The sequence below is a fragment of the Nyctereutes procyonoides genome, unplaced genomic scaffold, assembly GCF_905146905.1.
Source record: "Nyctereutes procyonoides isolate TBG_1078 unplaced genomic scaffold, NYPRO_anot_genome, whole genome shotgun sequence".
NCBI lineage: Eukaryota > Metazoa > Chordata > Mammalia > Carnivora > Canidae > Nyctereutes > Nyctereutes procyonoides.
The window spans coordinates 35142417-35286595 of record NW_026575120.1 but is presented as its reverse complement, the minus strand read 5'-3'; the positions used below and the strand labels follow the sequence as shown (position 1 = coordinate 35286595).

The 144179-nt window shown below is 43.9% G+C and overlaps 3 pseudogenes and 14 gene segments (V, D, J or C); all 17 read right to left on the bottom strand.

The window, feature by feature from the left end:
* Positions 1-750: 750 nt before the first annotated feature.
* On the bottom strand, positions 751-1245 carry LOC129515760 (T cell receptor beta variable 25-1-like). The segment is given in 2 exon segments: positions 751-1079; positions 1197-1245. Coding segments are annotated over 2 exon segments (378 nt in total).
* A 4693-nt stretch (positions 1246-5938) lies between these two features.
* On the bottom strand, positions 5939-6643 carry LOC129515759 (T cell receptor beta variable 24-1-like). The segment is given in 2 exon segments: positions 5939-6345; positions 6477-6643. Coding segments are annotated over 2 exon segments (456 nt in total).
* Positions 6644-23735: 17092 nt separating this feature from the next.
* Positions 23736-24561, bottom strand: LOC129515758 (T cell receptor beta variable 20-1-like). The segment is given in 2 exon segments: positions 23736-24175; positions 24531-24561. Coding segments are annotated over 2 exon segments (471 nt in total).
* Positions 24562-29351: 4790 nt separating this feature from the next.
* Positions 29352-30025, bottom strand: LOC129515757 (T cell receptor beta variable 19-like). The segment is given in 2 exon segments: positions 29352-29812; positions 29945-30025. Coding segments are annotated over 2 exon segments (510 nt in total).
* A 16800-nt stretch (positions 30026-46825) lies between these two features.
* On the bottom strand, positions 46826-47534 carry LOC129515756 (T cell receptor beta variable 3-1-like). The segment is given in 2 exon segments: positions 46826-47241; positions 47367-47534. Coding segments are annotated over 2 exon segments (492 nt in total).
* A 5034-nt stretch (positions 47535-52568) lies between these two features.
* On the bottom strand, positions 52569-53453 carry LOC129515755 (T cell receptor beta variable 12-4-like). The segment is given in 2 exon segments: positions 52569-53031; positions 53385-53453. Coding segments are annotated over 2 exon segments (504 nt in total).
* A 6760-nt stretch (positions 53454-60213) lies between these two features.
* LOC129515753 (T cell receptor beta variable 10-3-like) lies at positions 60214-74989 on the bottom strand. The segment is given in 3 exon segments: positions 60214-60439; positions 74508-74841; positions 74941-74989. Coding segments are annotated over 3 exon segments (609 nt in total).
* A 4211-nt stretch (positions 74990-79200) lies between these two features.
* On the bottom strand, positions 79201-79779 carry LOC129515752 (T cell receptor beta variable 5-1-like). The segment is given in 2 exon segments: positions 79201-79601; positions 79701-79779. Coding segments are annotated over 2 exon segments (480 nt in total).
* An 11843-nt stretch (positions 79780-91622) lies between these two features.
* On the bottom strand, positions 91623-92094 carry LOC129515885 (T cell receptor beta variable 19-like). The segment is given in 2 exon segments: positions 91623-91858; positions 91991-92094. Coding segments are annotated over 2 exon segments (282 nt in total).
* Positions 92095-94325: 2231 nt separating this feature from the next.
* On the bottom strand, positions 94326-95211 carry LOC129515884 (T cell receptor beta variable 7-9-like). The segment is given in 2 exon segments: positions 94326-94953; positions 95073-95211. Coding segments are annotated over 2 exon segments (564 nt in total).
* Positions 95212-103325: 8114 nt separating this feature from the next.
* Positions 103326-104188, bottom strand: LOC129515751 (T cell receptor beta variable 9-like). The segment is given in 2 exon segments: positions 103326-103786; positions 103921-104188. Coding segments are annotated over 2 exon segments (510 nt in total).
* Positions 104189-115877: 11689 nt separating this feature from the next.
* On the bottom strand, positions 115878-118896 carry LOC129515750 (uncharacterized; annotated as a pseudogene).
* Positions 118897-119144: 248 nt separating this feature from the next.
* LOC129515749 (T cell receptor beta variable 3-1-like) lies at positions 119145-119852 on the bottom strand. The segment is given in 2 exon segments: positions 119145-119680; positions 119798-119852. Coding segments are annotated over 2 exon segments (585 nt in total).
* Positions 119853-126222: 6370 nt separating this feature from the next.
* On the bottom strand, positions 126223-129156 carry LOC129515748 (T cell receptor beta variable 4-3-like; annotated as a pseudogene).
* A 604-nt stretch (positions 129157-129760) lies between these two features.
* On the bottom strand, positions 129761-130372 carry LOC129515747 (T cell receptor beta variable 3-1-like). The segment is given in 2 exon segments: positions 129761-130167; positions 130285-130372. Coding segments are annotated over 2 exon segments (456 nt in total).
* Positions 130373-136965: 6593 nt separating this feature from the next.
* Positions 136966-140138, bottom strand: LOC129515746 (uncharacterized; annotated as a pseudogene).
* A 340-nt stretch (positions 140139-140478) lies between these two features.
* Positions 140479-141037, bottom strand: LOC129515745 (T cell receptor beta variable 3-1-like). The segment is given in 2 exon segments: positions 140479-140855; positions 140973-141037. Coding segments are annotated over 2 exon segments (426 nt in total).
* Positions 141038-144179: the final 3142 nt, after the last annotated feature.

Sequence of the window (144179 nt, the reverse complement as noted above, 5' to 3'; positions counted from 1 at the left end):
ATATGCATTGCTTTCAAGAATATATAGAATATTTTCTAGTATAGACCACATATTATGCCATAAAACTATCTCAGCATATATAGAAGTATTGAGAAAACAGTTCTGATCAAACTATTTAGAAATAAACAACAGAAAGAAATTTGGGAAATGCCCCAATACTTGTAAATTTGACAACATACTCTTAAATGAATCATGGATTACATAGATTACTGAAGAAATCTCAAGGATAGTTATATTTTTAATTGAATGAAGGCTGAAATATATTAAATCATGGAATGCAATAGGAACTACAGGGATACTTATAGCTTTAAATGACTACTTTAGAGAAAAAAACAAAGGCCTGCATTATAATCTACATTTCTACCTTAAGAAACTGTAAAGAGAAGCTGAAAGTAAACAAAAAAAGAAGAAAGAAGAAATCATAAAGATCAAATTTGGAGTCAACCAAATAGAAAACAGAAAAACGATGAGAAAATCCATGGAACTAAAAGTTGGTTACTTGAAACAATCCACAGAATCGATGAACCCCTAGTTAGACTCAACAAAGATGCAGGAGAGAAGTCAGTTTCTGATTGTGGACTGGGCCATTTCCCAGCTTGGTAGAGACTGGCCCAGGGTCAACTCTCCACCCAGATGGTTGGACAGATCACACTGCCTTCTCAGGGCTGAGGAGTCTGGGAAGATTTGCAGTGGCTTTTGTAGTTTCAGATGACATTGGGTGGGGCTTCCTCACCTTTGTGACTATCCTTTTTATGCAGGCTGTAGGTGCCTGTGTAGCACTGTGTATTCACTGCTGGCACAGAGGTACAGGGATGTCTGTGAGAGGCTGGTAGACTCTAGGGTTAGGGAGAAAAGCTCTTTCCTTAATCTGGAGACAGTTGATCCAGAGGAGAGCTCTGCTTTCTCTGTGGTATTAACACCATATGAATAATGGAGCAGCTGTAGTGCCTTTCCTGGGTCTTGTCGATACCAGTACATGTTGTCATAGCCCAGAGTTTGAGAACATTCCAGGGTAATCTTCTTTCCTGTCCCTGAAATACAGTGTCTTGGGGTCTGGGAGACACTACCATCCATGAGGCCTGAGAAAAGGAGACAAAAGTTAGCAACAGAGACCTTGATGCTGGAACCAGGTACAAAACCAGAACAAGGGAAAATATTCCTTTTTAATTTTAGAGAAATCAATGTCTATGACTTACCTGTCTCCAGAAGGAAAAGGGACACATAGTAGAGGAGTCTGAAAGCCATGGCACAGCTGAGTCAGAAAGGTGTCTCCCAGTTCTGGGGAAGTGGGCTGGGCTCTTGATGAAGTCATTGTGTGACAACACAGTCCCTGCAAACTATCTGGGCCCCACAGCCATCCTAGTATAGAGCAGTGTCATCTAGATCCCTCTACCCATCAAAGAACTAATATTTTTGGTTACTTCTCTCATCCAAAGTAGGCTACATGCTTTGCTTATTTGTCTTAACTCAAGTCTCTAACATTTTTGCAAAACATTAAATTGCAGCTGTTCTGCAAGCTATGAAAGTGATGGCTGCAGAGGTTTGAAAGGCTGTAATAGGAAGTTTGACCTACTTGGGAAAGTCAGGAATGGAAGTGATGTTGGATGTGATGTTCTGAAGGATGAATCAGAATTAATTCCTCTGCAAAACTGCAAAAGAAGAGCTCAGAAAGGAGGTCCCAGTGAACAGGGTGGCTCAATCAGATAGGCACGAGAGACCACATTGGGAGGTTTACAAAGAAGGAACCCATTTAGGTAACACATGTGAAGGGCTTAGGGCAGTAACTGACATTTGCTGAGTTCTCAGAAATTTATTGTTCTAATTGTATAATTACACCACTTTCTCAGTCTGATTTCTCATCCACTCAGGGTTCGGATTTCACTAACTTTATGAATTGAGGCTCCTTTATATTAAGTTCATTTTCTCTTAACTGCACCATGTATCATGACATAATAGAAAATTCAGACCTATAATTTTTTCCAATACATGCTTTGGTAACGTTGACTAAAATATTTTGGGTGATGCTACAGTAAATTACCTCCAAGCCAAGCACCATTCTCTCTCCTCTCTTCTCCTCAACAGAAAAGTCTTTAGCTTTAGTCACGAGTTACAAAGATAAATCCTGAGATCCCTTCCCCCTCCATCAGCTCCCTTTGCCCTAGTTCATTGGGATCCACTGTTGACATTCGGTCAAATTCTTGCTGACCCACTGCTGACCTGGGGGTTTGGATTTGACTATTTTGGCTTCATTATTTAAGGATCACCTTTATGTATTTTATATATGACAACTAGAGGCTGCTGCTCACTCTTGCTCTCTTATATGTTCCAAAAGAATATAACAGTTTTGACTTACCATTACCCTGAAATATTCTCCTCTTGTTAAAGACTTCTTTAAGACAAGGCAAATCAAGAAAATTGAATGACATTCATTCCTTGCTCTTACTTTGAAAGCTGGTCTTACCTTAATAGGTAGCATCAAGGAAGAAAAAAAAATAGTGAAATTTTACTGCCCCCTGCTGAAAAAAAAATTGTGAAAAGGATGACTAGACAGGCATTTGGGAAGGGTTTTTCTGTTGAAGTTTAAAGAAATAGGAAGGGGAGAGGCCCCAATTGTTGTAGGTGTGAGAATATTCAAGGATCATGGATGAGCTGATGAAAGTCCTCAGCAGTAACTGGGTGTATAATCTGATTCCTATGGTAGAAGTGATTAAAGAAAGAGAGAAGAACCCAAGGGGTGGATCTTGGGTTGGGAGGAGGTATGAGAGGCTCGGACAAAGGGGTCCTTGAAGGCAGGAGTAGCTCTCCAGCCCTTGTTGCCAGGGCAGGAATGACTCATGCGTGACCTACCTTTCTAATATAGCTAGGGAAGTGTTTGGAGCAGGTGCTGAGGATTTCTCAGTGTCAACAATGAAGGACACAGCAATTATCAAAAATAATTGTTACATATGTCTCCACACTTTTGATCCAGTAAAACATCGTCTCTCATTTTCCAATGTTCTTAGTCTTCTTATAGAATTATGCTTCACCAAACATATTTCTTTTAAAAGGATTTGTAGGTGGGGGCTGTGGAGGACTTAAATAAACATGCACCAGAACTCAGAAAACATGTTACTTGGAAGAAAAGCTCAGTACTCGAAAGACATATTTTTCCTTTCCTCCCTTTCTTCCATCTTTCCTTTACTAAGTCAGATGTTATACTTAGTTCCAGGGATGTAAAATTGGAGGGCATCACTCTTAAACTAAAGAACATATAGTCTCAAGACGAGTCAGAAAAGAATACAATAACTATAGTCTTTGGAATGAATAAGAACTGAGTCTTCTGTCTGTGGGAGTCAGAAGAGCCTTTATTAATTTTATTTATTTATTTTTAGACTCTATTTATTTGAAAGAGCAAGAGAGAGCATGAGAGGTGAGGAGGGAAAGGGGGAAAGGGTATAGGGAGGAGCAGACTCTCTGATTCCAGGACTCCAGGTTCACAGCCTGAGCCAAAGGCAGATGTTTAACCGACTGAGCCACCGAGGCACCCCACAAAACCCTTTGCAGATAAGCTAATCTCTTAGCTAAGAATTAAAGTCTGTGCAAGAGTAAGCCGGGTAGTGAAGAAGTAAGTGCCGATTTAGAATGAGAAAGAACACTTGCACTTAAGGATCACCTTTATGTATTTTATATATGACAACTAGAGGTATAGTCGTAAAACTTGGCTTGGCCTCTTCAGGGAAATATAAAGTGTTCAGCTGAGCTAGAGTCTAAAGGGCTGAAGGGAACATGGAAACTTGGCTGCATTTTTAGATAGAGATTCGTTCATGAAGGGCCTTGCATGCCATGTGAAGAACGCCAGATGCATTCCGGCTAGTGATGATGTTGAAGACCGAGTAAAGCCGATGAAGTAAGAGGCTAGTGGGCCAGTGAGAAGGGATTGCATTTTTGTCTGGAGAATGGATGCTGAGGGTCTGCACTGAAGTAGAAGCAACAAGGAAGGAAAGCAGTAGCTGAATCAGATGAACACATGTATTAGCTATGTGTGCCCTGTGATGTGTCCTATCTCCCTTCAGCTCTGAAGGACAGTTTCTCTCTGCTACGAGTGCTGCTGGCTAACAGCCCTCTTTGTGGATTGCCTTGGCCAGAGAGACACCTCCCTGCCCTCCCCACCACCTAAAGACATGCCCTTTCTTAGGGCGACCCATGCACACTGACACTGTTGCAGGGAAAGTGGGTACAAGACCTGGCCCCCTCGCCTCAACTTCAGGAGTTTCTAATGGCCATCAAGGCTTCAAGGCTCCTTGTGGCTCAGTTAAGACTTTTGTCAAGGCTGCAGGACAGCCCAGCTTTATCCTCAGCCTATCCTCCTTCTTTCTTTCCACAATAACACTTTCTAATGGCCCACTGAACATTAACCTCCCCTGCAAAGTCTGCTTTCTAGAAAACCAAATCCATGATAATATGGATTATGGAAATCACAGATTTGTAAATGGACTTAATGTGAGGGCTTATGGAAAGAGGAATCTAGAATGATGGTTCCAGTCATTGAGAAGCAATATAATGTATGAAGCCAGAATGGGTGCCTACAATGTTAGGGGATGAGAAATCCAGCAATAAATTACTTGAGTTTGAACTGTGGAGCATCCAGCTGGAGGTGTCCAGGAGACTGGTAAGTCCACTAGTTTGGAGCTTATGAAAGAAATTGTCATGATCACAAATGGGAAGGTTAAGGAAGGATATTTATACTAAGGGAAAAAAGAAGGCAGAAGGAAAGTCCTATGAAAATCTACTGGAAATGGCTAGAAAATAATTAAAGGGAATAGTTAATAGCGTATGAGAGAATTATTATTATAGATGAGATTTTGGTGAAGTGTATATGGAAAGCAGGGAACAAAATTCTAGAAAACTGACTTTTAATTTTTTTTAATTTTTTTTTAAATTTTGAAAACTGACTTTTTAAAGGGAAAACAGATGAGATAGAACTCATACAGGAGATTTTTTTTAAAAAAGCGTGACATTCTTTTCAGATCAGAACAGGTAGAAAATGAAATAAGTTGCATTCTCTGGGTGAACTGTCACCAAGTCGGGGATTCTTTTGTTGAAATAATTGAGGCTCATGGGGTATGAAGACAAAGCACATCAGAAAGTCTTCAATTTATTTCTTAGGCAGGTTTTACATCAGGCTATAGCAGCCCTTGATTGAGTATTTTTGTGCCTGGAGTTCACTGGCTCCCAGGAGGGTCCCCCCTGCAGAGGAGCAGGGGGCTTATTCCAAAACCTTGAGAGAAAAGGAATCTCCAAGCTCTGAGCTTTGGCTCCATGCTGGGGAGCAGGCAATTTTTTTTTGGAATCCAGTACATCTAGATAATGACATAGTCTCTCTGCTCCCACAGGTTAAGATTATTCTCAGCAGAGATCCGAGTGTGGGGCAGTAGATGAAAGATATCTTTTATAGATCACAGTCTCTAGTACTTGACACACTTCACTTTCTGAGTCAGATTTAAATAGTAATTAAATTTACTTAGCGTGAAGTTTTAGAAAACAAGGTGGTCAGTTTGTGCCTGGTATAAAAGCACCCAAATACAGAGTTGAACAGTGCCCAGCGCTTGGAGGAACCAGGACTGAGAAGGGGACAGCAGGATAAAGGGACCATCAGAAGGAACAGAATGGAGTGGAACATGTTGCAAAGTGGGCAAAGAAGAGGCAAAAGAACGATGACAAGCCACATCCTGTTGGAGCTCATAAGAAATGCTCTTACTGAAAACCATGGTGGTCTTGGCAAATATCAGGTTCATTCTCCTAGAAGGACACTACTGAGCTAGCCCCACTAGAATAGAGAAGGAGGGTCAGTCGGCAGGGGAGATAGGTTCAGTCCAGCCTGTGGTTTCCATCACCGTATGGCCTGGGGACATTGACCCAACATGGCCACAGCTCAGATTGAGGCTCACACGGTGTAGAACTACTCAGACCCCTCTAGGTCCCCATGTCCCACATGGAGGAAGACTTCTGTGTGGTCCGAGCAAATGTGCCTGCTTTCTGTATGGGGAGCAGGTGACCAATAAGCACTGTGTGAATCACTGCTGGCACAGAAGTAGAGAGCTGTCTGGTTGGGAATGGCAGTCCCTACAGACAGGGAGAATTTCTCCAGGTCCGTTCGAGAGGCACTGTACCCATTGGAGACCTCTCCTTCATTAATATAAATGACACCAAAGGAGTAGGAGATCAGCCGTAGCCCCATTCCCGGGTCTTGTCGATACCAGTACATATAGTTATGACCCTTAGTCTGAGAACACTCCAGTGAAATGTTCTTTCCTTTCTTTATAATCCCATTCTGGGGGGTCTGGGTAATGCCAGCATCCATGGAACCTGTGGGGGAAACAAGACAGAAACTGGAGACAGAGCCCAGGAAGGGTCCTCCAGCTACAGGCTGAGGGGAGAAGCTTCAACCAAGAGCAGGAAAATGTAAGGCAGGGTTTCCCCAGGCTTCCCAAACTCACCTGTTCCCAAGAGACAAAAGGCCACACAGCAGAGGAGCAAGAAGCCCATGGTAGGGAGAGGCAGGATGGAGGTGTTTCCAACTCTGAGTGTTGGGGAATCGGGGCATGGATATAGGAAATGGGAAAAATTCAGTCAGCGATGTCCCTCACAGCTTACTTGGCCTCTGAGAAAGATACACCCACACCTCTGTCCCCCCGGAGCCTAACCTTCACTCACTTATTACTCAGGAAGGTGGTGCCTTGGTTTACTATGCGTCCTACCAAATGGGCAGAAACTCTTTAACTTGCTCGTCTTCTCTCCCTGGTTCTTCTCTGCCACCCACTGGGTGGTAGTCTCTCTTCCCCTTCCCACGCCTCACCTATTACAGGTGCTCCAGGGCACACCCCCACCCCAGATGAATAAGCTATGGAGTAAATTCAGAATCATCTCAAAGAAAGGGAAGCTAGTCCCAGTGGAATGTTGTGACTGTAACATTTCTTTTTTTTTTCTGCATTTATTCATTTTTGTCTAATCCGGGTCTAGGTAAGCTACGCTATTTGAAAATATTCACCATAAAGTTTGAAAGTTTTGTTTTGTTTTGCCTTTTCCTGGGGACCAGCATGGCTACCTTTGTTCTAAATTTCCACTGTTCTTTGATGGATGCTGCTTTTCTGGTCAATGTTTCCTGGGCACATACCTTTACTGAAAATATGGGCTAATTGTAGGAAGGTATTCTCTTAATGCGGGCGTGTATTTCAAAGAAATACTTAATATCTTCTCTTTTATTTTGAATGAACTGAAAATAGTTCATTAAAGAGGTGATTTTAGCATAACACAGATTGTTGCTGACTTTAGGAGGAAAATCTTCAGTATTTCAATGCAACAAAGTATAAATACAGCACAACAGCAAAGACAGTGAGAAACACTGGTGTCATAAGTCAGTCTTCTTTGCCCTCCAGGTCTGTGCTTTTCCTGACTTTTCCTCATCCATGAATATACCATAGCCTCCTACACTAATAAATCTGGCCATATATCTCACTGGGAAAGTCTTCTTAATAATTTCTCTTTCGATTGGGAAAATTTCCAGCATATATAAAGAAGATATATAATAATATAATGAGCTTCCACGTCCCTACATAACCTGGCTTCAGTAATTACCAACTCATGGCTTCTCTTGTTCATTTCTCACTATTTTCTCTCTCTCCTCTTATTTTGCACACTCACTCCTTTGTTCTGGCACATTTTTATAGCCAGTGTACACCTTCTATATGACATTCCAGTGTTCTCTCCCTTTTTCTCTTTCTGGACAGAATTGTTCATTAGTCCTACCAGTAGAGACTTGGATTTTTTTTTCCAGTAAATTGCTTATCCAGGGGCTTGATTAATACAAACAGGATAATTTTAAGAAAGATTGTCATCTCTGAGTTTGCCCTTAATTGGAAAAACATGGCCCTACTTTGCAGTTCTTAAAGAAAACATGCTGTTTTGCTGCCCCCTGCTGTAGGAAGTCACTGGAGTGGAAGAGAGATTTGGGAGGTATCAACTATTATCAGGGTCTGTCTGTTGAGGTCTGGTGGAGGCCTACAGTACAAGTCTGTAGATGCCTGGCAAGGACAGGAGAAGCATACCTTGTCCTAGGAGCAGATTTTATGCCCAAGGAGGAGTGAGCGACCATTATCAGAGGAAGGAACGGAGGAGACATGTAATTGGATGGGCATAGAATTGAAAAAGATGCTCCCATTTCTGGACAATCCAGAAAGACCTTGATGGCATGAACCAGTACTCCTCCTCCAGGATGACTCATATGGCTCTCAAATTTTTATTTTGTTTAAATTCAATTGATTAACATATAGTGTATTATTAGTTTCAGAGGTAGAATTTAGTGATTCATCAGTTGCATATAACACCCAGTGCGCATTCCATCACATGCCCTCCTTAATGCCCATCACCCAGTTACTTTACCCCCTCCATTTCTCCTCCAGAAACCTCAGTTTATCTCCTAGAGTTAAGGGTCTCTTATGGTTTGTCTCTGATTTTATCTTATTTTATTTTTCCCAAATCTTATTTACAACCCACTTATTTGACCCATCCCCCACCACAGGCAGAGCAGACTGCCCAGTCTCCACCCCCAACCCCCCCCAATCCTGATTTTTACCTTGTATTGTGTGTTCGTGGGTGTGATCCTAGGGATATCGAAAGCTCTCTTCTCATTTGTGAATTATTGAACTGTATGACACATATCCTCAGGCACAAAAGATGTTTATTGCTGGTTAGTGCTTTCTGGGTCATAAGAAAAATCTCACAAAGATGTTTTTATGTTTTCCTCCAGAAGATTTCTAATTATAGCTTTTATACTTAGGTCTATGACCCATCTCAAATTGACCTTTGTTTCTGGTATGAGGTATTAGTAAAGTACGTTTCTTTTCACATGATCATACAGTTGTTCCAACATTATTTGTTGAGAAAACTGCTATCTTGATGCATTGAAATTTCCAACCCATAAACATGATTATTAATCTTTCCATTTTTAGTATTTTCTTTAATTTCCCTTTGTGATGTTTTGTAGTTCTTCACTGACCATCTTTTGCTGAATCTATTCCTGTTATCGATAGTATTGTATATGATGCTGTCTCCTGAAGTTTATTTTTCCATTGTTTGCAACTAGGACGAAAACACTTGGTTTTAAAAAATAAAAATACTTTATTTATTTGCTTAAGAGCAAGAGAGAGAGCATGAGCAGTGGGGCAGGGACAGAGGGAGAGAGAGAAGCAGGTTCCCTGCTGAGCTGAGAGCCCATCATAGGGCTTGACCCCAGAACCCTGGAATCATGACCTGGGCCAAAGGCAGACAGACAATTCACGGACTGAGCGACCCAAGTACCCCTTGGTTTGTTTTATATTGACCATGCATCTTGTCTTACTAACTTCACTAATTAGTTCTAGTTGTTGTTCTTTGATTCCTTAATGTTTTTTATATAAACAACCATGTCATCTGAAAATAGTCATAATTTTATGTCTTCCTTTACAATATTTAGGATTTTTCTCTTTCTCTTTCTCTTTTTCTTTTCTTTTTTTGGCTTGTCTCACACTGGTTGAGACCTCCAATCCAATGCTGAAGGAAAGTGGTGACAGAAAACATCATGCCTTATTCTCAACCTTAGGAGGAAAGTGTTCAGTATTAACCATTAAACATGATGTTTGTTGCATTCTTTGTTGATAGCCTCCAGCAGGTTGAGAACCCTCTCCTTTTATCAGTTTGATAAAAGGAAGACTCATTTTGAACAAGTAGTGGATTTTGTCAAAAATTTTCTCAGCATCTATTTATATGGTCAAATGATTATTCTTCATTATTCTGCTAATAATTCTCCTGTGAGAAACCTACTTGGTCGTAATGCGTTACCACTACAGGTGGATACACACACACACACACACACACACACACACAAAGCTATGCAGATATATCTGGATTTGATTTGTTAATATTTTGAAAAGGAGTTTTTCCATCTATGGTCTTAAAAATATTGTTTTGTCATTCTTTGTCAGAATTTGGTGTCAGGTTTTTGCTAGCTTCACGTAATGAGTTGAGTTTAGAAAATGAGTGCCTCTTATTTTCTAAAAAAGTTTCTGTAAAGTTGGCACTATTTTTTTTTTCTCCTTAGATGTTTGACAGAGTTCACCAGGAAAGGAATCTGGGTCTAGAGTTTTTTTGGAGGGAATGTTTTTGATAAGTGATTCAATTTCTTCGCATTTCTAATTTCATCTTGAACCAGTTTGGTAAGTTTGAATTTTTCAAATAATTTCATCTGCTTGTAGAATTTATTGGCTTGTACTTATTTATGATATTGTATTATTTTAATGTCTATTGTATTTATAGAGATATTCTCTTTTTCGTCATTGATATAATTTGTGCCTTTCCCCCTTTTGACTGCAGTGAGTTAATCACTTCTGTCAATTGATCAAATTATAAACACGTTTTCCTCTAATATTTTTTAATAATCACTTAAAATTCCTTGTTTTGGGATGCCCGGGTGGCTCAGCGGTTGGGCACCTGCCTCAGGTCGTGATCCCGGAATTCCGGGATCGAGTCCCTCATCGGGCTCACTTCGAGGAGCTGCTTCTCCCTCTGCTTGTGTCTCTGCCTCTCTTTCTCAGTCTGTGTCTCTCACGAATAAATAAATAAATCTTAAAAAGTTCCTTGTCTGAAATTTCCAGCATCTATGTTACTTCAAGGATTCCATTGCCCACTTCTTTGCTACATGTTGGGTGATATTTTCCCATTCTCTCTGCATCTAGTACTTTTTCAGTGCACGAAAATGTACATTGTTGAGGGTCTAGATTTCCTTCCCTCTTTCTTTCTTTCTTTCTTTCTTTCTTTCTTTCTTTCTTTCTTTCTTTCTTTCTGCCTTTATTTATAGAGCACTGTGCTATTTTTCTCTAAAAGGCAGTTAACTTATTGGCAAATCAGCCAGATCCCTTGGAGGCTTGTTGAACTTTGTTAAGGCAGCCATAGAGTGGTTCTTACTCCGGGACAGAGGTGACTTCCCTCTTGAGGTGTGACCCTCTCCCCCCTTGGGGTGCCAAGTGTATTTCCAGGGGGCTTAGGAAGGTATCCCCATTCTGGTTGGTCAGGATTCATATGTCCCCCCAAGACTTTGTGGCTGCAAGGACCTCCATTCCTGCTCTCTGTCAGGCTTCATGGAGGTTCTATATGTATCTGCTGTTCAGTGTTTGACCCCCGTGCAATATCGGGAGCAATTTTTCTGCAAAGCCTCCTTCTCTACAGTGGCTTCGTCCTACAAAGATCAACCACTTCCACAGCCCTGAACCCTGCTCTCTGCCTCCCCACCTCATTGAGACCACTTACTCTGTTTGGGTTCCATGCTCTTATGCTACAGTGTAGAAGCCGTTCCAAGGCAGAGACCTGGGGCAAACCCTCTTTTCCTCTTCCCTCTTCTCTGTGATGGCAACCCTCTATTGCCTGCTGTCTAATGTTGGAACTGTCGCCTTAAAAACTTCCATCCAGATTTATAGAAGCTTATCGATGTAGGCAAGTATAATAACAACTATCCGTTATGACTTGAAGCCAAATTCCCGTTATTCTTATTATAATTATATAATTATGATCATGTTTATTGCACTTTTAAGGTTCTGATCTTCATTGTCAAGCTGACACAATTGTAAGTAATTTATAAGAGTAACCTCTGACAGGGCTTTTGATCAAATTGGATAACATAATTTGTTTTTTAACTGTTCTTAAACACCTTTTCACAAGTATTATTTCTTTATAAATTTAAATGAAATTTTCCTGCTCATAATTTCTCATTCTCTGTTAAATTGTTGGTTTGATTCTCTTCTTAAGTTAGTCTCTCCATCTTTATGGCAAATGCTTATGGTTTTCTGGGTATTACTGAAATTTGTTTCCCTAAATTATTCCCCAGGAATTTATTTTAATTTGTCCAGTGAAATATCTCTCCCTATCGAGCATATAACATTCTCATATTTTTTTTGCAAAAATACAATCTATTTGCCATAACTATACACATTCTTTGAATATAATTTTCGTGGCTCTCTTTTTCACTCTTCTCTTTCCCCAGAAACTAAAATTCCATGTAATGCAATGAAAAATTTCCCAATCCTTTTATGTCTGTCCCAATCCTTTAATGAATTAAAATGTTGGAATTAATATGAATCAGCTGTCATATCAAGAGCTCAATGAAGGGACATCTGGGTGGCTCAGTGGTTGGGCATCTTCTTTTGGCTCAGGTCCTGGGATCGAGTTCCACATCGGGATCCCCACAGGGAGCCTGCTCCTCCCCCTGCCTGTGTCTCTGTCTCTGTCTCTCTCTTTCTGTGTCTCTCATGAATAAATAAATAAAATCTTTAGAAAAAAAAAGAAACTCAAAAAAAAAAGAGCTCAATGAAATTGGTGATTGTCTGGGATGGCATTTGGCCCTAAAATAGATAATATGAGGACAAATGATAAGTCTTGAAGAAAAACGTGTGAATTTTTACTGTTCCTTGCTATAATCAGTCAGCAGAATCCAGTTAGAAAAAAAGAAGGAAAATTAATTTGGTTTACTCCAGGGACCAAAAAGCATGGTTGAATGGAGTGAAGAATTTTCTCAGTATTTCTGGATGAAAGAAGGTTATTAATGGGTGGTAAGTAATCTGGGGGTACAGTGGTGGTTGGAAACGTCTCTTCACTACACAAGGGTATGAGTAATAATGAGGAAGACAACACTCTGGATGCCTAGGGAACTGGAATTGGGAGAATGGAGATGTCATTCATGTCATGGACATAACAGGCACCTGCTCAGAAGAGAGACCAACTGTTTCTCTTCACATCTACTGTTTCTTTGACGTTTGGGATGGGGATACACTGTATAGGGACTTCAACTTTATTCTAAAATTTAAAAAGGACTGATAGCTAGCAAGGAGCTCCTATAAACATTGAGGAAAATACAGAACTTTCACTAGAGAAGTGGCCTAAGAATACCAGTAGACTATTTTGAGAACAGAAATCGAAGGTCAATATCTAATGAAGAGGTAGTCAAACTCGTTAGCGATCAGAAAAAAAAATGCAAATGAGAGAGGGAAGGAGAGATCATCTTCCAGCTTTCTAGATTGTTGCCAATTGATAGTATAGGAGTATAAAGTAACCTCTTTGTCTCTTTCTTTTAAGTTATTGCTTTTATTTATTTTTCTTAAATTATCATCTGCATTGTTAGGGTAAACACTGATGGTTTTCTAAGAGAGACAGGGTGGAAGAGACTGGAATTCTCTTTCCACTTCCAGACTTGCAACATCTGGAAAATGGATAACATCATATGAGGGTAAGGGGATATAGGAAGCTTTATGCCCTTTTAAGTGATTATTTGAGACTCATACAACAATTCTGAGGGGCCCTCTGGTGGTATCTAGATGCATAAAATAGCATGGTACTCCATGTCTCAGGAGTCATGATTCTGGGCATGTAATCCTATAAAATGATTATACAGGTCCAGGAAGGGATATGTGCAAGCATACTCAAAGTTGTAACGAAATGGGAGGAAAATTCGGTATATTCCTTGGAGAAGTGGGCATGGAGCATTGTGCATCACTTAGAAATGACCGACCACATGCACATACAGAAAAAGGAAGCATTTCACTGACTTGAGCTAAGTGGAAAAATCTGGAAGTCAGGATTGTATGCATAATAAAGTAAGATTTGTATGATTTGAAATACATACATGCATATATATACACGGTAAGGGTTGAATGTTCCAGGAAAAACTTCATGGCTGGATCGTGAACAGGCTATTGTTTCCTTTGGATTTAACCCCAGGTTTAGAAAGAGCTGAGCTATATTGACTTAATATAATTTTCATAATCATCATCTTTCCCTATCAATGTATTTTTCTTTTTTTAAGATTTTATTCATTTATGAGAGAGAGAGTGTATGTATGAGTGAGAGAGCATGAGCGAGGGAGAGGGAAAAGCAGGCTACCCACTGAGCAGGAGCCCAATGTGGGCCTTGATCCCGGGACCCTGAGATCATGACCTGAGCTGAAGGCAGACGCTTAGCTGACTGAGCCAACCAGGTGCTCCTATCAATGCATTTTTCATGTTATCTACTACCCAGTTTTTATTCAACGTTTAACAGCTTTTTGAGAAAGATCCTTTAATATGGATTCAAACTCAATTTCTAACTCAGGACTGGGCATTGCTTTTGATGATTCATTATCTAATTATCTTTTCATATAACAACAGGTCCCTTTTGTCATGGTTGTTTTTTGATTCTGAGACTAGTTACTGCTTTGCAGAATATTTCACCTTCTTGATATTTCTGATATATTTTAGCTAGTTCATTTATCATGAGGTAATCTCTCATTTTCTTCTCTGATTTTTCTATCAACTCATATTTTAAGTGGTTCTTTTTCATTATCTATTTTTAGCTTACTTTCTTCTTCCTTCCTCCCACCCCATTCCAGGGAAGTCATGTTAACAGCTCAGTGTGTATCTTTCCATAAGTTTCTCTTTCTTCGTTCAGTTCTTCAATGAAGTTAAACGACACTGATACTGATTTTATAATTGGATAACACACCGATAAAATGAGCACTTGAACAAATAATCCAACTCAGGAAATAAAATATTGCCAGAGTCTTTGAAATCTCTTGTTTTTTTTCCTCCAGATCTCATGATCCCTCTATTCTATCTAATCTAATTACTCCCTTACTAGACCATTAGCTTCTTGGAGAAAGGTTCCGTTTCTCTTCAATTTTGTATCTTTTGCATTTGGAAAGGTGGCAGGACACAGTAACATCTCAAGAAAAGATACAGATAAATGTAAAAGGATTAAAAGAATGGAAGTCCAAGAAGTAAATTGCATCCCCTGGGTCTGTCCTCCTGAGTGCTTTATAAAGAATCCAGAGAGTGCAGGGAAGGATATTTAGCAGAGGGGCCTTAAAAAAAATTAAAACAGAAGTTGTAGTGAAGGCTGCAGGGCTGGAGCAAGTTTGTGTGCCGGTGGCCGGTGGCCACGCTCCGCTGTGGACCGCTACCAGAACAGAGGTAGGCACCTGTCTGGTTGGTGTGCACCAACCTCACAGTGAGAGGAAACAGCCCCTTCTCCTCTCAGGAAGCATTGTAGCCTTCAGTTATATGTCCTCTCTGAACATCTTTTTCAAAAGTTGAGAGGTAAATCAGCCGCAGACCTTGTCCTGGGTCCTGCCGGTACCAGTACATGGCATGGTATTTCAAGTTCTGTTTGCACTCCAGGGACTCCTGTCCAGCCTTAGTGAGCAGGAATGCTGGCCTCTGGCAGATTTCAGCATATGTGGGTCCTGGGGGTGGTGGTAAGGACACTGCTGTTGTAAGAAGTTATCACAGGGGGGGGTCTGCACACCTGAGTCAGTAATTTGCTGACTATGTGTTGAACTCACCTGTTCCCAGGAGACAAAAGGTCACATAGCAGAGGGCCCAGCTGCCCATGGCGGGGTCAGAGCTTTTCTGAAGGTCTAGACACAGATTCTGAGAGAGGCCAAGGGAGGGGAGTAGGATGTAGGGCTCCCCCGCCTCAGTCTGTAGAAGTTGCCACTGCTATAAGATGACTGTTGCAGCTCATTTTGCAGATGGGGATGCTCAGGCTCAGAGAGATCAAGTCACCTGTGTCTTCTCTTCTGCTCTTTGTATCCCTTCCAAATGGACAAGCCCCCACATGGTGAGGAGACCAGATTCTCCATCTCCTGGTCAGAGTCACAGTCTGCCGTGTGTCTGTGCACTCACCATGATAAGAGAGAGGAAGAGAAATGCCTACAATTTTCAGGATCTATTGCATATCCATCAACCGCTCTGTTCCCACCAATACTGCTCCAAATACAGGAACATGTCCAAATGTTTTGTTGTTATAAAATGGAGTCAGTTCTCTCCGTCTTCTGAATTTATTGTAGTTGATACAGTAGAGATTGGGCATAGGCTTCTCAAGTGATTTTGGCAACAGCAAAGGGTTCGAAGCCCACCCTTTCCTAGTGCCATGGATTAGAGCCTGGCCTTGAGTCCTGGTCCTGCCATGTAGCAGTGGCATAAACATGGACAATTCTCTTAACTTCCCCTTGACTTTATTTTCTCATAGGTAAAATGGGTATAATGAATATCTACTTCAAAAGTTGTTAACTTTATATAAATAAGGAATTTAGAACCGTTCTTCATACAGAAGAAGTACCAATATGTGCGTTTTCTGAATTATTATTTTCTAGACCTGGTATTCTAACCCATGGGATTTGTGGAGGTAATACTATGCCAAAGAAAATCAGACATTTGCTGACACAGAATTGTGTTAGCTTACTAACATGTCATTTTCCAGCACTGAGTTGAAATTTATACAGTGAATTTTAAATCCGTTGCATAATATAGTTTCTTCTTGAGAGTTTTAAAAATAAATAATTATAGGTTAGCTATTTAACAAATGTTATTTTGGTAGATAAATGTTTGCTTTATTTTTATGTTCTGAGGTCATCTGTAATAAAAGACAATTTTTTATGATGAAACTTGTGGTTGGAATGGGGTGGTTTAGGACCTGTTTTGCTGCTTTAGAAGAGATATGCTTCATACTGCAGTACATGGAAGGAAATGGTATGACGTTCACATATTCCCAGAAATAGTTGGCCTACATGTGCAATCTTGGATTTGTCAGAAGTGTTCTCATTAAAAAAAAAAACAAAAACAGAAAAAATGTGAACCCCTTCTTTAGACTGATTTGCAGATCTAAGTTTGACGATAACAGATACTTAACTATGATTGCATTCTAGTCCTGGGAACATGATACAGTTTCTATAATCTATCTTTCTATAAGATATCTTCAATATCGGTTACGTTGATTGCCCACCACGTTCACAGCAGGAGCTTTCCTGCTCCCCAGAAAAAAAAGGGCCACGAGGCAGAGAAGTCTGAAGCACACGGTTGGCTTGGGGGAAAAGAAGTGGCAAGTGGCCTTGCCTGTAAGGCTCCCCTGTCCCCATCAGCCACCTCCTTGTGATGTGATCGCTTGCCATTGCCTTCACAGTCACTGTGGGTGTAAGAGAAGATTTCATAGCATGTGGGAGCCGGGGGGTGGGGGTGGGCAGGGAGAGCTGGTGAAGGCCACCAGGGTGTGTTTCAACATGCTCTTATTTTCTTTTTCCCAGACTCTGCTCTTTTGCTATTTTTTTATGAAGTCACTTACACATTATTCATTTCTTGGCTTCTTTAACTTGTCAATTTGCCTTCTCCCCCTGTCCCTTTCCTCTCAGGCCATGAATCATATAGCCTGGAGTTTATCAATCCATAGTTTTACTGCACTTATGAAATCACAGAGCAGTTATTTTATGTTAAAAAAATGTTGAGCTATTCAAAACAGTATCTGTGACAAATGCACAATGCATCTAGGGAAACAATAGAATGACCATTTTGCCGGAAGCAATCAACTTAGGAGATGGGTTATGACTGGGGATTTAAGCCTCCGTGTTATTCTTTCAAATACCACTGTTCTTTACCACATCCAGGTAGCCATCGCCCTGAGGTTTATATTTTTATTCTCCTGCTTTTCATTATATTTGTAGTACTTACGTAAGATCTATACGTTATAGATTATTTAATGTTGCACATCTTTGCAAATTAAAGGGGATCGTTTTGTTCATATTTATTTTCTGTGAAACGTGCTCTTTTTCCATTCAGTGTTACGTCTGTGATATTAATTCATGTCGATGCACATGATTTTAGAGAATTCATTTTCACTAACATGTAGCATTCTATGTACTCACTCTAATTTATTATCCATTCTCGAATTAGTGTTTTTTCTCTAGGTTCTTATGCCACTACAAGCAGTACTGCCTTCTTGTACATTTTTCTGCATATCTAAGTGCAAGATTTCCTCTATACCTGGGAGTGTGGAGATTGAGCGGGAGGGTGTTTCATGTCAACTGTACATAATGTGGCCAGATGCTTTCCGGATTAGTTCAGCCAAATAAATTGTCCCATCAACAAGTTGGTGTTTTCAAATGCTCCACATCTAAGACCTAAAAAATCGTTCATATCCTTTTAATTTTGTCAAGTTAAAATGTGTCTCACTGTAGTTTCAGTTTGCATTTTCCCGATTGCTAAGGAGGGTAAATGTATTTTTCACATTTAGAGGCTAATAGTGTTTTCTGTAAATGGCCCTTTGCCCGTATTTCTTTTAGCGTGGCTAATTATTATTTATTAGTAACAGTTCTTTGTATATTCCAGAAACCAAACCTTTATCAGCTATATGTGTTGTTAATATCTCTCCAATCTGTGGCTTATGTTTTCATTCTTTTTGTGATTTCTTTTTTTTTTATTGTGATTTCTTTTTGTTGTTGAATTTCTTAACTTAGTGGAGTTCATCATTCTTTTATTTTGGGTGTGCATTTTTAAAATTTTTTAATAGAAAATGCTCCCATAGCTGAAGCTCATAAAGATATACTTCCATGTTATTGAATATTTAGAATTTTTCATTTAAGTGTTTAATACCTTTACTTAAGATTTTATTTATTTATAAATAAGATGTCCAAGGGAGCATGAGAAGGGGGAAGGGAGAGGGAGAAGCAGACTCTCCACTGAGAAGGGAGCCTGATTTAAAGCTCGATCCCCAGCCCCTGGATCCTGACCTGAGCTGAAGGCAGACACTTAACTGACTGAGCCACCCAGGTGCCCCAAAGATTTAATCCATTTAGAATTTATTTTTACTTATTCTTTGAGGAAGGTTTCAATTTGCCTTGCCTTCTATGGACAACCACATACAGCAGAATAACTTACTGAACTTACTGTGTATTACATCATTCCCTTATACATCCAGTGATGGTTGTCATGTATTAGATGCCTTAGATGCATGGCACTATTTTTAATCTTAGCATTATTTTCCATTTGTCTCTTTGTTTATGCCTTTTTCCATTATCCTAAGTTATAAAATAATTGCACGATTGGTAGGGTGCTCTTTTGTGATTTTAATTAGTGCTGCATTGAATACAGAAGAAATTGCACAAACTGGAATGTTTGTACTTTTGGGTTTACTTATTCATTTTCATGGCATGTTTTTACACTTATCAGATTTTTAAGAAATTGTCTATTTCTTAAATTTTAATAATTTTTTGTATCAAGGTGTTGCTTGTATAGATTTGTTCTTAACTGTTTTATATTTTATGTTACTATTTATAAATGGTCTCTCTCTTTAAAAAATATAGCTTTTAACTCACTAGTTTATGGAAAAAAACTGACTTTTTATGTTAATTTTGAATTCAGAAAACTTAAAATTTACTAGATTTTGTGATTAATAATACAATGATTCTTTAGATTCCTTTGGGTTTATATGTATGTATGTATCTTTTAGAGAGAGAGATAGAGAACCAGTGGGGTACGGAGGGAGAGAGAATCTTAAGCAGACCCCATGTGCCCAGCATGGAGCCTGACAAGGGGCTGATCTCGCCCCCCAGAGATCATGACATGAACTGAAATCAAGAGTTGGATGCTTAACCCACTGAGCCACCCAGGGACCCCTCGCTCTTCTTTTAAACTGATCATCTGTAGATATCACATTTTCCTCTTCCTTTCTCATTATCATCCAATTTTTCTTGTTCCACTGGCTGGAGATTCAGCATAATATTGCCTAGAAACGATGATGGCATTTATTTGCTTATTTACCAATTGTGTATGCATTGGACAACTATAGAAACCAAATATATGGTAAATGCTGTTGGGTTCCACTATTTCAAGGGTCTATGAGCATCCCAAGAAATGCTCCAAAAATGCTGCAATTCATTCTCCCAACCAGCACCTAAAATATTTCACCTGAGGAACCCAAAGTATCCAACAACTCAGAACATGGAAGATCTATGATTGCTCTTTATGTGCCAGAGGTATTTTACCGAAAGATCCGCATCACCTCTTAGTGGTCAAAGGGAGCAAATTCACCAGATGCCCTCTGATACTGCCGCCATCTGCCCTGAGGTGAGTGAGAGGTTTTGCCAGTTCCATGTTGCAATGGAGCAGCCAGGAACCTCAAGTATCAGAGCCCGACTAGGAAACAAGCAGCCCTCCTGTGGCATGTGCCTCCATACTACATAGACGTGTTATTAGTAGTATAATTTCCTTCTCAACCATTTCTAGCCACCATTCAAGGTGAGCATGCTCCTTAAATTTCTGCCCTAGGTTCTCTACAATTCTCTTTGTATATTCCATCATCAAGGGATCATGCTTTTTCATTCTCCTTGTTGAATGTCCTGAATTTTTAGCTCTCTCCAATCTCACCTTGTACTCACCCCCTTCTTTCCTCTTTGCTCATGCCACCTTACTACCGACACCTTTCACTGAACACACCAATTTCTTTCCTGCCTGAAAAATGTTGCACTGGATCTTCCAGCCATGCCAGTCAGTTCATTATCCCCAGTCCCACTTAATTAACTCCAGGTCATCTTTAGGACGTCATCTTAAACATGACTTCCTCTAGGAACTTGCTCTGGCACCCTATTAGGTCTTCTTGTGTCATAGGCAGAGGCAGCTCGGTCCACACAATATGCTCCTCCGCCTGACTGATACAGGGGCAGAGACACCAGACCTCAACAAATATTTTTTTCCTATGACTTTGAAACTTTAAGAGACCTAGAGACAGAAAGTAGTGGTTTCTGAGGCTTTTTATGCCTTTCTTTCAGAAAGAATATGTATGAGCTCCTGTTGCTTAGGAACACGGGGCTAGAGTTTCTGTTCTCATTAAACTGTGGTCAATTGTCTCTTTTCTCATCCCTCTGAGCTCATCTGGCATCCAGGCAACCAATTCCCTTTAATATGTAAGTTAGTGTTTTAGAGGCCCTTTCCCCCAATATCAGATTACTTTCCTCTTATTTTTAACAGCTTTATTGAGATAAAATTGCAGAATATGTGCAGAAAAACTGCACATATTTGGTGAATAGAGTTCAGTGAGTTTAGAGATAGGTGTGCCTCCATGAAATCATTCCCACAAACCAACAGACATATCTGTCACCTCCAAAAGTTTCCTTGTGTCCCTTGTTATGTTTTTGTGGCAAGAGCACTTAACATGAGACTTATCCTCTTAACCAAATTTGAAGAGTACAACACAGTATTGTTAACTGTAGGCACTACGGTGTACCGCTATGTTGTAGAGCAGATCTCAAGCAAGTCTTCATCTTGCATAACTGAATTTTTTTTGTCAATCCGACAAATCCCATTTCCTTCCCATAGACCTTGGCAATCACCATTCTACTTTCTGCTTCTATGACTTTGACTCCTTTGGCCACTTCATCTAAGTGGAATCATACTTTATTCATGTCTCTGTGACTGACTTATTTCACCTAGCACGTTCTCCAGCTTCATCCATGTTGTTGCAAATGGCAGGATTTTCTTCTTTCTTAAGGCTTAAAAATGTTCTATTATATGTATATACCACATTTTATTTATCCATTTATCTACTAATGGACATTTGAGTTGTTTCCATATTTTGGCTGTTGTGAATAATGTAACGAATATGGGCGTCCAGACACCTCTCAAGGTCCTGCCTTCAATTATTTTAGGTATATATCCAGAAGTGGGATTGCTGGTAGTTCTATTTTTTTTAAATTTTTTGTGGAGCCTCCATATTGCTTTCCATAGCAGCTATACCACCAATTATGTACAAGGGTTCCAATTTCTTCGCATCCTCATCAATATTTATCTTTTGTTCTTTAATAATAGTCATGTGAGGGATCCCTGGGTGGCACAGCGGTTTGGTGCCTGCCTTTGACCCAGGGCGCGATCCTGGAGACCCTGGATCGAATCCCACATCAGGCTCCCGGTGCATGGAGCCTGCTTCTCCCTCTGCCTATGTCTCTGCCTCTCTCTCTCTCCCTCTCTCTCTCTCTCTCTCTCTCTCTGACTATCATAAATAAATTTAAAAAAAAATTTTAAAAAATTTAATAATAGTCATGTGAAATGATAGCTTATTTTGGTTTTGATTTGCATTTCCCTGATGATGAGTGGTCTTGAGCACCTTTCTATATAACTGTTGTCAGTTTACAGGTCTTCTTTCCATGAAATGTTTATTCAAGTTCTTTGGCAATTTTTAAATCATGTTATTACTTTTTTATTTGCTACTGAGTCGTAGGAGTTTCTTATATATTTTTAGATATTAACATCTTATCAGATATGTGGTTTGCAATCATTTTCTCCAATTCCATACAATAATTAAAGAGTATGGTACTGGCATAAAGACAGATATGTAGACCAGTGTAACAGAATAGAGAGGCCAGCAATAAACCCACTCATACATGGTCAACTGGCCAACTGGTGCCATAATGGGAAAGGACAGTCTCTTCAATAAATGGTGTCCGGAAAACTGGATATCCATGTGCAAATGATTGAAAATGGATCCCTATCTTGTACCATGCATAAAAATAAATTCAAAATTAATCAAAGATTTAAACATAAGACCTGAAACTATAAAACTTCTAAAAAGAAAACACAGGAGAAACACTTGTCTATGATGGTCCTGGCTATGATTTTTTATCACCCTAAAAGCACTGACAACAAAAGCAAAAATAGACAAGGGGGAAACATGAGAATAAAATGTTTGTTTTCCTTTTAAACAGTGAATTGGAGGTTTTATACCACTGAGAAACTTAAAACTAAGATTTTCTACTGGCCTTTCAGTTTCTATCCAAGACATGGTAACATTCCCTTGTTGCCTCTCCTGGGTTCAGCCCTCCACTTGTAAGGGGGAGTATTTCAAAGGTCTGAGCCATCCCTACCCCCACCCCTTTGGGGACAGTGAACCCAGAGGGTTTACTCACAATCAAGTAACTTTTTAAAAGGTGGATGTTATTTTGATTGTTTTCATGAACATTTTGGGAGCAAGGAAAAAATGATAAAGACATCAACTAATCATAATTTCTTTAGTTATTTGAAGTGTTGTTTTTAAAAGGATTGTGTTTATTTATTCATGAGAGACACAGAGAGAGGCAGAGACATAGGCAGAGGGAGAAGCAGGTGCCCTGTGGGAAACCCGATAAGAGATTTGATCCCAGTACCCCGGGATCCCGACCTGAGCCAAAGGCAGATAGATGCTCAACCACTGAGACGCTCGCCCAGCTGCCCCTAGAGAGTATTTTTAATTGACTATTGGTCAGTCAGAAGTAGTCAGAGGGCTTTCCATATTACAGAATGGAAAAAACAGCCAAAGGGGTAGGAGGTTGCGATAGAGCCCATCAAATGCTTACTGTGGATGCCTGAGTTAGGGTATATACTGGAGCAGCCGGAATGGGACTCCCATAAACTACTCCTGGAAATTCTTTTTGTGCCATGTTGCATTGCAGTGCCAGCTGACTCACAACCTTGCAGATCTCTCATGTGTGAGGTAAAAAGTAGACACACAGAATAGGAATATCCAAGGATAGGAGAGACATAAATTAGGACCCTGACTTCCTAGAAACCTGTGGAATTCCTCCCTTGATGTGTGCTGGGCAGTCAGGAAAAAACCTAGGTCTTACAGTTTTTAGCTCAGGGGTATTTCCATGGCAGTGGGCCACTTTATAGGACCCAGCTCATTCCCACATGAGCTTTCTTCATGGAAAGAAGACATGTAAATAGACAACAGTTATACAGAAAGGTGCTCAAGACCACTGGGTGTAGTTCTCAAACACCCAACCTTCTCCACACTCTGTGCTCAGATGTTTTCTCTCTCTCCTTCCCTCCCTCTCTACCTCCCTCCCTTTCTCACTCCCTCTCTCCAACCCTCTCTCTCTGTCTCTGACACACACAGATGTATCAAACAGGGAAGCTGTGGTTTCCTCTCCCCAGCCTCACTCCCCAGCACCTCCAGGGTTCGGGTTCAGGGTGGTGGGAACCAGGGGGCTGGGACTGGGGTTCTTGTCTGGGTCTCTCATCTCTGCTCCAGGCTGTGTGACTAGCACCACAGAAGTAGAGGCCACTGTCTCCAGGACCTGAGTTCGTCACCATCAGGGAGGAAAACTTGAGGTTTGGGTGGCTAACAGGGAACTTGGCTGCAGGGAACCCCTGCTCATGTGTGGTACTATTGCCCACGTTAGAGGTCACCATAAGGGTAAGGCCCTGCTTCGGGAACTGGCGATACCAAAACATGGTTGTGGCTTGGAGGTCCACTGTTTGGCACTGGATCTGCACGGTGGCTCCACTCTTACAGATCATTGTGCTGGGCACCTGGAAGACGAGGGCACCGAGTCCAGAGCCTGTCCAAACAGAGGTCAAAGAGGTGACGGAGGCCAAGAGAACTGTCGCATGAGACCACAGCATGAAACTCACAGCCACACTCCCTCTTCCTTCTCCCAGCATTCAGAGATTCCTGTCTTTTGGTGAATCTTCCTGCTAGATGCCCTAGGACCATGATCACCCATCTCCCCTGCCTGGTGACTTCTCACCTGACCCTTCATCCCTCCAGAGAGTGGGGATGTCCCCTCTCGGTTTGCTCTGCATAAAAAAAAAAAAATCTACTTCACTCATGCCAATGCGCGCACACACACACACACACACACACACACACACACACACACACTTGCCAAACGAATCAGATAATAAGGTTCTCACTGGGCCCCAGGAACAGCAGAAGCATCAGCATCTTCAGGTGATGGCCTCATACCATACCTCTCTCAAGATAGACCACGCTCTTCCTTCTCTCTTTCTCCACCCCTAGAAGGATGGACCACGGTTTACATAATCCTGACGATGCCTCAGTCCACCCCCTGGTGGTGACTTTTTTTTTTTTTTTTTTGCCAGGGGTACAGGATCCGTGCTCTATGAAAGAGCCACACAGACGTGGTTGAAAGGGGCCTCAGATGTTCTAATTCTACTCCTAACTTTATAAAACACTAAGACCCAGATCACTGAAATGACTTAAACAAGTTCCTTGGCTTTATTCAAGAAAAAGACTATATGTTTGTGTAGCAAATGGAATAACAGTCAGTCCTTTATTTCTGTAACGTATCCTCAAAGTAATGGAAACAACTCATGATTGTTAATCACTAGGACTGTGAGTGAGACTCAGAAATTCTGGGCTCTAAGCTCAATGTTTCTCATACTGATAAGAAGGACAACTTCTCATCTTCTAAATGAAGTATTTATTTCACAACTGCCTCATGCCAGTCTCCCTCATATTGACAGACCTAATACCACACATGGCTATTTATCAGAGTCTGTAAGTCTCAGTGTACAACACTGTGGAGGCTAGGAGGATAATTTGTTTACAGCTCTTTCACCATGATACAGGTCATATGCTAAGTATTGGCCAGTGGCAGTGGGTTCTAGGAGATTTAGGATATTATCTCTGCTTTTGAACATGCTGGAATTTGTATTTAAATGGCTCATGCTCAGAAAAGTATAGCAATTTCCAAGGTTAAAGATTTTTCTCCAAAGCATTATACTTTCACTCTTATAACAACCTCTCAGTTGTGCTTCATTAGTATTTAGTTCTTTATATCTGGAGTGAATAACTCAGCAAGGTGGACTAGGACTTGATCCATCAAATTCTGTTGTACTATATTGATGTAGATTTTTATCATAACAAATATAATATTGTGTAGTAAATATTACTATACGTATCATATGGGTACATGTATTAAAAGGCATCTGATATGCTTCTGTGGCTGTATTTTTTTTCATGATGGAGAAAGACCACATCCTGGTGGGTCACTTCCCACCATAACTGTACGTTTTCCCTGCAAAGAGTAGGTGAATGTACCTGCAATGTATTATTTCTCCACAACATTATGACACATATATGGGATGAAGTCTCTGGAAGCCCCTGGAGCAAAAGAAAATCTTTCTACTCCTTTGAGGACCGTTAGCCCTCAAGTATACATATACCTATGGTGTTTTAAATTCAGAGTCAGCTAAGGAAGAAATACATTTCCTAGAACTTTCTTTGTGGTATAGCTCTTGATTAGAGTTGACCTCAAGAAAAATATTTGCAAATGAAGCAGCTGTTGCCATTCTCCAAAGTCATCATCGGTCTAAGATAGTGAGGAATGAGATCAGTAGTACCATTTTATTATATTATGGTAGCTACTCCTCAAAGATGGCACTCAGATGAACCACCATACTTACCATCATTCACATTCCTCTAAGGATCAGGGCTGACTTGCATGTGATGGAAGGGGCACTGTATGATTTTCATACATACTCTTATAGATTCCACTTGGGTCTCTTGAATGCTTACTCTTGGGGAAGCCAGCCAGTATGTAATAATTTGAACTACCCTGAGGCTACCATGTTGTAAGGAAACCCACCTAACTGTGTTGAAGGGCTATGTGGAGAAAGAGAGATATGCAGGCCTGGTCTAGAGCTGTCCTGGTCACCCCAGGTGAGGTATCAGATATGTGTATAAAGAAGCCATCTTGGATATCCAGCCCAGGGGAGCCTTCAGATATCTTCAGCCTTGGTGACTATCTGTTTGTCACTTCATGAGAGATCCCAAGTGGAAACTGCCTAACAGAGCCCATTCAAACCACAGAACCATGGCAGAGAATACATTCTTATTGTTAGCCATTAGGGATGATGGTGTTTCTAAGCTTTTAAAGAGAGACTTAAAATACATATAATAGACTGCACAAATCTTAAGTATAAAGTTTAGTGAATTTTCAGAAATGAATGCACCTAGATCAAGATAGAGGACATTTTCAGAACCCCAGACTCCTCCCTCATGCTTCTCTCCCAGTAAATTAAAAATACCTCCACATGCATCCACTGCTCTAACTTCATACAGTATGTACCTTTGTGTCTGGCTTCTTTGTTCAACATCATGTCTATGAGGCTCACCCATGATTTTGCAAATAATATTTGATTTTTTTTGCTATATTTTATTCTACTCTACAAATGAAAAGACTATTTGTCTATTGCATTGTTGATGGACATTTGAGTGTTTTTCCATTTGAGGTCATCATGAATAAAGTTGTTGTGATATTATTTTTCTCACATATCTTTTCCTATTTCCTTAGAATCCTGAAATATCCCCTGAGTTTGCATACAACTAGCAAATTGGTTTTCTGGTTTGTCTAATTTACTACTGATTGCTTCCAGTGTAATCTTAAATTCAGAAATTACTTTTACTGTAGCTAAGAAATATGATAGCTCTTTGACTATATTTTTTCTATAAATTATTCTTCTTCATTAATAGATACAATGACTCCTCAAAGCTTTCTAAGGAACAATTTAGTGATATTTTGACTTTTTGGATTTTCATTTCATACAATGACTCTTAACAACTTGGTCACTGGAATGGGGGTTATTATGAAACTTGACAGCTGGGACACCTGGGTGGCTCAGTGGTTGAGCGTCTGCCTTTGGCTCAGGATGTGATCCCGGGATCCAGTATTGAGTCCCACATCAGGCTCCTTGCATGGAGCCTGCTTCTCCCTCTGCCTAGGTCTCTCTCTCTCTCTCATTCTCTTTCTCTCTCTCTTTCTGTGTCTCTCATTAATAAATAAAATCTTAAAAAAAAAAAGAAACCACAGCTAAAAGGTTCTTTCTAGAATCAGGACCACTCTGAAAAGGAAAGTAAATGTTTCAATCGTTTTAGAACAGAGGCTTAAAAATCATGTAAAGTCTATATTCTTTGTTTCATAAGTTCATCAACCAACAGGAGGAAGTCTGTACCCTTTAAGTTATGTCTAAGATAATAAAAATGAAATTGTCTGTCTACTACTGTGCTCTCCTTCATTTCTTCTCTCTCACTGGACAGATAGCCTCACCCCATCCCATAACCTCTGGAATATGGCTTGCACCAGGTAGCAGAGAACTCTAGGGACTGTTCTCCCACTGGTCCATGACTGCAGCAGCTGGCTCAGGAAATGATTGATCTGGAGGTATCAATGAACATGCTCTGGACAAAGTAAAGCATCTTAGATCCATCCCATTTCTGATGGCTTCTTTACTATATCAGAGGACATTAATTGCAATGAGGTCTAGTGCTCATCATACTACATTTAAGCGTTGTAATTCCTATTCATAAGCTAGTGTCTCTTTCCTATTTCTGTTTTTCAGTACTTTGGTCTCTGTGTGAGTCAAGCTTCCATAGAATATATGGGAGAAGAAATCCAAAGCTAACAATTCAGAAAAGAATCCAAATAAAATGCACAAAGCCCAGACTTATATGTAATGGTCAGGGACTCCTTGTGTTTTCCCAGAAATTATTTGTCCTGGAAGACACAGAGCCATGCAGGAGAACAGGCTGAGGTTCTTAAATGTTTCCAAGAATATTTAAAAAATATATTTAATCCAGCATTTTTAGTTATATGCAATGGGAGGGATAATCTGAATAATATAGACTGTCATTCATTTCCGCAAGCAGAATTATGTGACCAAATAAATATTTTTAAACAAATGAAGTCCCAAGAATTAACATCACTTGCCTTAATTTGATAGATAGGTGTCAGACCACAAAGGGAGAAACCACACAGAAAAATAAGCATTTGTAAAATAATGCTGATCCTCTGTCTGCTGATTAATCATGCAAATGTTTCTCTCAAGACCAACTCTCCCTCCTAAGCACCAAGCCAGCCTACTGGGTATTTATTTTTCTTTTTTGTTTTCCCAGTTTTTAGTTATTTTTAGTAATCTCTACACCAAATATAGGGCTTGAATTTACACCCCAAGATCAAGAGTCTCATGTTCTTCCAACTGACTGAGCCAGCCAGGTGCCCCCCCTACTAGGTATTTCAATGCAAGTATCCAAGGAAGTTTCCCTAGAACTAGAAACTCAGTTGTGTTCAATACCCTCACTCTACTCATTTTTCTAAATCATCTTTGTTGCCATATTCTGGGGGTGGAGGTGACCATCTTCATTCATAATTTTATTTCATCACTCCCTCCTTAAGGCTGTATCACTGTGGGTTCTTGTCCACTTGGTGAAATCTGATTCATCATTTGAGTTTCATTGTGTGGTTTTGCCTTCTTTTGAAGCCCTTCCTGATGTCACCAGACAAAACCAGCCATGTTATCTCCTAAAGCCCACTGACGTCTCCGATTAAGCATATATTGTATGAAACTTCATCACAATATTTGTCTCCTACACATTTTTGTCCCTGCTTGGCTTTTAGTATTCTGAAGGAAGGGACCATTTTCTGCTCATTTTAGTTTTCCAGTATTTGGTAAGAAGAGCTAGGATGTAAAATTAATATTTTTTTCTTTTGTCTATTCTTTTTCTTCCTCCTCCTCTACCCTCTCCTCCTCCTCCTCCTCTACCCTCTCCTCTTCCTCCACTCTTTCCTTCTCCTCCTTCACCCCTCCTTCTGCTTCATTCACTCCCCACCTCCTCCTGCTTCCTCCTCCACCCTTTCCTCCTCCTCCCCCTTCCTCTTCTCCTCTTTCTGTCTTTATCTCTCTCTGATGTAGATATAGATGTAATTCTTAAAACTAACTTAGTGGATGGCCGAGGTGTAATGCCATTCTACAAAGCACGTTGATGGCAGCAGCTGCTTTGGGTGCTTTGGCAGGTAGAGGAAAAGTCCTGCCACCTGGTGGGAACTCAGGGCTTGAGACCCATTTCTGCATAGAGAGGAGGTGGCTGGGCTTCACTGTGTCTCTACCACTGGCACAGAGATATAGAGCTGTCTGGTTCTTTTGCACCGATGTCATGGTGAGAGAGAAGAATGCCTTCTTCATCCGAGAGGCACTGTAGCCTTCAGGTATGTCTCCTTTCTGAGCATCATTTTCTACCAGCGAGTAGTAGATCAGTCTCAGCCCTTGCCCTGGGTCTTGTTGGTACCAGTACATAGAGTCATGATTAAAATCCTGTTCACATTCCAGAGTCACGCCTCGTCCTTCCTCTCTGAACAAATATTTGGGGGTCTGAGTGATTCCACCACTTGCTGTTCCTATGGAAGAAAGAGAGGCTCTAGAAACACAGCCTGGGAAGGTGCTTACTGCTGCTGTCATGGGAGAAAAGGCTTAGGTTTGGAGCTTCACACCCTTGGGACAGGAATTTGTTCCACGACCCCAGGACTCACCTGCTCCGAGGAGACAAAGGGCCACACAGCAGATCACCTGGTTACCCATAATGGGAAGGGTGGGTTCCTTGCAGCTCTAAGCACCTCCTGGAAAACAAATAAGGAAAGAAACTTAGCTCTGGGGATCCCCTGGCTTAATATGCAGAATTTGTCAGAAGGCTGGAATGGATAGTTGGAAAGGACCCCAGAGATATTCCAGACAGGCTCCCTCACTTTGCAGAGAAAGAGACAGACAGGGGAGCTGAAGCACCTGCACCCCCGTGGGCCTCCCTCCCCAAACTGCCTCCACCTGGGCTGAGTGGGCAGGTGGCCCCAGGGCTGCAGGCCACAGTCTCTCTCTGATTGGCCCCTGCTTTTACCATCCCAGTTACTGTACGCTTCCATTACTCTGGGAGCTCTGTAGACACTGGTCAGACAAGAACCTAGAATTCATTTTCATCCCACAGCTGGGGCACATAGCACCCCACTCTCATCCATCCTGCACGCATGGCAAGCTCTGGCTTTCCTTGGACCCCTTCTCCCTGGCTGGTTAGACTTCTGTCTGTCATTTTCGTTTGCTTGCATGTCCCCATGCCTTTCTTCCATTCCCACACTCATTTACCATTTGAGTTTTTCTAACTTGGGTATCTTTTCACTTATTCTCTAGTTCTTAGATAATTTTGTCCTTTTCTTTCATTTCTTCTCTGAGTTTAATAAACTTTTTCTTTCATTTGTCTCCGAACTTCTGGTTACAGGTGGGTTATCCTATCTTAAGCTGCTTGCTTGAGTGTATTGAGTTCTGTTTGGATTGTAGACTCACATTTTCTCCTGACTCATGATCATTTTGGGGGAGAGTCTGTGAAAAATGTGTGTGTGTGTGGTTTTCTCTATTCTATAGATTTTACTTTCTTCTTACTCATTTTCATGATGTTGGGGTGTTTTACACTATGCCCAGCTTAATGGCATCTGTTTTCACTGTTCTGGCAAAGCCCAGGTTGGTTTGGTTGGTTTGGTTGGTTTGGTGGTCTGGTTGGTTGGCATTCATGATGGGGGTGGGGTAGGTCCCCTTAGTTTGTGACTCTCTTGTTTTGGGGAAAAGCTGCAGGTTCTCTTAGACACTTTTTCTTCTTTTTCCCCTTCAGTACCAAATTGCAAAACGACCCTTTTGCCTTTCTTTTTTTTTCCTCCCTCAGAAGTTATACTCTTGGAAGACTACATTCCTGGTCTTTCACATGGAGTGTGCTATGGAAGCTTCCTGAAGTCCTGCTCAGGGATATTCTTCTAAGGGTGTCTCCCCACCTCCCAACTGGCACCCAGCCACTGCCCTCCTCCATCCTAGCAGGGAGGGGAGAGCCAGAGCATGTGAAATAACTTCAAAATATCAAAAGGCAGAAACAGAAAACATAGTAAAGTGACATGATTTCTACCCCATCCTGGTGAGGGCCGACTTCCTTGGCACATATACATTTGAAGTGACTTTGCGTTCACTTGCCTTTTGATTTTCTGAAATTGTCCCATCAAAGCAAGTGATAATAAACACTTTTCTGTAAGTTGCCAATGTTTGTTGACTGATGAGAATTTTAAAAAATCACTGAGATAACAAAAAGTTGAGCTTGCTTTCTTTTCTTTCTTTCTTTCTTTCTTTCTTTCTTTCTTTCTTTCTTTCTTTCTTTCTTTCTTTCTTTCTTTCTTCTTTCTTTTTTTCTCTCTAGGAGGCTTCATGCCCAGCCTGGAGCACAATGCAGGGCTTGAACTCAAGACCTTGAGATCAAGACCTGAGCTGAGATCAAGAGTCGGATGCTTAATCAACTGAGCCACCCAGACGCCCCCAGGTGATATGTTTCAAATTAAAAATGCTTGGGGACCACATCTTTCTCCTAAATTCCAGACAAATCTCCAACTCTATTTCCACCACCTCTGGGGATCTTGTAGCAGGAGTTCTTAATCCTGGCATCCATACATGCCTGTACAAGCACTAAGTGAGACACAAAGCCAGGATTGTTCCAGAAAGAATAAGAGGCAGCACAGGGTGGTATAAAAAGCACAACTATATGAGCCAGACACACCTGGGTTTGTACTCTTCCTTCTCATTCTCTTTCTCTCTCTTTCTTTGAGTCTGAGAAAAGAAAATGAATTCCCGGAACCGTATTTGCTTTTGCTCACATTGAAAATGAAGAAAATATTTCCTTTGCTTGATTGTCTTCGATGATTAAATGAAACTCTACATTTAAAGCATGCCAGAGAGCTCCCTGCTGGGAGCCTGCTTCTCCCTCTGCCTATGTCTCTGCCTCTCTCTCTCTCTGTGTCTTTCATAACTAAATAAAAAAAATAAATCTTTAAAGCATGCCATAGAAAACTTGAAATAGAGTATGAAGTGAAGAAAAGAGGACCTTTCCTCAATAAATATTTTACCTGACAAATTGTATCTAATTTATTTTAAAAGATTTTATTTACTTATTCATGAGAGACACACAGAGAGAGGCAGAGACACAGGCAGAGGGAGAAGTAGGCTCTCTGAAGGGAGCCCGATGTGGGACACCATCCCTGGACCCTGGGACCATGACCTCAGCCAAAGGCAGATGCTCAACAACTGAGCCACCCAGGTGCCCCAAATTATGACCAGTTTTTTACAAAAAAAAAAAACTTTACCTTTTTCTGCTGACAGTGTTAGTTACTGAGGCTGGGTTGGGATATTCCTTGATATATTTGCACAGCCCTCCCCTGTTTCCATGCTCACCGTGCCAAATTCTTTCTAGCTTAATTTGTTCGCTAATCAAACGATGTGCCTCCCTCCCTTCCCCAGCCCACGGCTGTTCTGAGGTGGGGCATGGAGGACGTTTGTGCATTGACAGGATGGGACTCTGCATTGATGTGGGTTAGGTGCTGGCACAGAAGTACACTGCAGAGTCTCCCAACTCTGCCGGCTGGATCTTTAAGATGCTAAGTCCGTCTTTGGAAAATTCAGTAGAAAAGCTTTTCTTTGGCATTCCTGACTGGTCTAAGATAGTTTCTTTCTGGAGGTAAATCATGAATTTCAGACCTTCCCCCAGGAACTGCTGATACCAATAAAAATAACTGTGTCCTTTCTCGGGGCTGCATGTCAGTATTGCCTCTTGTCCTGTCCTTCTCACCAGGTGTCTCGGATTCTGGGTGACGCCAGCATTTGTGGAACCTCAGAGGAGAAGAGATTACATGAGATAGAGTCATAGTGTAGCAACCCAAGGTGAGTTGAAATATCTTTCAAGTCTCCTATGTTTGTGTAAATATTCACATACACGTTGCTCTTCACTCCATGATGTGATCATTTGTTTTCATTTAAATGACAATACCTTTTGGAAACTCTTTGGGCAACATGAAGGTCCAGGGCCTACAGAGACACAGACAAAGCCTGGTGATGCTGATCTGTTAGCCGGGAACTCACCTGTCCCCAGGATCCAGATGACCACCCAGCAGAGGAGACTGGTGCCCATGGCAGAGATGACATGAAGAGGACCCATAGGTAGAGCCCAAGAGAGGTGCTCACTAGACCTCAAAGCCACCTCCTCTGAGGCGGGTCTTCCTGTGAGGTCAACATTTCAGGGGCTTCTGTTGTCTCTAGGTTCTTCTTATACATCAGTTGAATGACGCATCTCTTTTTCTTTCCTGTAAACACACTCTGGCTCCTTTGTGTTACTACACGAACAGTGTCGTGCAGGTATGTAGAGTGACAAGTACCTTCACGATTGGTCCTAGCTTTCTGAGACATTTGTTTTTTCCACTCCCCTCTCTACTCTTTCTTTTTTTTTAAAAAAAAAATTTTCTTTTTATTGGTTCATATCATCTTCCCATTTTCTCTTGTTGAGTAGAGGCAGTGACAAGGTGTGAGGTCTAGGTACACACACCGAGAAACAGGGAAGTCGGAACCAGGGTTGCTGGTGAAAAACTTAGAGACAGGAATGATTCGATTCTGTTTCCTTGTTTCTTCCTCCTCCTCAGCTAAGCAATGATTTCAAGCATCTTGAGGGAAACTTATTTTGTGCTTTATAACTCACTTGTCTCATATTTTGTTATTCTACATGAATTTTGGATATGAATAATTCAAAGAAGAGATCATAATATTATCTCTTAGTAATTATTATTATTCTTTGAATAATAATTCAAAGAAGAGCCATTAGAAAAACTGCAAACTCTCCCTCTCACCTTGTGTCCACAATTTTATTTGTCTGTCTGCGTTGGTCTATTTGTTTTCTCATATATTTTTAGAGGTTGAAAGAGCATGCATACTTGAGTAGGGGAGGGGCAGAAGGAGAGGGAAATAGAATCTCAAGCAGGCTCCATGCTCAGTGTAGGGCTTGATCTCATGACCCGAGATCATGACCTGAGCTGATATCAAGAGTCAGAATGCTTAACTGAGCCATCCTACACTGTTCTTTTTAATCATGGGTGGGGTACCTATATTTGAGAGATCTTCCTTTCACTCTTCTTTCTTTCCTAACCTATAGCATTGAATAAAAATTATGTGAGAGCCTCCTTTGCTCTAGTTATAGTGAAAGGAAGATACAAGGAAGACTAAGGCACGGTCCCACTCTACTAGAAATTATAGGCTCCCTGGGAGATATAATCTAAATACCTAGGATACTCCAGGCTTTGAGTAATAACTAAGATCATGTTAATTTTTAGTATCCAAATAACAGTGACTCTTGGCCTTCTCTTATCAATAGCAGGATCCTAAGGCCTGTCTGAAAGAGTCTCTATTATTTTGGGAGGTATTTAGCAGGCTCCTGGAGTGTACATTTTAATCAAAATGCAGCTGCCATTACCATTTAGAATCATCTCAGTTATTTCTCCTAGAGATACTCTAGTTGTTCACCAATGTTAGGAATGAAGATGCCCATCATGGAGCACTCAGGCCCGGCCAGAATGGACTCTTCCCAGACACTGTTAGGCACACGAATCCACTAGGGCAGTGCTGGAGTTTACACAGATGTGGGGAATGAGTTGTCTCCTCCTCACCACTGAGGTGTCCTTGTTACTTAGCGCCCAAAACAACTTCTGCTTATGTGCAGAATCTCGCCAAGGAATTTGTGAATGGTTCCATCAGCTCAGATCACCAGTCTTCCCTCTCTCTCTGGGCTCAAACCCAATAGAAGGGGTTAGATACAGGGTAGGTACCTTACTGTTCCTTTTGTTCTCTCCTGTTCATTACTACATGTTCCAAATCAAACCTCTTCCCTCTGGTCTTAACTGCCAATTAATCAGGGTGACTGGGTGACGGGCACGGAGGGGGGCACTTGACGGGATGAGCATTGGGTTTTAAGTTAGGTGTTGGCAAATCGAACTCCATTAAAAAGATATACAAAAAAAAATCAGCATGACGAATGTCAATAGGTGCAAGAAAAGAATTGTGTGTTTGAATGGGAGGAGTTAAAATATAGTGATCCTGGCATCCTGAAGGCTGATGGTGAGGATATGGTCTACGCTGACAGTGCTAACATCCCAACTCGGCTGCTCAAAAGGCTGTGGGACGATTCCTACAATGTACATAACTGCCTTTGCTACCTGGAACTTACCCGGTCAAGTTTCCACTTTCAGACATTCAAACTAGCTCTTCTGACAAAACTAGAGGTATGTATCTTCCCTGCATTTTGAGCATGCAAAGGCTAAAGATTCATCCCAATGGCTCAAGTCTTAGGATATAGCCTTACCTTCCCCTCATTCCCTCTAAATTAAAGCCCTCATAATGTGTGCCCACCCTTCAACTGAAAGAACACTTCTCAACAGGGTAAAAATTGGCTAAACTACAGTCAGATCAATAACACAATTTAATTTGAGAAATACTGAGTAAATTTAGGAGATAAGCAGGATGGAAAATATTTAGTTTCACTTCTCTGTCTCCAAGCAAGTAAATTATCGGCTTAGACACTATGTCAAACACTTTTGGATTTCCTTTCGACTGTTATTAGCATTATAAACTTCAGAGTGGCTAAGACACTAGATATTAAATGTTTTTCACCCCACAGAAAGAAATAATAATTATGTGATGTGATAGAAGTATTAAATAATACAATAGCAGTAACCATATTGTGATATACGAATGTATCAAATCAACACAATGTACATCTTAAGCTTATGTAATGTTATATGTCAATTATATCCCAATTTAAAACCTGTTTTATTGAGGGGATCCCTAGGTGGCTCAGCGGTTTGGCGCCTGCCTTTGGCTCAGGGCCTCATCCTGGAGTCCCGGGATGGAGTCCCACATCTGGCTCCCTGCAGGGAGCCTGCTTCTCCCTCTGCCTGTGTCTCTGCCCCTCTCTATGTGTCTCTCATAAATAAATAAATAAAATCTTTAAGAAAATAAAAAAATAAAAACAGTTTTATTGGGTTTAATTGACATAAAAATAGACTGCATACACTTAAAGAGTTTTGATGTGTGTATGCAGGTAGGGAACCATCCCCACAGTCAAGATAACGAACACATCCATCACCCATAAAGTTTCTCTCTGTCATGTTGTAAAGCCTTCTCTCCCAGCATTTTCCACACCTATCCCATCCCTAGGCAACCACTGATTTTCTTTCTGTCAAAATAGATCAGCTTGCATTTTCTAGATTTTCCTATAAATAGAATAAAGTTGTATGCATTTGTTTGTGCCTGGCTTATTTCCATTACTGTAATTATTTTGAGGCTTGTTATGTTATAATGCACATCAACATTAAGTTAATTTCTTAGGCCACTTAAGGAGTGTATTTTCCTGAGAAGTTTATAAAATGTTTTATATTTTTAGGTGATTGACAAGTTCGTCAATAAAATTGATACACAATACAAATTATACAACCCATTCCTCTATTCACGAGGGTATCTCTTGAAAATAGGCTGGGGGCTCCTGGGTGACTCAGATGGTTAAGCCTCTCTGCCTTCTGCTCAGGTCATGATCCCAGGCTTCTGGGATGGAGCCCCGCATAGGGCTCCTGGCTCAGAGGGGACTCTGCTTCTCCCTTTCTCTCTGCCTCTCCCTCTGCTCATGCTCTCTCTCTCTCTGTCTCTCTCTGCGTCACATGAATAAATACGAATATTACAAAGAAAATAGGCTCAATTTTTCTGAAATTCAAGCTACAATATTTGAAACTTTTTAAGTTAAGCTTCCAGATCCCTTTTTTAAATTGAGATAATAATTTATGTACATAAAATTCGCCATTTCAAAGTGTACATTTCAGTGGATTTTAGTATTTATAAACATGTGCAAAAAAAATACCATATAGTTCTAGAGCATTGTCATCATTCCAAAAGAAAGTCTGTACCAATTAGAAGTCACTCTGCATTCACTCCTTCTGCAGCCCTTGGCAACCATTACTCTATGTTTTATCCCTGATGTTTGCCTACTCTGGATTTTTATATAAATGGAATCATATACTATGCGCCTTTTTGTGCCTGGCTTCTTTTGCTTAGCATATTTTTTTCAAGCTGCTTCTATTTTATAGCATGTATCAGAATTTCATTCCCTTTTATGACTGAATAATATTCCATTGTATGCATACACTACACCTTGTTTTTTTTTCACCTTGTTAATTCACCAATCAGTTGATGAACATTTTAATTATTTCCTTTTGTTTTTTTTTTTTGCTATTATGAATAACATCCAAATAAGGGACTTGTATTGAGAATATTTGGAGAATTTTCAAGGTTTTCTATAAATATATTCTGGATGCAAGTCCCTTGTGAGGTATATGACTTGCAAACATTTATATTATTTTTGGGGGTGACTTTACCTTTCTTGAGAGTGTCCTTTGAAGCTCAAATACTTTTTAAGTTTGGAGAAGTCCAGTTGATCTTTGTTGCCCATGTTTTGATGTAATATTTAAGAAATCATTGACTATCTTCCGTGGTCGTAAACATTTACACCTGTGTTTTCTTCCAAGAATTTTATACTTTTAGCTCTTACATTTAGGTATTTAATCAATGTTGAGTTAATTTTTGTATATGGTATGAGAAGGCCTGCAAATTCATTCTTCTGCACATGAGTATCCAGTTTTCTCAGCACCATTGGTTAAAAAGTCTGTTCTTTCTCAATTTAATGGTTCTGGCACTCTTATCTAAAATCAGTTCCCCATAAAGGTATGGGTTTATCTGAGGACTCTCAACTTTGTTCCATTGATCTATTTGTGTATTCAGTACAAAACTGTCTCCATTTCTTAGTTTCATAGTAAGTTTTGAAATGGGAAAGTATGATTTGTCTAATATTTTTCTTCCTTTTAAAAATGTTTTGGCTAATTTTGGTGACCTAGACTTTCATATGAATTTTAACATTGACTTGTTAATTTCTGAGGGAGGAAAGATAGCTGGAATTTTAGAATTTGATAGGAATTTAGTTGAATCTGTGGATCAATTTGGGGAGTTTTGCCATCTCAAAAGTATTAAGTCTTTCAATCCATGATCATAGGATATCTTTCCATTTATTTAGGTCTTTAATTTCTTTCAAGCCATGTTTTGCACTTTTCAGTGTACAACTTTTTCATTTCTTTTGTTAAATTTATGCCTAGATATTCTATTATTTTGATGCATTTTCTCCTTGAGAAACTCTAATTGGCATTATATGCTTCTTCATAGTAAAAGTGGAAATATAGGTTAGCTTTTACTCCTCCAGGACAGTATTCTTGCTATACATAACAAAATTTAGGTAAGCAGGGGCAGTTAATAAGGCAAAACTGTTAGTGAAAATAAAGTAGATTAGATTGGTTTTTAAATCTGATAGCTCCCTCTGCTGGGGAGGAAAAAGCTGATGTGTGCCTCCGCATGGATGTCTTAGTAGGTGTGCACATGCATTTGCACAGGCATGTGTGTGTGAGAGCCTTGGAGTGTGGGGTGGCAGTGAGTGAGGCCACTGGCCATGGAAAGAGGAGAAAGGAGTTTCTTTTAGTTACAAGAATATCCATGTGGATGCCTCAAGGGTTCCTCAATTTCAAAATGACCTTTTGTTGAAGATTCTCTTTCATCTTCCATCCCTGGATACGTTGGCCGTCTTGGTATTCTTGAAATCCAAGGGTTTCTTCATGGCTTTCACCTCCGTCACCACTCACAAGAGATAAGTGTTAAAATTCTGTTCATTTTCTATCTCAAGAGTGAATGGTTAATCAAAATGCAGCTTTGACTTGACTGTTAGATCCCATTCTCGGGCAGTCGTCAAGAGTCCAATGTTGGTAAGAATCCTGCTGAGATACTTAGCCTGAATTTCCTACCCTCAATATCTGAATATTCTTTTTTTTTATCTGAATATTCTTGATAAAGGACCACATCCCTGTCTCTGACAGCTCTCCTGCTGGGGCGAGGTCTGATCATCCTGGCGTGCCTTCAGCAAGAGTCTTGCTAGGTCGGTGTAGCCAGAATCACCCTTCACCCTGCTGTCTCCTCTTGCTAATTATCCATCCACTTCCACTTCTCTGCTTCTTGGCTATGAACTCCCACTTTTCCTGTTTAGAGTTGGAGTTGAGCCCAATCTGTCTCCCTACCGGGGAGTACTCCACTGCTGCAGTTCCCCTGAGTGAAGTCCGCCTTAACAAGTGTCTGAATAAGATTTTCTTTGAAAAAATTCACTGCAATAGTAATAAACAATTTACTTTGAACAGAGAGATGCTATGGTTTATGTCATAATCTACAATGGTTTTCTTAGTTTGCTGTCTGAACCAGGACCCTTTAATGTATGAAAGAGTGTGCTATTAATAATTTTCCCAGGACAACAGTCCTAAACCAGGGCTGCCATGGTAAAAAGAGCATTTGACTGCTCTCTGTGGTTGACTCTGATGCACTCCTTTAATTACTGCTATCTGGCAGCAGTGGGGAGATTGCAGGAAATATATACCATTTTCTTTGACATGACTGCATTTCAAGTCTGCGCCAATGCTAAGGCACACAGGAATGATCTAGAATGTCCCTGCCAACCAGATCTTCCCTGGATCTGTGTTATCTACATTTACAGTTTGCTCAGTTATTGCCAGATGGTAGCGATGTGTCTTCCATTGCAATCTCTGGTGGTCACACGTGTGGGAAAAATGGAGATGTATCCTGAGTCATCCTCATGTCAAATCTTAGAGAACAAATTGTGCAAATTTCTAATTTTAAAGAGGAGAATATTGAGTCATAGAGGGTGAGGGCACTTGCCAACATCCTACAGCTAAAAAAAAAAAAAGCCAGAGTTTGGATTAGGAAGCAGGTGTCTTGACTCCAATTCCACTACCTTTGGATCTTACATCTCAAGAGAGAGAAGAGAACCATGGAGTTTGTGAAATCATAGAGTCAAACTCCATGCTGCCCTGGATTTGAGACTTGAATTTCCTGAAAGTTTCTGAATGGGGAATACTACTCAGTGTTTCTCCTGCTTCTTTCCCCTTGAGACAGTTGTGGTTGCTGTTCCCTCACATTGAATCACTGCTCTTGAGAGATGGTCAGTCTTGTGAAGGTGGCAGATCTGTGATAAAAGGACTATAATAAACCTGTAGTGGTCAACATCCCATTGTTTCACAAACATGGAAGTCATTGGCCTCTGTGGAGGGAAAGAGTCCACAGAAGGGTCTTGTTTGGGATAAAATCAGTAGGAATTTCTTACAGTTTTGGTAAGATAATATCAATATCAGATCTCTGTAGTCAGAAAATCTGGCGGGGGGGGGGGCTTTCTTTCTAAACTTGGAGTCCATAGACTACCCAATTCTACTCCATCTTTTAGGAGTCTCAGAAGCCCATGTCCCAAAGCACACCCACCCTATAATTTAAGAGCTAATTTATAGTCTTGCCCTCTCCTGCTTGCAGCTGGAGCCACAATTATCAATCCACTTCTTTCTTTCTTCTGAGGCAGAAGACTGGGAAGTGGCCTTTTCAAATGTCTCCCTAGAGCTCAGGGGAGAGGAGAGGAGCCAGTGAGTTTGCACACCGGAAGAAACTGGCTCAGTTGCATTGTGCCAATGCCACCAGTATGGATCTCACAACTGAGTCTCCCAGCTCTGCAGGATGGGTCTTAGAGTAGAATATATTCCATTAGGTCTTTCATCTGAGAGTGTGAGGCCACAGTCTCTGGGAATACCCAAAGCCTCAGGACACCTTCCACAGGAATGGGGGATCCTTGGTCCAAACGCATGACCTCATGTTCATCTTGTCATATAGATGATATAAAAGGGCTCCAAACCCACTGAGCATTCTTAGGAAATGTGAAGTTTAAGGAAAACACAAGAGGATGTGGAAAAAGGGAAAACAGTGAGGATAACAGGAGCAAGAAGATGGTGGGGCATTGTACTAGAGTGCTATTTTACCAATCTTAGAGAAACTGGCAGAAGTTCTCAAACTTTAGCATGACAAGGTTAGGTGTATTCCTGTAACCCATTTCCAGAAATTCTAACTCTGAAATTCTGATCCTGTCCTAGAATATATCTTTTTATCCTGTCCCTCAGGTGATACTGAGGAAGGAAGTTATTTCAGACAACAGTTTAGATCTCTTCCAAGTGGAGATCTTTAAGAGGCCAAACTAACAAAAAAGAAGACCATTGAGTGCAATACATTAGAATGTTAAAATTTAAGGAACACGAAGAATGTCCCTAGGAATGGGTATAACTAGTAGACAGATTTAAGTTCTCGAAACTACATTTACAAAAAAGAATAGATGGGAAATAAGAAACCTAATTGAAAATGAGGTGAGTGAAGCCCAGGGAAGAGAAGTTCCAGCGTTTGGGGTATAGTCAATATTGTCAAATGCTTTGAAGAGATCAAGGAAGCAGATAAAAGAACAGCCTTTGGTCCACCAAGTTCATAATCTTAAGATTTAGGAGAATAGTTTCATAAGAATGGAAATATTCCATGAAAAAGCTGAAGATGGCACCCAAAGGAATAATTCCTCTGTGATGAAAATGAAAGTGTGGGCCACTAATTGTGCTTTATTACTCGTAGAGGAACAGAAATGGACACTAAGGAGGGTCTCACTTTTGAATGCCGGAAAAGGAACCTGAAATAAGAAGCCATAACATTGGGTAGACCAGGAACGTGAGAGCTTCTGTTTCAAGTGGTGACAATGAAATTTTTCCTGAGAAATGAAGTAAATTTGGATTTCTGGGGGTAAGACAACCAGGTTCAGCTTATATTGAAATAAGAACAGAAGTGACTTAAGAGAATATATAAACTTCTCTAAAGCTGAATGGTGGGTGGTGTAGAATTGAACAGGGTTCTTTTAAAGTATTTTTTTTTAAGATTTATTTATTCATCTCAGAGAGAGAGAAGGGGGATGGACAGAGGGAAGGGGAGAGAGAGAGAATCCTGGTGAGCACAAGCCTGACATGGGGCTTGATCTCACGACCCCGAGATCATGACCCAAGCTGAAATCAAGAATCAGACACTCAACCGACTGAGCCACTCAGGTGCCCCCAAATAAGCAGTTTTATAAACAGGATGGATTATCACATTTTAACAAGGTATTTTGAATTCTGTATCTGTTCTATGTGATTGCGATGACCTCCCTGGGTAGAGCTAATGCAGCAATACCTCCTCTACCTCTGCTGATGTTGAATGCATTGTCCCCCATTATAATTTGGATCACATACCAGAGGATTTTTCAATTGTCTGCACATCAGCTTTCAACCGTCTACATATCAAGTATTTTTCCACTGAGGACACATTAATCTGTCTCCTCCCTCAGCTCCATAGAAACTAATTAGTGACTTAGTGGGGTGTGAAGTTGTCACACTGGAAATTAACATGCTTTCTGTATTACCTGGATTTAACTCCTTGAAAAGAAATTACCCAGAGTCTTCAACTGGTGTGACATTGTTCTGAAAACTAAGGATCTCGATCCCCTTTTTAATTCCTTCTTTTTTCCTATGTTCTCTGTGTCTGGTACTCCTCCCCTCTGAGAGATACTATTGGGTGTCCTGGCCCCCTAACTAGAGAATTCCTGTCTGAAATCCATGATCTGTAAGGTCAAAGTGACAGGCGTCCAGTTGCCATGCTGTTTGAAATAACCTGATGCCCTTGGCTAAAGTTGAATTTTCCAAGAGGATGTTCTTGAATAAAATATCATTGCACTGTTTCCTGTTTTCTGGATTTGTGATCTTACACGAGAAAATGTCAAGATGGCCCTTCGCAACATGGCTGGAGGACCGACATTTGAATGTGTAATCTTTGGCTCGCTATGAGATCCAAAAACTGGAAAATACAATTTATAATAATGGGAAGAACAATGAAGCCTACAAGGTGGAAAGAGAAATAAGAGCTGTCAAATTAGTCATGTCACAGTTCCAGGACATTCCACTTTGTTCCTGAGAAATTCCTGCCTTCTGGTTTTGGGGTTCTATGGGACATACACTGAGCCTTGCAATATATTCCCATTTGGCTAACAAGAGTTAGCTTGTTAGTTTCTGTTATTTCCTTCCAACCTAGTATGCCAGCTGCTTCCTGAGCCAGGCCCAGGATGTTTGTGTATTAAGATTTACTAATATTTAACACTGTGGATTCACTGCTGGCACAAAAATACACGGCTGAATCCTGCAGCTCTGTACGCTCGATCTCTAGGCTACAGGGTGAGTTTTTTGGACACAAGGCTAAAAATCTCTGCGTGGGCATCCCTGTTTTATCAAAGACAGCGTCATTCTGGAAAGAAATCAAGAACTTGAACTCTTTTGCTGGGATCTGCTGATACCAGAAAACATAACTATGTCCTTTTATTGGGACACATTCCATTTTTGCTTTTTGTCCTTTCCCTTTGACCAGATGTCCTGGAGTCTGCATGACTTTTGCATTGAGGGTGCCTGGGGAGAAAGCAGACAGAAGTTAGAGGCTTAGCCCCTGAAGGAGTCTGGTGACAGGGACAAGAGGCTCAGAGTTGGGAGCTGACAATTCCAGAATGGGAGCTTACCTGTACTCAGGAGCCAGAGGACCAAGGAGCAGATGAACACTGGGCACATGGCAGCATTACAGAAAGAATAGGGTCAGGTGGCTTTCTCTGAGGCTTTTTCACGCCCTGTAACCAGCTACTCTGTGACGTCATCACTTCCCCAAACCCAGTAGTCTTTGGTGTGCTGCTCTGTACAAGTAAAAAACCAAAAAATTAGAATATATGAAACAACTTGTACTCAATCATTAGAAAACAGGCAATGCAGGACTGTGATTATTCTAAAGTAAGAAAAAAAGAATGTCCACACCTGGTGAGGGGGAGACACAGAGGCTGGCACGTTTTCCTAGTTGAGAAGACAGAGGTTATAAGTGAGAGGGAACACAGAAGCTGGAATCTGTGAGGGAGACGACCAGGGAGGTGGAACCTACACAGAACCCCAGAAATATTCAGAGCGATCATGATGAAGTTTTGTCTGAACAGGAATTTGTGTCTGTGTGGGATGAAACTTTAAAATACACTAGAGACAAACCACAGAGAAAAGATTCACCCGCATGCCCAGAGTAGCCGTGGCTTTGTCAATGAGACAAAATGACCCTAGAGCAAGTGATGGTAAATGACAGCCCAGGGCTGGCACCTGTTTGCGTACAGTTTTACTGGGGTGAAAAGCCCTCTGGAGATCAGAGGGGGAAAAAAACCTAACTGCTGGACATTTAGAAACAACCATTTCAAGTCTCTGAAAGTTGCCCCCAAAATATACAGCAAATGAAGAAACACTTATTCAAGAAAATCTAAATCTCAGTAAGAGCAGTAAGGCTCTGGGGCATTTGAGTCATGCCTCCCTGCCTCTTGCATCACCTCTAAGCTCAGTGAGATGGAAGCTCTACTCCTTGTGGATGTGGTTGAGGACTCAGCTAAATGCCCTGCATGACTGACAGACCCAAGCTTGGCATCTACTTCTTGGAGGGCCTGAAATAATGCTTCTTCCTTAGGTGAGTTCGGGGCCTCAGTAGGGGTCACAGTCAGTAGTAAGCTCCAGTGAAGGAACCGTCAATTCCAGAAAATAGCTGGTGCCTGTAAGCCTGTTTGATGGTCCTGGATTGTCACAGAGGTGCTTCTCTTACAAGATGTCTTCATTTGGCTGCTGGGAAGTGAAAGCCCCAAGCATAAATGGGAGAGAGCAGAGGAGGTTGCAGCTGCGACGAGAAACAAGCCACTCCTTCCTGGACAAGTGGGATCGTGTGGCACCCTTCCTTCTGTGACTGGATCAGGTCCCTCAGCACAATGCCCTTGAGGTCATCCATGTCATCACATGTGGCAGGACTTCCTTCTTTTTCAAGGCTGAATAACATACCTGTGGATGTGTACACCATATTACGCAAAATTTTAACAGGGTAGATCTCATGTTAGGTGTTCTGGCCCAAAATAAAATAAAACAAGACACTGCTCACTCTTGCTCCCCAACTCTTTTCAAACTCCCAGAGCATCCAACACTGTGGTCTTCTGTTTGTTTTCCAACTTTTTCCATCAGATGCTCCTGAGATTTTAATTTCCTCCTTCCCTAGGTGTGTCCTCACACTCTGCGTGACCCTACCTGCTAGAGAACGAGGCAGTTCTCTACTGCTCTGCGTAGCTACAGCCAATCACACTCCCTTCCACATCTTCCTCCCTCTCTGAGGATAAGGATCAGATCAGTCACATGAATCAGCAGAGCATCTCTATCTTCAGCCCCGGGCCCCATGTTTCATCTGGGCCTGAAATGAAGTGGGTCTTTGCTCTTAATTTCTCTCCTCCCTTTATTCAAGAGGATGTTGGGTGCTTTACATCATCTGAAGAGGCTCTAATCTGCCCCCCTGGTTGAATTCTTTTGCCATTTGTCTCAAGGTGCATCAATTTCCTAAACATGGTCATGGAGTTGTGGCTCCATGATCCACAAGAAAGGAGGGGAAGGGAGGGGCCCCAGAGACATCTAGCCCCAATATCTCACTTTACAGTAGAAGATTTTGAAACATAGGTGGAAGCATAGAGACACTGCTCTCATCATTTGTGAGGAAAAGGGTATGGGCGTGTGGTGAGCAAAAGATAGAAAAAGCAGATCACTGTAGTGTTGGTGGGTGGCCCAGATGACAGCGTTTAGCTTCTCTGAATTTTACTTAATTACCATATCAGATCTTGGGTAGTACTTCTCGGCCTCTTGATTAAAGAGTTGGACTCATGTGATGTTGTTGATCACTATACAAGGAGAAGTGATGAACCACTGCTTAGTAGGAACATCTACGTGTTCTTCAGAATTAAAATGAGGACACAGTTCCATCCTCTGAAGCAGGCACCCCACAGCCAGCAGATGCCGGTCCTTTCCTGAACTGATGATACCTGCGTTTATTCAATTGGCCATCATGAATACTTCAGTCTCTGAAAGGCCATAAGATAAAAACTTCCTTTTAGAAAGCTGTTCTAATACATTCCAGAAACTCTTTTTGTTTCAAACAAGTGGCAGTACCTGATTTTTTTATTAATATTAAAAATGCGGGGCAAACTCTAGTAATTTTAATATGTCTTTTAAAGCACCACATCTAGTTTGGGATATGCACCCTATCTGTGTGCCACTTAAATGGTTCACAGGCAAATTTATATCATGCAATATAGTTAAATACACTGTGAATAATGCATGAGCCAGGCAGTTCATTCATCTTCACATCTGGCACACATTTTTGGCAGCTCTAATTTTCCCTACTTGACAAGAAAACCGTGAAATCTCAGTAAGGCCTCTGAGAGCACTTTCCTCCCCTTAGAGCAAGGATTCATGAGAGCGGGCCCACCTCTGGTCTGGGTGGGCTGGCCCTTTATCATATTTCCAGGTCTCCAACTTACATTAAAACAAAAACCGACTAAAAGGAACTTCCTATTTCTGTTCTGAAGAGAATAGAATGGGTGACTAAGGCGATCCTGGGAAAATACCACAAACTGAACGGCAGGTGAGTGTGACCACTTTTCCGCTCTTGGCGGTTTTTGTAGGTTTTTGCCCAACTTCTGTCTAAATGATGTGATGACAGCCGTAAACCCACTATTGTTGGGTTTCTACTACTGTTGTAACATCAGAGCTGGGGGATGGTCTAGAGAAGGATCTTGGATCTGGGAAATGCAGAAGTTTATGCACAGGGGAGACATAACACTGTAGCTCTGTGTCTTTACTGCTGGCACAGAGGTACACTGCTGAGTCCCCCAAGCCTGGTGAGCGGATGCTAAGAGAACAGAGAGAATTGCTGAGCCGGCTGGGTTGGAAGTTATCGGAGGTGTCTGTTTCTTTGGTAAGTTCTGTATCATAGTAGTAGAGCAGCAGCTTTGGTGCTTGTCTCAGCTTCTGTTGGTACCAGTACATGGCATCATGATTCAGATTCTGAGAACAGTTCAGAGTCACTGGTTTTCCCACCTTAGTAACCTGGTATCTTGGGCTCTGGATGACCATGGCACCCATGTGACCTGTGGAGAGAGAAAGAAAATTTAGAGGCAGAGTCAAGGAGCCTCTTATTGCTGCCATAAAAGAAAGGTACAAAACTGAAGACAATATCGTTTTACTCAAAGATTTCCTTCTGACCAAAACTCACCTGCTCCGAGGAGACAGAAGGCCACGCAGTGGAGGAGCCCGGGACCCATGGCAGGGCCACAATAGGAATGGGGCATCTGTCTGTTCCAGATGCTGATCTCTGGGTGGAAAGATGGGGGTTCAGGGTCCCCGGTCCCTGATAGGTAGATCTGCCTGTGATGACAATCTGCTGTTGGCTTCACCAAGGCAAGCGTCACTCTTTGTTGGGTATTACCCCCAGCTTCCGGCTTGGCAGCAGAACCTGGGCTTGGCCGATCACGTGAGCGGCAGAGGTGGTGTCACCTCGTATTGCCTCTCTTCCTGTATCTGCCCCCTGTTCATCCAGGCCTCTTTATCTCACTCCTCATTTCTTATACCCTATATGGCAGGTCAGAGGTTCCTCAACACAGGAAGAGCTTTTGCTAAACTAACATTTACAAACCTGTTAAGTTAGTGTCTTTGTGTCTTGCTCTCTACATCACAGATGAGTGATGATGGCTGCAAACTATCCCCACCTTAATACCGAATTCAAGCCTGAAATCCCTCTATTTATTCCCACACTTCAGAGGATCAAGGACACTCTACAACTTCCAGCTATCAGTGACACCACAATGCCTCCTTGTGGCCAGTAGAAAAATGTGTAGAAGCCTCCTTCCTGCAGTCCTTGGATTTCCAATTCAGACTTTGGAACTCAGGGTACTCACCAGGCTCTGCCTGGGTTTCCTTCCTGGGCCCCATCATGCCTGCCTCCCCCCCAACACCACCTCCAGGTAGCAAGGTGGATGCTCAGCCTGGTTGTTTCCAATCTCTTGCAGATTGCCATCGTTTGTTGCCTGATTCATAATGTTTTGAAAACTGTTGTTTCATGTACTATGCCTGTTTGTTTTAGCTGTTTCAAGCAGGAAGTTAAATCAGGTTCCTGTGAATCCGTCTTGGTTGGAAGCATAAGTCCACTCCAGGGCCATATTGAATTTCTTACTGTTGGGTCCCTAAGAGTTTCAATGGTTATAGACCTTTTTGTCAGTTTCTTTGCATGTGGTTTCCATTTCATACAAGAAGGGTAGCATTTTATTCCATAAGCATATAAGGCACAGTCCAGAATTCCCATTTCTCTCTGTTAACTTTTCCCTTTCATCTAACACATAAGGGCCTGACCAAACACCCAATTTTCTGACTGCATTTCAGGGTCTTCATATTGTAGTAACTTTTAGTCTGTAAAGTCTGTGACCATTTGGAGGCTCCAGGATGAATGCAGATGTCATTATAGGTCCTGTGTCACCTCTGTCATATGGGCACTGAAAAGCCAGCCGCAGTTGTGAGGCCTAGGTCTGGCCTGAAACCTGGGAGGTCCCTATAGCATTGGCTCTTCCTTGCTCTGCCTGTAAATTCTCTTTTTTAAATTCTAACTACTAAATTTCTTTTTCTTTTTTGATTACCTATACATTGTGTAGGAGGTGAGGGGTATTTCAAATTTAGAAAAAAAAATGGACTACCTTCTTCCTGTTCTTCCTCTGTAGCTTCATCCCAAATAATCAGGGGTACATTTTACGACTTCCTCCTTCCTTGTACAAACATGTAAAGTGTATATAAACTTAAATAAGGACTTCTACTGATTTTTATTTTATTTTTTTAAAAAAGATTTATTTATCTATTTGAAAGAGAGCAAGCATGAGTGGGGAAAGTGGCAGAGAGAGAGAGAATCCTAAGCAGACTCCTCGCTGAATGGGGAGCCGACACGGGGCACCATCTCATGACCCTGAGATCATGACCTAAGCCAGAATCAAGAGCCAGACGCTTAACTGACCAGGGGCCCCTACTGATTTAATTTTTCTTAAAAAAACCTTATATACTATACATTATTATGTAAATTATGTTCCTCTTGACAGTTTTTCTTAATCATCCCTGCAAAATAAAAGATGAATATACCTGCTTGGTTTTCTTTTAACCTCTTTGTGCCTGTGAAGTGAAGCGTAATACACATAAATGAGATCAGATCATACATTCTAGGAACATATAAGTTTTTTTGATGCTTTTGTAGTCATCAAAAGCTTAACTGTGGTTGGGGGCACCTGTGTGGCTCAGTTGGTTAAGCATCTGGCCCTTGATCTCAGCTCAGGTCTTGATCTCAGGATCATGAGTTCAAGCCCTGCATTGGGCTCCACACCCAGGGTGGAGTTTAACTTAAAAAAAAAAAAAAGTTTAACTATGATTGATGGATGAAACTAACAAGCAATAAAAAACACCAATTCTTTTAATAAAAGAAAAGTTTATAGGCCTCCTATGTTCAGACGCCTTACAGACCTCAAGACACAGTCTGTAATTGTAATGCTCCTTGGTGAGAGTAAAGAAGCTTTTAGAATCTCTGTGTCACTCAAAGAGGCAGAGAGCAGACATCATTCCCACACCCCCTTCCCCAGGTATGAAAAATATTAATACAGTAGAAGGAGGAGAAGAAAAGTAAAGTATAAAGTAGAGTGTGAAGTGTGGTGAAACACACTTCTGATGTAATAAGCCTAATTGGATTTCGATGTCTGTGTGGCTGTTGCCCTTGGTTCTGGCTGTTCTTTGCTTTGTCCAGGAGGAAGCCTGCTTGTCGAAGCTGGTCTCCTCAAGCTTTCCACACTGGCCCAGGCAGAGTATCTCCCGGCCTGAGCAAAATGCTGGTCAGAAACTGTCCATACATGATTAATGGGGTTCTCGCCTACTGTCCCCTCTCCGAGTACTCCCACTGCCCAGGCAGCCGGGCATGGGCTCCGGCATCTCCTGGTTTCCTCTGTGGTAATAAACGCTTTCTGTGATGGTCTGAAAAAAAAAAAAAACCACAGTAGAGTTGCTGTAGGGTAGCACCAGGGATGAAGGACAGGAGGTTGTAGAAGAGAATAGTATGCTTGAGAGAGTGATTCTGGAGGTGGTTCAAACTATTTGTGATTACGAGTCTAGAATATAAAGAGTGGATGTGAGTATCTGAGATTGGAGGAAATGATCCTTGAAATGAACAAATGGAGAAACTGAGAAGCCCAGTATCATCTAGGTGTTGTAAGCCATCCAAGATGTTAGGAGTTTTAAGGTAAGAGAGACAAGAAATGCTTGAGAAGCAACAATGAAAAGCAAAAGGGACATGAGTGCAATGAAGGTCACTCACAGAAACCAAAAATACCAGTAAGAGGAACTAAATTTCCTACCACTCAATTTCCACTGGGGAGTCAAGATCTGGGAATGGAAAATATAACATTATGACAGATTTGTGGTTATAGGGCAGTATTCACATGATCTTGAATTTCCAGTGAAACTTAAAACACAGACCTCTTAGAGCTAGAAGCCACTGAAGCCTTCTGACTATATTATAACCTTACAGGCATGTGGGCTGCCATTGGAATAGCTGTGAAAAATAAAACTATGGAATTTGAGAACTATCACAACCAGAATGAATTGCAAGTTAATGTCTATGAATTCCAGGCAAAATCCAGAGAAGAGTATGTGGTCCTGAATCCGAGAAGGATATGCCCAGAGAAGCCAGGATGTACATTTGGGAAGTACTTTGAGGGGAGGCATCATTTAGGAACGCCATGTTTTTATGATTCAGGCAGATGGCAGTGGATCCACAGCTTGTGAACAGCTGACATAGCATCAGACAGCAGTAACTATGATGCGTATACTGAAGAGGCAGGCCCCCAGTTGGATGAGGACAGAACAAAACTCAAGTATTTCTAAAGAGTACAGAAACATCCAAAGAAAAAATTATGTGGATCTACCATATTGCTTTCCTACTCTTATGATTCTTTGCATGTGTGCTGTGGAAATAATAAAGTGGAATGTCGCCTGTAAGTTGATATTACTTATATTAAAAATGAATCTTGGGGCACTTGTGTGTCTTAGTTGGTCAGGTGTCTTCCTTCAGCTCAGGTCATGATCTCAGGGTCTTGGGATGGAGCCTTGTGTCGGGCTTCCCACTCACTGGGGAGTCTGCTTCTCCCTCTCCTTTTACCTTCCCCCCAATTCATGCTTGCTTGCTCTCTCTCTCTCTCTCTCTCTCTCAAACGAATGAATGAATGAATGAATGAAATAAATAAATAAATAAATAAATAAATAAATAAATGTGTCAAATGGTGCAGCCACTCTGGAAAATAATTTGGCTGTGTCTTTAAAAAGTAAGAACATACTCACCAGATAACCCAGCAGTCTCACTCCTAGGCATAAATGTATCCCAGAGGAATAAGAACTTACGTCCACCCAGAATCCTGTGCACAAATATTTACATGGAGGATCTTTGTCATAGTCAAAAACTAAAAACAACTAAAATATCCTGCCATAGGTGAATAGCTAAACAAACTCTGGTACGTCCATGCCATAGAACACAACTCGGTGATAAAATAAACGAATTATGGATAAATGCAGCATCTTGGATAAATTGCAAAGGCAATATGCTGAGGAGAAAAAAACTCATCTTAGGAGGTCACCTACTATATGATTCCATTTATAAAACAGTCTCAAAATGAAAACATTATAGATATAAAGAATAGACCAGTGGTTCCTAGGGGTGTGGGGTGTGTGTGTGTGTGACATCATAAAGGGAGACTTTGTGGTGTTGTAACAGGCCTGCATCTTGACAGTGATGGTGGTCATATGAACCTACACATGTGGCAGAAATGACTTAGAACTGCTTCCCCACTCAAGGCCAATGCAACTTTATGGTCTTGGTCTTGATAACTTGGGTACGATTATGTAAGATGTAACTATTGGTAGAAACTGGATAATGGGTAACCAGACCCCTTTGTTCTACTGTGCAACTTCTTAAGAACCTATAATGATTTTTTTAAATGAAAACTTTTAAAAATAAGATGTGGAAAATAATTTTGCTACAATTAAGGAAGACTGTTATAGAAAACTGACAAGAAGAAGGGTTGGAAGAAATGGGAAGGGCTGATTGGGTCTGTAGAGACAATTACACCCACTGGGTAACCATTTTTATGAAGGTGAGAGAAAGCACTGACCACTAACGGAAGAGAACCAAGGCTACGTGACAGCACAGTTTTGAGTTTCCTTAATTATCTGAAAGCCCAGTGGGTGACATTCCCCTTCAGTCTTGGACTCAATCATCCTCTGTGAGAATATGTGAGAAATGCTAGAAACCATCCCCTTATTGTCTTCCTACCAAAAATTTTCTACTGTGATACTTGAGAAGTGTCTATTCGTGCCTTCCCTAGAGACAAGGAGAACACCAGACCCACATCCTTTTGCTGGCGGAGGAAAAGCTATGAAAGACTGCTGAGGACAGCTGGGGGCTGGAGGGAGAAGGGGAAGCTTCCGGGTTTCTGCACAGGGAAGGGGTGTCTCTGCAGTACTGTGTCTACACTGCTGGCACACAGGTACGTGGCTGAGTCCCCAGGTTCTATTGGCTGGATCTTCAGGATGGAGAATAATTTGTCAGACATCTCTGCCGAGAACCGTTCCTTGGGCATCCCCGAGTAATCCACAGGAGATTGATTGTTGAAGTAAATCAGCAGCTTCCATCCCTGCCCTGAAGTCTGTCTGTGCCAGAAGAGGACCGCGTGACCAGAAATAGGCTCGCATCCTAGAGTTACTCCTTGTCCCATCGTTGTCACCTTGTGCATGGGTATCTGGATGACTCCAGCGTCTGTGAACTCTGTGGAAGGGGACAGAATTTGAGGATGGAATAAAGAACATAACTGGAATCATAACTGGAAATATCTAAAAACGCAGATTGGTTATTTCTGGGGACTCACCTCTTCCCAGGAGACAAAGGGTCACACAGCAGAGGAGCCTGGTGGCCATGGCAGAGCTGCCAGGAGGAGACTTCACCCGGATGAGGCCCTTCTGGGCATGAATAGAGGGGAGGGGTGATTAGTCCTTTGCAGTTCCAAAGGTGGAGAGTGACCCAACAGTGATAGCGCTCTCTGTCACTGCTCATGGGACCTCCTTCCAAAGGCGAGCATTAATTCTCCACAGAAGATTGACTAGACTAGATCGTAACTACTCCAGGATGTGGTTGGCTCATTCAGAACACCTTCCTCAGTTGTACCTGTCGCAGTCCTGGGCCTCCAGCACTCTGCCCTCCTGATGCATCACAGATCCACTGGCTGCTGGACATTTCCACTTGGGTGTGCCCACAGCACCACAAATTCTGACATCAATAAATTACTTTAAAATCCCAAGACTTTTGTTATTCCTCTCACAGGCAATCTCTATCTCCCAGACACAAAATCAAAATAATTCCTTGCTTAGTTAGGGCTTTGCCTCAGATGCCTCCCAGAAACATTTTGACTTGGCCACTGTGCTCTTTGGGAAGGGACTTGAATGGAAGCCCTGGGAAGAGAGGATTGTTGAAGATGTTATTCCTAGCAAAGGCGAGAGACCAAAGCCCTAGTGCTGCATGACCCCCTGCTAGCCCACAGCACAGCACTTCCTGTAGTTCCGCATTTCTACACATTGGGGTCCCATTTCACTCCCCTGCTGTGAAGCTCAAAATGGCATTCATCCTTCAGTCGCTGGTATGGGTCATTTATGGTAAATGAGAGCTTTAGCTCTCCTTGAGGATCCACAATAAAGTGCTCCCCAGTTAATCTTAATTTTCTCAAGCCTAGCAAAGTTCTAAAAGGTTCTCCAATGATCAACACCTGAATCTCTTCCTCTACTAAGGCAACTCATACTCACAGGCTCTTGCTGGAGGCAGGGCTTGGAATCTAGGAAGCAACCCGGTTCTTGGGGTATGAATAGTAATAAGATTTCTGTCCATAGAGAAGACGGAACACATTAGTGCCAGGTCTCCATAGTTGGTGCAGAGCTACGCTCCTCCGACTTCCCTAAACGAGTCTGTGAAGGTTACAGAGCAAGGTATGATTAGCCACTTGGAAGTGATGATAGTAATGCTCTAACAGTAGAGAATCAGCAGTGCTCACTCCCTGGTCCTGTGTTTACCTGTTTCAGGGCAGCATCTTGCAGCCGGTGGGTAAAGAAGGCAGGGCTGCATACAGGGCTGCTTACAGGGCTGCATACAGGGCTGCTTACAGGGCTGAAGAGGCCCAATATTAACAGAAATGCATGGAAGGCCCCCTGAGATCAGGGCATAGCGTTCCAGCAGGGATCTCCTTACCTCTGGCAAGGATCAATCTCCACTAGGATATACAAGGTCAAAAAATAGGGAAGCTGTGATCTTGTAACAAGTTCAGAAAGTGAGTGGGCTAACTCCTTAGTGCTCTGATCTTTAGCAGAGAGAAAAGTCAGACTTAAAGTCACTCTAGGCCCTGGTGCTGTTAATGTATTTATGGATTTCTGAAGATTCAGAGCCGCTCAGACTTAGAACACAGTCTGGCTGTTCTCAGGACACTGCCTTAACCCCCTGCCCAACCTCATCCCCCTCAGGAGGATGGGGCCAGGTTGGGATTCCAGCAGCTTCTCTGATGATCCTGGCATGGTAGCTATTTTGTTTTGCTTCTTTTTTTTTTTTAAAGGCCATAAATTCTTGTTTTATTTTTATTTTTTTTTATAAATTTATTTTTTATTGGTGTTCAATTTGCCAACATATAGAATAACACCCAGTGCTCATCCTGTCAAGTGCCCACCTCAGTGCCCATCACCCAGTCACCCCCACCCCCCGCCCACCTCCCCTTTCACCACCCCTAGTTCGTTTCCCAGAGTTAGGAGTCTTTCATGTTCTGTCTCCCTTTCTGATATTTCCCATTCTTTTTTCATTTTTTCTGGTATTTCCCACTCATTTTTTTCATTTTTCTGATATTTCCCACTCATTTTTTCTCCTTTCCCCTTTTTGTTTTGCTTCTTTCAGGACATACAGTTTTATCCAAGCAGCCCCTCATCCCCACATCCTGTGTTGGCTCAGAAGTGCCCACAGAGCATAAACAGATGGCCTTGGGGGCTCATTTCCTAAATTTTCTCAGTAACTTAGCAGAAAGCTGGCTCAGTGATGTCTATTAATTTAGAGAACAAAAGATCCTGTTTTCTATCAAGGCACTTCTTCTATCAGGAAGGGGCTTCCATTATTATGTAGAAATGTGCCTTGCCCTGCCCTTCTCTTCCAGTGCGGGGCAGGGCCCCATTCCGTAGAAAATTGGCCACAATCTTTGCAGTCTACCTTTGACTCACTTAAACACACACCTCTGTGGGTTCATGACACTTAGGTTGGGGGACAGAGGGGATGGGAATCATGTGTGTTTGTTTCCTTCTCAATGTGTCCGTTTTTCCCACGAATCAAATACACAAAACTGTTTTAGTTTGGACTATATGGTGCTACTGTGCTGTGTATATGCAGCCTCTTTGCCTGGCAACCATTCTGGGCTTGCCCGCAGTTCCATTCTCCCTATTGGTCTTAACACATTTGCACAAGAATAGAAGTCTTTGGGTGCTTCCCTTCTCTCTCTAACACTCAGTGTCTGCAAATCAGGGTCACAATTCAGCCACTAAGCTAGAGCTTCTCCCTAAGACCAACTCTCCCAGCCCTTCCCCAGAGCCACTGAATGGAGGTGGAATCACAATGCCTCCTAGTGGCCAGCAGGACAGGGTCACTAGAAATGAGCCTCTCTTGTCAGGACCCAAAGCACCCTATACATGGATACCAGGGCAGAGGGGAGTTATAGCTATTGGTACTTAAGGGGTTCAAAAATAATAACCCCTATTTCTAATATTGAAAACATTTGAGAGAGAAAGATTGAAGTCAGAGAAACTAAAAGCCAAATGGCAGCTTTGGTGCTGGTAAAGGTGTTGCTGAAAGGTGCAGCTCCCTGGGCTCACTAGCATTCCTCTGAACTGAATGGCCAACCCCTCTGACTTCCCTACTGAGTAGAGTCTGCCTACTAATTTTATTGTAATTTTGAGGCAGGGGAACAGAAAGTGTCTTCCCCACAGGCAGACAAAGACAATGCTATGGACTGGAGGGTGGGATCTGAGCTGTAATAATGACTGGAACTGAATTTTTAAATTTCATGTTTGCATCCCGATCCAAGTCATTAATCTTTCTAATACAGTCTTGATGTTATCTCTGTGATCCTCCCTAGCAAGAGATGTAAGATTAACAACATCTAGGTCTTCTAAGACAAGCACTATTAAACAAACATTATATATCTTCAATTTCTTCTGCTGAGTAATCCCATCTACAAGATATTCTCATTGTTTTGTCTGCTTCCCCTATAATATGCCCCATTTTTCCTAAGCTGTTCCTAAGATTCATAATTGTATAAATATATTTATATATTGGAGCTGTCATAGGCACACTCCTTTACAGCACAGGCTATAGCTGACACTCAGAATAATTTAAGTATTTTCCATGGATCTTTCCAGGCATTCCCTTGTCAAAACTGTCCAGATCGTATGTAGCCATTTTTACAGGTGTGGTTCTGAAGACTATTCTCATCTTTTGGGGCGGTGTTCCAAATGGAATGAGTCCTCTGAGATCCTGCACGATTTCCTCTATTAGGCTTCTTTGGATCCAGTTATCGGAACTGCCTTAGTATCAAGAAAACATCTCTCTTCTCTAATAACTCCTTTGGGAGCAGCTGAAAACAAATGCCCTTCCTTTTCCCTTTCAACCTGTCTTTCCTGGCCCTCAGGATCCCCTTTTCCTCTCACATGAGAATACAAAATCTCCTAAGATTTTAGCACTTCTCCCAAGGAAATCTCTTTCTTCCTCCAGTTGAGTCAATCTGTATTTTTGATTTTGTAAATGCTTAAAAAGAATCTGGTCCCAAATTTCTTGTATTTGAATCCCCTTTCCATCATGTCTCAGCTGTATGACTTTTGGAAAATTACATACATTTCTTATTCAATTTCCTTGTCTGTAGCATGGACTACTAGTTGGATAGCTTTGGCTTGTAGTGGAATGCTGTACATATAGTAAGAACCCTATAAGAACTTTCTACTGTAAATAGTCTTTCTTTGTTCCTATCCTGATGGCAAAGAGGAAGGACACATGTAATGTTTCATCCATGCTCTTAGCACCTGAAACTCACTGTGACATTTTGTTTCAGCCACAAAAGCTCTTTTATTTGTCCTCTAAGCTTTTGCAATAATTACGTTGATTGATTTTGGGTCTTCGTGTATACATGATCTAACTTCTTTCTCCCTGAGAGTCTTCCTAATTACTTTTTCTTCAAGGGAGAGGGTCTGGCCAGTTTATGCTTGCTATCACATACAATAAATTATTTCGCTCAGGGAGTTCACCCATACTGATAGTTCACACTCTCTGGCTTTCAAGAAGAGTCTTGGAAATATAAATTCTCCCATGACAAGCCACGTAATTAGACTATTTCAATAGGTATGTTCTTGCTGTCTGAAAGACTTGGTATTAGACTTGGCCTTGTATTTTTAATCTCTTAACAGTAAATGGGAAGTTTTTCAGCAACCAGGATCTCAGAAAATATCTGGACAAGAGTAGCTACCATTTTATAGCTTTCTGTATAATGGAGAGCCCAAGCCTGCAGCTGTGTCATCCAAAATATATATTCTGGCCTTGAATTGAGGAGTAGAGATGGGAAGAAGTCTATTACTAAACCTAAATAAATCTGTTAGATGTTGTAAATGAATAATTCAAATAATCTACATGGCAGATTAAAGTGACTTATCCTTTCTACACGTGAAGCCAAATAGATCTCTATATTACATTTTTGGGAAAGAACTGTTGTTGAATTTATAATTACATGTGCAAGAATTTCCAAGGATAGGTGAATTGGTCTCAGTGAAAGCCAATGATCACAGTTGGGTATGACTCAGAGACACTAGAAACAGTTCATAAGATTTGAAATATAAGCAGGAACTGCAGAGATCATGATTTGTTCAACTCTTAATGAGGCATAACTCTGATCACTGACATTGAACGCAGTGTAACATTTGGCCACTTAGTTTTAGACTATTTAAATAGAGATAAATTATGGCAAATAAAGTTAAGTTTCTCTTTACCACCCTCTTTGGTTCTTTCTTTCCCTCTGTGATATAGCTATTATTTTGGGATAAATGAATCTCTCTTTTGATTTTACACTTTTTTTTTCATATAGGTTTTATTCAAAACCACAGTCAAAATACACGGCTGTAGGTACTGAAATATTTTATGTATTTTTCATGGATTAATTGATCTCTAAAAAAAAAAAAACACCAAGAAAGAGTAGGCACTTCTAATGATTATTCCTGCTTAAAGATGAGAAAATTGAAATGATGAGAGATGAAGTAATTGTGCCCCCAGCGACATACTTAATAAATGTATAAATTATCTGTGTGATGACTAAGTCACCGAGCCTGATGATAGGATGCATGGTGGGGAGAAGTGAATGGGAAGGAAGAAGTAAGTGCAACTCTGAAGGGTCATATTTTGACTCCATATGTGTCAAGGAGCCAGGTTTTAGAGCAGGTGATGGAAATGGTCTGGAAGCAGCAAGAAAGAGCCAGAAGGTCAAAGAACACACTGAAATCAGACACGAAAGCAGATTCTGTCTCAGTGTAAACATGATAGAAACTGAATTCAATCTTTCACTGTTTCCTTTTTTTTTAAATATATATATATATTTTATTTACTTATGATAGTCACAGAGAGAGAGAGAGAGAGAGAGGCAGAGACACAGGCAGAGGGAGAAGCAGGCTCCATACACCGGGAGCCCGATGTGAGATTCGATCCCGGATCTCCAGGATCGCGCCCCGGGCCAAAGACAGGCGCCAAACCACTGCGCCACCCAGGGATCCCTCACTGTTTCCATCTTGAAAGTGAGGACCCCAGAATGGCCAAAGGTAGGATGATGACAAGTGGAATTTGGCTGTATGGCACAACTCATTTAACGTGAATTTCCTTGGGCAGTCAGCATGGAGGTGTCTCTGCGCCAGTTGCCAGAGATGCCCTAATAAGGGCTGAGAAGGGATCAGTATATAAGTTTGTAGAAGAGAGTCATTATAAACATTCAGAATGGATTACAGAATGGAATGGAAGTTCCTAGCATAAATCAAAAATTTATGAAAAATAGGAAAATATAGGTTCAGGACATATGATCAAGAGGAAAGAGGGCAAAATAAGTGTGTCTAAGTCTGCACACTTCTAGATATTCAGTGTGTAGTCTGTATTTATTGTTCAAGAGCAGGCAACTGAGGTGGCCCCATCAGCACTCCAGCTGGCACTCAGCTGTCTACCCTCAGTGAGACCAGGGCTCTCCTTGGGCAGGACAGAGACTAATAATAAACCCCAAGATTCCAGGAGCAGGACCTTGTATTAAACTGCCTGCTTCAGGGATGCCTGGGTGGCTCAGTGGTTGAGCCAGGGCATGATCCTGGGGTACTGGGATCTACTCCCGCATCGGGTTCCCCATGGGGGGTCTGATTCTCCCTCTGCGTGTCTCTCATGAATAAATAAACACAATATTTAAAAATTAAACAGTCTGCTTCATCCGAATTTGAGATGCTTTTTGGACGTAATGAAAAGGCCCCACATAAATGTTACGTTATATTAATGTTAGAAAAGAACGTCCACCATCACAGTGAAGAGGCTTCTGTTACATTCAGAAGAATTTGTGGTGGGCAGGGAAATTCTGTTAACACCTAGTGTTGGAAGAGGATGAAGAGTTCTGAAGACACCCGTTATCAGGAGAGCGTACCATTCAGATGGGGATGGCAAATGCAGGAAGGCAAGAAGATCTACAGGGTAGATCATTAAAGTTTCTCTACATGTGTGGTGAGTTCCAAGCTCACAACTTGTCAAGAATCCCTGAAACCCATTTCCTATGTCATTTCCTACATAAGATTTTCTATGTTGAGACCTTAGCATTTTCTGTCCTGTCAGACCCCCAGAGCCGCTCATTTCTCTTGGTGAAGCAGCAGGAAAGACCTTTACTCAGGACAGCTGGGGGCTGGAGGGAGAAGGGGAAGCTTCAGGGTTTCTGCACAGGGAAAGGGTTGCTCTGCAGTGCTGTGTCTACACTGCTGGCACATAGGTACGTGGCTGAGTCCCTGGGTTCTGTTGGCTGGATCTCCAGGATGGAGAATGAATCATCAGGCATCTCTGCTGAGAACCATTTCTTGGGCATCCCCGAGTCATCCATAAGAGCTTTATTGCTGAAGTAAATCAACAGCTTTGGTTCCTGCCCTGAGGTCTGTCTGTACCAGAAAAGGGTATAATGGCCAGAAGTAGGCTCTCATCTCAGAGTTACTTTTTGTCCCATCATTGTCACCTTGCGCCTGGGTGTCTGGATGACTCCAGTATTTATGGACACTGTGGAGGGGGACAGAATTTGAGGACAGAATTAAAAAAATATTGGAGTCACAACAGGGAAACCCAGAATGAGAATGCTAAATATTCCGGGGACTCATCTACCCCTAGGAGACAAAAGACTCCTAGAAGACAGAGGGCTGGGGTGCCCATGGTAGATATAGAACAGCTGAGACCAGGGCCCTTGTGAGCATGAGCAGAGGTGTGAGTCTGGGGACAATCTATCTCCATTAGATGTATTCTCAGTGACATCACCAAATGGGCAACCACCCCCAACTCAAGAGCTCCCTTCAGAAGAGGCTGCATCTCTGAGACATGAATCAGGCACAACTGAACCCAATTATAGTTGGCCTAAGTTACATATTCATACATCCAGAGTTTCCTCTCAAGTTTATTTTGATATTATCAATCCATAATGCTTTCTCTATACAATCTCTTATCCAGAGTCTGCTAACTGTTCCACGTAAACCTAAACTCCAAGTATTTAGAGATAACTTCATTGTCTCCCTTCAAGCCAGCTTCTTTGCAAGCTCTGGTACTCCCCACAGTGGTGACTACAAGCTCCTGGTCATTGACACATGCTCAAAACCATGCATTAGTTAGGAATTGGGCTCTGAGCTCTCCAGGAAAAACAAGAATACCAACTGTATTGTTAGGGCTCCAGGGGCTGAGCTGATGCCCTGAGAACTGATTCAGCTTGAAAGCTCTTACTTGCAGTGAAAAACCTTTCTGAGGTTATTTATCTGTGAATTCTATTAAATCCTCAAAGCCCGTAGGATAAAAATCTCCCACATTTCTCTATCTCCACCATGAAATAAGTGGGGGATTTTTTTAAAAGGTTATTTATTTATTTATTTATTTATTTATTTATTTATTTATTTATTCATGAGACACACACAGAGAGAGAGAGGCAGAGAGACAAGGCAGAGGGAGAAGTAGGCTCCATGCAGGGAGCCCGATGTGGGACTTGATCCTGGGACCCGGGACCACACTCTGAGCTGAAGGCAGACACTCAACCACCAAGCCAACCAGGCATCCCCAGTGGGGGATTTTTTTGTTCTTAAAGACTCGCAAATAAAATTCTCTAGAGTTGATTTAAATATTATTCTTGCTCCTAGAAAAACTCATTGTTTTTAAATCAATAGTCCTGAGCCTTTCTTTCTAAAATTAGGGGTCTGATGTCACAAACCCACTTCCACTCATGGTAGGGGTTATGGAGAACAGAGAGCAGCCTGTATTTTGGGCTGGTCAATTAAGTTGTTATTCAAGGGGATCCCTGGGTGGCGCAGCGGTTTGGCGCCTGCCTTTGGCCCAGGGCGCAATCCTGGAGACCCAGGATCAAATCCCACATCAGGCTCCTGGTGCATGGAGCCTGCATCTCCCTCTGCCTATGTCTCTGCCTCTCTCTCTCTCTCTCTCTCTCTCTCTCTCTCTCTCTATCATAAATAAATAAAAATTTAAAAAAAGTTGTTATTCAAGAAGAAGGACCAGTTCAAGTCCATATTTTGTTATTATCATAGAGACATACTGCTGAGTCCTCTGAACCTAAGAACCAAATGCTAATTTTAGTTTTTTAAGACTTTATTTATTTATTTCAGAGAGAGAAAGAGAGAGTATGAGCAGGAGGAGGGGTAGAGGGAGAAGCAGGGAGCCCCTACTCAAGGCTCCATCCCAGGAGCTTGCGATGATAGCCTGAGCCAAAGGCAGATACTTAATTGACTGAGCCACCCAGGCACCCTGACAGATGGTAATTTTAAAGAGCAGATACTTTACAGACTGAATTATGTTACCTGAAATACCTGTTTCCTTGTGGGGTCTTTCGGTTTCTACTGGATCCAGAGTGTAAAACTCTAGCCCTTATTCTGTTTTCAGAACGATCATTGTTTATTCCCTCCTTGTTACCATGTACTTAGGTGTGGTAGACAGAATGATGGCTCCCCAAATATGTCCATTTCTCATCCCTGGAAATGCATGTATTATATTACATAACAAGGGGGAATGAAAGTTCCAAATGCAATTAAGGCTGTGGATCAGCTTACCTTAATATAGGGAGTGTATACTGAAATTTTCAGGTGGGCCCAATATAATCCCAAGGGTCCTAACATGTGGAAGAAGGAAGGAAGAAGAATCAGAGTCAGAGTGATACAGCAGAACAGGCTCGACCAGCCATTGCTTGCTTGGAAGATGGAAGGAGGCTACGAGCCAAGGAATGGTGGTGGCCTAGAGGCTGAAAAAGGCAAGAAAACGGAGTGTCACTATAGTCTCTAGAACCCTGCTGACACCTTGATTTTTAACCCAGTTAGATCCATTTTGGGCTTCTGACTTTCAAAACCACGAGATAACAAATCTATATTCTTTTAAGCCACAAAACATGTGGTAATTTGTCAGAGCAGCAATAGGAACTGAATATATTACGGTATCCATGGGACTCGGGCAGAAGAAGCAGTAGCTGGACTCAAGAGTAGGTGGCAGTGGGGAGACTGATACACAATCACATAGAAGGAACTTGAAGTCAGACCAAGGGAACTCCAGGCAAAACCTTCTTATCTCTTATCCCCAGCCATCATCTGCTTCCTGGGGGTACACGGGAGTCTGGAGCAAATGGCAACATCAAAAAAGTACATTGCGGCATCTTCTTGGTAAGAAAAAAAAAAAGATGGTGGGGAGAAATTCTGTTGTTCTGGTCCACCCCAGTCCCTGCTTGGAAAGTGGATTTGCCTCTGGTGTCCCTATGATTGCCAGCTCCGTGGGGCCAGGGTGCCTCTGATGTGGTCCAGGATAGCATCTGCAAGTCTCTCCGCTTGACCCTCTGTAGAACCACAGAGCAGATGGGCTGGCAGGGGACTGGTTTGGGTCAGACTTGCTAAGACTTCTCTGACACTCAGCTTTTCCCAGCCCAGAACGTGCAAGCCTCACCATCCCCAGCTCCGTGAGCCCTCACACCTTCAGCCAACCACTGCAAGCATATCTGCCATTCAGAGTTCGATTCAGAGCAAAAGCATCTCCACAAAGCAGGGGAAGAAGTCCTGGTCTTTAATTCTTTTCTTCTCAGCCAACATTCAAGGCATCTGCATCTCCCTGAATCTAAACCCAGTGTCATGATCTAACCCTCAAGCCCTCCTTCCAGAGAGCTTGTTCAGCCCCTCTGGACTCTAGATGACAGCCAAGCCATAGCGCTCCCTCGTGGTCAATGGGAAGAAACAGCGCCTATGTGCTTTTGTCAGGACGTTAATGGGAATTGTGCTTTGTTTTATTGAGTACAAGGGGGTACAGGTTTATGATTTGTTAGTATTAGAAGGTCAACAACTAATGTTGTCTTACTGTGGCCTAAGATGGAACCAAGAGTTAGACGTTGGAGCCAGGCCTTTGGACATGATAATGTCCTTTTTGATATTGGTAAATAATGGTGCTTAGATGTGAAACCCAATGGGCTGGCTGACACTATACTGAGTCAGAACTTAACTCATTTTCTCTCTCCTCAAAACTGCAGTCCACCTCACATGAAAAGGAAAGTTCTCCCCTAATCGTAGTGCATGTTGAGAAAACACCAAGGGATCAATCTCTCCTCTAGGTACCTGGAGGAAGGCACAAAGATGAAAAGAAATTAAAGAAAGGTGAAGAAATTAAATGAGAAATTTCCCTTCCCATAGAGAAAATTACGTAAGGAATAGGAAGGTTGAAATAGGAGTATTACCCTAGGGAAGTCTCCCAAAATGGGGAATGTGGAATAAAGTGTTGTCCCAGGAGGCTGAGTTTACATGGGGAAGATGGAGCCACTTGTCAGTGATTCTCTCCATTCCAACGACTGCTCCTTGGGTGCACTCACGAAAAACAGCTCAAATGTATCACGACAGTACAGCAATTAAATGAATTCCAAGTCCATTCTGTGCTCTCTGGTCAAGTATAAATATTCCTTCCATATTTTATTTCCCATCCTGCCATATGGTACAATGCATGCCGGAAGGTATGGGATAAAAGTAAAAAAGAACATAAAAATACTCCAGTAATACTCCAATAATAAATATTCCAATAATAAAATGACAACAAATGTCTCCATTTGATTATAAATATCCTTTACATTCAAAAAAAATTCTCCAGTTGAAATTAAAGTTTAAGTATAATATCTCTATGCCATTTAAGTTAAATACAAAAAAATTATAGACTAAGAATCTACCATTAATAAATTTTGATTTAAAATTCAAAATAGGGTGGCTTGGGTGGCTCAGTCAGTTAAGTGTCTGTCTTTGGCTCCGGTCATGACCTCAAGGTCCTGGGATGGAGCCGCATGTCGGGTTCCCTGCTCAATGGAGAGCCTGCTTCTTTCTCTGCTCCCACCCCCACTCATACTCTCTTTTTCAAATAACTAAATAAAAATCTTTGAAAAAAAAATTCCAACTAAAATTCCTTGACCTCAATCCCTGTAATTACAAATAAGAGGACTCAAATCAATCTTTCTGTCGTTATCCAAATAGTTGAGTACGATAACAACATCAACAACCTCAGTTCATTAATGTCCCAAAAATGTGGTGTAAGACACAAGGCTGGAATCTCAGAGAAGGTGAGTAGTTGGAGAGGAGAGCGTAACCGTCTCTTTGCCTTTGGGGGCATTTGTCTACTGTAACTCAGGACTCATGAGGCTGACTCACCGACCAGGGGGACAAAAATCAAAGTCCAGAATGTACCAAATGTGGAACATGAACAGACTCAATATGAAGATGAGCTAGAGATAAATTTGTTCCCTAAGTGTCTAGGCCACCACAAGCCTTGAATCCTGATGCAGGTAGCCCCAGGTTGTTTATGCCCCCATACACTTGGCAGAAGCAAAATGAAATTCTCTTTGGAGGAAGAACCATCCATCCTAGACAAAAATTTATTTCTACAAACCTAGTGTCTGGCACAAAGCCAAAGATAATCAGATTCATAGGGAAAAATGCAAACGCCACGAAAATACAAACACCATGACTGGGAAGCAGCAGAAAAATAAAATCGACAAAAATAGCCCCACAAAGATGTCAGATGTGAAAATTTTCAGACAGACTCTGAAACAACTCTATTTCCTATCTACAAAGAGACAAAAGACAATCTTGGAAAATGTTGTTAGGGTAATAGTAACTATAAAGTATAGCAAATGAACAAAGAAAAAGATAAACAAACAAACAAAAAAACAGATCCTTAAATACAGAGAAAAAACCGATGGTCATCAGGGTGGAGATGGATGAGGGGATGGGGGAATAGGTGATGGGGATCAAGAGCATACTTATGGTGATGAGCACTGAGTAATGTATAGAATTCTTGAATCACTCACTATATTATACACCGGAAAGTAATATGACCCTGTATGTTAATTTTACTGGAGATCTATACCTATATCTATATAACAGAAGATTAGAAAAGATATCTATGTCTATATAGATATTTTGGCACAGAGATGGTGGAGAGTTGGATTCATCAATGACTGAGATGTCATCCAATAAACTGGATGAAGATACGGGCAGAGCAGTTGAGGAGCTATGCAATAGATAAGCGGACATAAATTATGACTTGGTTCTTGGTTGGATAAAGAAGGATGTAAAGCCACAGGGGCTGAAAGGCAGTGACAGTGTTTTCAGGCAAATCTCAGCAAGCTGCTAACCAATAGTTCAGAAGGATAGCCACTCTTATCTCACGGAATCCAACAGAATTTATAGTGGAGGATACGGATCCCAACACAAAGGGTGTTAATCGGAGAGTTAATTGGAGGGCGTAAGTGGATTGGGGGCAACTGATTGTTTCAGAAGTTCTTACTAAGGAATATTTAATGCATGAGGGAGCTATTTTGCTCTACTAAGGCAGCCAGCTGGAGATGCCCTCGAAGTCTGAACTGTGTTGGTTACTTTGAAGAGTTAGACCACTCTGGAGAAAGAATTCATTTTGTTTTGTTTTGTTTAAGATTTTATTTATTTATTTGAGAGGGAGAAGGGTGAGGGGGGAGAGAGCGCATGTGAGGAGCAGGGGGAGGGGCAAAGGGAAAAGGAGCAGCAGGCTCCCGGCTGAGCAGGGAGCCCAACATGGGACTCAATCCCAGGACCTTGAGATCATGACCTGAGCCGAAGGCAGATGCTTAACCCCCTGAACCACCCAGGTGCCCCAGAAAGAATTTATTTTGAGCTAAGATTTGGCACTGGATGCCAGCCCCCATTTGTGTGTATTCCTTTGAAGTCGGAAAAGGACTGAATAAAACAGGAGAAATGATCACCACCATCATCATTAACAACATCAGGAGAAGGAGGGGGGAAATGTTCCCCAAACACATACTGTGTGGAGACATTGATGCAGAAAACTTCCTCCAGCAGAGGAGAAGCTGGAGAGCAATTCAAATCATTTAGATGGTGATAAGAACCACAGAGGGATAGCCTGCTGTTAGCTGCTCTTGAAGAACTGCCATCTGTATTATTAGAGTTTATTGTCGATGTTTTGTGATCGCATATTTTTATAGGGGAACAGCCATCACTGACCCCTGGGGCCTGAGTGTGTGACTAGTCTCTTCTGGTTTGGGATCCTTGAGTTATCACCAAGAAGTGCTTCTAAACACTGAGTCATAATTATTTTCCAACAACATTTTCGGTCCTCATGTTTCAAGAAATACGCCATGTCTTCCCTTTATATGAATCATAGCTTATCTCTGCAGACGCACTTCTATCCCCTTGTATAATGAGGGAGATAGTAAGGCCTCTGGTTAGAGCTTCTGTGAGCTGAACAGAGAGGAGAATCATGTTTTATGTGAGGAAAGGAAGTGCCTCTGTGACGCGGTGGTTAAGTTACTGGCACAGAAGCCCACAACCCAGTCCCCCAGCTCAGCAGGCTGGATCTTGAGAGTAGAGTCTACTCCTTTGGGCCTCTCTGCAGAAAATCAGTTCTTAAGCAATTGTGAATCATCTAATGTGGCCTCATTCTCAAACTGAATCGGGAGATCCAGGCCCTGTCCTGGGTCTGTCGATACCAGCAAAGGGTTCTGTGGCCAGAAATAAGATGACACCACAGAGCCATGGCCTGTTCTTTTTCTGTGATCCTATATCTGGGAAACTGGGTGATTCCACCTTCTATGAGTTCTGTGGGGAGAAAAGACAGAATTTGAAAATGGAAAAAAAGAAAAAGGAATAATCACTGGAAAGATAAAATGCAGAGATCTGAGTGTTCTAAGGAGCCACCTACCTTGAGAAGACAGAAGGCCACCCAAGCAGAAGAGCCAGGTGCCCATGGCAGGTTCAGGAGAGGGGTGGGAGGTTCAGGTTGGAGTCCTGTGAACATGTCCCCACCAGGCAGTTCCTGTCATGACGTCACTGTCTCTGTAAATGCCCACAGACTTAGAAACCAAGGTTATAAACTAAACCGTATCTAGAAGTTTATTTAACCTATCTGTAGACTGTGTGTATGTTCATCTCAGGGTCTTCACTCATTGTGCCAGGGTGCGAGTGATGCAATTGACCACCACGTCTCTGCTTCCCACCACCTTCTAATTCCTCTGGATGTTTCTACTTGGATGTGTCAAAGACAACTCAAATGTGAACTATAAACTAAGGACGTCTCTGTGTTTTCTGTAATCGTCCTTCTCTTTGAACACTTCTCTTTCATCAGGCTCTCCATTCTCCCAGTCACATGAGTTCTGACAAGATGGAGGCCAGGGAAATTGCGACAGCATTATCCTAGAAGCACGTGGAACTAACTGATGCACTCAAAAGTAAAGGGATAAGATGATCCCTGGGTATAGATTTAAGTTGGGAGCTTTTATTCTATCTGAAGATCAAATACTAGCTTTTTCCTTGCTTGCCCCAATCTCCATGGTTGCTTTATGTACCATGGTCTTCATCATGGGGCTTCCTGTACTTCAAGGACATTAGTTAATATCTTGAATCTTAACTGGAAAGGCTGGAGAACTCTCTTATCTCTGAAAATACCAGGGTGGATACAATAACAATAAATACAAAATAGGACAAGCCTTCTGGAATCTTAAAAAGCTTCTTCTAGTTTAACTTACAATTGAATTCAGTGGTTCACATCTGGCTTTCTTCTTCTTCTTTTTTTTTTTTTAAATGGGGCAACATTAGGTATAAACACACTTCCTTCCCACGTCTGAGTGGTGACCTAGGAAGAACTAAAGGATCGGAGAAAGTCCTGCTAGTTGGTATGAAAGAACAAAGGAGAAAACGTGTGTCCAGAGAAGTGAAAACAGTGTAGTCATGTGCTCAGATGTATCCTGCTGAGTCTCAGAAACTTAGGCCTTACGTATCAGGGTTATCCAGTAAAGACCCAGAGATGGAGAATTACCAGAATCACCTGTGTGCCTCATCAATTGTCTCTTGTCTCTCATTGAGTAAAAAAGCAATTGGCCTAACCTAAATTTATGTGGGCACCAATTAATAACTCCAATATGGAAAGTTTCTTCATATCAAGATGTTGCTACTTTTTCCAACCTATGACCAGGGGTTAAAAGTACCAAGTGACAACACCATTCAGCTGGATGGAGACTGAGAAGCTGCAGAAGAAGCCTGTCGCACTGCATACAGCCTGCCTGAAATTGAGGCCTGCCAGTTTCAGGGAAGGCACTCCCCATATGTTTCCAGGCCTCACCTGCCTTGTGGGCAGCCCAAATGATGAAATCCATGACCATGAGAAAATCCATGTCAGGGCAGCAGTGGGGCGTCGTGCTACTCAAGGAGTTGGGTGCTGCAGTTCTAGAAAATCTGATCCTTGTTAAGGATATTTGCAGTGTTACTATCAGCCATTTGAGACAAGCCTTGACAAGGTCTAGAATTATCTACCCTCCTTCCCTACATTCCCCTTACATCACTCTGTGCGGTGTTTAGGACACACAACTAGAATGGGTTGGATTTTGGGTACAGGGCATAACTAAAGCTTCTCTGATGCTCTCCCAAAGCAGCTCCTCTCCATTTGCATGGGCCTCTGAGTATACTGGCTGGCTCATGCCTCTTTGCTGTCTATACCTCATGCAGGCTCAGTGATTTGCTATGGTTCAGTGTCCATTGTTGAACAGAAGCCACTTGTACCAATGAAGGAAGAAAAGTCTCGTTTAATACCTCACATGCCACTGGCCACTCACATCTACAAACCAGCAAGCTGTTGGATGAAGCCATATTTTTCCTTTCTCAACCTCTCAGCAGCGTTAAGCCCCACTTCAAAATTTCTGCTTCTCCATCCAACCCTTGGTGTGCCTTCTGATGGCCAAAGGTTCAGCGTCACTGGGCTGAGGCCCTTCATCTGTGGCTCAGGGAGGCTAGTGGAACTTCTACACCACGTGCATTAGAATCAAGCTAGTATTGGACAGAGCTCATGACGGACGGTGCTCCTGAAGGATGGTACTCATGAGGGTAAGTCCTCTCAGCTCCATCTGATCCTCTTGCCCCCTCCTCATTAGGCAGATGTACACTGTTCAACCACAACTTGGGGAGACACTTCTTTTCCTCTGTTCACGGTTAAGTCAGCTTCCCGCTTTGTGAGTTTTTTACTAATCTTTAGGGAAACGTTCCATCTCTCTTGACACAGAGAAAATGGTCCTATTTGCTGAAAGACCTCTTGGTATTCACTGCCGGTTAAATTTTGTACTCATCTTCAGAAATACAGAGCTATTTTGTCCTCAAACTATGAACTGTCTTTTCAATTTTAGCCTGCCTCCTGTGGGGAAAATCCACTATAAGGCAAGAAGAGGTCTTTTCATATACACTTGTTTTATGGTAACTATGGGATATCTGAGAGATTAAAAATAAATATGATAAATACCACCATCACACTGAGACAATGCCAACATTATGGGATTTTAAGATTTTTCTTTCTACTTTTCACCCACGAGAAAGCTGAAAGAATAGTAAAAAAGAACAGAATAATAAATGGCACATCTGTACACCAATTGCTGACATTTTATAATATTTGCTTTATCTCTTTGTATACATTTTACCTTTAACTTCTGGAACATTTTATCCTTAACAATTCAATTGGTCTTTTCTATGGAAGAGGGCATTCTCCTACATAATCACAAATGCCAGCATTACAATCAAAACAATATTATTATCTAACATATACTTCACTTTCAACTTCCTTCAGCTGTCCTAAACATGTCCTTTATAGATTTTGACTTTTTCTCCGGGAAAGAATCAAAGGTCATGCATTTCACTTGGTTGTCAGGTCTCTTTAGTCACTTTAAAAATAGGCATCTCTGCCATTAATGTATCTCTTTAACGGTTTTCATGATCTTGATTTTTTGAAGAGCCTGGGCCCCCTGACAGGTAAAACAGCTCACAATCTGAATTCCTACACTACTACAAGTTCAATATCTTGGCAAGTATATGCTATAGGTGATGTGTAGATGATGCTCCTAGGACTTTCCCTGCCCTGGATCTGGAAGAAGCAATTTCTGCCCTGTTCCTTCTACTGAGGAATAACATTTAGAAATCAAATACTCTGCAACCGGTTTGCTCATTGGTACTGAAGCACAACCTGTAAGGAAAATAAAACAATTAGTTGGCTTTTGAATGGTTTCCTAAACCCTTCCATGAATAGAATTAACAACTACATCATCTTTAAAATCATAAGTTCATACTGATATCTCCAAATCAGAACAGATTTCTTCCTCATCTTTCCTTGTTTTTTTTTTTTTTTATTTTATTTATTTATTCATGAGAGACAGAGAGGCAGAGACATAGGCAGAGGGAGCAGCAGGTCCCTCACAGGGAGCCTGTTACGGGACTCAATCCCAAAACCCCCGGGATCATGACCTGAGCCAAAGGCAGATGCGCAACTACTGAGCCACCCAGGCACCCCCTGTTTGTTTATATTGTTATATTATTATTATCTCCCTTCTCTTAGTAAGAATCCTGGTTCTCTAGAATATCAGTACATTTACTCCTTTGTCTCTTCTACAGTATATTATAAACGTTTCAAAAGTACTACACACACTCGAAACATTATTGGCAACAAATCTCCCACACGAACTTCATTCCTCAATCTCATTACAGTGTAACACTACTAAAATATAAAGACAAAGAGAAACCCTGAAAGGTGACCAGACAAAAAAAGATATTCCTTCCAAAGAAGACTTACAAATGGCCAATAAGTGCACGAAAAGATGCTTATCACCACTAGCCACTAGGGAAATGCAAATCAAAACCACAGTGAGATTCTACTTCACACTCACTAGGATGATTATATAGGGAGAAAGAGAAGGAGGAGGAGGAGGGAGAGAAAATGAGTGTTGGTGAGGATGTAGGGAAGTTGGAACCTTTATACATTGCAGATGAGAATGTAAGATGGTGCAGCTTCTGAGAAAAACTGGTTGACAGTTCCTCAAAAAGATAAACATAGAATTACCATATGACCCAGCTATTCCACCTCTGGGCATATGCCCCAGGGAATTGAAAACAGGAACTCAAACAAATATTGTAGACCACTGTTCATCACAGATTTATTTGCCACGGCCAAAAGGTGGAAACATCCCAGATGTCCATCAACCGCTGAATGCATGTACAAATGTGATCTATCCATACAATAGTATATTATTTGGTGGTAAAAAAGAATGTTCTGATCCACGCTACCACATGGATGAATCTTGAAAGCATTATGCTCAGTTAAAAAACCCAGACACAGAAGGAAGAATATGGTATTTTTATGGGGCAAATTCATGAAGGCAGAAACTGGACTACAGATTACAAGGGCCTAGTAGCGGGGAGAGGTGAATGGGGAATTATTGCTGAATGAGTACAGAGTTTCTGTTTGAGGTGATAAAAATGTTTTGGGAATAGATAGTGCTAGCCACTGCACAATATTGCAAATGGACTTAGTGTAGTGTAAGACAGTTTCCACTATTCTATATTTTTTCTTAAATTTAAGGCAGTTATTCTTTTGAAAATTTCCCCATCTGCTAAGTTTGAGATCATAACTTATTTCAGTTTGCCATACTTTGATTCTAAATAAGTTTGAGAATCTATCCCTGTGTAGGGGTAATTCATGCTTGCTCTTCTGTGAGTTACCTAGATTACGTATTGCCATTTTTTAGGTTTTCTTTCTCATTAAGTAATGAGAATTCTTTATTCCTTCTAGGTTCCAGTAGACCCAGGTCACCTATGTACCAGAAAATAGGCTAGATCTTAAAATCTCAGTGGCTTAACCCTATGAAGTTCAATTTCCCATGACCACAGAGCCCAGTGTGGCATGAACAGCTTTCTTTAGCAGTTGTTGCCCAAATTATGATCCACTGAGCCAGGTTGCTCCCCTATTATACTTAGGTAATCTATAACTTGTACTTTCCAAGTTCACCACAGCATGGGCAAGAGAGTTGAAGGTTATCTGTGCAGAAAGCAGCTAACACAGCCTGAGACTGCTGTGCTCAGAAAGGCTGCTTGCAAGATGGGCCATTGGCTGGCATCTGGGCACTTGGCTGGTAAAGTTATCTGTGCCCATACCAACTTTTCCCAACTAAGAAGGATGATTCACTTTGTCTAGACTGTGAGTGCAAGCACATAGTTCATGCTGAACCCCAGATTTCCTTCTGGAAAACTACATTTTTAGTATGTGGTGGGCCGTGGGTGCCTATATGAAGAGCCCAATAAAGACTTGGCTAGTAAGTCCCTAAGGGGTTCCTATGGTAGAAACACTACCCATGTTGCTGCCTCTTCTTGTTGGGGGGAAGTGTGAGCTGTGTGTGACCCCTCCAAGGAGGAAGAGAGCATCGGGAAGTGTGTCTGCGGATTCCTTCAGACTCCACCTGTGTCTTTCCTCCTTGTGATCTGCAACTGAATATTTACTGTGGCACTAATAACTCTTAGCCTTGACTACAACTATATGCATCTCCAAACATGGGTGTATACTTGGGGACCCCCAACACGGTGCCACAGGATGTTTTAGAAGTCAAGGCTTGGAATTGACTTAGATAATTTTTATACACATCCCATTGTTCAGAACTTAGCCGTAAGTCCCAAATCCTGTAACTGCAAGTGAGGCTGGGAATTGCGGAGGAGCCACGGGGACTTGTTAGAGCAGGAATGGTGTCTGTCACACTGATTCCTTATCATTTGTTTGCACTTGTCGAATCTTTTCCCAGTCTGTGGTTTACCTTTTCATTTTTATGGTGTGTTTTGATGTAGAAGAGTTTCATGCAACTGAAACATATACTTTTTTTGTGGTTTATGTTCTTCTGTATCTCTACTTTAAAAAAAAATCCTTCCTCAAATAAATGCCTAAAAATATTTTTCTTAATTTCTTCTAGTAAAATTTAAGTTTTACTTTTCACAATTAAAAGTAGACCTGAAATAGATTTTCATATGGGGGATGAAGTAGAGATCCAGAAATAAGAGGGAGGGGCATATGTTTAGTGAAGAAATAGCCTGTAAGAAAAGATTCCAAGGGAGGAAAAGAACATGATACATATAAGGAAATAAGGGAACACGTGTGAGTGTGGCTGAGGCAGAGAGAGCCAGAGGAGACTGTGCAGGGTGATGGTGGAGAGACAGGGGGAGGGCAAACATTATAGGACCTTGTAGGGCTATTGCCTCACAGAAGAAAGGCAGCCAGGAGCAGAGACCATATGAATGAAGGTCTATGAGTTATAAGTTGAAGGGTAGAAGAGGGTGCAGAAAGGAATAAAGAAGTCACTGAAATCCAGCCGGGAGAGAAGAATGTGGGGGCTTTGAGACTATCAAGGGAATCTTCAGATATCTCGACTAAAGGTGCATTTTCCTTTCTGCGAGCAGGATGAGAGACTGGCAAATGAGGGAACTAGTGAGCTGAAGATATTGGGGTGATGTCCAGTCAGGCTGAGACTGGTGTGGGGATGGACGTCAACCCCGAGGGTCACATTGCCCACTGCTGTAAGGCTCCCATGCTGGCAAGAGCTCTGTGACTCCTCTGGAGGCAGGGGCTTCTTGGGGCTAGGCTGGACCTCGTGAGTGCAAGGCAGCTCAGTCTACCTACCCTTTATGTATGAAGAGGAGGCAGCTGTGCAGTGCTGTGGAGTAACTGTCGGCACAGAAGTACACAGATGTCTGGGAGGAGGTAACAGAGTCCAGTAGGAGGGAGAAATCCATCTTGTTTGATCTAGAGACTGTGTACCCATTGGAGAGGTCTCCTTTTTCAGTGCTGTTAATACCATTTGAATAATAGATCAGCCTCGGCCCATGTCCCAGGTCATGTCGATACCAGTACATATAGTCATAGTTGTCTGTCTGGTGACACCTCAGAGTCACCCTCTTTCCTGTCCCCGTGACCTTGTATCTTGGGCTCTGGAAAATTCCAGCATCCATGTATCCTGTAATAGAGAGTGACACAGATTAGTGTTGTCATCTCAAGAGGAAGGCTTGTGTTGAGGTGTTGGGAATTGCAGGGAAGGAAGCCCGCCTGTACCCACCTGCCCACAGGAGACAAAGAGCCATGCCAAAGAAGACGCCGGTGGCCATTTCAGGTGATGGGCTGAATGTCATGTGTTCTAGTTTTGTTTGGAGGAAATAGAGCTTAGGCTCTCAGGCGCTCAATGACATCACTGTCCTTGACAAATGCTTGAGCTGCAGAGCTAACCTGCCACACGCCTTCCCCAGAGGAATGAATCCTTCATCTATACAAATGTCTCAGAACGGGGAGAATTTGTTAGTCTGCTTTTTGAAGGAGCCTAAGAGGTGTATTGCTTCTCCTCTACTTTTTAGTAAGGAAACTTGTTCCTCTATAAATAATGATACAATTCCTCGTTTGCATAGTATTAACAATTTTTTCATAATATTTCTGTAGACTAAGAAATATTGTTATGATGTTCCTGATACTTTTGTGACTTCTCTGCTGAAAATTTGCTTTCAAATACCTTTTAGTTTTTCTCTTTGCCTTAACTCCTGATAATTGGATGTCGGCCTACGGTCATTTTCTTGTTTAAAATAGCCATGTCCAGAAAGTTTTCAAAGTCTCGAGGTCAGGGTCATTGGACTTTGAAGAATGATTTTATGTTGTCTCACAATGCATTCAGTTATGGGAGCCCTGCCATCTATGTCCAGGTCTTTATGCTCTCATGAGGAAGATTCTGTCCTTTGTTTCAGATGAGGCCACGGAGCACTGGGCCCCTTTAGTTACCTGACTCTGCTCTCCGTAAAAAAAGGAGGAAGCTCATTAGCAACATGGATGAGATTTTCATCCACGGGTACGTATGTCTGATGCCTCCAGGGTCACAGGGTAATGTTTTGTCTCCATTCAGAAGGTCTTGCTCCCACCAAATGGGTGAATACTGGTTGAATCATACATTTGCTATAGCATAAAACTTACAGTTGGTCAATATCAGTACATACTGTTATTTCCTATGTAGGTCATAACTCAGTGGGAAGCTTCTCTATTTCTGTGGCTGCATTCTACTCTTCATGGGTAATTCCTACAGTCACACAACAGTGAGAAAAGACATGGAATCAGAAATTGGACGCAAGGAGTACCACACAGAAAGGTTTGTGGCTGGCACCTGGCAAACCCAGGAAGGATTTTCCCCTTACACCCAGGACTCACTTAGTCCCAGGAAACTAAGAACCACAGAGCAAAGAAGCCTACTTCCCATGGCTGTGTCAGTACAAGAACAAAGAGGAGGAGGAGTTAGCTAGGACTCATATTCTTTGGGGTAGGGTACACGGGATCCCAGAGATCTGAGGATTGTTCTCATAATAAAGTATGATCTACCCAGAGTATCAGTATTCTCACTGATACCTAATTTCTTTAGGGAGAGAAGCATTTGCTGGGAATGTTTCTTTTTTAAACTTCTTTTTAAGTTAATTATGGAGTCACAAATTTATCACAAAATTTCCTAAAAACATAGACCTCATCTTGAAGCTTTGTCTGTTTTTGGTTGTTTTGTTGCACTTGTGTTTCCCAAACACGTAGAACACTTCCTACACGTGGTGAACAGTGAAGGGTGGGTTGGCCATAAAGTCAATGAAGAATAACTTCAGGCCTTTCTCATTTGCACAGGACTTTTCCAATACTTAAAAATTTTTTTTTCTATTGCCTTTTTCAAAAAACTCCCTAAAATTATATAAGGGTTAGTCTCCATAAAACCCTGGATCTGCTCTGCACATGTATTCAAAAAGTGTTTGTTGAATTAATGAAGAAAGTCCAGGCAAACTCTACGTTTGTAAACATAACCCTAGTCTGTTCAGTTACAAATAGGTTTGGGGCATTAAGGGAACAGAGAGCCACATGAGTCTATCGGGAATTCAAAATAAATCAAAATGAACCCGGAAAAGGTTCATTCATATATGTTATTATAAGACCTTGAAAGGATGGATGGTAAAACGAATGAAAGAAAAATGGTGATGTCTTCCAAAGAGAAGCGCCTTCAGATGGTCACTTCATTCCATCACTGTCAGAGAGCAGGGAGGATGAAACAGGGAAGGAGGGAACCAGGATAAAGGAGCAATATTGAGGACGTGCTGGGGCAACAGGAGAGGGTCCAACTGGGATCTTCTGAGAAGCCCATGAAATGCCTCCTTGAATGGTCCCCCTGAATGCAGACACTGGAGGTTTCGTGTCTTGGGCCCTGTTCCACCGAGAGCACTAGCACCCCTGCAGCTCCAGCCATAGGGCTCCTATGATGTCACAGATGGCCCTGGGGCAGAAAGCCCAGGGATGTGGGCGTGCGTATGAGGGGTGCTGTCAGCATGAGGTGAATGGCGGTGGACTTGCATGAACATACTGGCCACAGCAGTGGAGGCTGAGAAGATGCTTTCTAGAAACTGTTATGATGGACTCTTGTGAATGAAACTGTCCCGTCTTTTATCAGATCTTTTGTGTGATCACCAATCGCACCCAAGCCACAATGTTCTGGAAGCACCACACTTTCTTGCATATCAGACTTAATATCAAACAGAAAGTGCTGCCATAGGCCTCATTTTCACCTTCCCTTAAGAGGCAACTCTTTGCAATTAACTTCACGTAATAAATTAGCAGATGACTGTAATTACACTTCAGATGACTTTGTGTCTGGAATGTAGGCGAGTCGGGCAAAAGTAATCCGTGCCTGCCTTTGATCCCAGAATTGCACCCAGTAAATAATTGTGCTAGACCAGAGACTTATCAAAGTTAACAGGGGAACTAAGACTTCTTGGGCCTATACTTTGTGTCAGGCAGTTTGTTTTATTTTTCTTGCATAATATTTCTGCAAGACACATGTTATCGGCCTTAGTTTTACAAGTGGGAAAACCAAGCCAGATATTTTCCAGGTCACTGGGCCAAGGCAGGTCAGAATATGAATAGATGGAAACCTTGGAAGTCCTCTTCAGTAGGTAGCAACCTTGTGCAAATGCCTGTATCAGGGCCAGTGTTTCTGGAAGGCACTTTTGGGTCAGTGTTCCAGTTGTGCAGATGTCTCCCTCTACCAAAATGCAGAAGCGTAGCAGTTAAGTCAGTGTGGCCTAGGTTTGAGTGCCAGTCCAATATCTGTGAGCTGGGCCCCCTTCAGCAAATGACCTACACTCTAGCCACTGGTATTTTCACCTGCAGTATGGATAAATTGTCCTGTCTCATGTGGGTCTCAAGAAAATTAACTGAAATAACACACTTAAGTACGTGCCACAGAGAAAAATGAGCAATAAATAAGTGAATTTTCTATAATTTCAAATAAAAGGAATAGGATTAAAACAGTGTGTGTTCGCCAGTAAACTTGTACCTGCCACCTGTAAATGGCTATGCCACACATTTATTAGCTGTGGCTCTCTGCTGTTTTCTGCAGTGACTGGCCTGGGCAAGACGTAGCAATTGCAGCTTTTCTGATAGAAAGTGCTAGACGTGTGAGCGAGCTGCAGCCTCCAAGGACCCTTCCTCCCCTAGAACTTCTTATGGTTTAGAAGCACTATTCCCTGTATTAACTCCCATTCTGCTTGAGATTCCTGGAGGGCTCCTGTTTCCTTGGCTGAATCCTTTGATAGACTAGAAACCCCCTAATCACTTAGCTCCTGTATTGGGGGCTACCTTGGCCCCATCCTAGTGGAACTATCATGGGACAAACACACATTCTCTGGCTTGAAGCTAGTCCTAGGAGTGGGCAGGCAGTAGCTATAGAAACCCAACTCCAACGGGGTGCTGGGTGGCTCAGGGGTTGAGCATTTGCCTTCTGCTCAAGGCATGATCCTAATCCAGGGATCCAAGTCCCATAGGGAGCCTGCTTCTCCCTCTGTCTGTCTCTGTCTCTCTCTGTGTCTCTCATGAATAAATACAATTTTAAAAAAAAGGAAAGAAAAGAAACCCCCACACCATGATGTGAGCCCTCCCCACCAGAGCCAGTACTGAAATGGAAGACAGTGGTCTGCTACATCTTAGGCCCAGAAAACACCATGCAATTTTAAGGAAATGTTGGTTTCGGAGGCATGGAGACTTGGATTCGACTCCTGCCTCCGAGACTTTAAATATGAAATCTTTGGAAAGTCCATGAGCTACTGTTTCTTATCTGTAACATGGCATACTGAGAGCTTCCTCATCTGTAAAATGGACATGCTATGTCTATCTTGCATTACAGTTACACTTACACTCTAGCACAGCACAGGAGCCCTTGCTATCAGCTAGGGATTTCGAGAATATTCAGTGAATCTGGGGCCCACATGTTCAGGGGTGCTCTGGCTGAGCTCAGCAAGGCAGAGGGTTAGAAAAGAAACTAGATGCATCCCTGGAACTTGGCTAAGAACACCCCCCCCCCTCTTATATCCTCAGCTGGGATAGGAAAGTTTGAGTACAGAAAGCCAGTCACACCGCAGGGCTGTGCCAAGCTGCTGGCACAGAGATACAGGGCTGAGTCTCCCGGCTCCAGGGGGTTCATCTCCAGCTGGGAGCTGGCGTCACTGAACTGCTGCACTGAGAATCGTGCGGGGACGTCTCCTTTGTCTCTCTGCTTCTGTCTATAATACTCAAAGAGGAACTGGGGGCCCTGTCCCGGGGCCTGCTTGTACCAGTGCACAGTGTTGTGTCCAGAGACAAGATGGCATTCCAGAAGAGCCTTCCCCCCGCTGCCTTTGATTAAGTGTCTGGGGGTCTGGATGACTCCACCACCCACTGGACCTGTGGAAGAAGGAGACAGCAGCTCATGACCTGGTCTAGGGAGGAATTTGAGATTCCAGCAGCATTTCAAGCGATGTCCCACCTGAGCTCAGGACTCACCTGTCCACAGGAGACAGAGGGCCACACAGCAGAGCAGCTGGGTGCCCCAGGCAGACTCAGGCAGGACAGGGCCCGGCATTTTCCTACTCAGGGCTCTGGTCTCCTCTCTTATCTCTGTTTGGAGGGCTTGCCTGTGACGTCAGTGTTCTGACATCACTGTCCTTTTATGCTCTTGCGGGCACCTTGCACTCCCTGATAGGCTCAGCTGCTGCAGGCTGTCCTCCATTCTGTCCAGCTGTCTGCTGGGCAGGTGCGGCTGGCCATGCCAGCTAGGCCAGGTAGGGTTGGGCCAGGTAGGGTTGGGCCAGGTAGGGTGGTCCAGGGTCCCCCACAGCTTCTCTATTTTCCTCTGTGTTCCTCTCTCTGCCCCTGGCTTGGGTTATTCAGGCTGCCCCACTGAAGCCTCCTCACACTGTTCCAAGAAAGGCCTTTGCAGCAAGAAAGGTGGAGTTCATGGCAAACACACCTGAGCATCAGTTAATGTGAGACTGTGATCGGCCCTTCATGGGCCAGCGCTGATTGATCGACAATCTCCTTGATGCCAGGACCAAGGAAGGCAAGCCTGCTTCTCCTTCACCCTCCCTGTTGCCCAGATGCGCCGTCAGCGGCCGCTCGGTGGACCCAAAGCGCCCTCAGGTGGCCCAAGCAGGCCAAGTATTGTCTACCTTGGGCACCAGGATCCACCAGGGCAGCACAGCTCTGGGTGACCTGATGTCCACCTGTGTCAAGCTCACTCTGTGCATGAACTCAGGTTCATGAGGGAACCATGAAGCAAACATTTTTCCAATAAAAGATTACATATTCTGAATCCCATTGATTAGTGTTCTAGGAAAGGGGATACCAGCCAGTCATTAGATGCCAGCTGCCACAGGGAAGGGATAGGACTTTGGGCAAAGTGCTCCTTCTACCCTGAGGGACTGAATGCTGACCGTTCACCTCCCTCTGTGTGCTCCTATTTCGACCTCAGCCCAGTGTTTGCCTGGTCACATCTGTGCTTTGGGCACAGGACCTGTGGGGTGCGGGGTGAGGCAGTCACATTTATGTCCCCAAAGCTGTTTGAATTCATAGTTCAGAGCTACAAGGGATGAAACGGTGCCTCTGGTGGGTTCTGATCTAAGCTGGGATCTTCTATTAATTCTGCGGCTGAAAAACAGAATTTCTTCTATCACTTCATTAATCTCCCTACTGCTTTTTGTCCCCGGCTCCTTATCTTGGTGCCTCTGGTGTTTCTAAGTGACTTCTAAAATAAATAAATGCTCCAAACCTCCCTTTGAGAAGGAGTCAGACCATGTCACCCTTATCATCCTGGTGGAAGGTGTGCAGTAGAGATGGAGGTGGGGTGGGAACTGACCCTTGGGGCCCCTAAAAGGCTGCATTGAGACTAAACTGCTCCTTTGTATTCCTGGCATAACATTCAAAGCCTTATCAGCCACCCCCCTCCTATAAGGAAAAATACTCCAATCCTCCCAAACCAAGATAAAATGCCCCCGAGCTGTGATGCAGGACAACTGGCCTGCTGCTGGCCCCTGGGAATCTCCCTGAGTGCTGAGTGATCCATCAGGGTGTCCCACCAAACATCCACTGTGGCCTTCATCGGTACCTCCAGCTTTCTTTCTCTCTTCCTCATCAAACATCACAAGGAAAAGGATAGTGAAGACGTTGACATCACCTTCAATATAAATGTTCCCATTTTCCAACCACTTAAAAGGCAAACAGATCAGAATGAGCCTGGATTTTAATTAACATTGTTCTCCTCTACATCTTACGTGCTTGAAGGGACCACTTCCTTGCCTTTCCCCCTTCCCTCATTTTAACAATCGCTTCTCACAGATTCCCCTTCCTCAGTTTATTCACATCTGTGTCTCTGCTGCCTCTTGTGACAAAATGATTTTCTCAAAGGTCAGCTCTCTGGGGCCAGGCCACCGACCAACTGCCTTCTAGGACATCTCTATGGCCAGTGTCATACTACCTTTACCTCCAGTGGTTACAGGGCACACATAGACCCTCCTAGCTCTGGCGTCTGGTCTGACAACCTCTTCCTCCCAGTGACCTTCTGCTTCCTGCACCTTCCACACAGACATGAACAAACTGGCATTTATAGTCTGTTTGGCTCCACCATATATTAGTTCTGAGGCCATGCGCAAGGCCATCAACCCTTCCGAAACTGAGCCTCCTCACCTGTACAGTGGTACATTGTATACTTCACAATGTGCTATGAGGAGTAACTGAGAGATTGCATAGTCCTAAATGGGTGTAGGGAGTGCCCACCCCTTCCTCATTCCCCATCTAGTCATGTAAGGGGGCATGGCTTGAGCTCCCAGACCTCCAAGACTGTGAGTGATGGAAGTGCCCTACTCATCCCCCAAGGAGCTGGAGTCTGGAGAATGTAGGAACACAAAGAGGCTGTCCAGTCATTTTGGGGAAGACCAGTCAGGAAATGAATAACATAGTGATGATAGAGTATCAACGCACCTGTCACCACATTGTGCAATATGAAGCATCAAATAGGAGCAAGTGAGGTCTGCATCTACCAACCTGGACAAATAAAATGCAAAGCAGATTAAGTGGGAGAAGTATGTGTGCAGCAGTTAATGTGCACAGGCCATCCCAGTTTTTGCAAATGTATTTGGGTGGACAGGTGGGCATGAGTCCGGGGAAGAGAGCTGGTAGAAAATACACAAGAATGTTAATATTGATAACCTACCTGAGACAGGGACGGACAGAAGTGTGTTTGGAGAGGGGAGAGGATTATTAATGTTTAACATGTTTTTTTTTTTTAAGATTTTATTTATTTATTTGAGAGAGAGAGAGAGCACAGAGGGAGAAGGAGAATCAGATTGCCCGCTGAGCAGGGAGCCAACTCGGGGCTCGATCCCAAGACCCTGGGATCATGACCTGAGCCCAAGGCAGACAGTCAACCCATTAAGCCACCCAATCCTCCTAACATCTTCTTTTATACATTGTTGATTTTTTTTTTTTTACTACAAAACATAGCTTAACCACATGACAGCTTTAGGTTCAGACTCTTGATCAAATTGCAGGATGTGTGGCATCTTAAATGGGCAATGTCCAGAGAGGTGCGAGTCAAGGAACAATTATAAATGCCCCCCCTTTTCTTTAGTATGCCAAGAGGAAACAGTCACATAAAAGAGCACAAGCTCCCCGTGCACCTGACGGACCTCTCCCTGGTGAGGCGGGTGAGCAGTGAGGTCTGCACCTTTGATGTTGCTTTTAGCTGGTGCTGTGAATTGACAGGGCTTCTGTCCCTGACACTTTGGGGCAAGGGGAGTTCCTGCCTGACTCCTCAGTACAGAATGCGCTTTGAGTCCACCCCTCATTTGAAAAGGAAGGAACACCTCTAGTGCCTGTATTTCCAAACTCAGCAAAAATAAGTTACTTTTCACAGGCTGGAGATGCCTTTTGTTTCTCATTCAAGCAACCGCATGATTACAACGCAGCCCCACCGATTGTGAGGTTACCCCAAGGTTCGTCAACAGGTCACAACCCGTTCTCCAATACGTTCTTGGCCTATGAGTGGGAAGCGCCGCTGTCCCTAGGGAAGATGTTCTGGCTTCTAGTCTTTGTAAGGTTTGACTCTTTGAAACAAGTAGTCTATTTCTGGTCTTCACTGCCTCAGGAGATGAAACTGCATTAGACTTTAAAGCATTGATGTGAATCATTCAGGCGAAACTTGGGTTTCGATCTGTCCTTGGGCCATTCTAGGCATACGTTTGTTTGATTATTTCCATCTTGAAGGACTCTCACAATCCTTCAAGGACTAAGACATGGCCTCTTTCTGTAAATGGAGCCCCTGATGTGGCTTCACCAGGTACCTGGGTGGTCTTCCTTCTGCTGTTGGCAGATGGGGATGGAAGACACCAACACCCCCTGCAGGACTGGGCTTTACAGTCTGGAGACTGACTGAGAGGCTTTCCAGTAAAGAGTCACACGGGGTTGTGCATGATGACAGCTGAATACTGTGAGCTTTGAGCACTTGGGGTAAGGAGGTTGACCCAGTAACCCTGCAAGCAGTGCTTCCCTGACAGGGTGCTGGTGAAGGGGAGATCTATGTTTTGTTGGGGAGGAGGAGGACACTTGTGGGGGATGAGAGGAGTGGAGGCCGGTGTGGCTGAGGCAGAAATGAGGGCACAGAAGCACAGAAGGACAGCCAGGAGCAGACAGGACAGGACAAAGGCTCGTGGCTGAGACAAAGGTGGCCTGGGATAGAGGGACTCATCCAAGGCTAATGGGACTGGGAATCTAGACCTGTGGTGTCAGATCGGAGTGTCTCCTTTCAAACGGTCCTCCCTTTCTGTAAGCAGCCGGGTGAGCAGAATTGCTCTGCAAATCCAGAGCTGTGATAGCTCCCATGGCAAAGCCATGGGAGGGGCCTGAAGAGAAGGTTGGACCCCTATGCTGGTAAGTCCAGGAGAGGTCACTGTGGGGCAATGTCCCCCCTGCCTGGGGACAAGCCCACCTGTGTCTACTGTGGGTCTCTCTGTGCAGGGGAGGTGACTATGGGGTACTGGCTGGAGCCAGAGGACTCAGAGGTCAGGGACACAGTGTCAGACCAGAGGACAACATCTTTGGCTGTGACAAAAAGTCACAGGCCCATCAGGGATTTCTCCTTTGTGTGTGAGGTACTACATCAGCTTAGCCGGGTTTGGGGTCCTATCGACACCTATACATATGGCCATGGACAGCAGTCATGAGCATTTCAGTGTCCCCTTCTGTCCTGTTCTTATTATCTTGGGATCTGGAGAGTTCCAGCATCCATGGCATCTGTGATCAAGAGAAGCCAAAGCTGGAGATAGGGTCCAAGAGGGAATCTGTCAAGGTTGACATGAAGTAAAGGCTTAGGATAGGGCTTGGTGTGCCCAGAAAAGGGCTTTGGAGGGTTCCCCTGCCTCAGGAGACAAAGGGTGGCACAGCAGAGGAGCCTGCTGGCCATGCAGAGTCAGGACAGAACAGGACATAGAGGGAGTGCTTCTCCAGCTTGGGTGTTGGGGAAGTAGGTCTTACCCTTGACTACCCTCCAAATCCAGTCATAGACCTTCACTCATATGGTGTCTGCTCCTGGCTGTCTCTTTTCTGTGAGGCAATAGCCCTACAAGGCCCTATAATGTTTGCCCTCCCCCTGTCTCTCCACCATCACCCTGCACAGTCTCCCCCGGCTCTCTCTGCCGCAGCCACACTCACGCACGTTCACTCATTTCCTTGTGCTTGCCGTGTTCTTTTCCTTGCTTGGAATCTTTTTTTATTCTGCCCCAAACATATGTCCCTTCTTCTTATTCCTAGATCTCTACTCCATTCCTCCCATGGAAAGATATTCCAGGTACATTTATTCTTTCTCATGCAAAGGAAAATTTTAATTTTACTGGGATAAATTCAGGAAAATATTTTTAGGCATTCATCGAAGGGAGAGTTTTTTAGTTGAGACACAAAGAAAACTATCATTTCAGTTGCATTACATTAAACCCTCCTATGGCAAAGCACACCGTAAAAATGAAACCGTAAGTCACAGACTAGGAAAAGACGTGAGGAATGTGTACAGATGACGATGAATCAGTGTGGAATTATATGTTCCTCACAGTTGCCATGGATGGTGCACGAACTTTCCACTGCCACCCAGCTGGACCGCAGGAGGGCCTGTGGTGCCCGGGGCCTCCAGCTACTGACCCTGACACCCAGGCTACTGGTGGGTGAAGGGCACATGGGGGAAGCCCAGACTTGAGAAACACAGACAAATTTGCTTCCCAGGTCTGCTTCTTCTGGACCACGAGACACGGGGGAAATGACTTGGTGTCTCTACGCTCTTTCAATCAACAAAGAGGATATAGGACTATTTGACCCGGCTGACTGTTGCAAAGCGTTAAAACATGCAATATATACAAAGAATCTAGCACACATGGAGGGCCAGTTGCCACTCCGGGTGTCACCCAGGACTTGGCAGGCACAGGGTGATGCAGGCACAGACCTGGGAGCACCCAGTGTGGGGACAGATGTGGAAACACCCACATCTGTGTGCCTGTGAGCCTGAGTTTTGCTAGCAGGTGGGGCTCTGAGCTCAGCAGGACAGGACATGTCTTTGAGACAACTGAAAACCTCCCCTTGCAGGAGAGAAACCTCCGTGGAAGCCTGCCCGCTCTCTCACTGTTAGAGCAAAGCAGGGAGGCTTGTGCACAGAACGCTGGTGGCCCTGCAGGGCTGTGCCAAGCTGCTGGCGCAGAGATAGGCAGCCGAGTCCGACGGCTCCTAGGAGATCACACGCAGCTCAGAGTCATAGTCACCGAACTGTTGCCCTAAGAATCGATCCAAGATGTTTCCTTTTGTTCTTTGTGTATGTTCATAAGAGGGCCTGACCCAGGGCCTGTTGATACCAAGATACACTGAGGTGCCCAGAGACCGGGGAACATCTGTGTTACTCGTTGTCCTCTTGCTTTGATCAGGTGTTGTGGAGTTTGGGTGACTCCAGCCTCCGACTGGGCCGGGGGAACGCAGACATAAAATGAGCGTGGGAGAGAGCCTGAAGGCTGACCCAGAAGGTAAAGTGGAGGAGTCAGGAGTCAGCAAGCTCAGAAGATCCATGTTGTCCTTGCCCACAGGACTCACCTGCTCCCAGGAGACAAAGCAACAGCCAGCAGAGGAGCCCGGAGCCGCTGGCACGGCAGGGGTGGGCAGCACCGTGCCTCTTGAACTCAGGGTTCTAGGTTCTAGTCCTCTTGGGTAAGAGCTGAGCTCTCAGGTTCCCCTTTCCAGGCTGGAAGATTATTCTGTGGGGGCGCTGCCCTGTTGGCATCACCACGCAGACAGCGCCGCCCTGCACACCAGACTCCCCTCCCGGTCTGCAGTCAGGAGGGCTGGCTTGGGGCGAGGTCCAGGCCCACGCAGCTGCACTGATGTTTCCCCGAGGTCAGCCACCTCTGCTTCACCTGCACCCACCTCAACCAGGCTGCTCGCTTACCTCCCCTGCTTGGGCTGGAGCTCGCCCACCAGTGCATCCCTGTTCCCCCTCTGCTTGCGTGTCCTCCAGTCTCCTCTCAGATGTTAGGTTCACACCAAATTTTGTCTTTATGTTTTCCTTTTCCCAGCAGCATTCCCCAGCCCCCTGTCCTGAGTGGCTGGTGCTGTAGAGTCACCAAGATTCAATCCACCTGATGGGATCCAAAGGGGCCTGGGTTGCCTATAAATTACTACAGGTGCAGATTCCCCAGAAACCGTTCCAGGACTTTATTGGCCTACAGCACAGGCTTGGCCAGCTCAGGGTTTCCTGTCCTCAAGCCCAGCCCGGGTAAAATGTTCTGGATATTTTATGTCTACCCCTCCAGACCCACCCTGTCCTGAGAGGCTGACCTCACTGGGGGATATTAACTGGGGTCCTTTTTCCTCTATCTTGCAGTTGAGTGTAGCTCATAGGAGAAATCACAGGAGAGAAGAGGCAAGGTTAGCAACTCTTCTGGTTTGCAAGATCTATTCCCTCGGTTCCCTTCTCAGGGCTACATTTCATAGTCCCTACTTTTCCCTGCCAAAGGCCACAGGCCCAACAGGCAGCAGTGTCCCACAGCTACAGCACCCGAGGGCCCAGGGACCCACACTTCTCATCCACTCAGGCCAGTTGTCTCAGGGAATAAGAGCCACTCACTTACACCAGCCCTGGGATGCTTCTTCCTTTCCTGGCTTCCTGGCTTCCCTTACCCTGCACACCTGTGTGCTATTGACATAGCAAGGGAAAATGAGGCACAGGGACTGTATTTTGACTTAAAAAAAGGAACAAAGGCCCAAACATTCTGCAATTAGTGGTAACAGAAGTTCGAACATTCTGCAATTAGCAGTAACAAAAGCCCTAACAGTCTGCAATTAGCATTGCTGAGATAGTCAGCAGAAGTGTTGAGAAATATGAACGTGAAAATAAACAGTGTGACTTGGGGACAGAGAATGCAAAGAAGATACAGGAAGAATGACGGTTCTCCTCACCTCCTGTCACCTAGTGAAGTTCAAGGCAGGGCAGTTTTTCACCTGCATGCTGGACCACACAATGCTCCCTGAGGATCTTCCCTCGGGACCCTCACTCCGACTTCCCCAGTGGCCGTGTCCCTCACTGCCCAGGCAGCCACAATCTCCTTTGATTTCAGCGGCAAGAAGGGAAGCAGGCAAATGTTAAGGTGAGTGAGCAAAGTTTTAAATATTAGAAAGAATGTAAATATTTGAAAGCTAGCAGGAGCACTGACATCTCAAGGCAGGGATATAAAGGCAGGTGAGGTTAGCAACCACGGATTTACCATGATACCAGTTGGTGCAGGTGTATGGCTCATTCGGATGGCGCTCAGCTGTTGCCGTGAACAAGAGACGTCCATGCACTCTGTCTGGCTTGGTTTCTGTGATGTAAGGGCAACCTACAAAGATCGTGGTGGAAGAGTGAGGAAGGTTTGTAAAGTTGTGTCAAAAGGATGTAACATCATTGACTCTACCCTAGCGTGAGGTAATGGCAGTTTGGAAGGACTCTGGGGAATAGGAAGAAAGGATCCTTACCAATGGATAAGGTCAAGGAACGGGTGTAGTAGGATAAGAAGCTACTATCCTACTACTATCCTAGTTTTTCATCCTGCAGATGAAAAACTGCCCTGCCCCTACTATCTGGGGAGATAGTAGGATGATTAATTTGTGATTTTGGAGGTGGGGCATTTTCAGCTAATGCCAAAGAGCAAGGAATGGGGCAGCCACAGGAGAGCAGAGCAACAAATAGAAAGGAAAGACTCATCTTGGGGGTAGGCAAACATGCTTTAGACAGGACGCAAAAGGCACAAGATGTAAAAGAATAAAGTGATAAATGAGACTTTGCAAACATGTGCAACTCTAGCTCATCCAAAGGCCACATAAGGAAAGCGCAAGGGCAAGCCACCAAGGGAGGACGGACTCTGCATATTTAATGGTCCAAACACTCCTCCCTAGGCATAAAAATGTGTCCTACAAATCAATGGCATAAAGACAATCCTTTTTTTTTTTTTAAATGAACAGATTTAAAAGCAGGGCTTTTGCAAGAGAAAACAGGAAGATAGAAATGGCCAACAACAAACGTCGCCATCACGCAATAGTGAAATGCAAAGGAGAGCCCATTGCAGTCTCCACAGAATGGCTAACAATAATAAGACGGAGGTCACCAAATGTTGGTGAGAATGGGGAGCCAGGGGGACCCCGTCTCTCAGTATGGTAAATTGGCCACTTTGGAAAACTGTTCAACTGTTTCTAATGAAGTCAAACATGCATCTACCCTACGAATCAGCAATTTCACTTTTCTGCCTACATCTGAGGGAAATAAATGTCTTTACTCATGATTACTTGTACAAGAATGTTCCGAGCAGCTTTATCCGTAATGGTTGAAAACTGGTACAACCCCAATATCCACCTGTGGGAGAATGGATAAATAAATCCCGATATATTTATGCAGTGGAATATCACGCAGTCATCAGAAAGAACAAGCTACTGATAAACACAACAACTTGAGTACATTTCAAAAATATTCATTTTTGAGAGAAAGAAGTCAATTGAAAAAGAGCATTTACTACATGGTTCCATTTATATGAATGTCGAGCTCAGAACTGTCAAAAAGATGAGTTTTTGGAAACAGTAGGGGTAGTGCACTTGAGGACGCAGACAGTAGCAAGGATGAAGACAGGGGAGAGCTCGGTTAGGTCTGTGAAAATTGAATACAAAAGGAGACCAGCCTTGAAAATCCAGACAAAACCCAAACGAAGCTTAATTTAGCTTATTTTGCAAGACCATCACAACCTCAGCCATTTCTTGTTTATTCCTCTGGAAATCATAAGCAAAAATTTCCCTGGAGTGATCTGAGGTAACCCCAGACCAACTAACTCCCTATTATTTAAGAAAATTCCAACATTCTCCGTTTTCTATAACTCAGGCATTTATGGGAAATCAGTCTCTCAGTCTTCACATATTGTTTCTCTGAGGGCACTTGCATGAGATTTTCCATTTTATATCCTCCTGGTTCCATTTTAGACTGAAATCCTTTCACAACATGTTCAAGTATAGACAAAATGATGGTGATAAAAATCAAAAAAGTGGTTAGCTCTGGGAAAGAAATTGAGTGGAAATGCGCACAAGGAAACCTTCTTAGGTGATGGAAATGTTATTAATCTTGATTTTGGTCATGGCTGCACCAGTGTAGACATCTGTGAAAGTTTACCAAGCTGTACGTGTATCATGCATTTGAGTTATTTTACTATTAATTGTACTTTAATACGGTGCTGCTAAAGCATATATAAGTGAATTCCCTAAAAGATGGAAAGCATACACAATTTTATGTTTGCATTCCACACAGTCCAATCTGGAAATGAATCACAAACAAATAAGAGAAGACAAGGACACTCACAGAGGTGAGATGCTGAGAATGTGAGGTGTTCCCTAAGACTGAAACATAAGCATCCAGGTTTGGCACCCAAATAAACTGAACTAACAAGTTTACTAAAAAACAGCTGAGGATTAATGGCTGAGTTTTGGAGGTCAAATGATTTTTTAAAAAAATCCTCCAATGCTTTTGACGTCATTACATGAATCCTGAACTCCTGTAAACTCCATGGTTTGGCAAAATGGTCATTTATCAGTTTTACCATTCAGCATCTCATTCGGCTTTCAGCGGATTGGCCAATCCATGAATTGATTTTTTTTTTTTTTTTTTTTTTTTTGCCAGGCGAGCAGCCTGTGCTCCTCTCTGTGAGCAGGCCCTGGATGAGCCAGCAGCACCCTTTCAGGCTCAGGTGTGTACAAGGGCAGCACATGATCTCATAGGCTGTGTGGCTCATGGGGTTCGCACATCCTGTAAAACCCAACTATGGACGCCCAGTCTTGGAGCGAATGGATCCCAAGCTGGGCAATGTTGCTTTTGGGTTCGGACTTCTATTTATAAGGAGCCAAGGAAGGAAATGGGCTGTGGGGCGATTAAAATTATCGCCTAATATCATTTTGTAATTTTTTATAAGAAAAAAGCTGAGGAGCTCAAAGATTTCAACCCAAGCCAAAGGGATGGTAAGAAATCGGTCCTTGCCTTAATCTACCCTCCCTATCCTCAGAAGACTCAAAACATGGCCCTACAACCATAGGTAAAGACTTCGTTTGTAGTCTTTTTGGCTATAATGCTGCTATTTGATGCATCTACTAACATTTCCCTTTACTGGCTTGTTTACTTGTGTGCTCTATAACTTGTTATTAAAAGGTTTTTCCTTCAGAGAATTTTTTGCAGGGTGTGCAGTGGTTTTGACCCCAAGGCAACTTTATGTAATAGTTTTAGATCTGAAGAATCCCAGACCATTCAGGGAGTTAAAAGCTGCTTAGCTGCTTTTCTGCTTTGTTCCTCTCCATTGAAAAGAAAGTGAAATACAGGGTTCCTGGGTGGCTCAGTCAGTTAAACGTCTACCTTCATCTCAGGGTCCTGGGATTGAGCCTGCAGAGCGGGGAGCCTGCTGCTCCGCCTGCTTGTGCTCTCTGTCAAATAAATTAATAAAATCTTTAAAAATAAAGATAAAGAAAGGGAAATAGAAATTTCATGTTAGATGCTACTTGTTCCTCTGCTTTACTCAATTACCAGAATATCCCAGAGTGAGTGCAATAACATTAGGTGCTATTTGCGTGTACTTTCACACCCCTTTGCACAATGATAGCACACGGTTCACACTGAGGATCACCCTGTACAAGGCCCTTCAACCTGAGAACCCATTGCCAGCAAGTCAGGTGGAAGCCTCAGTCAGAGCAGGTTCTTCCCCCTCCTGAGCAGGGGCTTAAGAACGAAGATCTTTCATGCTTATGGCTGAGGTTTCGGTGCAGAGCGCAGCTGGCTGAGCAGCGCTGTGGGTAAACTGCTGGCGCAGAGGTACAGCGAGGTCTGGTTGGTGCCAGCTGACTCTAGGGTCAGGGGAAATCCTCCTTCACATTTCGGGAGACGTTGTACCCTTCTGCGACATCCCCTTTGGCAGTGCTTCTGACATCACTTGAATAATGGATCAGCATCAGCCCCTGTCCTGGGTCTTGTCTATACCAGAACATTGCAAAATGGTTCATATCCTGAGAACATTCCAGGATCATCTTGGTTCCTCTTTGTATAATACGGTGTCTTGGCATCTGGGTGATCACAGCATCGATGGGGCCTGTTGGAGAGGCAGACAGAGGGTAAAGGCAAGACTTAAGGAGTAACCTGAATCTGCAAAAGAACGGAAAAGGCTTGGAGCTGTGACTTTGCAAAACCTTGGCACAGGTGTCCAGCTGAGTCCAGCACTCACCTGCTCCCAGGAGACAAAGAGTCACACAGAAGAGGTTAAGGCTCATGGCAGAGGCAGGTGAGAAGGGACCTGTCCCAGCTAAATGCTTTCATCCACAGGACCGAGAGAGGGAGTTTGGAAGCCCTTCTCCAAGGGATTGGTGAGTCTCCCTGGATGGTCGCTGCCTCCCGCCCCTGCAGACTCCCTGGCCCAGGGTCCCTTCCCACTCTGCTCCGGCAGGGTCAGCTACTCCTCTCTCAGACATTGCTTAGCGAGGCCTTCAGGGGAGATGGGGTGTGGCTGCAGTGCACTGAGTTCAGGGTGCACCCCACCCTTTTAGTTTCCCATATTCCTCTGAGACAGTTGCTCCTCTGTCTGCACCTGCCCCTGGCATCAAGGCTGCCTTGCCCCAATCCTTCAACTGTGGAGCTCATTGCTGTTTAGAGGGACCTCCCACCTCTTCCATAGCTGTAGGTAGCCTAGCAATAGCTGAAAACCTCTTCCACATCTGCCAGATACTGGATCCCCGCCTGTTTTTCTTAACCCTTTCCCTCCCTTGGTTGCTTTCCCCCAACTTCCCTCAGAGCCCCTTTGATGTCAGTGGCATCACAGTGCCATCTCGTGGCCAATGACTGCAGTTTCACAACTGTTTCTTCTGCAGTGGCCCCAGGGATGCTGAGAAGTGTCTGCAGACCCAGTAGGGAGAATATTCCAGGAGCAGCATCCTACAAATTTTATGCTCAACCTCCTGAAACCCGAATCCCAATACCAACACCCAATCCTAAATCGATTCCTTTGAGTTCCCATGCTTACTCCCCCATTCTCCTTCTACCACATATCTGGCAGTTAAATCTAATTGGAATCTTCTCCCTTAAATCTATCTCCTGAAAGGGAGAGGGACAGAATGGGAGGAATGGAGGAAAATAGTATTTAGTCTAAAAATCGGGGAAAAAATTACAGAAGACTAAAGTGTAAGGAGGTTCTTTTATCTCTGTTACTGGAGGTAAACAAAAATGCCCCCTTTTGCCACCAATGGGTAATCAATAGTACCTCCAAAATACAGATCCACAGAAGACGACGAGTACAATAAGATTACCTTCAGGATGTGGTCAGGTCCAGGATGTCTCAATAAAAAATAAAATTGGAATACCAGAAAAATACAGGACATCTTATAAGACAATAAGCAATCATGGAAGATGCAATATCTAATAGGAAAAACAAGGATGGATGGAATTAAGACGAGCAAGGGACAGTCTACATTAAATGGAGTTTGTACAATGTGCATCTGCTCGTTTAGGCAGCAGGGAGGGAAGGTAGCATTATCGGGAAGCTGGATTTGCCGGGGTCACGTGGAGAAAAGAGGCAAAATTGGAAACAAGGTCTAGGAAAGAAGTCCCCAGAATGGCATTCCAAAGATAAGGAACTCCCTACTGTAACCGAGACTTTCTCACTTTCGCAGGGACAGGGAAGCAGAGCAAGCAGTGCTGTGCTGATGCCACAATCACAGTAAGACCAGGGGTACCTGGATGGCTCAGTTGGCTAAGTGTCCAATTTTTTTATTTTGGCTCAGGTCATGATCTCAGGGTTGTGAGACTGAGCACCGCATCGGGCTCTTCACTAGGAGTACAGCTTGCTTAAGATTCTCTTTCCCCCGCTCCCTCTTTAAAAAAATAATAAAATAATAAATGAATTAGAAAAAAAATAAGACCAGGAAAACTCCCTTCCAAAGACACTCATTCTCTGGGAAAAAGAGATTTGGTGCCCTGAGCCCACCACAATTTCCGAGAACTAGAGTTGGGATGACTATAACCCCCTTACCAGCTAGGCAAGGCTCAGAGCATCCCCATCATTGCTGAGTCCGTGACTTCTGTCCCAGTCTTGGACCCCTGGGCTTCCTCTCAGGACACCCAGAAACCCGTGATCCGAGATCCCGTGAGCTCTGAGCACGGCTTTAGGGTTCATAGATCCAAACCACAGCTTCACCCACAGGCGAGTGGAAGATGGTATTAGTGCATTATTATTTATATTTATGACAAGCAACATATAACAATATATAATGTAGCAAATAAAACAAAGAAAAAGGAATGGGGGCATTATTATGAAGAAAATATCCTGTCTTCTCGAATCAATTCAGGGAAATGGTTTCAACTCAAGAGGCTAGCGCATCAAAGAAAAAAGCACACCGTTTCTAGAAATCGGATTCACTCTGGGCATCAGGCTGAAGCTGGGGAAGCCGTTCAAGTGTGCTGCAGGCTCACTATCAGGACCACGGTGCTGGGAAAATGGCAACAAATAGTGACAATGAGCCACCCAAAAGGGGCAGAGGAAATGAGGTCTTATCTTTGGTAGGGAGCTCGTCCCCTCACCACCACCAATGTAGTAAAGGCCTGAACTTCAAACAGCAAGACAGGCTTGCTGCTACATGGCCGAAAGGACAGAGGGACGGGAAAAATATGCCTGAACTGCCTCTGGGACTCCTGGAACCCAAGGAGCCAGAAGGGTTTCATCCACCGACATTTATTTTCATTGAGCGAGTTTATCTTGTGTCTCTTTCTACCCACAGGACAGCTGATGTCCCACTTCTTCCCACTGGGGACTAGAGAGCCTGTTTAGGGGCGCCAGCCACAGCAAGGAGAGGGGAGGATGAGGTTTGTAAAGAGGAAGGAGGTGACTGTGCCCCACTGTGGTGAGACTGCTGGCACAGAGGTACACAGCCGAGTCCCTCTGCTCTGCACGCTGGATCTGCAGAGTGGAGCTGGTCCCCTCGGGCCTCTTGGCAGAGAACCGAGTCTTGTCCAGCCCTGACTCGTCCACTGCCTCTTCGTTTTGGAAGTAAACCAGAAACTCCGGGCCCTGCCCCACGGTCTGTCGGTACCAGTAAAGACCAACATGCCCAGAAATGGGATCACAGGTGAAAGATACATCCTGGCCCCTCTTCGTGACCCTGTGCCTGGGGGATTGGGAGACTCCGGGTTCTGCGTGACCTGTGGGGACAGAAGCTGAACACAGTGAGGAGGAAACAGATTGTACTCATTGCACAGAACCACGGCTCACAGTCACAGGCCCGCGTTCCCTGAGACTGCTTGGCATTCTGAGGACTCACCACCTGCCCCCAAGAGACAGAGGGTCACACAGCAGAGGAGCCTGGGGCCCATGGTGGAGCCAGGGCTGGCCTGGGAGGTTTGCCGGGTTGAGGTTCTCATGAGCATGAGCAGAGGAGGAGGGAGGTCCCTCATCCCTACAAGGTGGTTCTCATAGTGACATCACCACCTCTATCAATCCCCATGACTTCGAAGAACACAATTTACATTATACCATATTTGGATGACTAACTTAAATATTTATAAGCTCCTTTCTTAAGAGATTCAACACCTAGGTTGTCCCTTTCAGCTCCAGAGCCGTCTGGATGCAGTGGTGTCACACAGCGTGTGAAGTTTATCTTCTCCTTCACCCATCCTCACCTCGGTCTGCTGGGTGTTGTCACCGAGATGTGTCCACAGCACCTGTAATTCAAGGGACCAAAGGGGGAATTCATTGTTTCATCTGCAAGTCAGGATCTCAATTATTTTGTCACCATCCCCTCCATTCTCCGAGTGACACACACCCAACATTATCCATTTCTTAGGCAAGAGTAGGCCCTGGGGTGGGTGGTGGTGGTGGTGGCTCAATTTCGCCCTAGGAATCTCTTGAGTGCACTGGCATATTGAGGGATGCAGGGATGAAGCGATGCCCTGAGAAACTATTTGAGTTGGCAGCTCCTCTTCCTTCTGTAGTTGGCAAGGACCTGTGTCCCCTCAATATTATGTCCCCACAGCTCAGAGCAAAGCCTCAGGCCAGAATAAGTCACCAGGCATTAAAAATTAGATTCCTGGGACACCTGGGTGGCTCAGTGGTTGAGAGTCTGCCTTCGGCTCAGGGCATGATCCCGGAGTTCTGGGATCAAGTCCCACATCAGGATCCCTGTGAGGACCCTGCTGCTCCCTCTGCCTATGTTTCTGCTTTCTCCCTGTGTCTCTCATGAATAAATAAATAAAATCTTTAAAAAATAAAAAAATTAATAAAAATTAGATTCTTGATAGCTGATTTACGGAAGACGACTCAACCTTATTGACCTTCAAAACAGTGATGTGTAACGTGGAATAACAAACTTAACTGTCCTTGAAACCTAAGAAGTTGTGTTATAGTTCATTTATTTCTCCCTTTGACTGCGAGCAGAGCTTCCAATTGTTCTATAGCCATCAATGTCTGGCCACTTTTATCAGTAGGTCAACTGGAGTTGCATGGATCCTTTCCATCAGAGAGAGAACAGTAGCAGAGAGGACTGGGTGAGTGTGAGCAAGGTGCTGGGGTCAAAGAGGATCCTTGTGGCTTGGTGGCTCTGCTTCTTGCTCAAGAAATCAGCAGAGGGCCCTCCTAACGGGGTGTAGGGGGGGAAGGCATTCATAGGTATGCAGTAAGTACCTGCTTCACAACTTCACCACTCTCACCCAAGTGCTATAATTGCTCATCTCATTCTTGTGACTGAATGTCAGGGGTCTGGGTGACTGTCCAAGGAGCCTGCAGGTGAAGGAGACATTCCTAAATCTACCTGGGAAATGATAGTCAAAGCAAAGCGGACTCAGGGATAAAATATCTTTCCATGTTCCTGGAATTGTTTCTGAGATAAAAAGAATAAGTGTGTACAAAATTACGGAAGCCACAGTAGGATTGGGCCAGCACTGGCCATCCCCACCCCCTTGACTTGGGGCCTGGTCCTAGGACACTGAGCTCTGCTCAAGGTTGTTATAGCTCATAAAATGTGTTGGAGAGCTTCCTTTCTCGATTCTCTAGATAACATTGAAATGGTCGATTATTTGACCAGTTGGTAAAATTCAACTGTGAAACTACCTGTGCCTGATGTTTCAGGAGGTGGGTAGACGTTAGCTATTGATGAGATTACACTAATATTTCATACATCCTCATTTCTTTCTAATCTATTATTTATTTATTTATTTATTTATTTATTTATTTATTTTTCTTTCTAATTTAATGGCAATTTTCACAGTGTTCTTTAACAGTTTGGGCTTTGTTCTATTTTTAGCTATCCTTTCTTTTTGATGTTTAATGTTATTTTCACCACCCATCTTTCCTCGTCAGTCCTGCCTAAAGTATTTATTTTACTAGTTTCCAAAATAGTGTCTGTCATTGTTGGATCTTACGAAGATATTTTGCTTTTGGTTTCACCCATTTTTCTTCTTTATCTTTATGATTTTACTTCCTTTAGAGGAAGAGTATTCTATACTCATCCTATGTCCTCAGCTTGACATTTAGATTATTACTTTTTGAACTTGTAAGTCCTTTGCATCTATAAATTTCCCTCTAAGTATAGCCTTTGTATTCTCCATGTCTCTTGTTTCTAAACATTTTAAAATTCCTATTTAGATTTCTGGTAAAATCTCAGCATTTATTTAGAATTATATTTTTACAAAAAAAATAAAAATAAAAATAAAAGAATTACATTTTTATATTTGTAAACATGAGTTGTTGTTGTTTTATGAAGGCTACCTTTTTTTTTTCCTTTTAGTCCTCAATGTAATATTGTCAGAGAAGGTGGTCTTTTTGATGCCAGTACTTTAAAACTGATTGAGAGAAAAGTGTGCAGTCAGGACTGGAAAATCTAGAACAGAGACGTGCCAACTGTGTCCGCCACCTACCTGGGAAACAGGTGTACCCAGAAGTGGCCAGCCACTCAGGGGGACCTGGAACAGGAGTGAGAGTGGGAATCAGCCATTACAAAAAGGAAGGATCCAAGCCCAGTTCAAGGAAATAGCCTTGGACTTCCCTGAGATGGGAAGGCGGAGAGAGATCCTAGCATCTTGACTGGAACAGAGAGGACCAGCAAGCTATGCAATATGGGTTCAGAGGTGAGGAGAGGACAGACCCATCAGGGCCTTGTAGGGGGACTGACCCCGTGGGATAGGCTGGCAGGGGCAGAGTCCATACCAGGGCATTAGAGGGAGATGCAGCTGAGGTCCCAGGGAGAGACAGGGGGTCTAGATGTATCTGATTTAACAATACATTGTTAGTAATACATTGCATTGTTCATACAACACAAACAATTTCCATCCTGGAGGCTCAGACTCAGGCCGTTGACTAGAACAGTCAGAGCTGGAGAGGCATCCGCCCAGCAGAGCACAGACAGAGCAAAGGTGGAGACATAGCTACCTGATGCCTGGGCAGGTCTGGGCCAGGCTGAGAGTGCCCTGGAGGTAGGTCTCAGCACACACAGAGGTTCACACGGAGTGCATGGGCCACTCACGGCTCCTGGGCTCCTAGGCTCTTGGACCTGGGAGTGTGCAGAGGGCTCCACTGACTTCCAGGGTGTGGGGCCTCCCCTTCCATTTTTTGTGTGGAGAGGAGGCAGCTGTGCAGCGCTGTGGCCACACTGCCAGCACAGAAGGACACAGATGCCTGGGAGCGGGTTGTAGACTCCAGCTTGAGAAGGAAGCTCCTTGGATTTGACCTAGAGACACTGTATCCATCGGGGATGTCTCCTTTTGCAGAGGTACCAGCACTCACTGAGTAATGGATCAGCTTCAGCCCATGTCCATGGTCTTGTCGATACCAGTACATAATGTGGTGGTTCATAACCTGGTCACATTCCAGGGTCACGCTCTGTCCTGTCCCCAGGATCTGAAATTTGAGGGTCAGCATTCAGCGGTCCTGTAGAGAAGGAGATCAAGCTGATATCACACATACAACGGAAAGGCTTAGGGCTGGGACCTTGAGATTTTCACCTAGGAAAGGGATCCTGCCCAGGACTTGCCTGCCTGCAGACGACAAAAACCCACATAGCACAGGGGACTGACACTCATGACAGGAGCAGGGCAGACAGAGGGGTCTTCTGGATCTGTGTGCTGATGAGCAGGGAAGGCGGCCCTCCAGGAAGTCGTTCTGAGATGTCATTATTCTTCCTGCCTGGACCTGGAGCCAACCCTTGCAAGGGGCCACACCCCTTCCCCAGAAGGTACAATAGAAAAATCAAGGCACAAGTGAACAGCTTAGGATGGGAAGAAAGGACTTGTCTGAATTGACACAACTCTTACAAGTCAATCTTCACCTTTTCGTAAAACAATCTGTAACCTTATGTACATTTTATTTCTGTGACATAATTCTTCATCAACACACTGGTTTTGTGTATCTCTATAGTTCGGAATTGGGGGAAAAAATCCTTAGGGCTTCCTGATGCCTTTTATGACTTGTAAATCCCAAATATTCCTTCAAGTATCTGTTTCCATTTTGCTTCACTAAACACCATCCTGTTAAAATCCTTCCAGCTACAGTTCTCCTGGTATCTGGTTTCTAAATCTCAAGAGCAAGCTCATCAATTCTTGAGGACCTGTTTTGCTCTGCTTCTTATCAATTCACTAATAGGACACCTGCCAAATATAGCCAGAGCGACTTCATGCTCACAAGAGCTCTTGCTTCCCAAGTTTGGGGTGAGATAGCAGCAAGCAGAAGCACCTCACACCCGTGATTGACCTTTCTCTATGGCAAGATGATGTCTGCTCCGCGGTGCAGAGGATACATTGAGAGGACGCATTGACACGCATTCAGATGCGTCAGGGACTGTGGAAAGGTAGCAGCCTCCAGGGTAAGTGCACAGTGGTCTGTTTGTGTTTGTTTTTGTTTTTGAGACATCCATTCCATGGGGAATATCTTCTTGTGAAGAGTGGCTGTCATTCTTTAAGTAATAAAGACAAGGAAGCTCAGAAACTGTATCCTGTTGCCCATAGTCCCATGCTTAGAAGGAAGCCCACACCGACTTCCATGCTCTGCTGTTGTGATCTTCAAATTCTTAATAACATTTGAACCAGGGGCTCTGTAAACCATGTAGCTGGTGCTGGGTACGTGATTTTGTGTTTCCTATCTGATGCCACCTCCAGGTGTGCTGGTTTCCCTTTTGCACGACCATATGTCTGGGCCCTTTGTGAATCAGCTTCTTTGGGGCCCAGGAGAGGACACAGAACCCAAAGCTGGAACTCAAGGGGAGCCTGATGTTATAGCCACAATGTCAAGCCTTGAGTTGGGGTCTGGCAGGCCCAGAAGTGGGCTTCACATCTGTGCCTCGGACTTTGCTGGTCTAGGAGACAGAAGACCATACCATCCAGGGCAACGGTGGTAGGTGAGGTCAGAACAAAAGGGGGATTTTCCAGTTCAAGGCTCATGTTCTGAGGGCTTGACACTGGGTCCAGGGAACCCTTCTCCCAACATGGAATGATTGCTCAATGATGTCACCATTGCCTATGGTCTGCTCAGCTTCAGCACACAGTGTGTGAACATGAAGCCCAACTTTGTATGCATCTGATAGGAACACAAAATAATTTCCTTGGAGATGATGACTTTTTGTCAAAACTTCATTATAAAATAATTTGAATGAATGGGTTCAGGAGAAAATAAATGAAATAAAATGAGTAAATAAATTTCGTTTTAAGATTTTATTTATTCATTAGATACACACACACACACACACACACACATACACACACACAGAGGCAGAGACACAGGCAGAGGAATTAGAGGCTCCATGCAGGGAACCTGACATGGGACTCGATCCCGGGTCTCCAGGATCACTCTCTGAGCTGAAGGTGGCGCTAAACGACTGAGCCACCCAGGTTGCCAGAGTCGATAAATTTTATAGAAACAGCTTCAAGCATCTCAAAAGAGCTTTTGATGATCATTTTATCAAACCATCTATCTATAGATAGAATTGTCCCTAACATGGATCATGTATTTCATGTGATTTCAAGCTCCCTTTAACTATAGAACTTTCTAGAAGCACCTCCTTCTCTTAAATATATTTAGATGTGTACTAAAGAGAAATTGTTTTAATGGGTAGAGACTTTATTATTTTTTAAAGATTCTATTTATTAATTTGAGAGAGATAAAGAAAGAGAGCACTAGCCAGTGAGGGGAGAGGCAGAGGGAGAGGGAAAGAAAGAAGCAGACGCCTGGTTGAGCAGGGAGCCCGATGTGGGGCTTGAACCCAGGACTCCAGGATCATGACCTGAGCCAAAAGCAGCCAAAAAACTATTGATAGGATCATTTAAAGTGTGTAATTCTTATGGCATATCATTAAAATGTTAATAAAGTTGATGTTAAAATGCCTAAGAAGGGATGTTACATGCTCTGGTTAATCTCCTAAGATTCATTGGGCATAAATGTTTCCATTTCTGTGATAGCTGTAGGAGTGTAAAACGTGTCCATACCTACCTTTGTTCATAGGAAATGGTAGAAAAAACTATCAGACATTATCAAAAGGAATCATGATATCCAGATTCTTATTATGTGCTAGGTAGGTACTTTATGCTTATTAAATTTTTACACAGCCCTTGGAGTTGGTATGATGGCTGATTATACGTGTTAATTTGACCGGGCCGCAGATATGTGGCTAAACATCATTCTGGGTGCTCCTGAGGGGGTGTTTTTGGGTGCAATTAACATTTAAATAGGTAGATTTTAACATTAGGTGAGAATAACATTTTAGTCAATAAAGTAAAGCAGGGGGAAGCCCCGGTGGAGCAGCGGTTTAGCACCGCCTGCAGCCCGGGGTGTGATCCTGGGGACCCTGGATCGAATCCCATGTCAGGCTCCCTGCATGGAGCCTGCTTCTCCCTCTGCCTGTGCCTCTGCCCCCCACCCCCCGTCTCTATAAATAAATAAATAAATAAATAAATAAATAAATAAATAAATAAATAAATAAAATCTTTTTAAAAAATTAAAAAAAATAAAGCAGGTTGCCTTCCATAATGTGGGTGGGCCTCATCGAATCAGTTGAAGACCTGAATAGAACCAAAAGATGGATTCCTCCCCAGGTAAGAGAGAACTGTCCAGCTGATGGCCTTTGAACTTGAACATGGGCTCTCCCTAGGTCTCCAGCACCACCAGCCCAGCTTATAGATATTGGACTTATTGGCCTCCGCAACTATGCAAATTGATTCTCTAAAATGAATAAATTGTGTGTGTGTGTGTGTGTGTGTGTGTAATCTGTTTTGCTTCTCCGGTGTACTCCAAGCGATACCGATGGATATTTACGCTCATTTTATATGTGAAAATTCTTAGCCCATCATGTCAAGTAACTGATCTCAGGTCTTGACTAACAGGTTGTGTTGGAACTGGAGCCAGAGCCAGATCCACACGGTGCCTAGTTGGGAGTCTTTCTCCACACCACTTTCTCCCAGGTAAACTGATCTCTGCAACAATTTCATTAGAGCCAGGCAGGCTAGGACGTGGAGCAACATTCTGGTTTTGAGGGTGGGTGTCTCCATGGACATGCACGATAGCATAGAGATGTAAACACAGCGCTCAAGAGTCCGTTAGACCGGCTCTGAACCCCGTTTCTGCATCCGACCAGCTATTTGATTTGGTCAAGTTCTCTAACTTCAGGGCAAATCCCCTCATCTTTAAAATGACAGCAGAAACCGTATTTATCTCTTAGACTTTTTTTTTTCTTCTGATAATTAATGGAAATTTTGCAAGTAAAGGACTTTTATTTGGCCTATGGTAAGTTGTCAATCCATGATAGTGCTATTTTCTCCCGTGAGTCTCTACCCGCAGCAGGGCTGAACCGTGTCTGTTCATTAACATATTCAGCACTTGCAGTTTTGTGAGTCACCTGCTCTCATGGGACAGATGGGTCCAATAGAAATCGTCAAATATTTAAGCTAAATATTATACGTTTACTACAGCAGATCTTAAAACTCTCAAAGACAAGAACTGTACTGAATTGCACTTTCTATTTTATGCGATACGGTATTTTATACAGAGGAAGGGACCCAAAACCAGAAAGTAAGAGACTAGGAAATAAATAATGAGTATCCATGGTTCTTTCCCTCACCATAGATTGCAGCATATGCAGGAACCCAGAATTTTTTCCTTGCAAACATCGCATTCCCTTTGCCGTGCAGCTGGAAGAACATAGCTCGAAGAACACTGCCCTTTTCTATTTATTTATTTATTTATTTATTTATTTATTTATTTATTTATTTATTTATTTTTGTTGTTGTTGTTGTTGTTGTTACAGTGGAGGATCAATGGCTATTCTTCACCTTGAAGTCATATTCCTTGAAGCTGTCAGGGAAGAGGTTATGATAATCACATATGGTGCGTGATCTTTCCTGCTCTGCTAATCTGGACTGGAGAAGGGAAACCAGATGAGGGGATGACAGTTCGATGTGTGTGTGGGTGAGCACAGGTGTCGTGGGACAGAACTGTTCCTTGCTCTGCTGGTTATGAAATATGAGACCGGGGAAAGCTGCTTCCCCTCATGTATGTAAACAGGTAAAATAATACTTCTCTTGCATGATTTCTGTGAGCATTAGGACATGCCACACACGAAGGCTGCAGGAGGAGCATCTGGGAGAGGCCCGTCTGCTTTACCTGGGCCCGGGCCACTGTGGTTGGCACCGCCACCCTCGCCACACTTCCTGAGCTGGAGGGGTGGAAGGTTTTTGTACAGAAGCCTGCCGATCGTGCAGGGCTGTGCCAAGCTGCTGGCACAGAGATACAGGGCTGAGTCTCCTGGCTCCAGGGAGTTCATCTCCAGCTGGGAGCTGGCGTCACTGAACTGCTGCACTGAGAATCTTGCCGGGATGTCTCCTTTGTCTCCCTCTTCCCTATTGTAATACTGAATGAGAAACCGGGGGCCCTGGCCCAGGGCCTGTTGGTACCAGTACACAGATAGGTGTCCAGAGATAAGGGAACATCTCAGGGTCACTGTCTGTCCTCTTGCTTTGATCATGTGTCTTGGAGTTTGGATGACCTCAGACTCCACGGGGCCTGCTGGGGAGGAGAGAGAAAGGAGCTGAGGGTAGAGCATGGGAGGAAGCCTCCTGCAGCAGCCATCACCAGCAAGCCTGTATGACAGGGGTGGCAAGTGCATATCAGGCTTTCTCACCGCGCCTGCAACTCACCGGCTCCCAGGAGACAAAGGGCCACACAGCAGAGAAGCCTGGAGCCCATGGCAGCCCTGGGAAGCTGATAGCCTCCCCGCTCGGGGCTGGGGTCTGCTGGGGTGAGCAGTCTCAGGTGCTGAACCTCCCATTTCCCTGATAGGACTACTTGCCTATGATGTCACCGCTGTGTCTGCGGGCTACCTTCTGGTCTAGTACCAAAGGCTACTTTGCTAGGACTCAGGATCCGCTACTCCCCGCGCTATTCCTTGTCCTGCCCAGTGCCTCCACAAGGGGTGAGTGCAAGGTGAGCATGTCCTAATATTCACCTAATATTTCCCTCTGCCTGCCCCTGCCTGACTCTAATTACCTGGCCCTTGGGGCTCCACTTCCCTTCCAGGCACAGAGAGTATCTCCTTGATGCATTCTGAGGTTCAAGGCGTGTCCTCTTCTTGGCCAGCGAGGAGCCCGTGTTAGCTCCATGTGTCCCAGGACCCACTCAGTGAACTCAAACCGCCTGATGCAAGCAGGTAGCCAAGAATTCCTTTCCAATGTTCTCTCCTGGGCCACTGTCTCAAACCCTCTGTGGGGACACCTTGCCCTAATGTGGGGGCACAGTTCCTCCATGTGGCTGATGGCTCGCAGTCTCACGGATGCACACCCTCTATCTAAATCAAGGACAAACCCGCCGCCCCTCCCACATGCTTTCTCCTGCTTCCCCAGCCCGGCTGATTAAGGAGTGATCTTCAAATCCACCCTTAGCCTGCGAAGGCAAAAGATTATCTGAACCAACATTTTGATTATGAAGGAAATAATTGCTTCCCCATTGCAATTAGTATGCTATAATGAAAGAGGCAAGTCAGAATAATATGAGCCATAAAAATAAACACTCTGATGATCTCATGTGGATCCAGCCTGGAAACACTATATTCCATACGTCCCCCTGATTAACCAGATCCATGTGTTTCCAGATTTTGTACATAAATTAATAATTACCAAATTTTATTTTTTTATTTATTTTTATTTTTTTTTGATTACCAAATTTTAAATAGCACATCTTATAAATAGGGTTTCTCTATTTTACCTATTTACTTTTGAACTTACAAAACCATAAATAAACCCTGTCAGCTATAGTCACTGTAGGTCCAGTTGGGCCTGACGTTCACAATCGTTACACAGACGTACTGTGAGTCCTATGCTGTGACCCAAAGCCTCTTCATAAATTCCATCCAGAGAGAAGCTATTCCTATTTTGTGTGTCTCCACAAGAAAAACACACTCACATGCATACACATGCATACACACGTGCACACACACGTATGCACACAATTACCCTTTAATTGGCAAGGATGTCAAGGTTTTATTACAAGCACAGCAATTTTTCTTTATCTCTTTCTCAGATTCATTTCCAAGAAGCACCCTTGATGATGGCAAGAGATGTTTCTAAGGATGTAGTGGTAGCTGGTGAAGGAAAATTCTTTACCAGATCATGATACCAGTAACTGTGACTGTAACATAATTTTCTCTGTTCCAAAAACAACATTAGCATATGTCGGCTGTAGATTCAATTAGGCAGTACTGGTCGCCAGTCCTGGCTATGAAAACAAAACTGCTCAGAATATTGCAGAAGTCGGAGGGAGAGCCAAGATTACCTTACATCCCAGGTAAGAGCAGATCCCTGTGAAGGAAAACATTTCGTGATTAATAATATTCCAAGGTTCTCTGTGGGTGGTCATTCATTCGTTCATTTCACAATGTCAAAGAGTATCAAGTATACACTTGGCTTTTCCTATGGAAATAAAGAGAGCAACATTGCTATTATGAACTAAATTGTGTTCCACCCCCCCCCCCGCAAATTCATACATTGAATGTGACTATAACCCGCAGTGTGAGGGTATCTGGAGGTAGGGTCTTTAGGGAAGCAGTTAGGCTAAATGAGGTAGTGAGTGTGGGACCAAGAGGACTGATGTCCTAATGAAGAGGAAGAGACACCAGAGAACCCGTTCTCTGTCCTCACACAAGCACATAGCGAGAAAGCAATTGCCTGCAAGCCAGGAATAACAGAGCACTCCCCCAGATTAACCCCACGGCCCCTTGGTCTTGGACTTCCAACCTGCAGGACTGTGAGAAAATACATATCTATTGTTTGAGCCTTCCCAGTCTGTGGTATTTTGTTAGAGCAGCCTGAGCAGACTATTAGTGTCATGGAATGTCTGGGTGAGAAGCAATGTATGAGCCAGTCCCTGAGAGATGACTACTATCTGGCCATGTTTGGGCAGCAGAGAAGGGCCTTCTAGACCCGGAGAATAGCAAATGCAGATGCAGAGGATTTAAAAGAGCGATTTGGTCACAGAGAATGAGGCATCCAGAGACTGCCAAGAAGTGACGTTCTGAAGCTAATAGCAGCTGGGCGATGACGTGTGGAAAGCTATTCCAGGGAAGCAGAACTGATCTTGGGGGGAACTGGAGAGCCTTTGCCTGTTTGTGATCAGGGGAGGCATGCCCGCCTCTGCGGGGGACGGCAAGCCAGGGATGAGAAGTCCAGAAGGCAGGTCAGAATCAGCTCCAGGGTTCTCAGGGGACGTCCTGGTTCCCACGAGCCTGTCCTTGCCTGGGGCCCACACAGGGTGATGTGGTTGCTGTAAGGCCTCGCTTTGTATTTTCCGGGTATTGGAGACTCAGAGGAGTGAGAAAAGAGATTACATGACCAATAACATAGTTTTTTTTTTTTTAAGATTTTATTTATTTATTCATGAGAGACACAGAGAGACACAGGCAGAGGGAGAAGCAGGCTCCATGCAGGGAGCCCAACACGGGACTCGATCCTGGGTCTCTGGGATCACGTCCTGGGCTGAAGATGGCCCCAAACTGCTGAGCCACCCGGGCTGCCCAGTAACATAGTTTTTCATAATTTTGTAGCTCTATCTCTATTCTCAACCATCCATAATCGTATTTTCTCATCTATACTTTCCCTAAAATCTCAATTTTTTTTCTCTCTGTATTCTATAAAACAAATCTCTGGAACTCTACCTTTTAGCTACATATTTATCAAGCAATTCTGATCCCCAAATGAATTCTCCCTCCCGAAAACAGGGTGCCAGCTGTGAAATTGCAAATTGCTCCTTTAGGCTTGCAGTATAGAGTGGCAGGCCAGGAAGGTAATTTTTTTTTTTTTTCAGGAAGGTAATTTTGAAGTGAGCCTCTGGGTACAGCAGCAGCAGCAGCAGCAGCCTCTGAAGGGAGCCTGCTGTCCTGTTGACCTTGAGTGGGAGAGGAGCCAGAGGCTGCACTTGGCAGGACCCGAAACCCCTTCTCTTTCCCGCCTCCCAGGTCTGCAGCCCTGAGGCTGCTCCACGCTCGGGCAGGAAGGTGTGTGCACGGAGCGCTGGTGACCCTGCAGGGCTGCGCCCGGCTGTGGGCACAGAGACCACGGCTGAGTCCAGTGTCCAAGAAGTTCAGAGTGATAGTCACTGAACTGCTGCACTGAGGATTAATCCAAGGAAGTGGCCTTTTGCTCTCTGTAACTCATGGAAATAAGCTGGGGGCCCTGCCCCAGGGCCTGTTGGTATCAAGACACACTGGGCTGCCCAGAGATAGGGGAATGTCTCGGTGTCACTTGCTGTCCTCCTGCTTGGATCAGGTGTCTTGGTGTTTGGGTGACTCCAGCCCTCACTGGGCCTGGGAGGGAAGAACACAGGGGTTGGGGAAAGAACATGAGACAGATCCCGACAGTGCCACAGATTCGGGTGCCATCAGGCTTAGAACAGAGATGTCCCCACCTTTTTCAAGGACATACTTGCTCCCAGGAGACAAAGGTCCACACAGCAGGGGAGACTGTAGCCCATGGCAGGTAGGGGAGCACTGGCCAAGTTCCTTCCTGCTCAGAGGTCTGGGAGCTGAAGACCTGGGCATCCCTTCTCTGGAGTTGAAGCAAAAATGTCACTGCTCTGCTGTCACTGTCTTTCCTGGTTCCCATGAACCTGGCCTCTCTTGCCAGCTCCCTGGCTAGCCTGATGCAGGAGCCCTGCTTTGTCCTGCAAAACCTCTTATGTAACTGCAGGGAGCAGGGCTGGATGGACGGTCCAGGCTGCCTAGGTTTAGGCCACATGCCTGTGTGCACAGCTCCTGTGCGTTTCCTTTTAGGTGTTCCTCTCCCTGTCTCCGCCCGGAGCATGCTGTGTGCCCCCTCCCAGGACCACCTCTCATTTCCCCTTGCAAGCTCTGAAAGACTCCCTAATCCCAGACCTGAAGTTCTAGCACCCTAATGGGACAGCACCACCGCAAATTAGTGTTTACAGCTTTAAGCCGTGGAGTGCATAAAAGCACCAAACAAGGCTATTCTTTAACCCTCCAGGTCCCAGGTGGCTGGCTCTGGCCCCTTGCTCTGTCCTAGCAACTTTTGGAACTCAGCAGTTCCACAATGCCCCCATGTGACATATTGGGCAGTAATCGAGATATTGCCTTTGCTGTGATCCGAAAGTCTTAGGGTGTATTTGAATTAGGGACTCTTTTACCCTTTGCCTACTGCACTATTTTTGCTTTCTTCCTCCACCCCCAGCAGATTAAAAAAAAAAAAAAGACAAAAGGCAGCCCTAGCTGCATAGAAATAAAAATAAAGGTGACTGGAGGGATGGTTGTGCTTTGGAAAAAATTCTGAGTCAGCTTAGCCTGGGTTAGGGGGTGTTGCTTAAGGAGGGACCGTGACAGAGATTACAGGGAGAGACAGCCTTTCTTATCGCAGATGGACTCCCGGGGAACTTTGGATGACTAATAATTAATTAACGGAAGTTGGTTTTGCTCTGATGACTCCACAAACAGTTTGCTCAGGACAGATCAATCAGACAGGTCTATTTGCAAGGTGCCTGCTAATCAGCTCACCCCAAATAAGGAAAATAATACTGTTACCTTACTGCTAGAGAATTTCTTTCTTTTTTTTTTTAAGATTTTATTTTTAAGTAGTCTCTACACCCAGTGTGAGACTGGAACTCACACCCTGAAGGTCAAGAGTCTCTCACTCCACCAACTCAGCCAGCCAGGTGCCCCTAGAGAACTTGTTTCTTTCTCTTCTAACTTTTTAGAAACCTTCTTTTTGCTTCCATTCACTGATAATAGAATGCCCACTCCCCATATAGGAGAAGATGTGTGTATGTGATTAAATTGATCTAAGCTTTCTTCATGGTCCACGTAGGAAATAAAATATTCTTACCCTCTGTACAGAATGCTAGGAAGGAGAAGCCAGTCTGGATTAATGTGAAGTTTAAAAATAAATAAATAAACAGAGGAATTTGGGAAAACAGAATCTGAAGATTTGAATTCCTAAATCAGTTAACTTCCACCCAGTTGCTACTTCTGACTTTGTTTACTTCCAATGTAGATTTTTAAAAATATTTACATTTACTTAAGAGCTATTAAATTTTGAATAGCACTATTTATAGGGTGAATATAGATATTCTAACATAATGTATCTCTTGACTTTCAAAATCCAAAGGCAAACAATCTCATCAAATACCACTGAGAAGAGAGCCCTGATACATTTGCATCTGACATTGAGGGTCACCAGCTCTGGTGCCAATGAGCTGTGATCAGTGACCCCTTTTAAAGATGCCACCCAGAGGAGGAAAATGCTACTCAGAGTGGATATAAACCAGATAAAATTATCTCAAGCCCAGATGGCAATGTTCTTTAACTGAATACTTTTTATGAATTTTGTGCATATGTAATTCATTAAAACCTTTTATAACAGCAGCTGATGTGTCTCACGGAGTTTCTGACGGTAGATAAGGAGAAACTTCTACAGAAATACATAGAAATACAAACAGTGTAAGTCACACTAGGAAAATATAATTTTTTTGCTTTAAGGAATTCCTTGCATTTTTTGATTCAGTTAGATAAAATTTCTGGATTGCCAATCAATCCTTAATTATAAATACAACCAGAATATGTAAGATTGCTTTAGAAGTACCTGAGAAGCTATGATAAATAGCCATTCTATTTCAGACAAGAGGACCCCAGCTGGTACTATAAAGATTGGCTCCTCTACACTTTTAAAATTGCAAAGCAGCAGCATCTCCTGTCTTTTCCCCGGGGGAACCTTATGAGGCAAGAAGCAAATATGAATACTAGAGATTAACCAAAAACTAAGAGAATATTCTGGAAGGACTGAGCCATTTTGGGTTGGACTCCAAAAGAAAGATATTCAACTGGCCAATGTACGTTCCCAGAATGGGAATTGTTGGACCGTATGAACCAAGAATTTAAAACAAGTGTGACAAATAATGAAGATCTGCAATATAAACAAGAAAGTAAAAGATGTCAAGCACATAAGAATGCATAGGGCCAATTTATTGGAGATCTTAACAGTAACATTCCTAGCATATTTTACATTGGCATTTCCAACTGTTTTATTATGGGGAAGGATATTCATGTCATCTGACCCTCTAAGAGAAGCCAACGCCTCATATAAACACTAGTTTTCATCCAGTAGGAATTAATAAGAATTATTACTTTCCTAAAATAATGACTTATCCTCAGGGGCTTTTTTTCCTGCTTTCCTAAAAACAAGACTTCAGCTAATAAATTTGTAATCTAGGTAAGACATGGGAAATTCTCTCTTCTGTAAAAACTAGGTGGAATTTCCTAGAGCTTTCAAAATTGTGGAAATCCCAAGTCCTTCCCAAGACTTCTGATCACTCGCATGGACGATTGTTTTCTCCTGGCCTTCTCTAACCCTGGCACCCCAACTGGCCATGAAGCAGAGACTTTTTTTACTCCTACAATAAGATCATGTACATCAGGGGATCCCTGGGTGGCTCAGCGGTTTAGTGCTTGCCTTTGGCCCAGGGTGTGATCCTGGAGACCCAGGATCGAGTCCCATGTTGGGCTCCCTGCATGGAGCCTGCTTCTCCCTCTGCCTGTGTCTTTGCCTCTCTCTCTCTCTATGTCTATCATAAATAAATTTTTAAAAAATCTTTAAGAAAATCATGCACATCAATAATTACAAAGTTTCATAGAATCCACTGAAGATTTGAGGAAGTGCTGCAGAGGATTCATACAGTACAGAATGCAGATCTTCACCATTTCCCTCCCACCTTTAATCATGACAGCCCCTTCCAAGACTTTCCAGGGTCTCAGGTTCTTCTGCCTGCATTACATAGAACCATGCCCTTGGGGTTTTCCTCCTATTTCTAGCAGTTACATTAAAATAATCCCATCACGGGGTGCCTGAGTGGCTCGGTCAGCTCAGGTTGTGATCTCAGGGTCCTGGGATAGAGCTCCTGTGCTCTTGGGCTCCCTGCTCAGTGGGGAGTCTGCTTCTCCCTCTCCCTCTGCCTCTCCTCTGCTCATGCTCTCTCACTCTCTCTTTCTCTTAAATAAATAAATAAATAAATAAATAAATAAATAAATAAATAAATAAATATTTTTTTAGAATATTCCCATCGGCAGTATTCTCCTCCTTAAGAAGCTATTAGGACACTAAAATCTTAGTTTTTCTACATTCAAAATTATGGCTAACCAACCTTTCTTTCTTTGAATGGAACTCATCTTTATTCAAAGATCATCTTTTCTAAGTTTTAATTTACAGTGTTTTTTATTTTTATTGTGATTCAATGTGTATAACATAAAACTTAGCACTTTCAAGTCTACGGTGCAGGGGCATTAATTACATTCACATTCTGGTGACACCATTACCACCATCCCTGTCTAGAACCCTCTCTTCTTCCCCATCCGGAACTCTATATCCATCAAACACTACTTCTTCCCCCTCCCCCATCCAAGCCCAGGAACCACCCCTCTGCCTGCCCATACTATTTTCCGCAGTGGTTGTACTATTTTATGGTCCTCTCAGCAGTGCAAATAGAGTCCCATATCTTCACCACCTCATCAACACTTCTTTTGTTCTCCCCTTCAATGTTTTACCCATGCTATGTGGCATGATACTCTTGAATGTTTGAAGTGAATGGGAAGGCAGAGTGAGGTTCTCTTTTATTTTTACTGTGGTTGCTATTTTCAAAGTGCTACTTTTCAAAACTGAAATCTCAAGTCAACATTGGTCTCCAAAATGTTGGCAAGTAGTTACCATCTGTAAAATCTACTCGTTGAGAAACCGCTGTACTTGAAAACTAGACAGTCTTCCTCACATGGACTGGATATTAGAAAACAAAATTCTAACCTCAGTATCACTAGAGGTGGTAAGGACCAGGTGAATCAGATGATGACGTGGAGGCAAGTCTTTATGAAGTGAGCACAGGGCGTGCACTAACCCCTGACAACCTCACGGCTCGCCTGGAGGGTGGTTCCACAAGGGGTAAAGAGCACCAACTGAAATTCAACAAAAGGCCTGTTTAAAATTCACAGCTGGTGGGTGAGAGGGGGCCAGAAAGGACTCTTGCACTTTGTTCTGGTTAGAGCAGGGACCTCAGGCATGAGAGGCCACCTGTTCTTTCCGAGTTGAGTGGCTGTGGTGGTGAGGTATTGTGGAATCACAGACTGGCACAGAAGTACAGAGAGGACTGGTTGGTGCTGGTTGACTTCAAAGTCAAGGGGGAAATTATCTATATGTTTTTGAGATATGTACACTTCAAGCACATCTTTTTTTGGCCAGAAGTTCAGAACTGACTAATGAATCAGACTCAGAGTTCAGGGTATGGTCTCATTGACACCAGTACTTTGCAAAAATGGTTCGTTTTCTAAGAATGTTCAAAGAGCAGCTTCTTTTCCATTTTTATGTTAAGGATCTTGGTATCTGAGCATCCGTGGGTCCATCAGAGAGGCAAATGCAAGCTAAGATAGATACAGGGAAACAACAGTTGTCTTAATGAAGGAATGGCTAGGATCTGGAATTGAGAAGCCCATATCAGGAGTTTCCTTCTGTTTCCTGGACTCATCCACTCCCAAGAGACAAAAGGCCACTAAACTGAGAAACCTGGTAGCCATGGCAGATCAGGGAGTGAGGGAGATCCCCCAGGGGAATACTCTGGTGTTCTTAGGGAAGAGCTGGTACTCTGAGCCTCTTCATCAGCCAATAGCTAGGTTTTCCTAGGATGCCAATCTTCCTACAGGTTTTTAAAGCCCAGAATCCCCTCTTATTTGGCTCAAAATCTGTCATTTTTCCTTTCTTTATTTTCTCTACAATAGGGTATTGCTTGGTGGAACTGAGTCCAGGGAATAGGCTAAGACTCTCGCTTCTCTGATCTTTCTTTGAGAGTAATACTCCTCTGCATACGCTTCTGCTGGGTATCCAGTATGCTCAAACTCCCTCTCTGTTTACATTTCTTTTCAGTTTTTAGGGACTTCCCACCTCCTATAGAAAGCCATATTAGTGCTAAAAAGACTCCAAATGGAGTCATTTATCCCCAGACAGCAAACCAAGACTTAACTAAAGTTAAGTGCCCATTTACAGTCTGAAATATCCTGGTCCCCATGAGGGAAGTCATCTGCATGGTAAAAACCCTGCCTTCCCTTGCCTCCCTCCCCTACTCCCAACAGCTCCCCCACTCCTGCCCCTCCCCAAAGAAGATGTCCGATCTTCTGCCCATGTTTTAACTGGATTATTTGTGGCTCAGTGTGAGTTGTATAAGTTCTTTATATATTTTGGATACTAACCCTTCATTAGGTATGTCATTTGCAAATATCTTCTTTCATTCAGTAGATAGCCTTTTGGTTTTGTTGGTTGTTTATTTCATGGTGCAAAACACCAACACAAGGGATGCATGCACCCCTGTGATTATTTGCATGTTCTCTCCATGGTGTTTCTGTCTTACCCACCCCAGCACACTCTAGAGGACCTGGCCACTTTCTGGCATGAAGGAGAGTTCTCAGAATCAGGCTGAGCTTTGATTCCTAAATGACCTTGCAACTGATTCTTCCTCTGACACCCATGGGGTCCCTGTGGTGCACCAACCATACTTTCCATCTCTTGAGGTAGAATATTGTCTGTCCAAAGAATAGGTGAGTCAGTTAGTCAATGAATGAATAAGTAGATGTATAACCAATATGATATACTCAACTAGCCTCAAACATTAATACTAATTGATCTTTCTAATTGAACAATTGAAGTCTACCTGCCTTGTTAATAGGAAATAGTGTCTTCCTCATAAAGCTTTCCCTACATCATCCCTTCAGCTGATTGTTGAAGAACCCTTGGGCCTTGGCTCCCCGAAAGTCAGTCCTTTACAGGTTCCTTGGTAGCCTCATCTGGTCACTCATTTGGCCATACGTGTCCCATTCATGGGGGCCACAACTATATTCTGTGGTGCCCAACAATATTTCCTCAATACCATAGCCCCAGATACCTCTCCCTGTGCAACATTTCCTATTCTGAAAATTAAAGTTAACTTCTGGGTCACCTGGGAGGTGCAGTCAGTTGAGCATCAGACTCTTGATCTCAGCTCAGGTCTTTTTTTTTTTTTTTTTTAAGATTTTATTTATTTATTTGAGAGAGAGGGAGAGAGAGAGAATCTCAGGCAAGCCAACTCCCCACCGAGCAGGAAGCCTGACGTGGGACTTGATCTCAGGATGGTGAGTTCACGTCCTGCATTGAACTCTACACTGGGAGTGGAGCCTGTTTCAAAAAAAAGAAAAGTTAACTTCTGACTTAAGTTTCTGGGAAGGTGCTGTGGCCCCGCCCCGTTGGGCAGGAAGGGCTGCTGAAAGGCTGGGAGCAGAGAAGCCTCAAGCTTGTGCAAGGGGAAGAAGCTCCTCTGCAAGGCTGTGACTGAGCTGTTGGCACAGGGGTGTACTGCTGAGTCCCCCAGCAGTGCAGCCTGGGGCCTCAGAGTATGGTCTGTCAGGCAACTGAGCTGAGAATGGACTCTCCAAAAAGTCAGCCTTCTCTGAGGGAAGGTTGTTATTGCTGGAAATCACTAATTCCACTGCCCTTTCTGGAGTGTGTCAGTAGTACCAGAAGTACAAGTGACCAGAAATGGGGTCAGGCCTCAGAGCCATGCTCTGTCCCCATCTCTGTGATATGGTAGCTATATTGTTGGGCTATACTGTTGGGCTGACTGCAGGTTCCATGCGACCTGTGGGAGGAGATGGAAGCCAGAAAGAGAATAAGGTGGAAGTTCAGAACTTGTCTTAGACAAACAGGGTAGGACAGGAAGGTCCCCACTCTCTCAGGACTCATCTGCTCCCAGGAGACCAAAGACCTCCCAGGAAAAGAGTCTGCTGTCCGGGGCAGGGGCAGGGGCAGGGGGAGGGGAGGGCTCTCCCAATGGGGCATCTGGTCACAGTCCTGGGAGGTACCCACAGATTCAAGAGCACCCCCACAGGCCTGAGTGGGAAGCCTTAGTACCACCATACACATGTGATGCCCATGGCTCAACCCATTGCCTGCATTGGAGTGGGCAGGCCCGCAGGCCCCAAGGCAAATACTGCAGCTATAGAAGCACCCTTGGAGAAGAAGAGCTTCAGGCCAGCGAGGCCAAGGATGATGATCTGAGCAGACTGGCAGGATCCGATCTCTTTCACAGCCACATGGAACTACAGCCCAGAGGCACTGACTCTCTGACTTACAGTTTTGAGCCTAAAGATTTAACACTCGGACCCAGAGAAGAGTGATACTAATCTGAGGAAGAAGCTGTTGTCCTCAGTGGACAGAACTGATGGAGCCACAGGGTGAGGGAAGGAGGTGTTCTGGAAAAGGGCTCAGCCTGTTTGGAGCTGGGACAGGGGCTAGGTCCAGGGTCTCACTTGGGTGGAAGGAATAGTCAGAGGAAGGTGCCTGTGGGCAGGGTTCATGGCAGCACTGCTGTGCCCAGAGTGTAAAGTGGCCCCTGAAACATTCCCCAGGGCCATGTGCCTCCTGAAGGCTGCTTGGAGCAACTGGAGCCGGACCCTCTGGCTTGCATGCAGCTGGGCACAGACTGGAAGAAGGCTGAGCCAGGCCCCAGGCTGTGTGTGTCTGCTCTGGGCACTCAGCACTGCAGCGACCCCTGAGTGCACAGGCTGCATGAGGTTCTGGGATCTCTGTCTGGGGCCCTACAGGAGATGTTGAGCTAGTCTTGGTTGTCCCAGGGCCCCCCTGCTAGACCCAGGATGTTTGAGCACGGGGAGAGGTTGGCTGTGTGGGGCTGTGTCTCTGCTGCTAGCACAGAGATACAAGGCAGAGTCATTGGGCTCCAGGGCGTCCACGTGAAGGTAGAACCTGGAGCTGTCTGGGCACTCAGGTGAGAAGCGACCGGAAGCAGTCTCATTCTCAACAAGTACCTTGTAACTGTAGGCAAACATGAGCTTTGGTGGCTTCTGAGCGCTCTGTTGATACCAGTACACAGCATTATGTCCCAGATGTTGTTCACACTTGAGGGTCACTCTCCTCCCTGTCTCTGTTAACAGGTGTTTTGGGATCTGGGTAATTCCAGTGTCCATGGGGACTGTTGAAAGAAAGGTCAAAATCAGACAAAGTCCAGAAAGAACAGTGTTGCTGTGGCCACAGGGACTCTGCTTTGGTCCAGGGCAGCCCCTGGAACATGAGACTCACCTGCTCCCAGTAGACAGAGAGCCACAGAGCACAGCAGCCTGCAGCCCATGGTGCAGTCAGAGATGTTGTGGGCATCATCTAGCTTGGGTGTCCTGGGGAAGGGGCTGGGCTCTGGTCTCCTGGGCTTTGGTTGGTGATTTGCCTGTGATGTCACTGTCCCTGTCATTTTCACCAGCCCCAAAGTGTATTTCTTCTTCCCCTTTCACACCTTTTGTAGATTCTGATAGAAGGTGAATTCAAACTGACTGTGTTGAGCTGTCCGTCTACCAGTTGCTCTCACACTATTAGTTTCTCGCCTCCTTATCCAGACTCTCTCTCCATCCCCGTTCCTTCTAAGGCCCTGCTCAAAGGGCACTGTTCAAGGGAGAGACCATATCTGCATCAAGGGAGCTCCTTCCTTCCATTTCAGCTGTGTAGACATCACCTAAAAAGTCATTTTCTTCAGGATCTAAGCCACATTGAGCCCTTTTGTCCATATCTGTGGAAAGGGGACTTCGAAGAGAGTGCTTCCATTTGGAGCCAGTGCCCTCCATTAAAATAGGCAGACTGTGCTGCCAGTGAAGAGCCAGGCACTGGGAAGGGTGGTTGAGGGAACAAGGGATCAGCCAACCTCCACCCCAGTACTGAGGGTAAAATGCATGACTGGGCATAGAGCAAACAGGATGCTCAAGGAGAGCAACACAAGTCATCCGAGTAAAACAAAGGAAAATCAATTTAATTAATTTAATTTTATTTTTTAATAAATTTATTTTGTATTGATGTTCAATTTGTCAACATATAGAATAACACCCAGTGCTCATCCTGTCAAGTGCCCACCTCAGTGCCCGTCACCCAGTCACCCTCACCCCCCACCCACCTTTCCTTCCACCACCCCTACTTCGTAGTGAAAGGGAATAAAGGGGAAGGGAGAAAAAATAAGTGGGAAATATCAGAAAAGGAGACAGAACATGAAAGACTCCCACTCTGGGAAACGAACTAGGAAAATCAATTTAAAAATGATTTACATTTACTATCTTTGAGGAATCTGCAACCAATGCTCCCACTGGACCTAAGGATGCAGCTCCAATGCCCTGCTTCCCTCAACATTCCTTCTACTATTCACTCTTCCCACCACTCACCCCAGCCTTAGAGTTTCAAAAGAGCCCCAGCGCCTCCTTTTGGGCAAGGCAGCGTTATCCCAGTTTGCAGACTTCTTAGCAGCCCAATGGTATCAGTTTAGAGGATGCCTATTCCTCATTCAACAGAAGAGAGGACAGGGGATGAGGGTCAGTGGCTCTGTGAGGGGTACAAGATGTATGCAGGTGTGAAGAGGAAGGAAGCATCTGAAACAAAAAAAGAGGCAGCAACATGGCCTTTCATCCATTGACCTAGGACATTAGGTCTCTACTCATTTTTCTAAATGTAATAAAGTTTAAGTATTTTCAGGGTGGCCACTAAAACAAAAAAAGTAAAGGTATAGAAATTAGAATTTAAGCAAAGGAATTGATATTCTTCTCCTGAATGAGGTATCTAATGGACCTCCAATTCACTAAATCTGGAGATAATCCCATTCATAGACAAGAATCCAATATTAACTGTGGTGGAAAGGCTAGGATTGTTACTAATATGCTAGACATCCATTGTAGCAAAGAGTCACTGATCGGCTGTTCTACAAGGAAAGAGCAGAATATGAATAAATAAAAAAATTTTTGCATGGTTTGGCTTCCAAAATTAGAGTTCTAAGGATTGCAAATAACAATTTAATATAAACCGATATCTGGAACACTAAGGGGAAGTGAAAAGCTCAGTTGCCCTAAGAACAATAACTAACATAAGCCTTTCCCAAAGCAAGGGGTAGAGGTGAAAGGCTGAATGGTGAGTTTAAGTGACCTGAATTAGGGATGTGCCCGTGGAAGGAAAATGATGTAAGGACAACCCGAATCAGGGGAGAACACTCAAGAGGTACAGTGGGACACAGGTAAGGAAATTGATATAAACAATGTCTGTATATAATAATAATAATGGCAAATGTGGCTTGAAGATCCCAAGAAAGCTTGGGTTTGGGGCACAGAGTCCTGAAAAGGAAACCTTAGAGTGAGTGTAAGGAAATCCTCTCTTCTTGGCCACATCCTGATGGGCATGCACAGCGTGGGAGTCCAGAAGCTGAGAGAAGACAGGTTCTACTAGGCTGGAGAGCAGAGCAGAGACTTCAGAAGATGTGGAGCTGGAAGCCACTGGCATTCAGACCCAGCTAGGATGAGAAACAGTGGTGAAAGTGCTGTGGTTCCCCACTGAGACCCCTAAAAGGCCATGCATTAGTAATAATGACACATGCCAGGGCTCCCTAAAGAATCATTTAGGTGTCTCCTCATTGATTATTCCATCCCCACACTCTCACTCTTCTGATCTATACTGTACCAGTGCTGTTGTACCAGATTCCAATGTGCTCATGCTACCTGGCTTCAGGTAGGACCCATGACTAGCTACTGCCTTGAGATTCATGTCCAAAGTCCTTTGAAGGTCTATAATATCCTCCATCATCTAGGTACTGCATGATCTGCAGGAATCTTCAAGATGCCACTGGATCTGAATTGAGAAGAATGGCCCTGGTCATCCTTCTGGAAAGGAGGGAGTCTGCAGAGCACAAGCCTACCCCTCCTGGTGCTTATCCTCAACATTTTCTTTCCAATTCACCTGTTGCCAGAACTTTCATGCTTCTCCAAAGAGATTTCTATCCAGCAAACTCGGTGATGATCCGAATATTCTTACAATCTTAGATATTTTTATCTTCATCTGTTTTTCCTCTTTAGGCTGATAAGTAGAATTATGTAAGGCTTCTCAGAGCATAACTGTAGATCTGCCCCATCAAGGATGTTGGCAGCCTGTACTAGAGATAAGAAACTCCAGTCAGGAAGCTCACTGGGAGTGAAAGGGGCCTCAGGGTCAGGTGAACATGTAGCCCTGGTGTACAGTTGCCTGGCTGAGCCAGGGGGTTTGTGCACAGGGAGGTAGTGACTTTGCAGGGCTGTGTCTTGACTGCTGGCACAGAAATACACAGCAGAGTCACCTGTCTCCAGGGAGTCGACATGAAGGTTTAAATGAGCTTTGTCAGATGTCTCAGGTGAGAAACGACCTGGAACTGATTCATTTAGAATGAGTTCCTTATTGTTGTAGATAAACATAACATTCAGCAGTTGCTTGAGGTCTTGCTTATACCAGTACATAGCATTATGGCCCAGATTTTGTTCACATTTTAGTGACTTCTTAGATCCCACGTGCGCGATGAGGTATCTTGGAGTCTGGGAAACTGTTGTGTCCAGGGGTGCTGAGAAGGAAAGGAGAAGAATTCAGACCAGTCCCAGATGGCAGGCTCTTGCTGGCCACATGATGAACAGGCCTAGAGACTTAATTTTGCAGCACACCAGCTGGACCAAGGACTCACCTGCTCCCAGGAGGCAGAGGACCATACAGCAGAGGAACCCGGAGCCCATGGTGGAGACAGGCACAGTCTGGTCCTCAGTGGTAAGAAGGAGGCGGCAGTTCTCCACTGCCCTGACAGGTGCGCTGCCCGTGATGTCACAGCCCAGAATGACTTCCCCATGCTGGGCCTCTCCTCTTCCTTCATTTCCTGCCCTTGTGCCTTTCAAGACATGCTAATTTCTCCTCTTTTCAAAGGAATTTGGAATTTCTGGGGATAATTTGAATGGGGCAGCCTGTAGACTCAAGGATTTTTTTCTCTTTTTTTTTTTTTTTTTTTTTTTTTTTTTTTTTGCCTCCCTGGCTTTTGGCTCTCCCAGATCTGGCCACCTCCTCCCCATTTAGGCTTGACTCTTAAAGTTGGGAAAGTTTCTCTTACCTGGATCCACTCCTTCTCAACAGCAATGCAGGGTGATCCCATTCAAATCTCCACTCCTTCGAATATCTATGTATCCTCAGCAGCCCCCTGGTTACTTCAGTTGTGGACAAGAAAACCACCGTGGGGTCTCACACAGGCATCAGCTGTAGACCATTAAAATGCATGAAGAAATATTAGGAGCAAATTCTGTTGATGCTTCTCTTTGAGGAAGAACATACTGCAACCCCATTCCCTGTGAAGGTGTTCTCTGTCTGAGGGGCAGAGCCATGTAGAGCAGGAGGCAGCTAGGCAATGAGAAGCCCCTTTGGGACAGGACCAAACGGTTGGAGAGGTGAATGACAACATGGAAGTGGAGGAAAACCTGGACTTAACGACTTTACTGTCCTTGGCCTGTCTATAGGTCACTTTCTTTTGTGGTCCCAATGTTGCAACTTAATGTTTAGCCTAAGGTTTCTCAACCTCAGAGATATTGCCATATTACAGTACTGGATGTCGGTGTTGTGGGCACTGCTTAGCAACAGCACTGGTGTCTATCCACTACATGCCAGTAGCACACCCTACCGCAGCTGGAGTAACAAGAAGTCTCCAACATCACTAAATTGCTCCTGTTGACAACGACTGCCCCCTTTATTCATTCCAGCCACCCCCAGCCCCACTCCATCACCTCTTTCATGGGGTTCTGGAAGAGCAACAGCTCCTCCTAATGGTCACCAAGGCACACTTCTCAGATCTCACTTCCCTCCTGGGCAGAGTCCAGCGCTTATTAAACCCAAGTAGGGAGGAGCTAGGCATGAGAACAAGACACTATGACTGCCACCGAGGCAGCAGGCACACACACATACACTCACATCCACATCCGCCACACACATGGTTTGGCAACACTAACTGTCAACTACTGGTCCACTTCGTCAAACACAAATGTTTGCCTTTCCTTTTTATATTTTTTTCTTAATTGAACACAGAACAGGTGCTTGGGACGCAGTAGCGAACCAAACAGACACAACCACCACTCTAACACGCTTTCCTTATTTGCTGTCATTGAACAGCTATTTAGTGCAAAGCACAGGTAAGGCAGTATTCTCATATTCGTGAGGCTTGCATTCTGATAGGAACAAAAAGAAATTCACAGACTACTCTAGACATATTAAATATAAATTTTATAGAAATGAGGCTATAATCAGTAGTAATGCAGCTTAAAACTACTCTTTATATGACTTCTCACTTGTTCATCTCTAAAACAATGGGCTGAAATAAATAATTTCCAAGTCTTTTTCCAGCTTTAGATTGTAAGATGCTATCCAGGGGGACCCCTAGATGATTGCCGGATTAGTGGGACTTATGCATGCAGTTCCCAGGTACCTACCTCAATGTCCCACTCAGCTTACATGGGAAGCTTTACAAAGAAAGAAGGTGAGGAGGAGAGTAAGAGATTATACTCTGGTGACAAAGGATATTTCCGAGAAACAACTTTTCCCTGAGAGTTACTGCCAATTTGTTATCAGCAGCTAGGAAACTAAAAAGCCAGAGAAGACTGAGGTGTGAGAAGCTTGGAGGATCTCACAGGGACTGACTGGTCTGGGTAATAGCGTTTGCGTTCAGGGACTGCCACCTAGGAGAGAGTTCCAGTAAGACCTAAGCACTGGGGCTCAAGTAGGAGCGGGGATTGACTGAAAATGCCACAAAAGGACTTTTTTGGGGGAGGGGATGGAAATGTTTCAGAACTGGATTGTGGTGGTAGTTGAGTAGTGCATAAGTATATTTAAACTCACTGAGTTTGTACATTTGAAACGGGTAAGTATTATGTCATGCAAATCACACTTTAGTAAAGTAAAAATACTCTGCAAGTTTCATTTGGTACCTAAATGATCACATACTAGGAGGAAAGTTGAACAGACATCAACAAACCTGAAGTTTAGTTTAAATTCAACTCACTTACCAACCAGATTCAGAACACTTGCGCCTACCAAGATATCATAGTGTAAGCAAAAAGGAATCGTCTCTATAAAAGAATACATGATCCATAATCTTCATCTCCTCTCTAAAATTTTTCATATAAAATATCCAGCATTCAAACACATATCATCTGTTGTTGAGGAGACAGGATGACATGGCCAAAACCAAAAGAGAACCATAAGAAACGGACCTAAAATGATTCAGATGGAGTTTTCAGACACTGACATGGAAATAACTGTTATTAATATGTTCCACAAAGTGGCCAACAAAATGGAGAATTTTAGTAAACAACTGAAAACCATAGTAAATACTTAAGTGGAGATTGTAGAACCGAAATACACAAAACACCTACGATTAAGGTAAACCTGTATGGTTTTAAAAGCAGAACCAACAGAGTTGAGATGAATAGGTAAGTGGAAGATAAGTCAGATGGAAATATCTAGGCCAAATCATGTACAGAAAGAAAAAGCGTGGAACATGTGAAAAATAAGAATGTTAATTGGGCCATTTTTATAGATAAGTGGTTGCTCCTCAATCTACAATTTTCAAAGGATTTTGAGACAACTACAAAAGCTTCATCCATCAGTTCTCATCCTCCTGATTCAGAATTGTCTCATAGAACAATAACTTCCTGATGTTTCTGGCTGTGCATGGCTAAGTTTCAAGCGGCCTATTTGAGGGTCTCAATCATGGCCACAGAGTATACAGGAAGGAAGCTAGATACATGGACCATATTTAAGAGGAGGTTCTATCTTTATTGAATGGGTCATTGTCTGCTTGGAGGAGGTGCATGAATTAGTTGTGGCTGGAATCAGTGTGGGGCCAAGATGACAAGCAGTGATACAAAAGAGGCACTGGATACAGTCCACTCCTTGCTTTGCTTCAAGTCCAAATACTAAGGTCTTCAGGTGGTGGCCAGCTGCAATCCCTCCAAGCACAGGTTTAGGGCTGTGGGGGTGCTATACTCAAAGCGATAACTGATATTTATTATCTCCTTCATCACCAATTATATAATTTCTCCAACTTTCCTTAGCACTTTAGTGTTCTAAGTCATTTGCTTGTCGAGATGATCTAGACATTCATCTCTGTGGGTTTCAGTCCCCTCAGGTGCCTCTTTTGTCAGACTAGGATGGTTGCAACTGCAAAATTGTCATTATCACCAGGAATTTAGGCACCAAGTGATGCTTGAATTAGTTCCCTGAATTCCAGGTAGAACTTTCCCCATTTCCACTGTGTAGCAGAAACTCTATTGCCTCATGATAATAAGATCAATACCTCCATCCTTACAACTGGATCGGAGCAAAAGGAGTCCCAATGACCAGGTATTCTCATACTTCAGGTTCACTGGAATCTTTACCATGTCCCGTGGTGGAAGCATCCACCATGCGCCTCCCTCTACTGAGGAATCACAACCTCTTATCCAGGGACTTTTAGTACAGGAAAATGATGTTTGAAATTAAAACTGGGTCACTGGGAGCTGTGAGGAGGATACCTATCCTAATCCCACCAATGGCTTCTGGACTCATGGATTGTGACCATACTCCCATATTTTAGCTGTTTGTTCAGTCATAGCACATTCTAGAGCATATGACCCCAGCGCCACAGGTGTTAGTTCTGAGCAGCCCCTTAGCCAAAATTATAGTACATTCTTTTTTCTTTCATAAAGACAGATGCATCTGAGAGATCCGTATGTGTAAAGAAATTGGACCTCATGGTTATAAACACATGATTTCATTTCCTTAGCACTAAAATGGGATCCTTTAGTCTGAAAATTTCTATGAGACCTCAAATCAGTGAGACAGTCATTCTCTACCCCTTGATGGTGGTGCTGCCATGGATGTTATTGAGTAAATGAATATTTCCTGTGTCTGTGTGATAAGCTCTACTCACGATTTTTCCCCTCCAATCAATGCTTGATCTCATTCTGACTTATTAGAAGGAAATCCATTCTTTTGTTTCGAAGACTTCCCTCTACCTTTCTTGTTCCAACTCATCAAAAACACCGGGGTTTTATTCAAATCGAGACAGTGAATCTGACGGCCCCATGTCAAGTTTGGGGGACTGATTCATTCCTGCTCCCTTCTAGATGCTGTTTGGATTTTGCTGCTAAATTCTGATCCTGCAATCCCAGCCTTATTCTGATGATTCTCTTACTGGTCTAGACCTCTGTTAGCCTGAAGTGGGGTCCCAATAATGGACTCCATCTTTGCTGTTCCCTTAACATTCTCACGCCAAGTAATGCATAAGGGACTTACTGGGAAGACATCACCGACAATTCAGGCCCTTGTGTTGACTTGCATATCCTCCTTAAGATTTATCTTGGAAGTACTCTATACCTTCATGCAAATATCAAAGTCATTCCTTGGTAATCACTTCTCCATTCTATGAATTAAAATGATTTATTTCTAAGCTATCCAAACAACGCAAAACACAATCCAAGATACAGAAGGAGGTAAAGAGAGAACCTAGGTCTTTTGATGGTGGCTTCCTGGGAAGTAACTCTCCCAACTTTGGAGCCCACGATAACCCTATAGTATATATAAAGATACTGCAAAACACACGCCCTGGTCAGTCATGCCAGAGATATCCTCTTTTGGTAATTTAAATTCATACTTCTGTGTATTTAGAGACGGCTGAAAAATCAAGTCCAGTCGGAAAGGGATCTGGGTGCTAGAAAGAGGCAGAAGTATGAGGGCTTGTGTGCAGGCTGCAGGTGTCTTGGAAAGGCTGTGGCTACACTGCTGGCCCAGAGGTACATGGCTGAGTCTCCCAGCTCTGTGGCTGGATCTCCACAGTGGACAATGGTGCATCAGGATTTCCAGCTGAGAATCAATTCTTGAATATTTAGGACTTCTCCAAGAGAGTATCCTTGTAGAATAAAATTAGAAACTCCACTTTCTGCCCCAGCATCTGTCTCTACCAATGGAGGTATAAGTGACCAGAGATGGGGTCACACGTCAGGATAACTCTCATCCACCTCTCTGTGACCAGGTGGCTGGGAGTTTGTTTGACTTCAGGTTCTGTGTGTCCTGTGGGAGGAAAAAGAAGCCAGAGATTGAATAAGGAAATGGTTTAGAAGAGCCTCAGGTAAGTCCAAGATGAGAAATTCCCAAGGATTCACCTGCTTGCAAGACACTAAATATAACCCAATACAAGAGCCAGATATCCATGGCAGAGTCCGGGCAGGAATGAGTCTTCTCCTAGCTCAGGCCTCTGCACCCCATGGATTCCTGCTACACACACTGGGGCGCCCCCTACAGGAGAGAGGAGGGAGCCTCTGTGTCAGTGCAGGCATCTGACTCCCCAGGACACAGGGGTCTGCTCAGCCCATGGTGTCTGCTAGCCTGTGCAGGATGGAGGACCATGGCACGGGGCAATGCCAGAAATCATGGGGTTCGGCAAGGACAGCCCCGAGGATGCAGTCCTGCTCTGAAATGTCAGGGGCCTTCCAGTCTTATTGCCTGTTGTGAGCAACAATCCTGGGGCAGAGGACTCTGTGGCTGATAATGCAGGATGTGAAGACCTGAAGAATTAGGATGAGAGTGACAGAAGGAAAAGGAATTAGGCCTGAAAGCGTCACAGCTGAGAGGAAGAGAGGCTCTTGGGGAGCTCAGTCCCGGGACATGTAGCAGACAATGACCTGGAAAGAATGATCCAAATCTGAGGAGGAAACAATTGTCCTCAGAGGTAGGAACTGACTGAGCTGGGTGGTGAGGGGAGGAGGTGTTCTGGAAAAGGGCTCAGCCTGTTTGGAGCTGGGACAGGGGCTGAGGTCCAGGGTCTCACTTGGGTGGAAGGAATAGTCAGAGGAAGGTGCCTGTGGGCAGGGGTCATGGCAGCACTGCTGTAGCCCCTGAAACATTCCCCAGGGCCATGTGCCTCCTGAAGGCTGCTTGGAGCAACTGGAGCCGGACCCTCTGGCTTGCATGCAGCTGGGCACAGACTGGAAGAAGGCTGAGCCAGGCCCCAGGCTGTGTGTGTCTGCTCTGGGCACTCAGCACTGCAGCGACCCCTGAGTGCACAGGCTGCATGAGGTTCTGGGATCTCTGTCTGGGGCCCTACAGGAGATGTTGAGCTAGTCTTGGTTGTCCCAGGGCCCCCCTGCTAGACCCAGGATGTTTGAGCACGGGGAGAGGTTGGCTGTGTGGGGCTGTGTCTCTGCTGCCAGCACAGAGATACAAGGCAGAGTCATTGGGCTCCAGGGCGTCCACGTGAAGGTAGAACCTGGAGCTGTCTGGGCACTCAGGTGAGAAGCGACCGGAAGCAGTCTCATTCTCAACAAGTACCTTGTAACTGTAGGCAAACATGAACTTTGGTGGCTTCTGAGCGCTCTGTTGATACCAGTACACAGCATTATGTCCCAAATGTTGTTCACACTTGAGGGTCACTCTCCTCCCTGTCTCTGTTAACAGGTGTTTTGGGATCTGGGTAATTCCAGTGTCCATGGGGACTGTTGAAAGAAAGGGACAAAATCAGACAAAGCCCAGAAAGAAGAGTGTTGCTGTGGCCACAGGGACACTGCTTGAGGTTCCAGGGCAACATCTGGAACCTGAGACTCACCTGCTCCCAGAAGACAGAGAGCCACAGAGCACAGCAGCCTGCAGCCCATGTCAGAGAGGTTGTGGGCATCATCTAACTAGGGTGTCCTGGGGAAGGGGCTGGGCTCTGGTCTCCTGGGCTTTGGTTGGTGATTTGCTTGTGATGTCACTGTCCCTGTCATTTTCACCAGCCCCAGAGGATATTTCTTCTTCCCCTTTCACACCTTTTTTAGATTCTGAGAGAAGGTGAATTCAAATGGCCTGGGCTGAGCTATTCCTCTACCAGTTGCTCTCATGCTATTAGCTGCTGTCCTCATTATACAGACTCTCCATCCCCCCATCATTCCAACAGGCAGATTAAAGGACTCTGCTAAGGGACAGCCTAATTCACTCAAGGCCCTCCTTACTTCCCTGTTCAGTCCTGCAGACTTCACCCAAAACATTGCTTCCCTTAGGGTCTAAGCTTCCTTGATCCCTTCTGTGCATATCAGTGGAGAGGGGAATTGGAGGGCAGTACTTCCTTCTGAGGTCACTGCCCTGCACTCAAGAGGCAGGACTGTACTGCCAGCAAGGACCAGGCACTGGGAAGGGTGGCCGAGGGGACAAGGGATCAGCCAACCCCCACCCCAGTACTGAAGGTATAGTACTTGCCTGTGCTTAGAGCAAACAGGATGGTCAAGGAGAACAACACAAGTTAGCTGTGTAGGACCAAAGGGAATCAATTTGAAAATTATTCTCATTTAGTATCTTTGAGGAATCTGCAACCAATCCCCCCCACCCTAGACCTAAAACTGGAGCCTCAATGCCATGCTTCACTCCACAATCCTTCCATTATTCACTCCCCTGCCCTCCCCTCCCCCTACCTCTGTGTTTTCAAAAGAGCCACATCGCCTCCTTGGGGCCAAGGTCACATATTTCCCGATTGCAGGCTTCTAACCAGCCCCGTGGTAGCAGGTGGATGATGCCTATAGCTCATTCTCCAGAGAGGAAGACAGAGGGAGGGGGCAGGGGTCAGCGGCTCTGTGAGGGGTACAGGATCCCCCGGCCTGTGAAGACGAAAGTGGCTTCTGAAGCAACAAAAAGAGCAATATTGCTGTTCAGCCATATATCTAGGACATTCAGTCTCTACTCATTTTTCTTTTTTTTTCTACTAATTTTTCTAATGGAATAAAGTTTATCGGATTTTAGCGTAGCCCCTAAAACAAAAATGTAAGGGTAGATGGGTTCCAATTCAAGCAAAGGAGTTGGTATTCTCCTCTTGAACAAGTTAGGTAGATAATGGATGCCTGATTCATTACTGGTGGAGATATTTCGTTTTTAGACAAGAACCCAAAATTAATCCTGGAGGAAAGGCTGGCACTGTTATTATTACATTTAGTATGCCGGACGTGACTGTGGCAAAGAGATACAGATTGGCCATTCTACAAGCGTCGAGCTAAAACATGAATAAATATAATTCTACTGTATTGTTTGCCTTCCACCAAGCAAAGCTCCAATGATACAAAAAAAAAAAAAAAACCCAATATATTTAAACTGATATCTTGACCACTAAGTGGAAATTAAAGGCTCAGTTGCCCTGACAAAAATAGTTAACAAACCTTTCCCACTCAAGGGGTAGAAGTGAAAGTCTGAAAAGTGCTTTTAAGCCATGTGGATACGGGATATGCCTATGGACAGAAAATGATGTAAGGACGACCCGAATCACAGGAAGAAACAGTGAAGAGGTACAATGGGAAACAGGTAAGGAAACTGATATAAACTCTGTCTGTATATAATAATGCCAAATGTGGCTTGAAGATCCCAAGAAGGCTTGGATCTGGGGCACAAAATCCCGAAAAGGAACTCTAAGCATGAATGTAAGGAAATCCTCTTTCTTCTTGGCTACTTTCTGATGTTCATGCACATGCACAGCCTGGGAGTCCAAAGCTGAGAGAGCACAGGTTCTACTGGGCTGGGGAGCTGAGCAGAGATTTCAGAAGATGTCGAGCAAGAAGACATCAGCATCCAGATCCAGTTAGGATGAGAGACGTTGGTGAATGTGCTGTGATTCTGCACTGAGACCCCAAAATTCTATGCTGTAGGAATAATGACCACATGCTAGGGCTCCGTACCAGGGAGGGCAACACTGAAATAAAATCTAGCAAATCCTACAGTGAAACTGCCAGATTGAAACCTAATGTTCTTCAGAAGAGCACAGAGAACCCAGAGTATCCCACCTATATTGTCCAAAATGCCCCACAGAAACCCTTTATAATCTTCCCTGAAGAATCTTTTAGACGTCTCCTCATTGACTATTCCATCCGCACACTCTCACTCTTCTGATCTATACTGTACCAGTGCTGCTGTACCAAATTCCAATGTGCTCATGCTACCTGGCTTCAGGTAGGACCCATGACTAGCTACTGCCTTGAGATTCATGTCCAGAGTCCTTTGAAGGTTTATAATATCCTCCATCACCAGTGTATGGCATGAGCGGCAGGAATCTTCAAGATGCCACTGGATCTGAATTGGAAAGTGTGGCCCTGGTCATCCTTCTGGAAAGGAGGGAGTCTGCAGAGCACAAGCCTACCCCTCCTGGGGCTTACCCCCAACACAGTCTTTCTAGTTCACATATTGCCAGAACTTTTATCCTTCTACAAAGAGATTTCTATCCAGCGACTCAGTGATGATCTGAATATTTCTACAATCTTAGGTATTTAATCTTTCTCTCTTTTTCCTCTCTAGGCTTTTGCTCATCGAATATTTTTAGTGAATAGTGTATTCAGTTATACTGTTTATACCATTGGCATCCAAATGTACAGCAGAGATATTCAAGGAATGGCTCCTTCTACCATGCAAGATCTTCAGCACATGGGACAAGGTACTTCCTTTTTCCTGAAATTCTGAGTACTTCAGTAAATTTATTGGAAATCCTGAGAACATCAGTGAATTTATTGCTCTAGCTGATAAATGGATTTCTGTAAGGCTTGTCAGAGCTTAACTGTAGATCTGCCCCATCAGGGATGTTGGCAGCCTGTACTACAGATTGGAAACTCCATTCAGAGATCTCACGAGGGCATTAGGGGTGGTGGTGAATGGAGCTTAGGTTCATGTGAACATATAGTCCCCACAGCTTCCTGGCTGGGCCAGGGGGTTTGTGCACAGGGGTGTAGTGAGTGTGTAGGGCTGTGTCTTGGCTGCTGGCACAGAAATACACAGCAGAGTCACCTGTCTCCAGGGAGTCGACATGAAGGTTTAAATGAGCTTTGTCAGATGTCTTAGGTGAGAAACGACCTGGAACTGATTCATTTAGACTGAGTTCCTGATTAAAGTAGATAAACATGATCTTCAGCAGTTGCTTGAGGTCTTGCTTATACCAGTACATAGCATTATGGCCCAGATTTTGCTCACATTTTAGTAACTTCTTAGATCCCACGTGCGCGATGAGGTATCTTGGAGTCTGGGAAACTGTTGTGTCCAGGGGTGCTGAGAAGGAAAGGAGAAGAATTCAGACCAGTCCCAGATGGCAGGCTCTTGCTGGCCACATGACGAACAGGCCTAGAGACTTAATTTTGCAGCACACCAGCTGGACCAAGGACTCACCTGCTCCCAGGAGGCAGAGGACCATACAGCAGAGGAACCCGGAGCCCATGGTGGAGACAGGCACAGTCTGGTCCTCAGTGGTGAGAAAGAGGCGGCAGTTCTCCACTGCCCTGACAGGTGCGCTGCCTGTGATGTCACAGCCCAGAATGACTTCCCCATGCTGGGCCTCTCCTCTTCCTTCATTTCCTGCCCTTGTGCCTTTCAAGACATGCTAATTTCTCCTCTTTTTCTAAGGAATTTGGAATATCTAGGGATAGTTTGAATGGGACATCTCTTGCCTCAGGAATATATCTCTGCCTCCCTGGGTTTTGGCTGGCACACATCTGGCCACCTCCTCCCTCCTCCTCGTTTTGGCTCCACTCTCAGATGTGGGCAAGTTTCTTTTTTCTGTATCTTCTCATCTTTCTCCACAGTAATACAGGGAGATCCCTCTCAAATCTTGGTTCCACTGAATCTCTGATGTGTGCTCTGCCGCCCCCTGGCTACTCAGTTGTGGACAAAAGAACCACTGTGGGGTCTCCCACAGGCACCAGCTGCAGACAACTAAAATGCATGAAGGAATGTTAGGAGCAAGCTGTGATGAGAAGTCCCCTTGAGGGGGACCATACTGCAACCCCATTCCCTGTGAAGGTGTTCTCCGTCTGAGGGGCAGTTCAATGTAGTGAGCAGGAGGCAGTTAGGCAATGAGCCATTCCTGTGGGACAGGAGCAAACAGTTGGAGAAGTGAATGACAGCAAGAGAGTGGGGGAAAACCTGGGCTGAATGACTTTACTGTCCTTGACCTGTCTACAGGTCACCTTCTTTTGTGGTACCAAATTTACAACTAAATGTTTAGCCTAAGGCATCTCAACCTCAGAGATATTGTAGTATTGTTCTGGATAATTCTGTCTTGTGGGCTCTGCTTAGCAGCATCCATGATCTCTATCCACTACATGCCAGGTGCAATCCCCACCCCCAGCTAGGACAATAAGAGGTCTCTACCATCACCAAATTGCCGCTGTTGACAACCACTGTCCCCTTAATTCATTGTAGCATTCCTCTGCCCCACTCCACCACCTCTTTTAGGGGTTTCAGTAGCACCACGGCTCCTCCTAGTGGTTATCAAGGTACACTTCTCAGATCTCAGTGCCCTCCAGGGCAGAGTCCAGCCCTTCCTAAGCCAAGTTAGAAGGAGCTAGGCATGGGAGCACAAAAACTATGACTTCCACGGGGGAAGCAGGCACACATGCACATGCCCACACCACACCCCATTACACACTCAGTTTAGCAACACTAACTGTCAACTACTTATCAAACTTGTTCAAAAACAGTTGCTTTCCTTTTCTTTTTTTTTTTTTTCTTAATTGAACACAAAACAGGTGCTTGGGACACATTAGTGAGCCAAACAGACACAACCCACATCCTTCCTGGAACTCTAACATGCTTTACCTGTTTTCAGTCAATGAATGCCTGTTTAGTGTTAAAGCACAGGGAAGGCAGTGTTCTCAGGATCATGATGCTTGTATTCTGATAGGAACAAAAAGAAATTCAGATACTACTCTAGGCTTATAAGACATACATTATATGGAAGTTAGAAATACAATCAGTAGTAATACGCTCAAAAAATGCCCTTTATATGACTTCCCAATTCCTCATCGCTAAATCAATTTGTTGAAATAATAACTTCCAAAACTCTATCCAGGTTTGGACTGTATGATGCTAACCAACTGCACCCCTAAATGTTTCCTGGGTTAACGGGGCTTATGCACGCAGTTCCCAAGTACCTATTTCAAAGTCCTTCTCATGGGAAGCTCTACAATGAAAGAAAGAAGGTAAGGTGGGATAAAGAGATCATGCTCCAGTGACAAAGGATATATCTGAGAAACCACTTTTCCCTGAGAGTTACTGCCAACTTATTGTCAGCAGCTAGGAAGGAAGAGAAAACTGAGGTGAGAAGCTTGGAGGATCTCACATGGACTTACTTGTCTGCGTAACATCATTTGTGTTCAGGGACTGCCACCTAGGAGAGAGTTCCAGTGAAGACCCAAGACTTGGGGCTCAAAGTAGGAGCAGGACTGGCTGAAATGAGCACAAAGGAACTTTTTTTTTGGGGGGTGGAGGTGTTTCTGAACTGAATTGTGGTGAGGGTTGAGAAGTGCATGAATATATTTAAGCTCACTGAGTTGTACACTTGAAATGGGAAAATATTATGTTATGCAAATTACACTTCATTAAAGTAAAAACACTCCAGAGATTTTGTTTGGAACCTAAGTGATCACATACTTGGAGCAAAGTGAACAGCCATCAAGAACTCGAAGCTTGCCTTCAATCTACCTCACTTATCAACCAGATTCTGAAGCCTTTCCTCCACCAAGATGCTGCAGTGTAAACAAGAAGGAATCCTCTCTTAAAGAAAAACATTATGCAGAAACTTCCTTCATCTTCTCTCTATAATTTTTCGTATATGATATCTAGCATTCAAACTTATATCATCATTTGCTTGAGGACACTTGATCACATGGCCAATCCAAGAAGGGAAACAGAAGAAACAGACTCAAAATGATTCAGGTGGAGTTTTCAGAAACTGACATGGAAATAACTGTTATTAATATATTCAAAGGAGCGCACGACAAAATGGAGAATTTACAAGACCACTGGAAAACATAGTACATACTTAAGTGGAGATTGTAGAACTGAAATACACAAAACACATATGTAAGAATAATCTGTATGGGTTTCAAAGCAGAACAGATACATTTGAAAAGAATAGGTAAAGTGGATGATAAGTCAGATGGAAATAAATAGGCCAAATTGAGTGCAGAAACCAAAAGAATGGAAAATATGAAAATCATGAATATTAATTGGGCCATCATTATACTTGCTCCTCAATCTAGAACTTTCTAGGGACTCTGAGACGTATACAAAAACTTTAACCAGCAGTTCACATCCTCAATTGATTGAAGATTCTCCCATAGAACATTATTTCCCTGACATTTCTGGGCTATGCATGTCTAAGTTTCAAAAGGCCATTTGAGGTTCTTAACCAAGGCCATAGAGTATATAGGAAGGAAACTAAATACATAGTCCATATTTAGGAGGAGGTTCAATCGATATGGAATGGATCAGTGTCTGCTTGGAGGAGGTGCATGAATTAGTTGTGGGTGGAATCAGTGTGGGGCCAAGATGATAGGAGCGATACAAAAGAAGCACTTGATACAGTCCACCCCTTGCTTTGCTTCAAGTCCAAATACTAAGATCTTCAGGTGGTGACCAGCTGCAATCCCTACAGGCACAGGTTTAGGGCTACAGGTGTGCTTCAAGTACTGTACTCAAGCCATAATTGATGCTTATTATCTCCCTTCATCACCAATTGTGGAATTCTCCACCTTTTTTTTTTTTTTTTTTAGCACTTCAGTGGTCTTATCTGTTTGCTCAATGGAGTGACCCAGACATTCATCTCTGAGGGTTTCAATCCCCTTAGGTTCCTATTTTGTCAAGCCACAATGCTTGCACCTGCAAAAATGTCATTATCAGCTGGGATTTAGGGACCAAAGGATGATTGAATTAGTTTCCTGATATCCAGGTAAACCTTTCCCTTTTCCACTGTGTAGCAGAAACTCATGATAATCACCTAATGATAATCAAGATCAATACCTTTGGGGCAGCCCAGGAGGCTCAGTGGTTTAGTACCACTTTCAGTCCAGGGCCTGATCCTGGAGACCTGGGATAGAGTCCCACGTCAGGCTCCCTGCATGGAGCCTGCTTCTCCCTCTGCCTGTGTCTCTGCCTGTCTATCTCTCTCTCTCTCTCTCTCTCTCTCTCTCTCTCTCTCTCTGTGTGTGTGTGTGTGTGTCTCATGAATAAGTAAATAAAATCTTAAAAAAAAAAGATCAATGCCTCTGTACTTAAGTACTGGATCGCAGCAAGAGGAGCTGCAAATGACCAGGCACAGTCATAGTTCTGGTTCACTGGGATCTTTACCATGTCCTGTGGTGGAAGCATCCATCCATCCTCCTCCTTGTCCTCACAAACTCTTATTTAAGGACCCTAAAAATACAGGAAAATGCAGTTTGAATTTACAACTGGATCAATGGGAGCCTTGAGGAGAAGGATACCCATCCTAACACTAGTCTATGGCTTCTGGAATCATGGATTGTTTCCATAGTGGCATATTTCACTCGTTTGTTCAAATCATAGCACCTCCTAGAGGATATGTCCCTAGTCTACAGGTGTTATATCTGAGCCAGCCCCTTAGCCAAAGTTTTACTAGATCCTTGTTTCATTCTTTAAGGTCAGATGCTTCTGAGAGATGCAGTATGCAAAAAGAAACTGGACCTCATAGTTAGAAACCCATGATTTCATTTCCTTAGCACTAAAATGTGTGTTTTAGTCTGCTATTTGTATAAGAACTAAAATCAGTAAGACAGTCATTCTCTAACACTTGATCGTGGTTCTGGCATGGATGCAATTAAGTGAATATTTCATGTGTCTATGATGATAGGATCTGATCACACTCTTTGCCTTCCTTTTCATTGCTTTAGCTCATCCTGACTGATTATGAGGAAATCCACTCTTTTATTTGAAGACTTCCTTCTACCTTTCTTGCTCCAACGCATCCAAAACACTGGGGTCTTATTCAAAACTGAGACAGTGAATCTGGTTGCCCCATGTCAAGTTCAGGGTGACAGGCTCATTCCTGTTCTCTTCTCTTCTGTTTGGTTCTTGCTGCTGAATTCTGATGCTGCCCTCCCAGCTTTACTTGGTGATTTTCTGGCGGGTCTAGACCTCTGTTGGCCTTGAAGTGGTGTCCCAATATAGGACTCTATCATTACTGTTCCCTTAACTCATTCTTACATAAGTTAATGCATCAGGTACTTTGGAAAAGACCCACTGATAATTCAGGCCTCTGTGTAGACTTGCATGTCCTTCTGAGGATTTATCATTGGAAATCCTCTATACTGTCATGCAAATACCAAAAGCCTTGCTTGGTTATCATTTCTCCATTCTATGAATTAAAATGACTAATTTCTAAGCTACTAACACAATACAAAACAAAATCCAAGATGTAGAAGGAGGTAAAGAGAGAACCTACAACATGTCTTGGTGACTTCCTGGTTATCAGCTCTCCCGTCTTTGGAGCCCACAGTAATTTCCTATAGTATCCATAAAGATTCAGCCAAACATGCGCCCTGGCCAGTCCTGCCAGAAATATCCTACATTGGTAATTTAAATTCATACTTCTGTGTTTTTAGAGACGGCTGAAAAATCAAGTCCAGTCGGAAAGGGATCTGGGAGCTAGAAAGAGGCAGAAGTATGAGGGCTTGTGTGCAGGCTGCAGGTGTCTTGGAAAGGCTGTGGCTACACTGCTGGCCCAGAGGTACATGGCTGAGTCTCCCAGCTCTGTGGCTGGATCTCCACAGTGGACAATGGTGCATCAGGATTTCCAGCTGAGAATCAATCCTTGAATATTTAGGACTTCTCCAAGAGAGTATCCTTGTAGAATAAAATTAGAAACTCCACTTTCTGCCCCAGCATCTGCCTCTACCAATGAAGGTATAAGTGACCAGAGATGGGGTCACACGTCAGGATAACTCTCATCCCCCAATCTGTGACCAGGTGGCTGGGAGTCTGTTTGACTTCAGGTACTACGTGTTCTGTGAGAGGAGAGAGAAGCCAGAGATTGAATAAGGAAATGGTACAGAAGAGCCTTCTGTAAGTACCAAGAAGAGAAATTCCCAAGAATTCACTTGCTTGCAAGAGACTAAAAATTTCCCAACACAAGAGCCAGATATCCATGGCAGAGTCAGGGCAGGAATGAGTCTTCTCCTAGCTCAGGCCTCTGCACCCCATGGATTCCTCCTACACACACTGGGGCGCCCCCTACAGGAGAGAGGAGGGAGCCTCTGTGTCAGTGCAAGCATCTGACTCCCCAGGACACAGGGGTCTGCTCAGCCCATGGTGTCTGCTAACCTGTGCAGGATGGAGGACCATGGCACGGGGCAATGCCAGAAATCATGGGGTTCGGCAAGGACAGCTCCGAGGATGCAGTCCTGCTCTGAAATGTCGGGGGGCCTTCCAGTCTTATTGCCTGTTGTGAGCAACAATCCTGGGGCAGAGGACTCTGTGGCTGATAATGCAGGATGTGAAGACCTGAAGAATTAGGATGAGAGTGACAGAAGGAAAAGGAATTAGGCCTGAAAGCGTCACAGCTGAGAGGAAGAGAGGCTCTTGGGGAGCTCAGTCCCGGGACATGTAGCAGACAATGACCTGGAAAGAATGATCCAAATCTGAGGAGGAAACAATTGTCCTCAGAGGTAGGAACTGACTGAGCTGGGTGGTGAGGGGAGGAGGTGTTCTGGAAAAGGGCTCAGCCTGTTTGGAGCTGGGACAGGGGCTGAGGTCCAGGGTCTCACTGGGGTGGAAGGAATAGTCAGAGGAAGGTGCCTGTGGGCAGGGTTCATGGCAGCACTGCTGTGCCCAGAGTGTAAAGTGGCCCCTGAAACATTCCCCAGGGCCATGTGCCTCCTGGAGGCTGCTTGGAGCAACTGGAGCCGGACCCTCTGGCTTGCATGCAGCTGGGCACAGACTGGAAGAAGGCTGAGCCAGGCCCCAGGCTGTGGGTGTCTGCGCTGGGCACTCAGCACTGCAGCAACCCCTGAGTGCACAGGCTGCATGAGGTTCTGGGATCTCTGTCTGGGGGCCCTACAGGAGATGTTGAGCTAGTCTTGGTTGTCCCAGGGCCCCCCTGCTAGACCCAGGATGTTTGTGCACGGGGAGAGTTTGGCTGTGTGGGGCTGTGTCTCTGCTGCCAGCACAGAGATACAAGGCAGAGTCGTCGGGCTCCAGGGCATCCACGTGAAGGTAGAGCCTGGAGCTGTCTGGGCACTCAGGTGAGAAGCGACCAGAGGCAGCCTCAGTCTCAAGGAGTTTCTTATAACTGTAGGCAAACATGAGCTTCCGTGGGTTTTGAGCGCTCTGCTGATACCAGTACACAGCATCATGTCCCAGATGTTGTTCACACTTGAGGGTCACTCTCCTCCCAGGCCCTGTTACCTACCAGGTGTTTGGGGATCTGGGTAATTCCAGTGTCCATGGGAACTGTTGAAAGAAAGGTCAAAATCAGACAAAACCCAGAAAGAAGATGGTTGATGCAACCAAAGGGACACTGCTTGAGGTCCCAAGGCAACATCTGGAACCTGAGACTCACCTGCTCCCAGTAGACAGAGAGCCACAGAGCACAGCAGCCTGCAGCCCATGTCAGAGAGGTTGTGGGCATCACCTAAGGAGGGTGTTCCGGGGAAGGGGCTGGGCTCTGGTCTCCTGGGCTTTGGTTGGTGATTTGCCTGTGATGTCTCTGTCCCTGTCATTTTCACCAGCCCCAGAGGATATTTCTTCTTCCCTCTTCCATACCTTTTGCAGATTCTAATCGAAGGTGAATTCAAAGTGACTGTGTTGAGCTGTTCGTCTACCAGTTGCTCTTATGCTATTAGCTGCTGTCCTGATTACAGGACCCCGTCTCCATTCCCCATCCTTCGAAGATCCACATCAAAGGACACTGTTCAAGGGAGAGACCTTTATTCTTTAATCAGCCTCCTTTCTTCCCTTTCAGTTGTGCAGTCATTATCTAAAAGGTTGTTTCCCTCAGGGTCTAAGCTCCATGGAGCTATTTTGCCCATATCCGTGGAGTGGGGAATTGGAAGGGAGTGCTTCCATTTGGGGCCCGTGCCCTCCATTCAAAAAACTTGAGTGTGCTGCCATCCCGGAGCCAGGCACTGAGAAGGGTGGCTGAGGGGACAAGGGATCAGCCAACCTCGATCCCAGTGCTGAGGGTAAAGTGCTTGGCTGGGCTTAGACCAAACAGGATTTTCAAGGGGAGCAATACAAGTCATCTGCGTGGGACCAAACGGAAACAATATGAAAATGATTTTTATTTAGTATATTTGATGAATCTGCAACCTATGCTCCCACTTGACCTAAGGATGGAGCCCCTAATGCCCAGCTTTCCTCCTCAGTTCTTCCACTATTAGCTCCCATTCCCTCCCATCACCCCCACCTCAGTTTTCAAAGGAGCCACATCGCCTCCTTGTGACCAAGGCACCATATTTCCCAGATTGCAGCCCTATGGTAGCAATTTAGAGGATGCCTGTTCTCATTCACCGGAGGGAAGGACAGGTGGGGATTGGTGGGGGTCAGTGGCTCCATGAAGAGTATGAGATGTGCGCAGCTCCGGATAGGAGAGAAGCATCTAAATTAACAACAACAACAACAACAACAAAAAGTCAGCAATATTGCCATTCATGCATATACCTAGGACAATCGGTCTCTATTCATTTTTTCTAATGTAATAAAGTTTATCAGGATTTCAATGTAGCCCCTGAAACAAAAAAAAAGGGAGGGTATACCGGTTGGAATTTAAACAAAGCGGTTGGTTTCTCCTCCTGACCACGTAAGGTATATAATGAACCCCCAAATCACTAAGGCTGGAGATATTCAGTTCTTACACAGGATCCTAAAAGTAACCCTAGTGGAAAAGCTGGGATTATGCCTATTATGCTGGACACCATGTAGCAAAGAGACACTTTCTGGCCCTTCCACAAAGAAAGAGCAGAAACTTGAGTAAATAAAATTTTATTGTATTGTTTGGCTCCCGAAAAGCAAAATTCCAACAATTGCAATATATATATATATATATATATATTATATATATATGTATATAATATATAAACTGATATCTTGAACAAGAAGAGGAAGTGAAGGCTCAGTTGCACTGAGAATAATACTGAACATAAGCCTTTCCCAAGGCAAGGGGTAGAGGTGGAAGGCTGAAAGGTGAGTTTGAGTTATCTGAATTAGGGACGTGCCCGTGGAAGGAAAATGTAAGGTCAACCTGAATCACAGGAAGAAACAGCGAAGAGGTACAATGGGAAACAGGTAAGGAAATTGATATAAACAATGTCTGTATATAATAATGATAAATGTTGCCTAAAGTGCCAAAGAAGGCTTGGATTTAAGGCACAGGGTCCTGAAAAGGAACTCTAAAAATGATTGTAAGGAAATCCTCTTTCTTCTTGGCTACATCCTGATGTTCACGCACAGCCTGGGAGTCCAAAGCTGAGAGAGGACAGGTTCTACTAGGCGGAGGAGCTGAGCAGAGATTTCAGAAGACGCGCAGCTGGAAGCCACTGGCATTCAGACCCAGGTAGGTTGAGAGAATGTGCTGTGACTCCACACTGAGACCCGAAAAATGCCATGCACTAGTAATAATGACCACATGCCATGGCTCCCTAACGGGGAGGGAAGCACTGAAATAGAGTCTAGCAAATCCTACAATAAAACTGCGAGATTGAGCCTAATGTTCTTCAAAGAAGAACAAAGACTCCAGGTGTCACTTGTATATTGTCCACAAGCCCCCCAGCAACCTTTTATCATCTATCCTGAAGAATATTTTAGACGCCTCCTCATCGATTATTCCATCCCCCACTCTCACTCTTCTGATCCATACTGTACCACCGTTGTATCAAAAACCAATGTGCTGATGTTACCGGGCTTCGGGTAGGACCCATGACTAGCTACTGCCTTGAGATTCGTGTCCAGAGTCTTTTGAAAGTCTGTAATAACCTCCATCACCTGGGTACTGCATGAGCGGCAGGAATCTTCAAGATGCCACTGGATCTGAATTGGAAAGAGTGGCCCTGGTCATCCTTCTGGAAAGGAGGGAGTCTGCAGAGCACAAGCCTACCCCTCCTGGTGCTTATACCCAACACAGTCTTTCTAGTTCACCTGTTGCCAGAACTTTCATGCTTCTCCAGGAATATTTTACTCAGCAAACTCAGTGATGATCTGAATTTCCTTACATTCTTAGATAGTTTCATCATTACCTCGTTTCCTCCCTAGGATTTTGCTCATCAACTATTTTTAGTGAATTGCGTGTATTCGGTCACAATGCTTGTACCATTGGCACCCAAATGTACAGCAGAGAAATTCAAGGAATGGCTCCTTCCACCATGTAAGATCTTCAGCACATGGGACAAAGTCCTTTCTTGTTTCTGAAATCCTGAGTACTTCAGTGAATTTATTGCTCCAGCTGATAATTGGAATTCTGGACACTTGTGTGACAATAATGGTAGAACTGTCCAATCAGGCATATGAGCAGCCTGTACTGCAGACTGGAAATTCCAATACGGGATCTCCTGGGGGGTGAATGGAGCCTCAGGATCAGGTGAACATGTAGCCCCACAGCTTCCTGGCTGGGCCAGGGGGTTTGTGCACAGGGAGGTAGTGACTTTGCAGGGCTGTGTCTTGACTGCTGGCACAGAAATACACAGCAGAGTCACCTGTCTCCAGGGAGTCGACATGAAGGTTTAAATGAGCTTTGTCAGATGTCTTAGGTGAGAAACGACCTGGAACTGATTCATTTACATTGAGTTCCTGATTAATGTAGATAAACATGATCTTCAGCAGTTGCTTGAGGTCTTGCTTATACCAGTACATAGTATCATGGCCCAGATTTTGCTCACATTTTAGTGACTTCTTAGATCCCACGTGCGCGATGAGGTATCTTGGAGTCTGGGAAACTGTTGTGTCCAGGGGTGCTGAGAAGGAAAGGAGAAGAATTCAGACCAGTCCCACATGGCAGGCTCTTGCTGGCCACATGACGAACAGGCCTAGAGACTTAATTTTGCAGCACACCAGCTGGACCAAGGACTCACCTGCTCCCAGGAGGCAGAGGACCATACAGCAGAGGAACCCGGAGCCCATGGTGGAGACAGGCACAGTCTGGTCCTCAGTGGTGAGAAAGAGGCGGCAGTTCTCCACCGCCCTGACAGGTGCGCTGCCTGTGATGTCACAGCCCAGAATGACTTCCCCATGCTGGGCCTCTCCTCTTCCTTCATTTCCTGCCCTTGTGCCTTTCAAGACATGCTAATTTCTCCTCTTTTCTAAGGAATTTGGAATATCTAGGGATAGTTTGAATGGGACATCTCTTGCCTCAGGGATATATCTCTGCCTCCCTGGGTTTTGGCTGGCACACATCTGGCCACCTCCTCCCTCCTCCTCGTTTTGGCTCCACTCTCAGATTTGGGCAAGTTTCTCTTTTCTGTATCTTCTCATCTTTCTCCACAGTAATGCAGGGAGATCCCTCTCAAATCTTGGTTCCACTGAATCTCTGATGTGTGCTCTGCCGCCCCCTGGCTACCTCAGTTGTGGACAAAAGAACCACTGTGGGGTCTCCCACAGGCACCAGCTGCAGACAACTAAAATGCATGAAGGAATGTTAGGAGCAAGCTGTGATGAGAAGTCCCCTTGAGGGGGACCATACTGCAACCCCATTCCCTGTGAAGGTGTTCTCCGTCTGAGGGGCAGTTCAATGTAGTGAGCAGGAGGCCGCTAGGCAATGAGCCGTTCCTGTGGGACAGGAGCAAACAGTTGGAGCGGTGAATGACAGCAAGAGAGTGGGGGAAAACCTGGGCTGAATGGCTTTACTGTCCTTGACCTGTCTACAGGTCACCTTCTTTTGTGGTACAATGTTGCAACTAAATGTTTAGCCTAAGGCATCTCAACCTCAGAGATATTGCAGTATTGTTCTGGATAATTCTGTTTTGTGGACACTGCTTAGCAGCATTGTGGTCTCTATCCACTACCTGCCAGTAGCTCTCCCACCCCAGCTAGGACAATAAGAGGTCTCTACCATCACCAAACTGCCCCTGTTGACAACCACTGTCCCCTTTATTCATTGGAGCCCTATGGCCCCAGGCCACCACCTCTTTCAGGGGTTCTGGTGGTGCCACGGGTCCTCCTAGTGGTCGTCAAGGCGCACTTCCCAGAGCTGGGAAGGCTCCAGCACTTACTAAGGCCAAGTCAGGAGGAGCTATGCAGGAGAACAAGACACTATTACTGCCACAGAGACAGCAGGCACATATGCTAATACCCACACCCACACCCACACCACACCCACCACACACACTGCTTGGCAACACTAACTGTCAACTACTGGTCAACTTCTTCAAACACAGGTGTTTTGCTTTCCTTTTTGTTTTTTTCTTAGTTGAACACAGAACAGGTGCTTGAGACACCGTAGTGAACCAAACAGAAACAGCCACCATCCTTCCAGGAACTCTAGCACGCTTTACTTATTTGCTCTCATTGAATAGTTATTTAGTGCAAAGCACAGGGAAGGCAATATTCTCATGCTCATGACGCTTGTATTCTGATAGGAACAAAAAGAATATCACAGACTGCTCTAGGCATATTAAATATAAAAGATATAGAAGTGAGGAGATAATCAGTAGTAACACAGTTAAAAACTACCCTAATATGACTTCCCACTTGTTCATCTAAAACAATGGGCTGAAATAAATAATTTCCAAGTCTCTCTCCATGTTTAGATTGTATGATGCTAACCAGGGAGACCCTAGATGATTGCCGGATTAGTGGGGCTTATGCATGCAGTTCCCAAGAACTTACCTCAAGGTCCCTCTCAGCTTACAAGGGAAGCTTTACAAAGACAACTGGATCGTGGTGATAGTTGAGTAGTACCTAAGTATATTTAAACTCCAAGAGTTGTACACTTGAAATGGGCATTATTTCACGCAGATTACACTTCAGTAAAGTAAAAATACTCCAGACGTTTCATTTGGAACCTAAGTGATCACATACTAGAAGCAAAGGTGAACAGCCATCCACAAAACTGAAGCTTGGTTGAAATCCAACTCACTTTTCAACCAGATTCAGAAGACTTGCCCCCACCAAGATGTCGTAGTGTAAGCAAAAAGGAATTATCTCTATAAGATAATACATCATCCAGAGCCATCCTCTTGTCTCTAACATTTTTCACTTACAATATCTAGCATTCAAACACAGATCATCTGGGGGCTGGCTCTACGGAGTGGAGAATGATCCATCAGACCTTCCAGCTGAGAACTGATCTCTGAGTGTTTAGGCTTCTCAAGAGAGTATCCTTGTAGGATAACATAAGAAACTCCACTTTCTGCCCCAGCATCTGTCTCTACCAGTGGAGGTATAAGTGACCAGAGACGGGGTCACACGTCAGGATAACTCTCATCCACCTCTCTGTGACCAGGTGGCTGGGAGTCTGCTTGACTTCAGGTTCTGTGTGTCCTGTAGGAGGAGAAAGAAGCCAGAGATTGAATAAGGAAATGGTATAGAAGAGCCTCAGGTAAGTCCAAGATGAGAAATTCCTAAGATTTCAACTGCTTACCAAAGACTAAAAATCTCCCAAGAGCCTGGAATCCATGGCAGAGTCAGGGCAGGAATGAGTCTTCTCCTAGCTCAGGCCTCTGCACCCCATGGATTCCTCCTACACACACTGGGGCGCCCCCTGCAGGAGAGAGGAGGGAGCCTCTGTGTCAGTGCAGGCATCTGACTCCCCAGGACACAGGGGTCTGCTCAGCCCATGGTGTCTGCTAGCCTGTGCAGGATGGAGGACCGTGGCACGGGGCAATGCCAGAAATCATGGGGTTCGGCAAGGACAGCCCCGAGGATGCAGTCCTGCTCTGAAATGTCGGGGGGCCTTCCAGTCTTATTGCCTGTTGTGAGCAACAATCCTGGGGCAGAGGACTCTGTGGCTGATAATGCAGGATGTGAAGACCTGAAGAATTAGGATGAGAGTGACAGAAGGAAAAGGAATTAGGCCTGAAAGCGTCACAGCTGAGAGGAAGAGAGGCTCTTGGGGAGCTCAGTCCCGGGACATGTAGCAGACAATGACCTGGAAAGAATGATCCAAATCTGAGGAGGAAACAATTGTTCTCAGAGGTAGGAACAGACTGAGCTGGGTGGTGAGGGGAGGAGGTGTTCTGGAAAAGGGCTCAGCCTGTTTGGAGCTGGGACAGGGGCTGAGGTCCAGGGTCTCACTTGGGTGGAAGGAATAGTCAGAGGAAGGTGCCTGTGGGCAGGGTTCA